The sequence below is a fragment of the Nerophis ophidion genome, linkage group LG04 (genome assembly GCF_033978795.1).
Source record: "Nerophis ophidion isolate RoL-2023_Sa linkage group LG04, RoL_Noph_v1.0, whole genome shotgun sequence".
In the NCBI taxonomy this organism is placed as follows: Eukaryota; Metazoa; Chordata; class Actinopteri; order Syngnathiformes; family Syngnathidae; genus Nerophis; species Nerophis ophidion.
Genome location: NC_084614.1, coordinates 5,082,456 through 5,220,490, shown reverse-complemented (window position 1 = coordinate 5,220,490; position 138,035 = coordinate 5,082,456). Strand labels below are relative to the sequence as shown.

The 138,035-nt window shown below is 37.6% G+C and overlaps 3 protein-coding genes across 5 annotated transcripts; 2 read left to right on the top strand and 1 right to left on the bottom strand.

The window, feature by feature from the left end:
- Nucleotides 1–16,721: 16,721 nt before the first annotated feature.
- supt20 (SPT20 homolog, SAGA complex component) lies at nt 16,722–65,822 on the top strand. Of its 3 annotated transcripts, none has more exons than XM_061896820.1 (24): nt 16,722–16,866; nt 17,185–17,246; nt 17,355–17,390; nt 20,303–20,428; nt 20,494–20,620; nt 20,697–20,800; nt 23,904–24,020; nt 24,087–24,140; nt 26,167–26,306; nt 26,388–26,547; nt 26,619–26,675; nt 26,739–26,816; nt 27,562–27,731; nt 29,652–29,684; nt 29,752–29,863; nt 29,988–30,066; nt 39,151–39,306; nt 42,655–42,949; nt 43,019–43,134; nt 45,900–45,955; nt 46,034–46,141; nt 53,074–53,158; nt 58,971–59,068; nt 65,229–65,822. In XM_061896820.1, the coding sequence occupies exons 2-24, from the start codon at nt 17,244–17,246 to the stop codon at nt 65,442–65,444; spliced, it is 2,526 nt and encodes an 841-aa protein (XP_061752804.1). In that variant the 5' UTR covers nt 16,722–16,866; nt 17,185–17,243; the 3' UTR covers nt 65,445–65,822. The 3 variants fall into 3 exon arrangements, with proteins under 3 accessions (XP_061752804.1, XP_061752803.1, XP_061752805.1); XM_061896819.1 differs by having other exon boundaries at nt 29,961–30,066; XM_061896821.1 differs by lacking the exon at nt 58,971–59,068 and having other exon boundaries at nt 16,723–16,866; nt 29,961–30,066.
- exosc8 (exosome component 8) lies at nt 65,318–99,036 on the bottom strand. Its single transcript, XM_061896822.1, has 11 exons — nt 98,927–99,036; nt 98,779–98,815; nt 98,641–98,704; nt 85,614–85,687; nt 85,496–85,541; nt 85,323–85,428; nt 85,204–85,249; nt 82,001–82,097; nt 81,809–81,929; nt 70,240–70,346; nt 65,318–65,933 (listed from the first exon to the last, which is right to left on the bottom strand). Exons 1-11 carry the CDS (start codon nt 98,941–98,943, stop codon nt 65,818–65,820), a joined length of 831 nt encoding a protein of 276 aa, XP_061752806.1. The 5' UTR covers nt 98,944–99,036; the 3' UTR covers nt 65,318–65,817.
- A 5,206-nt stretch (nt 99,037–104,242) lies between these two features.
- On the top strand, nt 104,243–134,330 carry alg5 (ALG5 dolichyl-phosphate beta-glucosyltransferase). The gene is made up of 10 exons (XM_061896817.1): nt 104,243–104,489; nt 111,538–111,706; nt 117,608–117,654; nt 123,276–123,344; nt 127,368–127,460; nt 127,540–127,653; nt 127,719–127,778; nt 127,840–127,991; nt 131,173–131,258; nt 134,128–134,330. Exons 1-10 carry the CDS (start codon nt 104,427–104,429, stop codon nt 134,241–134,243), a joined length of 969 nt encoding a protein of 322 aa, XP_061752801.1. The 5' UTR covers nt 104,243–104,426; the 3' UTR covers nt 134,244–134,330.
- The last annotated feature ends 3,705 nt before the right edge of the window (nt 134,331–138,035 follow it).

Below are 138,035 nucleotides of genomic sequence, written 5' to 3'. Positions count from 1 at the left end.
AATGTGAATGCAGGCTTGAATAGATCAATAATTCATAACAACATGGATTTTGATTCATTATTATTTTTTAAATAAATGAGAGTTTTAAAGAAAAAAACAGACTGCATGACAGCTTTGTGTTATTGAGTCGAACTATTTAGATTTCACCTGTTTGCTCTATTATTAAATTTTTGGGGACAATTTGCTTATTTTTAAAACATATATATAAATATATATATATATATATATATATATATATATTTTTTATTTTTTATTTTTATTTATATATATTTTTTTTCAACTCTTAAATCTGTGTATCAAGTTCAGGTCTATCTGTATATACAACGTTTTATTTTATTTATTTATTTATTATGCCCTTTTTGTCCAAAAACTTTTTTTTTGTGGCAATAACACAAAATATGCAACATTTCCCAAAAATATACTTCAAAGTAGAATATTTGATGCGAAGTAATAAGAGCCTTAAATTGGTCAATAATTGATAATATTGATTTTAAGTCATTATTTTTTGGAGCAAGGACAGTTTGAAAAAAATCCCACAGTCTCTTTTTTTTTTTAACTTTTATTGCTAAAGTCCCTAGATCAGATCCATTCTCTATTACAGTATAAGCTTTCATGTTTTTTTATGTTTTTTATTTTATTTTTTCTAATATAGAAAACACAAAATAAGCAATAGTTCTCCCCAAAAATATTCTAAAGTGTAATATTTCATGTAACGTAATCGATGCCTTAAATAGGTCAAAAATGAAAAATAACATTGATTTTGATTCATTATTATGTTTTGAGCAATGACAATTTTAAATAAATAAAAAACAAATCCCACTAAAATTTTGGGTGATCTAAAAGTGTTAAAAATAAGTGATATATTTTTTATTTTATTTTATTATATTTTTTTACTTTCAACGCTCAAATCTCTAGATCAACTTCTGGTCGATTATACATTTTTATTATTTTTGTTTTATACCCTTTTTGTCAAAGAAAACTTATTTTTTATACGCAATATCATTGAATATTCAATGTGAATGCAGGCTTGAATAGGTCAATAATTCATAAGAACATGGATTTTGATTCATTATTATTTTTCGGACCAATGACAGTTTGTAATAAATGAAAAACAATCCCACAAAATTTTTTGGGGCGGGGGTCTGAAAGTGTTAAAAATTTATTTTATTTTTTTTACTTTCAACATTTAAATCTCCTGATCAACTTCAAGTCGATTTAACGTTTTTATAATTTTTTCATGTTTTTGTTTATACCCTTTTAGTCAGAGAAAACTTAGTTTTTATTATAGCAAACACACAAAATATGCAATATTTCCCTCCAAAATATGTCAAAGTGGAATATTCAATGTGAATGCAGGCTTGAATAAGTCAATAATTCATAAGAACATGGATTTTGATTCATTATTATTTTTTGGACCAATGACAGTTTTTAATAAATGAAAAACAATCCCACAAAAATTTTGAGGGTGGGGGTCTAAAAGTGTTAAAAATAAGTTCTTTTTTTTTATTAATTTCAACGCTTAAATCTCTTGATCAACTTCAGGTCGATTTAACGCTTTTATTATTTTTTCATCTTTTTTTTTATACCCTTTTAGTCAGAGAAAACTTAGTTTTTATTTTAGCAAACACACAAAATATGCAATAGTTCCCCCAAAAATATATCAAAGTGGAATATTCAATGTGAATGCAGCCTTAAATAAGTCAATAATTCATAAGAACATGGATTTTGATTCATTATTATTTTTTGGACCAATGACAGTTTTTAATAAATGAAAACAATCCCACAAAAATTTTGGAGTGGGGTCCAAAAGTATTAAAAATAAGTTTTATATTTTTTTCTTTTTTTTTTTTTTTACTTTTAACGCTTAAATCTCTTGATGAACTTCAGGTCGATTTAACGCTTTTATTATTTTTTCATGTTTTTGTTTATACCCTTTTAGTCAGAGAAAACTTAGTTTTTATTTTAGCAAACACACAAAATATGCAATATTTTCCTCCAAAATATGTCAAAGTGGAATATTCAATGTGAATGCAGGCTTGAATAAGTCAATAATTCATAAGAACATAGATTTTGATTCATTATTATTTTTTGGACCAATGACAGTTTTTAATAAATGAAAAACAATCCCACAAAATTTTTTGGGGTGGTCTAAAAGTGTTAAAAATAAGTTCTTTTTTTTTTACTTTCAACATTTAAATCTCTTGATCAATTTCAGGTCAATTTAACGCTTTTATTATCTTTTCATGTTTTTGTTTATACCCTTTTAGTCAGAGAAAACTTTGTTTTTATTATAGCAAACACACAAAATATGCAATATTTCTCTCAAAAATATGTCAAAGTGGAATATTCAATGTGAATGCAGGCTTGAATAAGTCAATAATTCATAAGAACATAGATTTTGATTCATTATTATTTTTTGGACCAATGACAGTTTTTAATAAATGAAAAACAATCCCACAAAATTTTTTGGGGGGGTCTAAAAGTGTTAAAAATAAGTTCTTTTTTTTTTACTTTCAACATTTAAATCTCTTGATCAATTTCAGGTCGATTTAACGCTTTTATTATCTTTTCATGTTTTTGTTTATACCCTTTTAGTTAGAGAAAACTTAGTTTTTATTATAGCAAACCCACAAAATATGCAATATTTCCCCCCCAAAAATATGTCAAAGTGGAATATTCAATGTGAATGCAGGCTTAAATAAGTCAATAATTCATAAGAACATGGATTTTGATTCATTATTATTTTTTGGACCAATGACAGTTTTTAATAAATGAAAAACAATCCCACAAAATTTTTTGGGGCGGGGGTCTGAAAGTGTTAAGAATTTATTTTATTTTTTTTACTTTCAACATTTAAATCTCCTGATCAACTTCAGGTCGATTTAACGCTTTTATTATTTTTTCATTTTTTTTTTATACCCTTTTAGTCAGAGAAAATTAGTTTTTATTATAGCAAACACACAAAATATGCAATATTTCCCCCAAAAATATGTCAAAGTGGAATATTCAATGTGAATGCAGGCTTAAATAAGTCAATAATTCATAAGAACATGGATTTTGATTCATTATTATTTTTTGGACCAATGACAGTTTTTAATAAATGAAAACAATCCCACAAAAATTTTTTGGGGGGGTCTTAAAGTGTTAAAAAAAATTTTATTTTTTTTTACTTTCAACATTTATATCTCTTGATCAACTTCAGGTCGATTTAACGCTTTTATTATTTTTTCATTTTTTTTTAATACCCTTTTAGTCAGAGAAAATTAGTTTTTATTATAGCAAACACACAAAATATGCAATATTTCCCCCAAAAATATGTCAAAGTGGAATATTCAATGTGAATGCAGGCTTGAACAGGTCAACAATTCATAACATTGATTTTGATTCATTATTATATTTTTGAGAAAATGACAGCATGGCAGCTTTTGTGTTATGAGAGTCAATCTCGTTATATTTCACCTGTTTGCTCTATTTTTATGTTATGCTTATTTTTAATAGTATTTTCAGAATGTGGTTGTATTGTTGCACTGTTACGCCATGTTTCCACAAGCGGGACTTTACGAAGACAACTTTTATTAGGATTTGAGATAAAAGTTGTCCTCTGGGGCCTAAAAATAGGCGCCAGTCAGTATTTTGACTTCAGTCACTTAATTTTTTTATATTTTCATCTAAAATAATATGGCAGATCTCATTCATGGTGTTCATTTTCTGTTTTTATTCCCTCATTGATTACTGCAAAAGGCCTGCGGCGCCCCCTGCTGGACAACACATTGTCAGGGACACTCCATTAGGGACAGCAGAAGTATCATCACATGCCTTTACAGAGAGATTCATATTCAGTTTTGCTTGACACTCTTTGAGAAGTATTACGGTAGGCCAGCTTTCCGATACTCCTGAGCGATACCGATAGTCGATACCAGAGTGATACGTTTTATTGCGTGAATGCTCCAAAGCATTCACACATATTTATTTTGGTCTTTTTCTTCTTCTTCTCCAGAATTTGGCGCGCTCTATCTGACACATTTTTCACCCGATCTAAACCGTTCCCGCTTCAAACTGTTCAGCCTATTCAGGAATCGCGGGCTTTCCCTTGAAAAATTCCCAAAAAGTCCGAGATTTGCCAGATTTCCAGGTTTTCCGGGACCTTTTCATAATGAATTGGCCATTTTTCAAACTTCCACTATTTCCACATTTTTCAACCGATTCAAAACATTCCACCTTCAACATATTCCACTCATCCTGGAAGTTCCAACTATCATTTTTCCAAGTTCAAAAAAACTCCAGGAATTCCAAGAATTCTAGTTTTTTCAAACTAGTCGACTACTCTTTCCACATTTTTCAACGCTTCTCAACCGTCCAAACATTCCTCTTAATCAGGACAAAAAACAAAGTTATTATTTGAACTGGAAAAATTTCTGGTTTTCCCGAAATTTCATGAAAAATTTTACTACTTCAACATTTCTCCACTGATATGAAAAATTCTAACACCAACCATTTCAACTCATTCACAACATTCAAAAATATTTAGCATTTTCAAAAAATGTCCCGCTTTTTCCCAGATTCCCAAGTTTTAATGAAATTCCCTTCGAAAAGAATGGGACATTTTTCAAAGTTCAAAAACTCCAAAATTTTTCATCCGATTCAAACCGGTCCAACTTCCAACTGTTCAGCCTGTTCGGGAATAATTCTAAACATTCTCAAATTTCCCAGAATTCCAGGTTTTCCGGGACATTTTCCCCAAAAAGAGTGTAATGTCTTTATAATATTGTCACAAATAATAAACTATCTTTAGTGCCCTAACAAACGATCAGAAATCACACAAAAAATATCCATAACTTTAACAACCTCATTGCGTCAATAAGAAAGTTTAACACGAGTAAAATCCACTTAACATCGGCACATGGGAAGGATTGAAAGAAGCGCCTTCGAGATTTTTCCCTTCCCTCAGCGACAACTTCAGTGACGTAACCAGCGACTTCCCAAATAAATAGAGGACGCACGTTCGCCGGACTTTAGAGCGAAGTTTGGATCTGTAACTAGAGCACAGCCCAAATAACGTCTTTCCTCAATTGAGCAAACTTCAACTCTGTCTCTCCATGATTCCTTGCTGCTGGTCTGTTTTAATAAATGTCATTGGTGTTTGAACCAGACATCCATAATAATCAATTCATGGACCTGCACTAATGTGGTTTGCATGCCTAAAAATGGTTGAATGTCTATACAATATTGTCACAATTTTTTTTTAAGTTTATTGATATTTTTGTAACATTGTTCTTATTGTCATTATATTGCACCAGTGACAAAATTATTCGACGATCATCACATCAGTTTGGTATCGACTATCAGTATCATTCGGACAACTGATTTTAGCTGACATAGAACAAACGCAAAATGTTTTTACATACTTATCAGGGACTTATGTGGTTTTCATGCCAATTGTCACAAATATTATTTAAGTTTATTAATACTTTTGTCACTTGGTTGTTGTTATTTTTTTTTACATTGCACCAGTGACAAAATTATTCGACGGTCATAACATCAGTTTTGGTGTCGACTATCAGTATCATTCGGATAACTGATTTTAGCCTCGTAAATTTCTGACTTTAAAAAAAATTATTTTATTATTATTTTTTACATACTTGTCAGGGACTTGTGGTTTTCATGCCTATTGTCACAAATATTATTTAAGTTTATTAATACTTTTGTCACATGGTTGTTGTTATTTTTTTTTTACATTGCACCGGTGACAAAATTATTCGACGGTCATAACATCAGCTTTGGTGTCGACTATCAGTATCATTCGGATAACTGATTTTAGCCTCGTAAATTTCTGACTTTAAAAAAATTATTTTATTATTTTTTTTTTTACATACTTGTCAGGGACTTGTGGTTTTCATGCCAATTGTCACAAATATTATTTAAGTTTATTAATACTTTTGTCACTTGGTTGTTGTTATTTTTTTTTACATTGCACGAGTGACAAAATTATTCGACGGTCATAACATCAGTTTTGGTGTCGACTATCAGTATCATTCGGATAACTGATTTTAGCCTCGTAAATTTCTGACTTTAAAAAAATTATTTTATTTTTTTTTTTTTACATACTTGTGAGGGACTTGTGGTTTTCATGCCAATTGTCACAAATATTATTTAAGTTTATTAATACTTTTGTCACTTGGTTGTTGTTATTTTTTTTTACATTGCACCAGTGACAAAATTATTCGACGGTCATAACATCAGTTTTGGTGTCGACTATCAGTATCATTCGGATAACTGATTTTAGCCTCGTAAATTTCTGACTTTAAAAAATTTTTTATTTATTTTTTTTTTACATACTTGTCAGGGACTTGTGGTTTTCATGCCAATTGTCACAAATATTATTTAAGTTTATTAATACTTTTGTCACACGGTTGTTATTTTTTTTTACATTGCACCGGTGACAAAATTATTCGACGGTCATAACATCAGCTTTGGTGTCGACTATCAGTATCATTCGGATAACTGATTTTAGCCTGGTAAATTTCTGACTTTAAAAAAGTTATTTTATTATTTTTTTTTACATACTTGTCAGGGACTTGTGGTTTTCATGACAATTGTCACAAATATTATTTAAGTTTATTAATACTTTTGTCACATGGTTGTTGTTATATTTTTTTTACATTGCACCAGTGACAAAATTATTCGACGGTCATAAAATAATAGGGACGGCGTGGCGCAGTGGGAGAGTGGCCGTGCGCAACCCGAGGGTCCCTGGTTCAAATCCCACCTAGTACCAACTTCGTCACGTCCGTTGTGTCCTGAGCAAGACACTTCGCCCTTGCTCCTGATGGGTGCTGGTTGGCGCCTTGCATGGCAGCTCCCTCCATCAGTGTGTGAATGTGTGTGTGAATGGGTAAATGTGGAAGTGGTGTCAAAGCGCTTTGAGTACCTTGAAGGTAGAAAAGCGCTATACAAGTACAACCCGTTTATCATTTATCATTTACTGGTGCAATGTAAAAAAAAAAATAACAACAACCGTGTGACAAAAGTATTAATAAACTTAAATAATATTTGTGACAATTGGCATGAAAACCACAAGTCCCTGACAAGTATGTAAAAAAAAAAAAATTATAATTTTTTTAAAGTCAGAAATTTACGAGGCTAAAATCAGTTATCCGAATGATACTGATAGTCGACACCAAAACTGATGTTATGACCGTTGAATAATTTTGTCACTGGTGCAATGTAAAAAAAAAAATAACAACAACCATGTGACAAAAGTATTAATAAACTTAAATAATATTTGTGACAATAGGCATGAAAACCACAAGTCCCTGACAAGTATGTAAAAAAAATAATAAAATAATTTTTTTAAAGTCAGAAATTTACGAGGCTAAAATCAGTTATCCGAATGATACTGATAGTCGACACCAAAACTGATGGTATGACCGTCGAATAATTTTGTCACTGGTGCAATGTAAAAAAATATAACAACAACCATGTGACAAAAGTATTAATAAACTTAAATAAAATTTGTGACAATAGGCATGAAAACCACAAGTCCCGGACAAGTATGTAAAAAAAGATAATAAAATAATTTTTTTAAAGTCAGAAATTTACGAGGCTAAAATCAGTTATCCGAATGATACTGATAGTCGACACCAAAACTGATGGTATGACCGTCGAATAATTTTGTCACTGGTGCAATGTAAAAAAATATAACAACAACCATGTGACAAAAGTATTAATAAACTTAAATAAAATTTGTGACAATAGGCATGAAAACCACAAGTCCCGGACAAGTATGTAAAAAAAGATAATAAAATAATTTTTTTAAAGTCAGAAATTTACGAGGCTAAAATCAGTTATCCGAATGATACTGATAGTCGACACCAAACTGATGTTATGACCGTCGAATAATTTTGTCACTGGTTATTATTATTTTTTTTACATACTTGTCAGGGACTTGTGGTTTTCATGCCTATTGTCACAAATATTTAAGTTTATTAATACTTTTGTCACATGGTTGTTGTTATTTTTTTTTTTACATTGCACCAGTGACAAAATTATTCGACGGTCATTACATCAGTTTTGGTGTCGAAAAAAAAGTATTATTATTTTTTTTTTACATACTTGTCAGGGACTTGTGGTTTTCATGCCAATTGTCACAAATATTATTTAAGTTTATTAATACTTTTTTCACTTGGTTGTTGTTGTTTTTTTTTACATTGCAAGAGTGACAAAATTATTCAACGGTCATAACATCAGTTTTGGTGTCGACTATCAGTATCATTCGGATAACTGATTTTAGCCTCGTAAATTTCTGACTTTAAAAAAATTATTTTATTATTTTTTTTACATACTTGTCAGGGACTTGTGGTTTTCATGCCTATTGTTACAAATATTATTTAAGTTTATTAATACTTTTGTCACTTGGTTGTTGTTATTTTTTTTTACATTGCACCGGTGACAAAATTATTCGACGGTCATAACATCAGTTCGGTGTCGACTATCAGTATCATTCGGATAACTGATTTTAGCCTCGTAAATTTCTGACTTTAAAAAAATTATTTTATTTTTTTTTTTTTACATACTTGTCCGGGACTCATGTGGTTTTCATGCCTATTGTCACAAATATTATTTAAGTTTATTAATACTTTTGTCACATGGTTGTTGTTGTTTTTTTTTTTACATTGCACCAGTGACAAAATTATTCGACGGTCATAACATCAGTTTTGGTGTCGACTATCAGTATCATTCGGATAACTGATTTTAGCCTCGTAAATTTCTGACTTTAAAAAAATTATTTTATTATTATTTTTTTTACATACTTGTCAGGGACTTGTGGTTTTCATGCCTAAAAAGGGTTGAATATATTCATAATATTGCCACAAATATTATTTAAGTTTATTAATACTTTTGTCACATTGTTGTTATTACATTGCACCAGTAGAAAAAGGATTCGACGATCGTAAAATCAGTTTGGTATCGATTATCAGTATCAGCCTCGTAAATACTTGACAGAGAACAAATGCGAACCGATTTTATTTTTAAACAATTTGAGTGAATATTTAGTGTCTTTTTATACCATACTTCCACAGTATTCTGGACATCTGTGTTGCGGAATCTTTTGCAATTTGTTCAATGAATAATGGAGACGTCAAAGAAGAAAGACGTAGGTGGGAAGCGGTGTATTGCGGCCGCCTTTAGCAACACAAACACAGCCGGTGTTTCCTTGTTTACATTCCCGAAAGATGACGGTGAAGCTTTACTATGGGACAAAAACTCGAGCAAATTAGGTTCCCTACCACAGGGGTGTCAAACTCAAATACAGAGTGGGCCAAAATCTAAAACTGAACAAAGCCGCGGGCCAAGGTTGAACAAATTAACCTTTTAATAGGGACCCAAACAAGTTTTGCCTTGAATATTAAACAAGCAAGGCTTATGTAGCTTTATAGTCACACACAAAATCGAGATTCAAAATATAATAATGAGTAAAAAATATCTATAGCATATCAAATAAAATCCATCCATCCATCCATCATCTTCCGCTTATCCGAGGTCGGGTCGCGGGGGCAGCAGCCTAAGCAGGGAAGCCCAGACTTCCCTATCTCCAGCCACTTTGTCTAGCTCTTCCCGGGGGATCCCGAGGCGTTCCCAGGCCAGCCGGGAGACATAGTCTTTCCAACGTGTCCTGGGTCTTCCCCGTGGCCTCCTACCAGCTGGACGTGCCCTAAACACATCCCTAGGGAGGCGTTCGGGTGGCATCCTGACCAGATGCCCGAACCACCTCATCTGGCTCCTCTCGATGTGGAGGAGCAGCGGCTTTACGTTGAGCTCCTCCCGGATGGCAGAGCTTCTCACCCTATCTCTAAGGGAGAGCCCCGCCACCCGGCGGAGGAAACTCATTTCGGCCGCTTGTACCCGTGATCTTATCCTTTCGGTCATGACCCAAAGCTCATGACCATAGGTGAGGATGGGAACGTAGATCGACCGGTAAATTGAGAGCTTTGCCTTCCGGCTCAGCTCCTTCTTCACCACAACGGATCGATACAACGTCCGCATTACTGAAGACGCCGCACCGATCCGCCTGTCGATCTCACGATCCACTCTTCCCCCACTCGTGAACAAGACTCCTAGGTACTTGAACTCCTCCACTTGGGGCAGGGTCTCCTCCCCAACCCGGAGATGGCACTCCACCCTTTTCCGGGCGAGAACCATGGACTCGGACTTGGAGGTGCTGATTCTCATTCCGGTCGCTTCACACTCGGCTGCGAACCGATCCAGTGAGAGCTGAAGATCCCGGCCAGATGAAGCCATCAGGACTACATCATCTGCAAAAAGCAGAGACCTAATCCCGTGGCCACCAAACCGGAACCCCTCAACGCCTTGACTGCGCCTAGAAATTCTGTCCATAAAAGTTATGAACAGAATCGGTGACAAAGGACAGCCTTGGCGGAGTCCAACCTTCACTGGAAACGTGTCCGACTTACTGCCAGCAATGCGGACCAAGCTCTGACACTGATCATACAGGGAGCGGACTGCCACAATAAGACATTCCGATACCCCATACTCTCTGAGCACTCCCCACAGGACTTCCCGAGGGACACGGTCGAATGCCTTCTCCAAGTCCACAAAGCACATGTAGACTGGTTGGGCAAACTCCCATGCACCCTCAAGAACCCTGCCGAGAGTATAGAGCTGGTCCACAGTTCCACGACCAGGACGAAAACCACACTGTTCCTCCTGAATCCGAGGTTCTACTATCCGGCGAAGCCTCCTCTCCAGTACACCTGAATAAACCTTACCGGGAAGGCTGAGGAGTGTGATCCCACGATAGTTGGAACACACCCTCCGGTCCCCCTTCTTAAAGAGAGGGACCACCACCCCGGTCTGCCAATCCAGAGGTACCGCCCCCGATGTCCACGCGATGCTGCAGAGTCTTGTCAACCAAGACAGCCCCACAGCATCCAGAGCCTTAAGGAACTCCGGGCGGATCTCATCCACCCCCGGGGCCTTGCCGCCGAGGAGCTTTTTAACTACCTCAGCGACTTCAGCCCCAGAAATAGGAGAGTCCACTACAGATTCCCCAGGCACCGCTTCCTCAAAGAAAGACGTGTTGGTGGGATTGAGGAGGTCTTCGAAGTATTCCCTCCACCGATCCACAACATCCGCAGTCGAAGTCAGCAGAACACCATCCGCACCATACACGGTGTTGATAGTGCACTGCTTCCCCTTCCTGAGGCGCCGTATGGTGGTCCAGAATCGCTTCGAAGCCGTCCGGGAGTCGTTTTCCATGGCTTCCCCGAACTCTTCCCATGTCCGAGTTTTTGCCTCCGCGACCGCTAAAGCTGCACACCGCTTGGCCCGTCGGTACCCGTCCACTGCCTCCGGAGTCCTATGAGCCAAAAGAACCCGATAGGACTCCTTCTTCAGCTTGACGGCATCCCTCACTGCTGGTGTCCACCAACGGGTTCTGGGATTACCGCCACGACAGGCACCAACAACTTTGCGGCCACAGCTCCAATCAGCCGCCTCGACAATAGAGGTTCGGAACATGGTCCACTCGGACTCAATGTCCCGCACCTCCCTCGTGACATGTTCAAAGTTCTCCCGGAGGTGTGAATTGAAACTCTCTCTGACAGGAGACTCTGCCAGACGTTCCCAGCAGACCCTCACAATGCGCTTGGGCCTGCCAGGTCTGTCCGGCATCCTCCCCCACCATCGCAGCCAACTCACCACCAGGTGGTGATCGGTAGAAAGCTCCGCCCCTCTCTTCACCCGAGTGTCCAAAACATAAGGCCGCAAATCCGATGACACAACCACAAAGTCGATCATGGAACTGCGGCCTAGGGTGTCCTGGTGCCAAGTGCACATATGGACACCCTTATGTTTGAACATGGTGTTTGTTATCGACAAACTGTGACGAGCACAAAAGTCCAATAACAAAACACCACTCGGGTTTAGATCCGGGCGACCATTCTTCCCAATCACGCCTCTCCAGGTTTCACTGTCGTTGCCAACATGAGCGTTGAAGTCTCCCAGTAGGACAAGGGAATCACCCGGAGGAGCACTTTCCAGTACTCCCTCGAGTGTACCCAAAAAGGGTGGGTATTCTGAACTGCTGTTTGGTGCGTAAGCACAAACAACAGTCAGGACCCGTCCCCCCACCCGAAGGCGAAGGGAAGCTACCCTCTCGTCCACTGGGTTGAACTCAAACGTACAGGCTTTGAGCCGGGGGGCAACCAGAATTGCCACCCCAGCCCGTCGCCTCTCACTGCCGGCAACGCCAGAGTGGAAGAGGGTCCAGTCCCTCTCGAGAGAACTGGTTCCAGAGCCCTTGCTGTGCGTCGAGGTGAGTCCGACTATATCCAGCCGGAACTTCTCTACCTCGCGCACTAGCTCAGGCTCCTTCCCCCCCAGTGAGGTGACGTTCCACGTCCCAAGAGCTAGCTTCTGTAGCCGAGGATCGGACCGCCAAGTGCCCTGCCTTCGGCTGCCGCCCAGCTCACAATGCACCCGACCTCTATGGCCCCTCCTATGAGTGGTGAGCCCATTGGAGGGATGACCCACGTTGCCTCTTCGGGCTGTGCCCGGCCGGGCCCCATGGGAACAGGCCCGACCACCAGGCGCTCGCCATCGTGCCCCAACTCCGGGCCTGGCTCCAGAGCGGGGCCCCGGTGACCCACGTCCGGGCGAGGGAAATCTGGGTTCATTTCGTTGTAATTCCATAGAAGTCTTTGAGCTGCTCTTTGTCTGATCACTCACCTAGGACCTGTTTGTCTTGGGAGACCCTACCAGGGGGCATGAAAACCCCCAGACAACATAGCTCCTAGGATCATTGGGACACGCAAACTCCTCTACCACGGTAAGGTAGCAGCTCAGAGAGGAGATCATCAAATAAAATGTCAATAAAAATTGGAGGAGCGGGGTTTGGTGTGTATATTGTAGCGTCCCGGAAGAGTTAGTGCTGCAAGGGGTTCTGGGTATTTCTTCTGTTGAGTTTATGTCGTGCTACGGTGCGGATGTTCTCCCGAAATGTGTTTGTCATTCTTGTTTGGTGTGGCTTCACAGTGTGGCGCATATTTGTAAAAGTGTTAAAGTTTTTTATACGGCCACCCTCAGTGTGACCCTTATGGCTGTTGATCAAGTATGGGTATTTCTTCTGTTGAGTTTATGTCGTGTTACGGTGCGGATGTTCTCCCGAATTGTGTTTGTCATTCTTGTTTGGTGTGGTTTCACAGTGTGGCGCATATTTGTAAAAGTGTTAAAGTTGTTTATACGGCCACCCTCAGTGTGACCCTTATGGCTGTTGATCAAGTATGGGTATTTCTTCTGTTGAGTTTATGTCGTGCTACGGTGCGGATGTTCTCCCGAAATGTGTTTGTCATTCTTGTTTGGTGTGGCTTCACAGTGTGGTGCATATTTGTAAAAGTGTTAAAGTTGTTTATACGGCCACCCTCAGTGTGACCCTTATGGCTGTTGATCAAGTATGGGTATTTCTTCTGTTGAGTTTATGTCGTGCTACGGTGCGGATGTTCTCCCGAAATGTGTTTGTCATTCTTGTTTGGTGTGGCTTCACAGTGTGGCGCATATTTGTAAAAGTGTTAAAGTTTTTTATACGGCCACCCTCAGTGTGACCCTTATGGCTGTTGATCAAGTATGGGTATTTCTTCTGTTGAGTTTATGTCGTGTTACGGTGCGGATGTTCTCCCGAATTGTGTTTGTCATTCTTGTTTGGTGTGGTTTCACAGTGTGGCGCATATTTGTAAAAGTGTTAAAGTTGTTTATACGGCCACCCTCAGTGTGACCCTTATGGCTGTTGATCAAGTATGGGTATTTCTTCTGTTGAGTTTATGTCGTGCTACGGTGCGGATGTTCTCCCGAAATGTGTTTGTCATTCTTGTTTGGTGTGGCTTCACAGTGTGGTGCATATTTGTAAAAGTGTTAAAGTTGTTTATACGGCCACCCTCAGTGTGACCCTTATGGCTGTTGATCAAGTATGGGTATTTCTTCTGTTGAGTTTATGTCGTGCTACGGTGCGGATGTTCTCCCGAAATGTGTTTGTCATTCTTGTTTGGTGTGGCTTCACAGTGTGGCGCATATTTGTAAAAGTGTTAAAGTTGTTTATACGGCCACCCTCAGTGTGACCCTTATGGCTGTTGATCAAGTATGGGTATTTCTTCTGTTGAGTTTATGTCGTGCTACGGTGCGGATGTTCTCCCGAAATGGGTTTGTCATTCTTGTTTGGTGTGGCTTCACAGTGTGGCGCATATTTGTAAAAGTGTTAAAGTTGTTTATACGGCCACCCTCAGTGTGACCCTTATGGCTGTTGATCAAGTATGGGTATTTCTTCTGTTGAGTTTATGTCGTGCTACGGTGCAGATGTTCTCCCGAAATGTGTTTGTCATTCTTGTTTGGTGTGGCTTCACAGTGTGGCGCATAATTGTAAAAGTGTTACAGTTGTTTATACGGCCACCCTCAGTGTGACCCTTATGGCTGTTGATCAAGTATGGGTATTTCTTCTGTTGAGTTTATGTCGTGCTACGGTGCGGATGTTCTCCCGAAATGTGTTTGTCATTCTTGTTTGGTGTGGCTTCACAGTGTGGCGCATAATTGTAAAAGTGTTACAGTTGTTTATACGGCCACCCTCAGTGTGACCCTTATGGCTGTTGATCAAGTATGGGTATTTCTTCTGTTGAGTTTATGTCGTGCTACGGTGCGGATGTTCTCCCGAAATGTGTTTGTCATTCTTGTTTGGTGTGGCTTCACAGTGTGGCGCATATTTGTAAAAGTGTTAAAGTTGTTTATACGGCCACCCTCAGTGTGACCCTTATGGCTGTTGATCAAGTATGGGTATTTCTTCTGTTGAGTTTATGTCGTGCTACGGTGCGGATGTTCTCCCGAAATGTGTTTGTCATTCTTGTTTGGTGTGGCTTCACAGTGTGGCGCATATTTGTAAAAGTGTTAAAGTTGTTTATACAGCCACCCTCAGTGTGACCCTTATGGCTGTTGATCAAGTATGGGTATTTCTTCTGTTGAGTTTATGTCGTGCTACGGTGCGGATGTTCTCCCGAAATGTGTTTGTCATTCTTGTTTGGTGTGGCTTCACAGTGTGGCGCATATTTGTAAAAGTGTTAAAGTTGTTTATACGGCCACCCTCAGTGTGACCCTTATGGCTGTTGATCAAGTATGCATTGCATACTTGATCAAGCGGACGTGACGAAAGGCTGTAGAGGACGCTAAAGGCAGTGCCTTCAAGGCACGCCCCCAATATTGTTGTCCGGGTGGAAATCGGGAGATATTCGGAAGAATGGTTGCCTCGGGGGATTTTCGAGAGGGGCACTGAACTTCGGGAGTCTCCCGGGAAAATCGTGAGGGTTGGCAAGTATGAGTACCGGCGGGCCAGCTCTATTACCTCAAGGGCCAAATGAAATTACACGGGCCAGAGTTTGACACCCATGCCCTACCACATGTCAAACGGCAGGTTTCGGTGAGAAAGTGGTGGTAATAAGTCGGCTCTTACAGTAGACATGAGCGGCTAGCTTGCGTCGTTCTTCATGCACCTCTCAAAGAGGCAGCCGCGGACTCTCTTGCCTCCTCCGACCGGCCGCCCCCGAACGTGGGATGCTTCCACCGTGGAGGAGGGGGAAAAAAGCTCAGACCGACCCCAGCCTCGTCGAGAAATGTGGCTTCCCTCAGAGACACTGGCGGTCACCACACCCCTCCGACTTTCAGGTACCATATAGTCTCACTAAAACACTAGCAACACAATAAGCAGATAAGGGGTTTTCCAGAATTATCCTAGTAAATGTGTCTAATAACATCCTAATCGCTCCCACTGACGTCTTTTTTTTTTTTTTCCTAGCTTGCGTCGTTCCTCGTGCACCTGTCAAAGAGGCGGCTGCGGACTCTCTTGTCTCCTCCGACCGGCCGCCCCCGAACGAGGGATGCTTCCACCGTGGAGGAGGGGGGGAAAAAGCTCAGACCGACCCCAACAGCTACCTTCGCTTCGCCTCGTCGAGAAATGTGGCTTCCCTCAGAGACACCGGCGGTCACCACACTCGGGGCCACACCCCTCCGACTTTCAGGTACCATATAGTCTTTTTACCATGAATTGATTAACGTGGACCCGACTTAAACAAGTTGAAAAACTTATTCGGGTGTTACCATTTAGTGGTCAATTGTACGGAATATGTACTGTACTGTGCAAACTACTAATAAAAGTATCAATCAATCAATCACTAAAACACTAGTAACACAATAAGCAGACAAGGGGTTTTCCAGAATTATCCTAGTAAATGTGTCTAATAACATCCTAATCGCTCCCACTGACGTCTTTTTTTTTTTTTTCTAGTCCTTCACTTTAACTTTCCTCATCCATAAATCTTTCATCCTCGCTGAAATTAATGGGGAAATCGTCATTTTCTCGGTCCGAATCGCTCTCGCTGCTGGCGGCCATGATTGTAAACAATGTTCAGATGTGAGGAGCTCCACAACCCGTGACGTCACGCGCACATCGTCTGCTACTTCCGGTACAGGCAAGGCTTTTTTTATTAGCGACCAAAAAGTTGCGAACTTTATCGTCGATGTTCTCTACTAAATCCTTCCAGCAAAAATATGGCGATATCGCGAAATGATCGAATATGACGCAAAGAATGGACCTGCTATCCCCGTTTAAATAACAAAATCTCATTTCAGTAGGCCTTTAATGAGGGCAAATCGCGCTCCGCCCACTTCCGCCCCAAACCGGAAGCCGGGCTGTTGTTGTCCCACTGGAAGAAAATGGCCGCCGCTCCCACTTTTTTTCAATGAAGACGCCAATGTTTCCACCTCGTCTCGCGTCCCTGCGCCGGAGCCGCGGTCGGCAGCTATGCAAGCCGCCAGGCAAGTGTGCCCTCCTCGCCGACGCCGGGCCGCGAACTTAGCCGGGTGTTAGAGGAAGGGGGTGCGGGGTGTGGGGTGCTAACATGCTAACGTTAGCCGCGCCGAACCAGCTTGTTGCGCGTCCGCGTGCGTGCGCGCCGCCGCCACGAACGTGACATATAAGTCATTTTATTATTATTATTGTTGTGCAGCATGATGCATGTCTTTATGGTGCCTCCTCTTCTTCGTTATCAGGCACTATTACTCACCTCACCACGCACCTTCTTTCGATTAATTCCTCTTTTTGTGTTTTTTGCACGTGTGCGCGTGCGTGTGCAGGGCGTGAGTCGTCACGTTAAGTCGTCTACCGTCAACCTTGCAGCTGGCGGCCCACCACCATGGTAATGTTGCACTTCCGGTCCAGCACAGTTGCATCTGGCTTCTCCCAGCTGAGCATGCACAGATTGTTTACTAATCCATGTCTTTTTATTGTCTTCACATTCCTGCAGCAACAAGTTCTGGAATATGCATTAGATCGAGCCGAGGTAAGCGATTGTGGACTTCTGCCTTTGCCGGATGATTATCAAGAATCAGAAGAGTTTTTCAGCCTTCCCAGTTTTTGGATTGATTGAAACTTTTATTGCACAGTGCAGTACATATTCCGCACAATCGACCACTAAATGGTTACACCCGAATATGTTTTTCAACTTGTTTTATGGACAGAATTTCTAGGCGCAGTCGAGGCGTTCCGATTTGGTGACCGCAGGATTAGGTCTCTGCTTTTTGCAGATGATGTGGTCCTGATGGCGTCATCTGACCGGGATCTTCAGCTCTCGCTGGATCGGTTTGCAGCTCTAGAGCCAGATGTGGCTCTTTTGATGACTGCACCTGGCTCTCGGATAAATCTGAGCTGGCGTTGCTTAACACGATAAATAATGAATAATTCCACTTGTAATCACAGTGTTTAAAAATAATGTTCAAAATATAAAACATTCTCATGCATTTTTAATCCATCCGTCCGTTTTTCTACCGCAACTGTTCAAAAAGTTGCGTTAATGGTAAGAAGTTATTTCGTTATTATTGGTTAGTGTGGGGTTCTTCAGACCACCAATCACCAACATGAGAGCCTGTTTCAGGGTTGCAATATTGTTTTATTTTTCAATAAGTCTCTCAGTTGCTTTCCAGCAATTGTCTTTTTCTCTTTCGTTTCCGCTCGCCCTCTGGCTCCAGCCCCAACCCCGTCTCTCCTCCTGGCTGCTGCTTATAACAGAGCGACAGGTGATTAGATAACAAGGCCCAGGTGGACCATTTACGCACCTGTTGCTCATTCAGAGGCCGGTCCTGGCACACCCCAGTTCGCTGCAGGCCGGCAGGCCACGCCCCCTCCACAGTTAGCCTCAGAATAACAATGTTATTACAAAGAATAAGAGACTTATTATCCATCCATCCATCTTCTTCCGCTTATCCGAGGTCGGGTCGCGGGGGCAACAGCCTATGCAGGGAAACCCAGACTTCCCTCTCCCCAGCTACTTCATCCAGCTCTTCCCGGGGGATCCCGAGGCGTTCCCAGGCCAGCCGGGAGACATAGTCTTCCCAACGTGTCCTGGGTCTTCCCTGTGGCCTCCTACCGGTTGGACGTGCCCTAAACACCTCCCTAGGGAGGCGTTCGGGTGGCATCCTGACCAGATGCCCGAACCACCTCATCTGGCTCCTCTCCATGTGGAGGAGCAGCGGCTTTACTTTGAGTTCCTCCCGGATGACAGAGCTTCTCACCCTATCTCTAAGGGAGAGACCTGGAAACTCATTTGGGCCGCTTGTACCCGTGATCTTATCCTTTCGGTCATGACCCAAAGCTCATGACGGTAGATCGACCAGTAAATTGAGAGCTTCGCCTTCCGGCTCAGCTCCTTCTTCACCACAACGGATCGGTACAACGTCCGCATTACTGAAGACGCCGCACCGATCCGCCTGTCGATCTCACGATCCACTCTTCCCCCACTCGTGAACAAGACTCCTAGGTACTTGATGGGAGCAGGGTCTCCTCCCCAACCCGGAGATGGCACTCCACCCTTTTCCGGGCGAGAACCATGGACTCGGACTTGGAGGTGCTGATTCACACTCGGCTGCAAACCGATTTGAGACCTATTATATTCTAGAAATGTTGGTCTTACTCAAAAATGCACGCGTTTATTTGTGTTCAGTGTTTAAAAAAAATATTATATGGCTCTTACGGAAATACAAAATGCGGCTGCTAGACTTTTGACAAGAAGAAGAAAGTTTGATCACATTACGCCTATACTGTATATACCTTTATATACATATATACATACATATATACCTATACTGGCTCACCTGCACTGGCTTCCTGTGCACTTAAGATGTGACTTTAAGGTTTTACTACTTACGTATAAAATACTACACGGTCTAGCTCCAGCCTATCTTGCCGATTGTATTGTACCATATGTCCCGGCAAGAAATCTGCGTTCAAAGGACTCCGGCTTATTAGTGATTCCCAAAGCCCAAAACAAGTCTGCGGGCTATAGAGCGTTTTCCGTTCGGGCTCCAGTATTCTGGAATGCCCTCCCGGTAACAGTTCGAGATGCTACCTCAGTAGAAGCATTTAAGTCTCACCTTAAAACTCATTTGTATGCTCTAGCCTTTAAATAGACTCCCTTTTTAGACCAGTTGATCTGCCGTTTCTTTTTTTTTTCTTCTATGTCCCACTCTCCCTTGTGGAGGGGGTCCGGTCCGATCCGGTGGCCATGTACCGCTTGCCTGTGTATCGGCTGGGGACATCTCTGCGCTGCTGATCCGCCTCCGCTTGGGATGGTTTCCTGCTGGCTCCGCTGTGAACGGGACTCTCGCTGCTGTGTTGGATCCGCTTTGGACTGGACTCTCGCGACTGTGTTGGATCCATTGTGGATTGAACTTTCACAGTATCATGTTAGACCCGCTCGACATCCATTGCTTTCCTCCTCTCCAAGGTTCTCATAGTCATCATTGTCACCGACGTCCCACTGGGTGTGAGTTTTCCTTGCCCTTATGTGGGCCTACCGAGGATGTCGTGGTGGTTTGTGCAGCCCTTTGAGACACTAGTGATTTAGGGCTATATAAGTAAACATTGATTGATTGATTGAAATACATTTTAAAATATTTGGCCCTGTGGCTCTCTCAGCCAAAAAGGTTTCCGACCCCTGAGTTAGCACAATGGACCCAACTTGTCAAAAGGGGAGAAAAACACAGAAAAGGCACATACTGAAGGCTGAAACACTTACTAGTGACTATAATTGTACTGCAGAAAGTACACAAAAAACAAAATGCTGCGGCATACAAAATTCACACAGAAACACGGAGGCATGAAATCGAGGTTTTTTTGAGCGAACCACCTTTTTGTACTGCGAGTGCACCTATAGCCGCGGACTTTGGACCTGACATGAATGTGTTCTGTGTGGTTCAGTACATTGTTGAGAGTGCTCGCCAGCGTCCTGCCAGGAAGAGGCTCTCCTCAGGCGGGAGGAAGAGTTTGTACCAGAAGCTCCACGATCTTTACATCGAAGAATGTGAGAAGGAGCCAGAGTTGAAGGTTTGTGGAAACCCCGTCCGAGTGACGCCGCCTGCTCGCCCCGTGACCGTACGTCTCCCGCGCAGAACCTCAGGCGAAACGTCAACCTGCTGGAGAAGCTGGTGTCGCAGGAGTCGGTCTCGTGTCTGGTGGTCAACCTGTACCCGGGCAACGAGGGCTACTCGCTCATGCTGCGGGGCAAGAATGGATCGGGTAAGGAGGAGCTGAACCGCCCCGGCCCGTGGTCCCTAAAAGTCCTAACTTTTCCCCGCGGTTATCCTTCCGCCAGACTCGGAAACCATCCGTCTGCCGTACGAAGAGGGAGAGCTGCTGGAGTACCTGGACGCCGAGGAGCTGCCCCCGGTCCTGGTGGACCTGTTGGAGAAGTCACAGGTGTGTGTTCCGCATGTACAGTATATGAGCGTACCAAAAGGTGTCATTCCGGCGAAGTTGCACCCAGTTTTTCCAACCAAAGTTCAGGAACTTTAGGTTCCTGGAGCCTGTAGTTCCTGGAACTATGTGTTCTTGTAGAAGTTTGTGTTTCCACCGCATCTCTGAGTTCAGGTAGTCAGGCTGACGACGTAAGAAGGAGTGGTTTACTATATTTTTACTCTGACACCATGTAAATATCAGGTCACACTTCTTTGACTAAAAAAGTAAGTACATTCATTACAAAACAATATCATTGAGATAATAAAGTGTACAAAATTGTTCGTAAAAAGTCTGGCTTTTGTTCGCATTGTCCAACAGTCGGAAAGTCGTCCTCTCAGTAAATGATGAAGTCATGAGGGTCAGGTCATTCTTTTGGTCCATTTCAGCTGGAAATAGCAATATATGAATAAGACATGTCAGTTTTTAGCTGTAAATAACAATATATAAATAATACATGTCAGTGTGTATCTGTAAATGACAATATGTAAACAATAAATGTCAGTGTTTATCTGTAAATAACAATATATAAAAAATAAATGTCAGTGTTTATCTGTAAATGGCAATATATACAAATGATAAAGGTCAGTGTTTATCTGTAAATAATCAATTCCTTTTATTGTCATTGTCATAATAATACTTAAGTCATGATTGATTTGATTGAAATAACAACATATATATAATAAAAGTCAATGTTTATTTGTAAATAGCAATATACAAATAGATGTCAGTGTTTATCTGTAAATAACAATATATAAATAATAAATGTCAGTGTTTAGCTGTAAATAACAATATTTAAATAATACATGTCAGTGTTTATCTGTAAATAACAATATATAAATAATAAATGTCAGTGTTTAGCTGTAAATAACAATATTTAAATAATACATGTCAGTGTTTATCTGTAAATAACAATGTTTAAATAATACATGTCAGTGTTTATCTGTAAATGACAATACATACAAATAATAAAGGTCAGTGTTTATCTGTAAATAGCAATATTTAAATACGTGTCAGTGTTTATCTGTAAATAACAATATACAAATAATAAATGTCAGTGTTTAACTTTAAATAACAATATTTAAATAATACATGTCAGTGTTTATCTGTAAATAACAATATGCAAATAATAAATGTCAGTGTTTATCTGTTAATGACAATATATAAATAATAAAGGTCAGTGTTTATCTGTAAATAATCGATTCCTTTTATTATTAGGGCAATTATTGTCATGATTGATTGGAATAACAACATATATATGATAAAAGTCAGTGTTTATCTGTAAATAGCAATATATAAATACATGTCAGTGTTTATCTGTAAATAAGAATATATATAAATAATGCATGTCAGTGTTTATCTGTAAATAACATCATATAAATAATAAATGTCAGTGTTTATCTGTAAATAACAATATATAAATAATACATGTCAGTGTTTATCTGTAAATAACAATATATAAATAATACATGTCAGTTTTTAGCTGTAAATAACAAAATATAAATAATACATGTCAGTGTATCTATAAATAACAATATATAAATAATGCATGTCAGTGTTTATCTGTAAATATCAATATATAAATAATAAATGTCAGTGTTTAGGTGTAAATAACAATATATAAATAATACATGACAGTGTTTATCTGTAAATATCAATATATAAATAATAAATGTCAGTGTTTAGCTGCAAATAACAATATATAAATAATACATGTCAGTGTGTATCTATAAATAACAATACATAAATAATACATTTCAGTGTTTATCTGTAAATATCAATATATAAATAATAAATGTAAGTGTATCTGTAAATAACAATATATAAATAATACATGTCAGTGTGTATCTGTAAATAACAATATATAAATAATAAATGTCCGTGTTTATCTGTAAATAACAATATATCAAAAATACATGTCAGTGTTTATCTGTAAAAAACAATGTAAATATGATAAATGTCAGTGTTTATTCGTAAATAACATCATATAAGTAAAAAAGGTCAGTGTTTATCTGTAAATAACAATACATAAATAATAAATGTCAGTGTTTATCTGTAAATAATATATAATATATAAATAATAAATGCCAGTGTTTATCTGTAAATAACAATATATAAATAATAAATGTCAGTGTTTATCTGCAAATAACAATATATAAATAAAAAATATCAGTTTTTATCTGTAAATAACAATATATAAGTATTAAATGTCAGTGTTTATCTGTTAATAGCGATATATAAATAATAAATGTCGGTGTTTAGCTGTAAATAACAATATTTAAATAATACATGTCAGTGTTTAGCTGTGAATAACAATATTTAAATAATACATGTCAGTATTGAGCTGTAAATAACAATATATAAATAATACATGTCAGTATTTAGCTGTAAATAACAATATATAAAAAATGAATGCCAATGTTTATTTATAAATATCAATATATGAATAATAAATGTCAATATCAATATTCCTCTGATTATAATCCCTCAGCTATCAAAGCAGAAAGGACATTTCAACACAAACATCCATCCATCCATTTTCCACCGCTTATTCCCTTTTGGGGTCGCGGGGGGCGCTGGCGCCTATCTCAGCTACAATCGGGTTGAAGGCAGGGTACACCCTGGACAAGTCGCCATCTCATCGCAGGGCCAACACAGATAGACAGACAACATTCACACTCACATTCACACACTAGGGACCATTTAGTGTTGCCAATCAACTTATGTCAACAAAATAGTAAAATCACATTCAAGACTTAAAAATAAGGATTATGTAAGAAATGCTTCATCAAGTGGAAGAAAATAGTCCAAAAATGTAAAAATAGAGAAACCCGAGAGAACTATTTTCTGCAGGTTTTAATGCCAGGAAGTCACAGCTGTGCTCTAAAGGGTGAGCCAAGGTGGTGTGGCATTGCATCATTTACAGACCACTTTTCCTCTTCTATCCACAATCTCTTCCTCTTCTCACTCCACGCAAAGAACCAAGCAAACTTGATAGTTGATACCGTCACCTGATTGGCCGATCCGTGATCACTTCCTGTGTTACTGACCCTGCCCCTGGTTCCAGGTGAACATCTTCCACTGCGGCTGCGTGGTGGTGGAGGTGCGAGACTACCGGCAGTGTGCCAGCACCAAGATGCCCTCCTACCAGAGCAGGCACGTGCTGCTCAGGCCCACCATGCAGGTACCACCCACACACGTCTTAACTTAACTTAACTTAACTTAACTCAACTTTGTTCTCCACCTGCAGACTCTTGTTTGTGACGTGCACGCCATGACCAGTGACCACCACAAGTGGACCCAGGTACCTCAAAGTCCTTAACACTGATCCAACACGCTGTGGTCCAGTTTAAAAATGTGCCTACCGCTTGTCAGCTAGCGATTAGCGCACCTGTTTTCCGCTAGCAGTTAGCGCACCAGTTGTCAGCTGGCGGTTAGCATGCCGGTTCTTAGCAGGCCTTTAAAGGTGCAAATTGCTGGCCTGGGATTTGCTCGCAAGTTGTCCGCCAGCGCTTTGTGTGTTGTTTTTTTGGCTAGCGATTAGCACGCCATTTGTCAGATAGCGATTTACGGTGCAAGCTGACAGATACCAATTGGTGTTCTGGTTGTCAGCAGGCGATACGCGTGCCTGTTTGCAGTAGCAATTAGCGCACCGATTTTGAGCTAGCGATTAGAGTGCCAGTTGTCTGCCAGCGATTAGTTTGCCGGTTGTCGGCTAGCAATTAGCATGCGGATTTTCCGCTAGCAATTAGTGCGGCAGTTGTTAGCCTGCATTTAATGGTGCTAATTGCTAGCCTGCGAGTTGTCCTCCAGCGCAGTTTTTGGCTAGCGATTAGCACGCCAGTTGTCAGATAGCGATTTACGGTGCAAGCTGACAGATACCAATTGGTGTTCTGGTTGTCAGCAGGCGATACGCGTGCCTGTTTGCAGTAGCAATTAGCGCATCAATTGTGAGCTAGCGATTAGAGTAGCAGTTGTCTGCCAGCGATTAGTTCGCCGGTTGTCGGTTAACAATTAGCGTGCAGATTTTCCGCTAGCAATTAGTGCGGCAGTCGTTAGCCTGCGTTTAATGGTGCTAATTGCTAGCCTGCGAGTTGTCTTCCAGCGCAGTTTTTGGCTAGCGATTAGCACGCCATTTGTCAGATAGCGATTTACGGTGCAAGCTGACAGATACCAATTGGTGTTCTGGTTGTCAGCTGGCAATACGCGTGCCTGTTTGCAGTAGCAATTAGCGCACCCATTGTGAGCTAGCGATTAGAGTGCCAGTTGTCTGCCAGGGATTAGTTCGCCGGTTGTCGGCTAGCAATTAGCATGTGGATTTTCCGCTCGCAATTTGTGCGGCAGTTGTTAGCCTGCGTTTAATGGTGCTAATTGCTAGCCTGCGAGTTGTCTTCCAGCGCAGTTTTTGGCTAGCGATTAGCACGCCAGTTGTTAGATAGCGATTTGCGGCGCAAGCTGACAGATACCAATTGGTGTTCTGGTTGTCAGCTGGCGATTAGCGTGCCTGTTTGCAGTAGCAATTAGCGGACCGATTGTGAGCTAGCGATTAGAGTGCCAGTTGTCTGCCAGGGATTAGTTTGCCGGTTGTCGGCTAACAATTAGCGTGCGATTTTTCCGCTAGCAATTAGTGCGGCAATTGTTAGCCTGCGTTTAATGGTGCTAATTGTTAGCCTGGGAGTTGTCCTCCAGCGCAGTTTTTGGCTAGCGATTAGCACGCCATTTGTCAGATAGCGATTTACGGTGCAAGCTGACAGGGACCAATTGGTGTTCTGGTTGTCAGCTGGCGATTAGCGTGGCAGTTCTCAACTGGCGATACGCGTGCATGTTTGCAGTAGCAATTAGCGCACCAATTGTGAGTTAGCGATTAGAGTAGCAGTTGTCTGCCAGCGATTTGTTCGCCGGCTGTCGGCTAACATTTAGCGTGCGGATTTTCCGCTAGCAATTAGTGAGGCAGTTGTTAGCCAGCGTTTAAAGGTGCTAATTGCTAGCCTGCAATTTGCTCGCTAGTTGTCCGCCATAGTACACATAAACAAGTTACATCTAATCGCAACAGGGGGGGGTGGAGTTGGGGTCCTGGAGGCCAGCCTGCTGCTATAAAGCGCTACTCAGCCGTCCATCATCCCGAACCGAAGGGGATATACACGGTGTTGAAGGCGTTGAGTGGGGGTGGGGTGTGTGTTTGTTTATATGCCCATTGTCTTGGGTGTAGTGGTGTTGTGTCCGTAGGCCTGGGGCCGTTCTGCATGCAATGCAAGCAAAGTTCGAGACCTCTTGCTAAGCGTGTCGCACAGGTGGTTTCCATAGCAACCGCTCTGCCCCCTGTGCCCCAGGACGACAAGTTGCAGCTGGAGAGCCAGCTGATCTTGGCCACGGCCGAGCCCCTGTGCCTGGACCCCTCCATCTCCGTCACCTGCACCTCCAACCGCCTGCTGCACAACAAGCAGAAAATGAACACCCGCTCCATGAAACGGTAGACACAAAAAAACAGGAAATGCACGTCCACAGGAAAAAGGTGCGTTTACTCCTTTTTGTTGTTTTTTTTGTGCGCCAGGTGTTTCAAGAGGCACTCTCGGGCGGCGCTGAACCGCCAGCAGGAGCTGTCCCAGCTGCCCACGCCGCCTCAGCTCCGCCTCTACGACTACCTGCAGAAGAAGAGGAAGGAGAGGAAGGCCGCCCCCGCCATCGACCTGAAGATCTCCAAGATCGGAAACGTAAGCGCCCGCCGCCGCCGCCGCCAACCTTTAGTCGCGTTCTTAAACCGGCGGACTTTTCTTGCCGCCAGTGTGTGGACATGTGGAGACAGAACAGCTGCCAGCTCAGCGTACCCAAAGAAATTGACGTAAGTGAGGCTTTACTCTCTTAAAAATGTTCCAAACAGTAAATGAAAGGTGTTTGTTTGCAGGTGGAGAAGTACGCCGTGGTGGAGAAGTCGCTCCAGCTGGAAGATTCTCAACCTACGACTGTCATCTGGCCTGCTGAGGTACGAGCCTGCGTTTATTCCCGGTCCAAAGTATGAACCCCGTTTCAATATCAATCAATCAATCAATGTTTACTTATATAGCCCTAAATCACTAGTGTCTCAAAGGGCTGCACAAACCACTACGACATCCTCGGTAGGCCCACATAAGGGCAAGGAAAAACTCACACCCAGTGGGACGTCGGTGACAATGATGACTATGAGAAACCTTGGAGAGGAGGAAAGCAATGCATGTCGAGCGGGTCTAACATGATACTGTGAAAGTTCAATCCATAATGGATCCAACACAGTCGCGAGAGTCCAGTCCAAAACGGATCCAACACAGCAGCGAGAGTCCCGTTCACAGCGGAGCCAGCAGGAAACCATCCCAAGCGGAGGCGGATCAGCAGCGCAGAGATGTCCCCAGGCGATACACAGGCAAGCGGTACATGGCCACCGGATCGGACCGGACCCCCTCCACAAGGGAGAGTGGGACATAGAAGAAAAAGAAAAGAAACGGCAGATCAACTGGTCTAAAAAGGGAGTCTATTTAATGGCTAGAGTATACAAATGAGTTTTAAGGTGAGACACTGGAGGAGGAATAGCTAAACGTGCTTCACTACACACCGTGGTTCACGGCGTCAAAATGTAAACAAACGCCATGGGTGGATCTACACCTGACATCCACTGTAATGATACCAAGTACGATACGACTATGATTACATCGATATTGTTTTGCATCGCAAAATCTCCTTCCGATCCCGTACAGGAAGTGGTGGACGACTACACGTTCGAGTGTGAGGTCGGGGGTCAAGCCCAGAGGACCAAGGTGTCCATCTTCCAGTCGCTGGGTGACCCGCTGGTGTACGGCAAGATCTACTGCACCAAAGACGCCAAAACGGAGGAGGACGGCACCGACCTGAAGCTCATACATCCCCCGTAAGTCGAGGCCTGGGGCCAACTGCAACCCATAGTTAATTTTTTTTTTAAAAGTGGATTAAAAAATGTGCAACGTTGACTCCAATAACACAAAGCTGCCATGAAGGCTGTTTTTTTGTCTTTAGAATTGCCATTGCATACATAATAATAACGTATTATTTATTTTTTCTTTATTTAATTGTTGTATTTGCAAATTCTACGTTGTTTTTCTGCTGTTTCTTTCTTTTTAGCAGGGTGTGGGGGTGGTATGGTTGGGATATAAACAAAATATTTTGACATTTTGCAGATAACAGATATATGATGTAATGTGAATATGATGTAATGGATAGGAATGTCTGATGCTGGATGGCAATACAAATAAAATAAAAATGAAAAGTAGAATTGCCATTGCTCGAAAAATAATAATGCATCAAAATCTTTTTTTTTTTAATGAAATATTGACCATTTCACTTCCACTTTGAAGTATTTTGTGGGGAAAAGATTGCATTATTTGTGCGTTTTGCCATTAAAAAACAAGCTTACTTTGACAAAAAAAGGCATGAAGCAAAAACGTGAAAAAAATCATGAAAAGTTATGATTGACAGATGCATTGAAAGTTAAAAAAATAATATGACTCATTTTTAACACTTATGAGTGGGCCCATTTTGGATCCCCAAGGGGGGATTTATTTTTTCAAACTGTCATTCCTCAAAAATGATAATAAATCAAAATCAATGTTATGAATTATTGACCTATTTAAGGCGCCAATTATTTCACATCAGATATTACACTTTGAAATGATTATTTGGGGTGAAATATTTCTTATTTTGTGTTTTTGTCATAAATAACAGAGTTAAAAAAGGGCACAAAACATTAGAAAATATTATATATTTTTTTTCTATCAACCGATAAACCACTAAAGTTGATGTAGACATTTCAGTGATAAATTTAAAAAATATATATACATATATATATATCCATCCATCCATCCATCCATCATCTTCCGCTTATCCGAGGTTGGGTCGCGGGGGCAGCAGCCTAAGCAGGGAAGCCCAGACTTCCCTCTCCCCAGCCACTTCGTCTAGCTCTTCCCGGGGGATCCCGAGGCGTTCCCAGGCCAGCCGGGAGACATAGTCTTCCCAACGTGTCCTGGGTCTTCCCCGTGGCCTCCTACCAGCTGGACGTGCCCTAAACACCTCCCTAGGGAGGTGTTCGGGTGGCATCCTGACCAGATGCCCGAACCACCTCATCTGGCTCCTCTCCTTTATATTATATTTATAATATATATATATATATATATATAATATAAAATCTATGACTGAGACCTTTCCCTATTGTTTTTGGAAATGAAAAATACCAAAATGGCCCCCAGAAGTTTAGTTTTTTGAGTTTGTGACCCTTAATAGAAAAAGCTTGGACACATCTGTGTTAAATCATTCAAACACTGATGACATCTATGAAACAGACAAGAAGCAAGGAATCATGCAGAGACAGAGTTCAATTTGGACACGTGTTTTGAAGCTGTATTCTAGTTACAGATCCAAACTACGTTCTAAAGGTCCAGCCCACGTGCTTCCTCTATTTATTTGGGAGGTCCCTGTTTACATCACTGAAGCTGTCGCTGAGGGAAATGGGGTATTTTCGACAACTCCAGTTAGACACGATAATGCAAATGTGTTGACGCCGGTGCTATCGCCTTGTCTCTGCTCTGTCTGGGTCACGGCGGTGTTCGGCCCTGGTAGTCAGCAGGCCGATCCTGGACACAAACCCTGATACTAGGCTGCCTTTCAGTCTTTTGGAATGCCAGCTTTGCACAGACAAAGAAAAACACCACTTCAGCACAACTGACAATGATTATAGCAACGGCTATAAAGCATTAAAGTTGTGTGATAATTTATACAAAATTATTCTAACAATAATCGACTGCTTCTGTCCTTGCAGGTTCCTTATTGGCTCCAAGATCGATGCAGACAGGTGAGTCAGACTTGGGTTTAAGACTTTTTACGGGAACGCCGCTCATGATTGTGTGTGTGTGTGTCAGGTTCCTCACGCAGTACAAGGGCGTGTACGAGAAAGACGTCAAGTGTCAGGTCAAGATGTCCCACAACTCAGGCAGCCTGGCGCCGACGCCCCCCTCCCCCGCCAAGGACGAGGTGGGTGTGTCCCTGAGCGTCCGAGGGGAGGGGCTGCGCCGTCACGAATAAACGTGACGTGTGGTTTTGCGGGGTTTAACGATGTCGATGCCTTCAGGCTGACGGCTTTTCTCCGCTCGTCCAGGCGTCCCTTTTGGGGAAAGGGGTGAAACACCGGCCCCCTCCCATCAAGCTGCCGCCAGGATCCAGCAGCAGCTCCTCAGGTACGTCTGTCGTGGCTGAAAGGGGCTCGTCGGTTGTAATCAGGGAATTTTCGTAACCGGGAAACATGCCGGAGGAGAAATGTGGGATGTGCAGTAAGTTGTATATTTTCCATTCATTGTCAAAGGGGAGAAAATTCCATGAAAACCGGGAATTTTGGGAAAGGGAAAACATGTTTTGAGTTTGATATATGTGAAAAGTAGTGTGTGTGGATGGTAGTAAGGTCGGAATCGGGTTTAAAAATGGTGCAAAATAGAACTATAAATACGTCCATTCATTTAAATGGGAATTTTCTGGAAATTTGCGAAACAAACACTTACCAATCGACGGATTTAAGTTGCTCCAGTGTCACAAGATGCGAAAGTCCTGATCGTTTGGTCCGCACATTTGACCGGCGATGCTAATAAGGCAGCCATGCTAGGGGCCACTTCATTAGGTACACCCACGCTATGGCCGAATAGCGTCAATAGCTATTCGCTCAATAGCTTCAATTTCTTCTTCAATTTCGTTTTCGCTATCTGCCTCCATACTCCGACCATCTGTTTCAATACATGCGTAATCTGTTGAATCGCTTAAGCCGCTGAAATCCGAGTCTGAATCCGAGCTAATGTCGCTATATCTTGCTGTGGTAACCGCCATGTTGTTTGTATTGGCAGCCCTGTATGACGTCACAGGGACATGGATAGTGGTTTCGAAGATAGCGAAAATAAGACACTTTAAAGCTTTATTTAGGGATATTCCGGGACCGGTAAAATTTAGAAAAAAAACTTCAAAAAATACAACAAGCCACGGGGAACTGATTTTTGTTGTTTTTAACCCTTTTGAAATTGTGGTAATGTTCCCCTTTAAAAATGGTGCAACATTTAGAGAATATAGAGCATTGTAGAACTGTGAATACGTGCATTCATTTGAATGGAAATTTCCTGGAAATTTGGGATTTTTTTTTAAATATTGATACAAGCACAATTGTCCTAGATGATATGCATAGTTTGGTGTTGGAAATTTTGGAATCAGTTGGAAAATGTTGACATAGTAGCAGTTTGAACTGAATCATAATTCCTGAAATTTCGGGAAAACTGCCAAATTGTACGGACAAAACCTTAACGTTTGTTGTCCCAACTAAGAGGAATGTTGTGAAGTCGGAATGGTCCAAAACGGTTGAAAAATGTGAACCGTGAACGTTTCCCAGGAAAAGGTGAGAATAGGGCTTTAGAAAACACATTCCTGGATATTTTTTTTTTTACTTGAAAAATGGTAGTTTGATTGTCCAAGGTGAGTGGAGTGTGTGGATATTGGAACAGTTCATATCGGATGAGAATTGTGTGGGATGTTCAGTAAGTTGGTTATTTCCCATTCATTGTCAAAGGGGAGAAAATTCTATGAAAACCGGGAATTTTGGGAAACGGAAAACATGTTTTGAGTTTGATGTATGTGAAGAGTAGTGTGTGTGGATGGTAGTAAGGTCGGAATCGGGTTTAAAAATGGTGCAAAATAGAACTATAAATACGTCCATTCGTTTAAATGGGAATTTTCTGGAAATTTGCGTAACAAACACTTACCAATCGACGGATTTAAGTTGCTCCAGTGTCACAAGATGCGAAAGTCCTGATCGTTTGGTCCGCACATTTGACCGGCGATGCTAATAAGGCAGCCATGCTAGGGGCCACTTCATTAGGTACACCCACGCTATGGCCGAATAGCGTCAATAGCTATTCGCTCAATAGCTTCAATTTCTTCTTCAATTTCGTTTTCGCTATCTGCCTCCAAAATCCGACCATCTGTTTCAATACATGCGTAATCTGTTGAATCGCTTAAACCACTGAAATCCAAGTCTGAATCCGAGCTAATGTCGCTATATCTTGCTGTGGTAACCGCCATGTTTGTATTGGCAGCCCTGTATGACGTCACAGGGAAATGGATAGTGGTTTCGAAGATGGCGAAAATAAGGCACTTTAAAGCTTTATTTAGGGATATTCCGCGGACCGGTAAAATTTTGAAAAAAAATTCAAAAACTACAACAAGCCACTGGGAACTGATTTTTATTGTTTTTAACCCTTTTGAAATTGTGATAATGTTCCCCTTTAAAAATGCTGCAACATTTAGAGAATATAGAGCATTGTAGAACTGTGAATACGTGCATTCATTTGAATGGAAATTTCCTGGAAATTTGGGATTTTAAAAAAAAATATTGATACAAGCCCAATTGTCCTAGATGATATGCATAGTTTGGTGTTGGAAATTTTGGAATCAGTTGGAAAATGTTGACATAGTAGCAGTTTGAACTGAATCATAATTCCTGAAATTTCGGGAAAACTGGCAATTTGTACGGACAAAACCTTAACGTTTGTTGTCCCAACTAAGAGGAATGTTGTGAAGTTGGAATGGTCCAAAACGGTTGAAAAATGTGTACTGTGAACGTTTTCCAGGAAAAGGTGAGAATAGGGCTTTGGAAAACACATTCCTGGATATTTTTTTTTACTTGAAAAATGGTAGTTTGATTGTCCAAGGTGAGTGGAGTGTGTGGATATTGGAACAGTTCATATCGGATGAGAATTGTGTGGGATGTGCAGTAAGTTGGTTATTTCCCATTCATTGTTAATGGGGAGAAAATTCCATGAAAACCGGGAATTTTGGGAAAGGGAAAACATGTTTTGAGTTTGATATATGTGAAGAGTAGTGTGTGTGGATGGTAGTAAGGTCCGAATCGGGTTTAAAAATGGTGCAAAATAGAACTATAAATACGTCCATTCATTTAAATGGGAATTGTCTGGAAATTTGGGAAAATTTTTAAAATAATGATACAGGCACAATTGTCCTAGAACAGTGGTGTCAAACTCTAATACAGAGTGGGCCAAAATTTAAAACCGAACAGGGCCGATGTTGAACAAATTAACCTTTTAATAGGGACCCAAACAAGTTTTGCATTGAATATTGAACAAGCAAGGCTTATATAACTTTATAGTGACATGCAAAATCCAGTTTCAAATAATAATAATTCAAAAATATCAATGGCATATCAAATAGAATAAAAACACAAATTTAATGCCTTTTTTCGGCGGCGGGTTTGAGTTGGGGCGGAGTTTGGTGGCAGCGGGGGTGTATGTTGTAGCGTCTTGGAAGAGTTAGTGATGCAAGGGGTTCTGGGTATTTGTCCGGTTGTGTTTATGTTGTGTTACGGTGCGGATGTTCTCCCGAAATGTGTTTGTCATTCTTGTTTGCTGTGGGTTCACAGTGTGGCGCATACTTGTAACAGTGTTAACCTTGTTTATACGGCCACCCTCAGTATGACCTGTATGGCTGTTGACCAAGTATGCCTTGCATACACTCGTGTGTGTGTGTGTATGAGCCACATATATTACGTGAGTGGGCAGGCACGCTGTTTTTATGGAAGAAAAGCGGACGTGGCGACATGTAGAGAACGCCAAAAGCAGTGCTTTTACGGCCCGACCCCAATATTATTGTCCGGGTGGAAATCGGGAGAAATTCGGGAGGGGCACTGAACTTCGGGAGTCTCCCGGGAAAATTGGGAGGGTTGACGAGTACGAGTATTGGTGGTGAATGCGGTGTTACAGCGGCGGGCCAGCTCTAATGTTAATTTGATATTGCCTCAAGGGCCAAATGAAATTACACGGCGGGCCATTTTTGGCCCGCGGGCCGGAGTTTGACACCCATGTCCTAGAAGATATGCAAAGGTTGGTGTTGGAATTTTTTGGGATCAGTTGGAAAATGTTGACAAAGTAGCAGTTTGAATTGAAAATTGGTATTTCATAATTTCCTGGAGTTTTGGGAAAATTGGGAATTTGTAGGGGAAAAAAACTAGGAGAAATGTTTTGAAGGTGGAATGGTCAAAAACGGTTGAAAAATGTGGATTGTGAGGAAGTGGTGAAAATAGGGCTTTGGAAAACACATTCCGGGAATTTTTTGGAACTTTTTTGAAGTCGTCCTGAAAATGGTAGTTTGATTGTCCTAGGTGAGTGAGGGGGTGTGTTGATGGTGGAACGGTTCGAATAGGGTGAGAAATGTGGGAGTTGTGCATGTTTGAAAATTGCCCCGATCATTTTTAACGGGCAAAATGTCCCAGAAAACCGTGAATTCTGGGAAAGGCGCAACATGTTTTGCATTCGACATATTGGAAGAGTAGTGTGTGTGGATAGTAGCAAGGAATTGGGTTTAAAAATGGTGCAACATTTAGAGAATATAGAGCATTGTAGAACTGTGAATACGTGCATTCATTTGAATGGAAATTTCCTGGAAATTTGGGCATTTTTTGTAAATATTGATACAAGCACAATTGTCCTAAAACAGGGGTGTCAAACTCAAATACAGAGTGGGCCAGAATTTAAAACTGAACAAAGCCGCCAAGTCAACAAATGAACCTTTTAATAGGGACCCAAACAAGTTTTGCAATGAATATTAAACAAGCAAGGCTTAAATAGGGCAGCATGGTGGAACAGGGGTTAGTGCGTCTGCCTCCCAATACAAAGGTCCTGAGTAATCCTGGGTTCAATCCCGGGCTCCGGATCTTTCTGTGTGGAGTTTGCATGTTCTCCCCGTGACTGCGTGGGTTCCCTCCGGGTACTCAGGCTTCCTCCCATGCAACAGGCAGAGCTTATATAACATAGAAGTGCAAAATCAACTTTCAATGAACAAACAAAAAAATATCGGTGGTATATTAAATAAAATTTTATTTAAAAAATGATTGCCTCGTTTCTATTTGCAGTTTTCTGAGGTAAATATCAACATTAACTTTTTCCACAGGCTAATAAATTCGAAAATAAAATAAAAATGAGGTGGGCGGGGTTTGGGGGTAGAGGGCGGTGTATATTGTAGCGTTCCGGTAGAGTTAGTGCTGCAAGGGGTTCTGGGTATTTGTTCTGTTGTCTTTATGTTGTGTTACGGTGCGGGTGTTCTCCCGAAATGTGTTTTGTCATTCTTGTTTGGTGTGGGTTCACAGTGTGGCACATATTTGTAACAATGTTAAGGTTGTTTATACAGCCACCCTCAGTGTGACCTGTATGGCTGTTGACGGAAGAGTTAGTGCTGCAATGGGTTCTGGGTATTTGTTCTGTTGTGTTACGGTGCAAATGTTCTCCCGAAATGTGTTTGTCATTCTTGTTTGGTGTGGGTTCCTGATAATTCTGGGTAATCAGGGAATTTTCTTAACGGGAATGTCCAGGGTTAATGGAGTGTGAGGATGTTGGAACGGTTCTAATCTGATGAGAAATGAGGGATGTGCAGTTGATTGTATAATGCCCATTCGATGGCGTTGTGTACAAACATCCACTAAAATATGGACCTTTGTCCATATTTTGAACCAATTATTCCTATTTCCCTTGTCTCTTATGGGGAAGTCATCACCATACAAACCTTTCTATTTACCAACCACGTTCAAGAAACTACATTTGTTGATTGAGGTTCCACTGTATCCCCTGCATACTTCCACTTGCACATCCATCCATCCATTTTCTACCACTTATTCAGCCTTGTTGTCATTACATCATGTATTTTTCTCTCCTTTTTTGATTTTTAGGGACCGAATGTCCATTTGGTACTGAGGACCCAATTGTATTTCTAAGGTTTTCTTCTTATTATTATTAGGGACAGAGGACCCTATTGTATTTCTAAGGTTTTATTATTCTTTATTAGGGATCGAATGTCTCTTTGGGACAGAGGACCCTATTGTATTTCTAAGGTTTTCTTATTATTATTATTATTATTAGGGACAGAATGTCCCTTTGGGACAGAATGTCCCTTTGGGACAGAGGACCCTATTGTATTTCTAAGGTTATATTATTCTCTATTAGGGATCGAATGTCCCTTTGGGACAGAGGACCCTATTGTATTTCTAAGGTTTTATTATTCTTTATTAGGGATCGAATGTCTCTTTGGGACAGAGGACCCTATTGTATTTCTAAGGTTTTCTTCTTATTATTATTATTAGGGACAGAATGTCCCTTTGGGACAGGGGACCCTATTGTATTTCTAAGGTTATATTATTCTTTATTAGGGACAGAATGTCCCTTTGGGACAGAGGACCCTATTGTATTTCTAAGGTTTTATTATTCTTTATTAGGGATCGAATGTCTCTTTGGGACAGAGGACCCTATTGTATTTCTAAGGTTTTATTATTTATTAGGGATCGAATGTCTCTTTGGGACAGATGATCCTATTGTATTTCTAAGGTTTTATTATTCTTTATTAGGGATCAAATGTCTCTTTGGGACAGATGACCCTATTGTGTTTCTAAGGTTTTATTATTTATTAGGGATCGAATGTCTCTTTGGGACAGATGACCCTATTGTATTTCTAAGGTTTTATTATTCTTTATTGGGGATCAAATGTCTCTTTGGGACAGATGACCCTATTGTATTTGTAAGCTTTTCTTCTTCTTATTATTATTATTAGGGACAGAATGTCCCTTTGGGACAGAGGACCCTATTGTATTTCTAAGGTTTCATTATTATTATACCGCCGCCTCTTTGAGCTGTAATTTGACCCCCTTAACATGCTTCAAAACTCACCAAATTTTACACACACATTAGGACTGGCGAAAATTGCGATCTAATCAAAAAACAAAAACTCAAAATTGCGCTCTAGCGCCCCCTAGGAAAAAGCACAAACAAAACTGCTTGTAGCTTCCGTTAGGAATGTCGTAGAGACATGAAACAAAAACGTCTATGTAGGTCTGACTCAGACCTAGATTTCATACACTGACCTCCTTCACCAAAAATCAACAGGAAGTTGGTAAAAACCCCTTCAAAACAAAAGTTTCCTACAAAATGTCATTTTTTACCCCGTTGAGCTGTAATTTGACCCCCTTGAAATGCTTCAAAACTCACCAAACTGGACACACACATTAGGACTGGTGAAAATTGCGATCTAATAAAAAAAAAACTCATAATTGCGCTCTAGCGCCCCCTAGGAATAAAACACAAACAAAACTGCTTGTAACTTCCGTTAGGAATGTCGTAGAGACATGAAACAAAAACGTCTATGTAGGTCTGACTTAGACCTAGATTTCATACACTGACCTCCTTCAGCAAAAATCAACAGGAAGTTGGTAAAAAACCCTTCAAAACAAAAGTTTCCTACAAAATGTCATTTTTTGCCCCTTTGGGCTGTAATTTGACCTCCTTAAAATGTTTCAAAACTCACCAAACTGGACACACACATCAGGACTGGCGAAAATTGCGATCTAATAAAAAAAAAAATTGCGCTCTAGCGCCCCCTAGGAATAAAACACAAACAAAACTGCTTATAACTTCCGTTAGGAATGTCGTAGAGACATGAAACAAAAACTTCTATGTAAGTCTGACTTAGACCTAGATTTTATACACGGACCTCCTTCAGCAAAAACCAACAGGAAGTTGGTAAAAACCCCTTCAAAACAAAAGTTTCCTAAAAAATGTCATTTTTGCCCCTTTGTGCTGTAATTTGACCCCCTTAAAATGCTTCAAAACTCATCAAATTTCACACACACATCAGGACTGGCGAAAATTACGATCTAATCCAAAAACCAAAACTCAAAATTGCGCTCTAGCGCCCCCTAGGAAAAAACACAAACAAAACTGCTTGCAACTTCCCTTAGAAATGTCGTAAAGACATGAAACAAAAACCTCTATGTAGGTCTGACTTAGACCTAGATTTTATACACTGACCTCCTTCAGCAAAAATCAATAGGAAGTTGGTAAAAACCCCTTCAAAACAAAAGTTTCCTAAAAAAATGTCATTTTTTCCCCCTTTGAGCTGTAATTTGACCCCCTTAAAATGCTTCAAAACTCACCAAACTGGACACACACATCAGGACTGGTGAAAATTGCGATCTAATCAAAAAAACAAACCTCAAAATTGCGCTCTAGCGCCCCCTAGGAAAAAACACAAACAAAACTGCTTGCAACTTCCCTTAGAAATGTCGTAAAGACATGAAACAAAAACGTCTATGTAGGTCTGACTTAGACCTAGATTTTTTTACACTGGCCTCCAGCAAAAATCAACAGGAAGTTGGTAAAAACCCCTTCAAAACTAAAGTTTCCTAAAAAATGTAATTTTTTCCCCCTTTGAGCTGTAATTTGACCCCCGTAAAATGCTTCAAAATTCACATCAGGAATGGCGAAAATTGCGATCTAATAAAAAAACAAAATTCCAAAACTCAAAATTGCGCTCCTAAGAAGAAAACACAGACAAAACTGCTTGAAACTTCCGATAGGAATGTCGTGGAGACATGAAACAAAAACCTCTATGTAGGTCTCACTTAGACCTACATTTACATCCTACAGCAAAAACCAACAGGAAGTTGGCAATTACTGCTTCAAAACAAAAGTTTTGTATAAACCCGTCACCTTTTTTCAAACATTATCTCCTCTGAGCGCGTTTGTTGTGTCGGCTTCAAACTCGCACAGGAGAGAGATTGAACCCTTCTGATTAAAAGTTGCGCAAAGAGTTTTTCTAAGTAGATTTTACAAGCCTTCAAAGAACTGCTGCGCTGCTGCCGTCTCAAGATGGCCGCTTAAAAGCAGGAAGCACCAGCGTGACCACACAATGCAGAGAAGGTAGGTACTGTGCGGGTAAAGATATGTTGACTGGGTGAAAGGAGGAGGCACCAGTTTGACTCCAGGATACAGAGAAGGTAGGTAATGTGCAGGTAAAGATATGTTGTCTGGGTGAAAGAAGGAGGCACCAGTTTGACTCCAGGATACAGAGAAGGTAGGTAATGTGCAGGTAAAGATATGTTGTCTGGGTGATGGCAGGAAGCACCAGCGTGTATGGGTGAAAGAAAGAAGCACCAGTGTGACCCCAGCATGCAGGGAAGGTAGGTAATGTGCAGGTAAAGATATGTTGAATGGGTAAAAGCAGGAAATATCAGCAAAAGTCGGTCCCGTCCATCGCTGCTTGCAGCTTTAATTACTCTTGTTTTTATTTCTAAGGCCAACAAAAGTAATATGTTATCTGTCCATATATGTTTGTTGTTATTGTTGTTGTTGTTTTTTACAAAATAAAACAATTAAAAAAACATTTCGTTATGCAGCCCTGGGTTAAAAGAAATAAAAAAAAGTTTGAACACCCCCTGCTTTTGGTTTCCCCTGCAGGTAATCCGTACGGTTCCCAAACCAGCAGTGGTCTTCTCAAGTGCCCCACCCCCCCACCTGCCAAGGGCCCGCCTCTGAGCAGGAAGCACTCCATGGAGCTGGGGCAGGTGGGCCTGCTGTCACCTGCCTCGCTGTCACCTATGAGCTCCACGCAGAGTGAGTACCCCCCCCCCCCCGTACTCATCATGACACGTCTTGGAAATGTTCCTTTTGAACATCTGTCCAATATCAGCAACAACAAAAATCTAATCATATGATCTCATATATAAAATGTGTGATATCATGTGCGATACAAGCAGTCCTGCAGCGTGTTTACTCGTGGGTGATATCATGCGCGATACAAGCATTCCCGTGGCGTGTTTACTTTGTGATCCCATGCGCGATGCAAGTCATCCTGCAGTGTGTTTACTTGTGTGTAATATCATGCGCGATACAAGCAGTCTACTTGTGTGTGATATCATGCGCGATACAAGCAGTCTACTTGTGTGTGATATCATGCGCGATACAAGCAGTCCTGCAGCGTGTTTACTCGTGGGTGATATCATGTGCGATACAAGCAGTCCTGCAGCATGTTCACTTGTGTGATGTCATGTGCGATACAAGCAGTCCTGCAGCATGTTCACTTGTGTGATGTCATGTGCGATACAAGTAGTCCTGCAGTGTGTGTTACTTGTGTATGATATCATGTTTGATACAAGCAGTCCTGCAGCGTGTTTACTCGTGGGTGATATAATGTGCGATACAAGCAATCCTGTAGCGTGTTTACTTATGTGTGATATAATGTGCGATACAAGCAGTCCTGCAGCGTTTTTACTTGTGTGTGACATAATGTGCGATACAAGCAGTCATGTAGCTTGTTTACTCGTGTGTGATATAATGTGCGATACAAGCAGTCCTGCAGCATGTTCACTTGTGTGATGTCATGTGCGATACAAGCAGTCCTGCAGCATGTTCACTTGTGTGATGTCATGTGCGATACAAGTAGTCCTGCAGTGTGTGTTACTTGTGTATGATATCATGTTTGATACAAGCAGTCCTGCAGCGTGTTTACTCGTGGGTGATATAATGTGCGATACAAGCAGTCCTGCAGCATGTTCACTTGTGTGACATAATGTGCGATACAAGCAGTCCTGCAGCTTGTTTACTCGTGTGTGATATAATGTGCGATACAAGCAGTCCTGCAGCTTGTTTACTCGTGTGTGATATAATGTGCGATACAAGCAGTCCTGCAGCGTGTTTGCTTGTGGGTGATATCATGTGCGATACAAGCAGTCCTGCAGCATGTTCACTTGTGTGATGTCATGTGCGATACAAGTAGTCCTGCAGCTTGTTTACTTGTGTGTGATATAATGTGCGATACAAGCAGTCCTGCAGCGTGTTTACTTGTGGGTGATATCATGTGCGATGCAAGCAGTCCTGCAGCTTGTTTACTTGTGTGTGATATAATGTGCGATACAAGCAGTCCTGCAGCGTGTTTGCTTGTGGGTGATATCATGTGCGATACAAGCAGTCCTGAAGCATGTTCACTTGTGTGATGTCATGTGCGATACAAGTAGTCCTGCAGCTTGTTTACTTGTGTGTGATATAATGTGTGATACAAGCAGTCCTGCAGCGTGTTTACTTGTGTGTGATATCATGTGCGATGCAAGCAGTCCTGCAGCTTGTTTACTTGTGTGTGATATAATGTGCGATACAAGCAGTCCTGCAGCGTGTTTGCTTGTGGGTGATATCATGTGCGATACAAGCAGTCCTGCAGCATGTTCACTTGTGTGATGTCATGTGCGATACAAGCAGTCCTGTAGCGTGTTTACTTATGTGTGATATAATGTGCGATACAAGCAGTCCTGCAGCGTGTTTACTTGTGTGTGACATAATGTGTGATACAAGTAGTCATGTAGCTTGTTTACTCGTGTGATATAATGTGCGATACAAGCAGTCCTGCAGCGTGTTTACATGTGGGTGATATCATGTTTGATACAAGCAGTCCTGCAGCATGTTCACTTGTGTGATGTCATGTGCGATACAAGTAGTCCTGCAGTGTGTGTTACTTATGTATGATGTGAATGTGAAGTGAATTATATTTATATAGCGCTTTTCTCTAGTGACTCAAAGCGCTTTACATAGTGAAACCCAATATTTAAGTTACATTTAAACCAGTGTGGGTGGCACTGGGAGCAGGTGGGTAAAGTGTCTTGCCCAAGGACACAACGGCAGTGACTAGGATGGCGGAAGCGGGAATCGAACCTGCAACCCTCAAGTTGCTGGCACGGCCGCTCTACCAACCGAGCTATACTGCAGTCCTGCAGCGTGTTTACTTGTGTGTGACATAATGTGTGATACAAGTAGTCATGTAGCTTGTTTACTTGTGTGTGATATAATGTGCGATACAAGCAATCCTGCAGCGTGTTTACATGTGGGTGATATCATGTGCGATACAAGCAGTCCTGCAGCATGTTCACTTGTGTGACATAATGTGCGATACAAGCAGTCCTGCAGCTTGTTTACTCGTGTGTGATATAATGTGCGATACAAGCAGTCCTGCAGCGTGTTTGCTTGTGGGTGATATCATGTGCGATACAAGCAGTCCTGCAGCATGTTCACTTGTGTGATGTCATGTGCGATACAAGTAGTCCTGCAGCTTGTTTACTTGTGTGTGATATAATGTGCGATACAAGCAGTCCTGCAGCGTGTTTACTTGTGGGTGATATCATGTGCGATGCAAGCAGTCCTGCAGCTTGTTTACTTGTGTGTGATATAATGTGCGATACAAGCAGTCCTGCAGCGTGTTTGCTTGTGGGTGATATCATGTGCGATGCAAGCAGTCCTGCAGCGTCTTTACTCGTGTGTGATATCATGTGAAATGCAAGCAGTCCTGCAGCGTCTTTACTCGTGTGTGATATCATGTGCAATGCAAGCAGTCCTGCAGCGTCTTTACTCGTGTGTGATATCATGTGCGATGCAAGCAGTCCTGTAGCTTGTTTACTCGTGTGTGATATCATGTGCGATTCAAGCAGAGCCCCTGCACTATTTTTAAGTGGGATCCTTTTTATTGAGGTTTTTGTTTTACACGGCTGAAACAAATATAATCATAAATCAAAATCAACACTGACTTATGTAAGGCTTCAATTACTTCATTTCAAATATTTCACTCTGAACATTTTTTGGTGGAAAATGCTGCACATTTTGTGTTTTGCCATAAAACAAATACACCATTTTTGAAAAATAATATTACATACACATAAAGAACTGAAGGGGATCCGGAGATTAAAGGTATTGAATAAAAAATAAATACAATATATGACATTTTTATGACTGAGCCTTTGGGGTCCCCGGGGGTCCAAACTCGAGGGAGCCCAAAGGAGTAAAAAAAAATGTTGTAATGGTTTTATAAAATGAAAAATATTAATAACGTGTTTTGATTTTTCGGTGGAAAAAGTTTGGACACCCCTGCTACGGTCATTGCCGCCCTGCACCTAAAAACATGTCCGTGTTGTCCCCCTGCAGGATCAGGCACCTCCAAGCCCTCCACCCCCACCAACACGCCGTGCTCCACGCCGCACCCCGCCGACCCCCTCTCCGCCACGCCCACCCCTTTGGAGGCCTCGGCGCTGCAGAGCCAGTCGCAGCCCGCCCTCCTCACGCCGTTCGCCCAGCAGCAGCTCACGCTCAGCCAGCCCCTGCCCGTCATGACCATCCCCCTGCCCACCATGGGCACCTCCATCACCACGGGGACCACCTCGGCGCAGGTCGTGGCCAACCCGGCCGGCCTCAACTTCATCAACGTGGTCAGCTCCGTCTGGTAAGCTGCGGCGCCGCGGTCGGACGCTAGCGAGGGGTCTGATGGCACGCTCTTGATGTCTCGTTGCAGCAACCCCCAGACGCTGATGAGCAGCTCCAATGCCGTGCTGGGCCCCGGACTCAACCTGAGTGGTCTTCTGCCGTCTGGGGGCCTGATGCCCTCCATGCAGCCCAACACACAGACCGGTGAGTTGGGATCTGAGGAAACAATACACAGGTCTTCAGCTAGGTGGCAGCACTGCTCAAACATGAAATAACGATGTCCTTTCACGTTTAATTACTATTAGACTAGTGTTTATAGTGGGTGAGCATGATAAGATGTTAAGGGGGGCGTGAGAAAACGATACACAAGTCTTCGGCTAGGTGGCAACATTGCTCAAACATGAAATACAGATGTCCTTTCATGTTTAATTACTATCAGACTAGTGTTTATAGTGGGGTGGGCATGATAAGATGTCAGGGGGGCGTGAGAAAACAATACACAAGTCTAAAGCGAGGTGATGGCACTGCTCGAATATGAAATACAGATGTCCTTTCACGCTTAGTTACTATTAGACTAGTGTTTATAGTGGGGTGGGCATGATAAGATGTCAGGGGGGCGTGAGAAAACAATACACAAGTCTAAAGCGAGGTGATGGCACTGCTCGAATATGAAATACAGGTGTCCTTTCACGCTTAGTTACTATTAGACTAGTGTTTATAGTGGGGTGGGCATGATAAGATGTCAGGGGGGCGTGAGAAAACTGTACACAAGTCTTCAGCTAGGTGGCAACATTGCTCAAACATGAAATACAGATGTCCTTCCACCTTTAATTACTATTAGACCAGTGTTTATGGTGGGGTGGGCATGGTAAGATGTCAAGGGGGCGTGAGAAAACGATACACAAGTCTTCGGCTAGGTGGCAACATTGCTCAAACATGAAATACAGATTTTCTTTCATGTTTAATTACTATTAAACTAGTGTTTATAGTGGGGTGGACATGATAAGATGTCAGGGGGGCGTGAGAAAACGATACATGTGTCTTCAGCTAGGTGGCAGCACTGTTCGAACATGAAATACATAAGTCCTTTCATGTTTAATTACTATTAAACTAGTGTTTATAGTGGGGTGGGCATGATAAGATGTCAGGGGGGCGTGAGAAAACAATACACAAGTCTAAAGCGAGGTGGGAGCACTGCTCGAACATTAAATACAGATGTCCTTCCACGTTTAATTACTATTAGACCAGTGTTTATAGTGGGGTGGGCATGATAAGATGTCAAGGGGGGCGTGAGAAAACAATACTGTACATCCACAACTAAACTACTGACTAAACTACTACTATTACGCTAGTGTTTATAGTGGGGTGGGCGTGATAAGATATTAAGGGGGGGGCGTAAGAAAAGAATACATGTGTCTTCAGCTAGGTGGCCGCACTGCCCGAACATGAAATACAGATGTCCTTTCATGTTTAATTACTACTAAACTAGTGTTTATAGTGGGGTGGGCATGATAAGATGTCAGGAGGGGCGTGAAAAAAAACAATACATGTGCCTTCAGCTAGGTGGCAGCACTGTTCGAACATGAAATATAGATGTCCTTCCATGTTTAATTACTATTAGACCAGTGTTTATAGTGGGGTGGGCATGATAAGGTGTCAGGGGGGCGTGAGAAAACTGTACACAAGTCTTCAGCTAGGTGGCAGCACTGCTCGAACATGAAATACAGATCTCCTTTCATGTTTAATTACTATCAGACTACTGTTTATAGTGGGGTTGGCATGATAAGATGTCGGGTGGGGGGCGTGAGAAAACTGTAAACAAGTCTTCAGCTAGGTGGCAGCACTGTTCGAACATGAAATATAGATGTCCTTCCATGTTTAATTACTATTAGACCAGTGTTTATAGTGGGGTGGGCATGATAAGATGTCGGGGGGCGTGAGAAAAACAATACACAAGTCTTCAGCTAGGTGGCAGCACTGATCAAATATGAATTACGGACGGCCTTTCGTGTTTAATTACTATTAGACTAGTGTTTATAGTGGGATGGGCATGATAAGATGTCGGGTGGGGGGCGTGAGAAAACTGTAAACAAGTCTTCAGCTAGGTGGCAGAACTGTTCGAATATGAAATACAGATGTCCTTTCATGTTTAATTACTTTTAGACTAGTGTTTATAGTGGGGTGGCGTGATAAGATGTCAGAGGGGGCGTGAGAAAACAATACACAATTTTTCAACTATGGGGCAGCACTAATCAAATATGAAATACAGACAGCCTTTCATGTTTAATTACTATTGGACTAGTGTTTATAGTGGGGTGGGCATGATAAGATGTTGGGGGGGGGCGTGAGAAAACTGTACACAAGTATTCAGCTAGTTGGCAGAACTGTTCGAACATGAAATATAGATGTCCTTTCATGTCTAATTACTATTAGACTAGTGTCTATAGTGGGGTGGGCATGATAAAATGTCAGAGGGGGCGTGAGAAAACAATACACAATTTTTTAGCTATGTGGCAGCACTGATCAAATATGAAATACAGACGGCCTTCCATGTTTAATTACTATTGGACTCGTGTTTATAGTGGGGTGGGCATGATAAGATGTTGGGGGGGGCGTGAGAAAACTGTACACAAGTCTTCAGCTTGGTGGCAGCACTGCTCACCCCTGAAATATAGATATCCTTTCAAGTATTCTAATCATTACACCAGTGTTTATATAGTGGGGTGGGCATGATAAATTGTCGGTGGGGCGGGGGGCGTGAGAAAACAATACACAAGCCTCCAGCTAGTTGGCAGCGCTGCTCGAACATTGAATAAAGGCATCCCTTTCAAGTGTTATAATCATTAGATTAGTATTTATGTGGTGAGATGAGCATGATGGGGGGGCGTGAGAAAGGCCTGCACAAGACCAATCATACTATTTCCGGGCTCATATCCACAATTCCTAATCACCACCAACAATTGTTCCAGGGAGTCACTTCGGCCTGAACAGCAGCACGGGCCTGCGACCACTGAACCTGCTGCAGGTAACACCTCGGCACTTTTTTTCTTTCTCTCCTCCCCTTCCTGCCCCGCTCACGCCCCCCCTGCGATTACACCTGCAGATCCCCACCGGTCCTCTCATCTTTAATCCCGTGCAGCAGCAGCAGCTCTCCCAGTTCTCACCGCAGAGTCAGTCCGCCACTTCCAGCCCTCAGCAGCAGGGGGAGACGGTGAGTCGATACGGCGCCGCTTGTTTTGGTGCGGAAGTCGGTACTATCGGGTTTCACTTCAGGTCAAATCGAACGGTGCTACGCTTTGATTCAAGTACGCTTAGTAGAAAACACAAAGTGAGGCTGAACTCTTCCAAAAGTGTGGTAGCTTGGATTTGCCATAGACAGGCTACTGTTAGCATTAGCGATTTTACATGACGATTTCAACACCTTCAGATTTGGGAGTGAAAACGTCAACCCGTGTCGGCAATAACGGCGTTAATTGTGTGAACGTCCAAGCATTCGCACACGTTATTATACACACAAAAATGTCAATTTATTATTATGATTCTTCAACAAACGTTTGCTACAGTCCATAGCCCGAATTTTTATTCCGATCAGAACCGTTCCGGTGTTGAAACGTTTGGCTCGATCTGGAATCGTTTGCTCACTATAGAAATTGTTCGGAAATATTTCGGATTACCCAGAATCCACGGTTTACCGGGACATTTTTCCAACTTGCACACTTGGCGCATTTCTCACCCGATTCGAACCATTCCACTGTCAACACCTTCCACTCACCTTGGACAATTAAAGTGCCAAGTTAAAAAAAAAAATTCCAGGAACTCCCAAAAATGCCCAGTTTTCACCTGTTCCTGGAAAGTTGTCACAGTCCACATTTTCAACCAAATAAAACCATCAAAACATTCCGTAGTTGTGACAACAAAAGCTTTTTTTTCGTACAAATTCCCGGTTTTCCCGAAATTCCAGGAATTAGGAAATACCAATCCTAAAAGAAAAAGTTAAAGTTAAAAAAAAGTTAAAGTTACAATTTTAAGTTAAAGTTAAAAAGTTAAAGTTAAAGTTAAAAAGTTCAAGTTAAAAAAAAGAAGTTTAAAAAAAATAGAAGTTAAAATCCAATCCACTTTATTTATATAGCACATTTAAACAATAACGTTTCCAAAGTGCTGCACAGCCATGTTAAAAACAATTGTAAAAAATAAAATAAAATAAAAAAAAATATATATATATATATTATGCTCCACCAATGACTGAATAAAAATAAATATAAATAAAAACAATATAAAAACAAATATGATTAAAAACTATTTTAAAGGGTAAAATCAAAACAGTTTTTAACTTTTTAACTTTAAAGTTAAAAAGTTAAAGTTAAAGTTAGAAAAAGTTAAAAAGTTTTAATAATTCACAAATATTCTTCGTCGAAAAAACAGAAGCTAAAATGAAGAATTACATTAAAAAACATTTTATTATTCTTTATAATAAAAAAATACTTGAACATTGATTTAAATTGTCAGGAAAGAAGAGGAAGGAATTTAAAAGGTAAAAATGTGTTTAAAAATCCTAAAATCATTTTTAAGGTTGTATTTTTTTCTCTAAAATTGTCTTTCTGAAAGTTATAAGAAGCAAAGTAAAAAAATAAATGAATTTATTTAAACAAGTGAAGACCAAGTCTTTCAAATATTTTCTTGGATTTTCAAATTCTATTTGAGTTTTGTCTCTCTCAGAATTAAAAATGTCGAGCAAAGCCAGACCAGCTTGCTAGTAAATAAATACAATTTAAAAAAATAGAGGCAGCTCACTGGTAAGTGCTGCTATTTGAGCTATTTTTAGAACAGGCCAGCGGGCACCAACCTTTTTGAAAGCAAGAGCTACTTCTTGGGTACTGATTAATGCGAAGGGCTACCAGTTTGATACACACTTCAATAAATTGCCAGAAATAGCCAATTTGCCCGATTTACCTTTAATAAATAAATCTATATATGTTAAAAAATAATGGGAATTTCTGTCCGTCATTCGGTCGTACATTTTTTTCCCTTTTACGGAAGGTTTTTTGTAGAGAATAAATGATGAAAAAAACACTTAATTGGACGGTTTAAAAGTAGAGAAAACAGGAAAAAAATGAAAATTATATTTTGAAACATAGTTTGTCTTCAATTTTGACTCTTTAAAATGTATAATTCAACCGAAAAAAAGAATAGAAAAACTAGCTAATTCGAATCTTTCTGAAAAAGTTTAAAAAATAATTTATGGAACATCATTCGTAATTTTTCCTGATTAAGATTAATTTTAGAATTTTGATGACATGTTTTAAATGTGTTAAAATCCAATCTGCACTTTGTTAGAATATATAACAAATTGGACCAAGCTATATTTCTAACAAAGATAAATCATTATTTCTTCTAGGTTTTCCAGAACAAAAATTTTAAAAGAAATTCAAAAGACTTTGAAATAAGATTTACATTTTATTCTAAAGATTTTCGAGATTCCAGAATATTTTTTTTGAATTTTAATCATGATAAGTTTGAAGAAATACTTCACAAATATTCTTTGTCAAAAAAACAGAAGCTAAAATGAAGAATTACATTAAAAAACATTTTATTATTCTTTATGATAAAAAAAAAATACTTGAACATTGATTTAAATTGTCAGGAAAGAAGAGGAAGGAATTTGAAAGGTAAAAATGTGTTTAAAAATCCTAAAATCATTTTTAAGGTTGTATTTTTTCTCTAAAATTGTCTTTCTGAAAGTTATAAGAAGCAAAGTAAAAAAATAAATGAATTTATTCAAACAAGTGAAGACCAAGTCTTTCAAATATTTTCTTGGATTTTCAAATTCTATTTGAGTTTTGTCTCTCTTAGAATTAAAAATGTCCAGCAAAGCGAGACCAGCTTGCTAGTAAATAAATACAATTTAAAAAATAGAGGCAGCTCACTGGTAAGTGCTGCTATTTGAGCTATTTTTAGAACAGGCCAGCGGGCGACCTGGTGCCCGCGAGCACCGCGTTGGTGACCCCTGACCTATCATATGTTACACTGAGTGCAGATAAATACCAAATGTTCTAAAAGCCACGAGCACTCGCCTGAGGGACATCAAAAACATAACTGCTTTGGCCGCAGCGGTACTCAGTTGTAATACACCTTTCCACCACCTGTGGCAGTATTGACACCATCAAACAAACAGAAGAAGTCATAGAGAAGCTTCTTCAGTGCAAAAAATACGACTACATATGTATTTTTTTTTTGTACTTTTGCACTGTTTAGTTAAGAAACATATTCATTAAGCGTATTAGCTCATGCTAACGTCGCTAGCGTCATTACAAAAATGCATGAAAACACTCCCGCGGACATCACACATGGGACGCTTTAGTAAGTAAGAAGTGTTTTAGTTATATTGTAAAACTTACAAAGGTCTTTTGGATTGATGGATAAAGAATCCATATGAGTAAAAACGCTATGGACGACTAGAAGATTGTCTTTGTTATATTGTAAAACTTAGTAATGTTGCTTGGATTGATGAATAAAGAATCCATATGAGTAAAAACGCTATGGACGGCTAGAAGATTGTCTTAGTTATATTGTAAAACTTACCAATGTTGCTTGGATTGATGAATAAAGAATCCATATGAGTAAAAACGCTATGGACGGCTAGAGGATTGTCTTAGTTATATTGTAAAACTTACCAATGTTGCTTGGATTGATGAATAAAGAATCCATATGAGTAAAAACGCTATGGACGACTAGAAGATTGTCTTAGTTATATTGTAAAACTTACTAATGTTGCTTGGATTGATGAATAAAGAATCCATATGAGTAAAAACGCTATGGACGGCTCGAAGATTGTCTTAGTTATATTGTAAAACTTACCAATGTTGCTTGGATTGATGAATACAGAATCCATATGAGTAAAAACGCTATGGACGGCTAGAAGATTGTCTTAGTTATATTGTAAAACTTACCAATGTTGCTTGGATTGATGAATACAGAATCCATATGAGTAAAAACGATATGGACGGCTAGAAGATTGTCTTAGTTATATTGTAAAACTTACCAATGTTGCTTGGATTGATGAATAAAGAATCCATATGAGTAAAAACGCTATGGACGGCTAGAAGATTGTCTTAGTTATATTGTAAAACTTACCAATGTTGCTTGGATTGATGAATAAAGAATCCATATGAGTAAAAACGCTATGGACGACTAGAAGATTGTCTTAGTTATATTGTAAAACTTACTAATGTTGCTTGGATTGATGAATAAAGAATCCATATGAGTAAAAACGCTATGGACGGCTAGAAGATTGTCTTAGTTATATTGTAAAACTTACCAATGTTGCTTGGATTGATGAATAAAGAATCCATATGAGTAAAAACGCTATGGACGACTAGAAGATTGTCTTAGTTATATTGTAAAACTTACTAATGTTGCTTGGATTGATGAATAAAGAATCCATATGAGTAAAAACTCTATGGACGGCTAGAAGATTGTCTTAGTTATATTGTAAAACTTACTAATGTTGCTTGGATTGATGAATAAAGAATCCATATGAGTAAAAACGCTATGGACGGCTAGAAGATTGTCTTAGTTATATTGTAAAACTTACCAATGTTGCTTGGATTGATGAATACAGAATCCATATGAGTAAAAACGCTATGGACGGCTAGAAGATTGTCTTAGTTATATTGTAAAACTTACTAATGTTGTTTGGATTGATGAATAAAGAATCCATATGAGAAAAAACGCTATGGACGGCTAGAAGATTGTCTTAGTTATATTGTAAAACTTACTAATGTTGCTTGGATTGATAAATAAAGAATCCATATGAGTAAAAACGCTATGGACGGCTAGAAGATTGTCTTAGTTATATTGTAAAACTTACTAATGTTGCTTGGATTGATGAATGAAGAAGCCATACGAGTAAAAACTCTACGGGCGGCTAGAGGACTGTAGGGTACTCGAGTTTGTAAAAAAAAATAATAATAATGAGCGGTAAATGAAAAGAAAATGCAGCAGCACCTTCTCTTTGTATTTCCTTGGGTTTTTTAAAAAACGTTTTAATTAGAGATGTCCAATAATGGCTTTTTTGACGATATTGTCCAGCTCTAAATTACCGATACCGATATATACAGTGGTGGATCGAACACATTATGCATAGTTTTGTTGTGATGCATTAAACAATATAATAAGGTTTTCCACTCAAGTTGTGACAAAAAAAAGCCAACATGGCACCGCCATATTTATTATTGTAGTCACTAAGTGCATTATTTTTTTTTAACCTTCCTCCAAACAGCAGCTTGGAATTTGGGACCTGCTCTCCCTTAGAGAGCATGAGGAGGTTGAGGTGGGCGGGGTTGAGGTTTGAGGTAGCGAGGGGTGCATATTGGGTATTTGTTGTGTTATGGTGCGGATGTGTTTGTCATTCTTGTTTGGTGTGGGGTTCACAGTGTGGCGCATATTTGTGACAGTGTTCAAGTTGTTTACGCGGCCACCCTCAGTGTGACCTGTATGGCTGTTGACCAAGTATGCCTTGCATTCGCTTGTGTGTGTGAAAAGCCGTAGATATAATGTAACCTTTAAGGTTTATTGGTACTTCTCCCTACGTCCCTGTATCACTCCGTACAGCAGCGTTTTGAAAAGTCATATATTTTACTGTTTGAAACCAATACCGATTATTTCCGATATCACATTTTAAAGCATTCATCACAGGGGTCGGGAACCTTTTTGGCTGAGAGAGCCAAGAAAGCCAAACATTTTAAAATGTATTCCCCTAAGAGCCATATCATATTTTTTAACATTGACTACAACTAAATGCGTGCATTTTTTAAGTAAAACCTAAATTTTTAGAGTATAATAAGTCTCTAATTATTTTTGATAACATTATTTTTTGAACAGGTGCGGTTGAAACGGATGGATGGATTAAAATGCATGAGCACGTTTTATATTTTGAACGTTATTTTAACATCGTGATTACCAGCGGAGTTATTCATTACTTATCGTGTTAAGCAATGTCGGCTCAGATTTATCCGAGAGCCAGATGCAGTCATCAAAAGAGCCACAGGTTCCCTACCCCTGATTTATCAGGCGATAATTTCGGCCGTCCGATATCATCGGACATCTCTAGTTTTAATACGACCTTTAGCGAAGACAATTAGCCACACTGTTTTATAAGCCGCAGGGTTCAAAGTGTAGGTAGAAAAGAAAGTAGACTTATAGATGACCAATACTGACTACAACTAGGCGGCATAGCTCGGTTGGTAGAGTGGCAATAGTAATACCAAAAAATACGACACTGAAATGTCTACATGCTTAAAAAAAAAAAAAAAAAATTAGCATGCTAAAATGCTAACTCTGGTACGTGCTAGGTACCAATATATATATCACACTTAGGGGTGCGTACCTGAGAAATTCCCCGGATGCTATCGTTAGCACGGCTCTTACCTGAAAAATTAGCTACACCGAAGTTAGCATGATAACGTTAGCATGCTACCAGGCATCATTCATGCGGAAACACAATATTTGACGCTGAGGTGTATATGTGATACATTTGCTACATGGTAAGTACACGGTGTGTACATGGCAAATCCGCTAAAAATAACAGTGTTGGCATGTTAACAATGTTAGCATGCTAAAATGCTAACTTGCGACAAGTAGCAAAATATATTACTTTGGTGTGTGTACCCGAAAGATTCTCTTAAAATGCTCGGATGCTAATGTTAGCATGCATCAGGACAAAAACATGACCGAGGTTCATACCTACAAAATTAGCTACAACAAAGTTAGCATACTAACGTTAGCATGCTAACATGTATCATTTATGAGGTAACATAGTACTTGACCCTGAGGTGTATACATAATAAATTAGCTAAAAATGCTTGCGTGCTAATGTTACAGTGCGAAAATGCTAACTTGCGACAAATAGCAAAAAATATTACTTTGATGTGTGACCCGGAGAAATTCTCTTAAAATGCTCGGATGCTAATGTTAGCATGCATCAGGACAAAAACATGACCGAGGTTCATACCTACAAAATTAGCATGCTAACATGTATCATTTATGAGATAACATAGTATTTGACCCTTAGTCGTATACATGATAAATTAGCTAAAAAGGAACGCCACAAAAACAAAAATGTGACAACTGCCCTCTGGTCCGCAGGGCGACCAGTGCGGCGATGCAAGTCTAGGAAGCCAGCAAACTGCCGTCATCAATTTGGGCAGCTTCATGTCCCCGCAGGCAGCAGGTAGGACGCCTCTTTTCCTCTCCCCTTGAAGCCACACCATTCACATCTCCTAAAGGACCCTCCATGACTGACATCTCCCAGTCCTTCTAGAATGTTCTGAACCCCCTCCCCGTCTTACGGAGGCTCCTTTGTGTCTTTATCACCAAAGAACAGATTTTTGCTTTTAACATCAAATTATGCTCACAGTGTCATTGAAGACACATTTGTGAAGCAACACATTCAGTTTCAGTGTGAAATAAAAAATAAAAAAGTCGGTGTTAAAAAAAAATTCTGTTTAAACATTCCATTAAGTTATGTTGACAATTTCATTGACTAAAAAACTGTTCAAAAATGTAGCTTGTTGAAGTGAAAAAAGAGCACATTTACTGTAAAAAAATTCAGCACAAAAATAGTCGGTCTGTGTCACGTGACTTCAAACTTGACACCTGATTGGCTGGTTCTGAGCTTGCTTCAGTCATGATAGATAAATAAATAGATAGATTTTTAAGCCACAAGCATTTCTGCTCTTAATTTTTATACACTATTTTTTTATTTGATCAAATTATCAATCAATCAATCAATCAATCAATCAATGTTTATTTATATAGGCCCAAATCACAAATGTCTCAAAGGGCTGCACAAACCATTACGACTACAACATCCTCGGAAGAACCCACAAAAGGGCAAGGAAAACTCACATCCAGTGGGACGCCAGTGACAATGCTGACTATGAGAAACCTTGGAGAGGACCTCAGATGTGGGTAACCCCCCCTAGGGGACCGAAAGCAATGGATGTCGAGCGGGTCTAACATGATACTGTGAAAGTTCAATCCATAGTGGCTCCAACACAGCCGCGAGAGTTCAGTCCAAAGCGGATCCAAGACAGCAGCGAGAGTCCCGTCCACAGGAAACCATCCCAAGCGGAGGCGGATCAGCAGCATAGAGATGTCCCCAACCGATACACAGGCGAGCGGGTCTAACATGATACTGTGAAAGTTCAATCCATAGTGGCTCCAACACAGCCGCGAGAGTTCAGTTCAAGCGGATCCAAGACAGCAGCGAGAGTCCCGTCCACAGGAAACCATCCCAAGCGGAGGCGGATCAGCAGCGTAGAGATGTCCCCAACCGATACACAGGCGAGCGGGTCTAACATGATACTGTGAAAGTTCAATCCATAGTGGCTCCAACACAGCCGCGAGAGTTCAGTTCAAAGCGGATTCAAGACAGCAGCGAGAGTCCCGTCCACAGGAAACCATCCCAAGAGGAGGCGGATCAGCAGCGTAGAGATGTCCCCAACCGATACACAGGCGAGCGGGTCTAACATGATACTGTGAAAGTTCAATCCATAGTGGCTCCAACACAGCCGCGAGAGTTCAGTCCAAAGCGGATCCAAGACAGCAGCGAGAGTCCCGTCCACAGGAAACCATCTCAAGCGGAGGCGGATCAGCAGCGTAGAGATGTCCCCAACCGATACACAGGCGAGCGGGTCTAACATGATACTGTGAAAGTTCAATCCATAGTGGCTCCAACACAGCCGCGAAAGTTCAGTTCAAAGTGGATCCAAGACAGCAGCGAGAGTCCCGTCCACAGGAAACCATCCCAAGCGGAGGCGGATCAGCAGCGTAGAGATGTCCCCAACCGATACATAGGCGAGCGGTCCATCCTGGGTCCCGACGAGCGGTCCATCCTGGATCTCGACTCTGGGCAGCCAGTACTTCATCCATGGTCATCGGAACGGACCCCCTCCACAAGGGAGGGGGGGGACATAGGAGAAAAAAGAAAAGAAGCGGCAGATCAACTGGTCTAAAAAGGAGGTCTATTTAAAGGCTAGAGTATACAGATGAGTTTCAAGGTTAAATGATGCTGCCAATTTCATTGAATTGAATCATTTGTAAGCAAAATGTGTTTAAAAATCCGGTTTGTTAAAATTCTAAAAATCACTGTAAAAAGATTGTGTTTAAAAATTCAGTCTGTGTCACGTGACTTCATACTCGACACCTGGTTCTGAGGCAGGATCCATTGCTTCAGTCCAAATTAGAATTTTAAAGCCACGAATATTTCGGCACTGAATTTTTATACAGTAAAATTTGATATTTTATAAACTTTTTTTGCACTGAATTTTTATTTTATCAGATTTAATTGAATTTTGTTGAATAACATTTTGTGAGCAAAATTTGTTTAAGTTTGTTGAAATTTAAAAACAATCGCTGTTAAAAATATTGATTTTTATACAAAAAAATGTTTGTTATACTATGTATAGTTTTTTTTACACTATTTGATCAAATTATGCTGAGGATTTTGTTAATAAAAAATTAGTGAACAACAACTAATTTGTTTGAAAATTCACTTTGTTGAAATGAAAAAAAAAACAAATTTAAGATTAAGTTCTTAAAAATTTTGTGTAAAAAATTTTAGTGCAATAAAATTCAGTGCAGAAATATTCTGTCCATGTCATGTGACTTCATACTTGACACCTGATTGGCTGTCTCTGAGGCAGGGTCGATTGCTTCAGTCTTAATTGGAATTTTAAAGCCACAAATATTTTTGCACTGACTTTTTATACAGTACAGTATATTTTTTATACACTTTTTTTTTTTTGCACTTAATTTTTATTTTCCATCCATCCATTGTCTACCGCTTGTCCCTTTCTTAGTCGTAGGGGTTGTTGGACACTTAATTGAATTTGGTTGAATAAAATTTTGTGAGCAAAATTTGTTTAAAGGTTTGTTAAAATTTAAAAACAATCACTGTAAGCCACAAATATTTCCGCACTGAATTTTTATACAACATATGTATAGTTTTTTGCACTATTTTATTTTATCTAATTAATGCAGTAAAATTCAGTGCAGAAATATTCTGTCTGTGTCACGTGACTTCATACGAGACACCTGATTGGTTGGTTCTGAGGCAGGATTGATTGCTTCAGTCTTAATTAGAATTTTAAAGCCACAAATATTTCTGCACAAAATTTTTATACACTATATTTTTACACAATTTATATACACTCTTTTTTTACATTGAATTTAGATTTTATCAAATTTTGCTGATGATTTCGTTAAATAAAATTATAGAGAAAAATGTGTATAAAAATTCAGTTTGTTGAAATGAAAACAATCGCTGTTGAAAAATTTTTAAGCCACAAACATTTCTGCACTGAATTTGTATACACTATTTTTTGCATGTAATTGTTTACGCAGATTTTTTAAAAGAAGATTACGCTGACAAATTTTGTTAAATGAATTTTTGTGGGCAAAATTTGTATAAAATCTCAGTTTGTTAAAATAGAAGAAAAATTATTTTTATATTTTAAAACCACAATATTTCGGCACTGATATTTTTATACACTAAATTTGTTTTACACTGAAGTTTTATTTCATCAAATTATGCTGAGAATTTCATTGAATAAAAATTTGTGAGCAACAATTGTTTAAAAAGTCAGTTTGTTGAAATGAAAAAAATTTTTTTTATAATATTTTGTGTAAAAGAAAATAGTGGCAAAAATTCAGTGCAGAAATATGTCACATGACTTCAAATGTGACTCCTCATTGGTTGGTTCTGAGGCAGGATTGATTGCTTCAGTCTTAGAGAATTTTATAGTCTTTGGTATGACTCGGCCGGGGTTTGAACTCACAACCTACCCATCTCAGGGCGGACACTCTAACCACTTAGCCACTGAGCTGTACTATAATTTTACACCCAATTAATTTTTTACTATTTTTTTTTGCATGTAATTATTTGCACCGATTTTTTTTTTTAAAGAAAATTATGCTGACAAATTTATTAAATAATACATGTGGGCAAAATTTGTATAAAATCCCAGTTTGTTAAAATAGAAGAAAAATCATTATAAAAAGATTTTAAAGCCACAAATATTTCGGCTCTACTATTTTGGCAATCTACCTCAAAGAACTACTCACCCCCAAATCATCCACACGACACCTCCTCCAAACTCCGAGGACAAAGCTACTCCCAGTCTGTGGAATGCTCTCCCTGACCACCTGAGGGAGCCACAGACTGTGGATGCTTTTAAAAAGGCTTAAAAACCCTTGTTAAAAAAAAAGCCATTTTGTAGATATATGCATACTAGTTCTAGCTATGAGGCTGTTCTAGTTTTTATTTTTATTTATTGTTATCTTTTTATTAATTTTATTTTATTTATTTTTTTAATACACTTTAGCACTTTGAGGTTGTTTGCTCAACATAAACTGATTTTTACAAATAAAAAGTATTGTTGTTATTATTATTTTCATACACTAAATTTGTTTTACACTGAAGTTTTCTTTCATCAAATGATGCCGACAATTTCCATTCATCCATTTTCTACCGCTTATTCCCTTTTGGGGTGGCGGGGGCTGCTGGCGCCTATCTCAGCTACAATCGGGCAGAAGGCGGTGTACACCCTGGACAAGTCGCCCCCTCATCGCGCAGGCCGACAATTTCATTGAATAAAAATTTGTGAGCAACGTTTAACGATTCAGTTTGTTGAAATGAAAAAAAAATCACTTGTAAAAGATTTTGTGTGAAAAAAAATACATTGTCAAAACCTCAGTGCAGAAATATGTCACATGACTTCAAACGTGACACCTCCCACCTCCAAGAACAACGCAACGAACTCCGCCGCTCCCAGTCTGTGGAACGCTCTCCCTGACCACCTGAGGGCACCCCAGACTGTTGATTCTTTCAAACCCTTCTTTTAAAAAAAAAAAAAGCCTTTTTATAGATATATGCATACTAGTTCTAGCTATTAGGCTGTCCTAGTTTTTATTTATATTATTATTTTTTAATACAATGTATATTGCTTTTTACAAATAAAATCTATTATTCGGCACTGATAATTTTATACACTAAATTTGTTTTACACTGAAGTTTTATTTCATCAAATTACGCTATAAAAAAAAATTGTGAGCAAAATTTGTTTAACAATTCAGTTTGTTGAAATGAAAAAAAATCACTTTTAAAAGATTTTGTGTGAAAAAAAACACATTGTCAAAACCTCAGTGCAGAAAATATGTCACATGACTTCAAACAACAAGAACAACGCAACGAACTCCGCCGCTCCCAGTCTGTGGAACGCTCTCCCTGACCACCTGAGGGGAACCACAGACTGTGGATGCTTTTAAAAAAAGGCTTAAAAACCCTTCATTTTAAAAAATAAAAAAAAAATGATTTTTTTTATAGATCCATGCATACTAGTTCTAGCTATTAGGCTGTCCTAGTTTTTATTCATATTATTTTTAATACAATGTATATTGCTTTTTACAAATAAAATCTATTATTATTATTCGGCACTGATATTTTTATACACTAAATTTATTTTACACTGAAGTTTTATTTCATCAAATTACGCTACAATAAAAATTTGTGCGCAACATTTGTTTAAAAATTCAGTTTGTTGAAATGAAAAAAAAAATCACAGTAAAATGATTTAGTGTATTAAAATAGAGTGCATAAAAATTCAGCGTCATGTGACTTCAAACTTGACACCTCATTGGCTGGTTGGCATGCTTCAGTCTTCATTTGAGTTATTATACACTGATGGATTTTTTTTCAAACATATTTTTATTCAACAAAATGATTCGCATCATTTTATTACAGAAGAAAAGAGTTAAATAGGAATAAACAGAATGACGGTGATGAAGACACAACATGTCAACTTCCCTTCTCCTCTCTCTCTCTCTCTCTCTCTCTCTCTCTCTCTCTCTCTCTCTCTCTCTCTCTCTCTCTCTCTCTCTCTCTTATTGTATCAACCTCCATGTTTTTTATTTTTTTATTTTATTGATTCTCTCCCCGCCGTGTCCCGTCTGCCCTCTGGCGGGGGTCTCCCCATCCTCAGTGCTGTCCCACTTGGGCTGCGGGCCGGACGGGTGTGGGCCCCCGCTGGCGTCTCCCAGGCTCCAGCAGCAGCAGCAGCAGCAGCCGCCTCACATCCAAGTAACCGTGACACACACACACCTGCAGGCGGCCATAGTGGTTGGCGTCAGCTCCATCTGTGTCGTTTGTGACATCAGCGCCCCTGTGCAGTTGGCCCCATGATAATATATGCAAACTTCTTCTGTTATTATTATGTCTAGTGCACTGCTGATGTTATTATTCATAACAGTCCAACTATTAGAGTTATGTTATTAACGTGTTATTATTCATAACCAGGCCAACTATTATAGTGTTTATGTTATGAATAATAAGCTAATAATGTAACAACTAAAATAGTTGGTCTGATTATGAATAATAACACGTTAATACCATAAAAACTATCATAGTTGGGGTGGTTATGAATAATAACACATTAATAACATAAAAGCTTATAGTTGGGCTTATTATGAATAATAAGTTAACATAAAAACCATCATATTTGCCCTTGTTATGAATAATAACACAAACAAAAACTAATATCGGGCTTATTATGAATGATAAGTTAATAACTTAAAAACTGTAATAGTTGGGCTGGTTATGAATAATAACATAAAAACTAATTTTGGGCTTATTATGAATAATAAGTTAACATAAAAACTATAATAATTAGGTGGGTTATGAATAATAACACATTAATAACAAACACTAATAGTTGGGCTTGTTATGAATAACATAACTAAAAAAAACTGTAATAGTTGGGCTGGTTATGAATAATAACTTGTTAATAACATAAAAACTATCATAGTTGGGGTGGTTATGAATAATAACACATTAATAACATAAAAACTATCATATTTGCCCTTGTTATGAATAATAACACAAACATCAAAACTAATATCGGGCTTATTACAAATAAGTTAATAACATAAAAACTATAATAGTTGGGCTGGTTATGAATGATAACACATTAATAACATAAAAACTATTATATTTGCCCTTGTTATGAATAACACAAACATCAAAACTAATATCGGGCTTATTACAAATAATAAGTTAATAACATAAAAACTACAATATTTGCCCTTGTTATGAATAATAACATAAAAACTAATGTTGGGCTTATTATGAATAATAAGTTAACATAAAAACTATAATAATTAGGTGGGTTATGAATAATAACACATTAATAACAAACACTAATAGTTGGGCTTGTTATGAATAACATAACTAAAAAAAAACTATCATAGTTGGGCTGGTTATGAATAATAACACAAACATCAAAACTAATATCGGGCTTATGAATAATAAGTTAATAACATAAAAACTATAATAGTTGGGCTGGTTATGAATAATAAGTTAATTACTTAAAAACTACAATATTTGCCCTTGTTATGAATAATAACATTAAAACTAATGTTGGGCTTATCATGAATAATAAGTTAGTAACATACAAACTATAATAGTTGGGCTGGTTATGAATAATAAGTTAATTACATAAAAACTATAATATTTGCCCTTGTTATGAATAATAACATAAAAACTAATTTTGGGCTTATTATGAATAATAAGTTAACATAAAAACTATAATAATTAGGTGGGTTATGAATAATAACACATTAGTAACAAACACTAATAGTTGGGCTTGTTATGAATAACATAACTAAAAAAAACTATAATAGTTGGGCTGGTTATGAATAATAAGTTAATTACATAAAAACTACAATATTTGCCCTTGTTATGAATAATAACATAAAAATTAATGTTGGGCTTATTATGAATAATAAGTTAATAAAATAAAAACTATAATAGTTGGGCTGGTTATGAATAATAAGTTAATTACATAAAAACTATAATATTTGCCCTTGTTATGAATAATGACATAAAAACTAATGTTGGGCTTATTATGAATATAAGTTAATAACATAAAAACTATAATAGTTAGGTGGGTTATGAATAATAACACATTAATAACAAACACTAATAGTTGGGCTTATTATGAATAACATGTTAACTAAAAAAAACTATAATAGTTGGTCAGGTTATGAATATTAACATGTTAATAACATAAAAAACTGTACATAAAAACTATCAGAGTTGGGGTGGTTATGAATAATAACACATTAATAACATAAAAACTTATAGTTGGGCTTATTATGAATAATAAGTTAACATAAAAACAATCATATTTGCCCTTGTTATGAATAGTAACACAAACATAAAAACTAATGTTGGGCTTGTTATGAATAATAAGTTAATTACATAAAAACTATAATATTTGCCCTTGTTATGAATAATAACATAAAAACTAATGTTGGGCTTATTATGAATAATAAGTTAATAAAATAAAAACTATAATAGGTGGGTTATGAATAATAACACATTAATAACAAACAGTTATTAATGAATAACAAATAGTTGGGCTTGTTATGAATAATAAGTTAATTACATAAAAACTATGATATTTGCCCTTGTTATGAATAATAACACAAACATCAAAACTAATATCGGGCTTACTATGAATAATAAGTTAATAACATAAAAACTATAATAGTTGGGCTGGTTATGAATAATAAGTTAATTACTTAAAAACTACAATATTTGCCCTTGTTATGAATAATAACATAAAAATTAACGTTGGGCTTATTATGAATAAGTTAATAACATAACAACTATAATATTTGCCCTTGTTATGAATAATAACATTAAAACTAATGTTGGGCTTATTATGAATAATAAGTTAATAACATACAAACTATAATAGTTGGGCTAATTATGAATAATAAATTAATTACATAAAAACTATAATATTTGCCCTTATTATGAATAATAACATAAAAACTAATGTTGGGCTTATTATGAATAATAAGTTAATAACATAAAAACTATAATAGTTAGGTGGGTTATGAATAATAACACATTAATAACAAACACTAATAGTTGTGCTTATTATGAATAACATGTTAATTTAAAAAAAAACTATAATAGTTGGGCTGGTTATGAATAATAACACGTTAACATAAAACTAATAGCTGGGCTGGTTATGAATTTTAACACGTTAATAACAAAAACTATAATAGTTGGTCAGGTTATGAATATTAAAACGTTAATAACATAAACTGTACATAAAAACTATCACAGTTGGGGTGGTTATGAATAATAACACATTAATGACATAAAAACTTATAGTCGGGCTTATTATGAATAATAATTTAACATAAAAACCATCATATTTGCCCTTGTTATGAATAGTAACACAAAAATAAAAACGAATATTGGGCTTATTATGAATAATAAGTTAATAACATAAAAACTATAATAGTTGGGCTGGTTATGAATAATAAGTTAATTACATAAAAACTACAATATTTGCCCTTGTTATGAATAATAACATAAAAATTAATGTTGGGCTTATTATGAATAATAAGTTAATAAAATAAAAACTATAATAGTTGGGCTGGTTATGAATAATAAGTTAATTACATAAAAACTATAATATTTGCCCTTGTTATGAATAATGACATAAAAACTAATGTTGGGCTTATTATGAATATAAGTTAATAACATAAAAACTATAATAGTTAGGTGGGTTATGAATAATAACACATTAATAACAAACACTAATAGTTGGGCTTATTATGAATAACATGTTAACTAAAAAAAATATAATAGTTGGGCTGGTTATGAATAATAACACGTTTACAAAAACTATAATAGTTGGTCTGGTTATGAATATTAACATGTTAATAACATAAAAAAACTGTACATAAAAACTATCAGAGTTGGGGTGGTTATGAATAATAACACATTAATAACATAAAAACTTATAGTTGGGCTTATTATGAATAATAAGTTAACATAAAAACAATCATATTTGCCCTTGTTATGAATAGTAACACAAACATAAAAACTAATGTTGGGCTTGTAATGAATAATAAGTTAATTACATAAAAACTATAATATTTGCCCTTGTTATGAATAATAACATAAAAACTAATGTTGGGCTTATTATGAATAATAAGTTAATAACATAAAAACTATAATAATTAGGTGGGTTATGAATAATAACACATTAATAACAAACACTAATAGTTGGGCTTATTATGAATAACATGTTAACTAAAAAAAATATAATAGTTGGGCTGGTTATGAATAATAACACGTTTACAAAAACTATAATAGTTGGTCTGGTTATGAATAATAACACATTAATAACATAAAAACTAATAGTTGGGCTTATGAATAACATGTTAATAACAAAACTTTAATAGTTGGGCTGGTTATGAATAATATGCTAACAAAACATATAGTTGGGCTTATTATGAATAACAACACGTTAACATAAAAAGTTAAATAGCTGGGCTGGTTAGGAAAAATAACATGTTAATAACATTTAAAAAGCTAATAGTTAGGCTGGTTCAGAATAACAACATAAAAACTATAGTAGTTGGACAGGTTATAAAAAATACCATGTTAATAACATAAAAACTAATAGTTGGACTGTTTGTGAATAATAACATGTTAATAGCATAAAAACTACAATAAGTGGGCTGGTTTTAAATATGTTAAAAACAAAAACTAATAGTTGGGCTGTTTATGAATAACATGTTAATAACAAAACTATAATAGTTGAGCCAATTGTGAATAATATGTTAACAAAAACTATAATAGTTGGGCTGTTTATGAATAACATGTTAATAACAAAACTATAATAGTTGAGGCAGTTATGAATAATATTTTAACAAAAACTATAGTAGTTGGGCTGGTTATGAACAATAACACATTAATATAAAAACTAATAGTTCGCCTTACTATGAATAATAGCACAATAACATACAAACTATAATAGTTGAGCTTATTATGAATAGTAACTTAATAACATAAATACTATAATAGTTGGTCTGGTTATGAATAATAACACATTAATAACAAAAAAACTAATAGTTGGGCTTATTATGAATAACATGTTAATAACAAAACATATAGTTGGGCTTATTATGAATAACAACCAATAACATAAAAAGTTAAATAGCTGGGCTGGTTAGGAAAAATAACACGTTAATAACATTTAAAAAACTAATAGTTAGGCTGGTTCAGAATAACAACATAAAAACTATAATAGTTGGACTGGTTATAAATAGTAGCATGGTAATAACATAAAAACTATTAGTTGGACTGGTTATGAATAATAACATGTTAATAGCATAAAAACTACAATAAGTGGGCTGGTTTTAAATATGTTAAAAACAAAAACTATAATAGTTGGGCTGTTTATGAATAACATGTTAATAACAAAACTATAATAGTTGAGCCAATTGTGAATAATATGTTAACAAAACTATAATAGTTGAGCCAATTGTGAATAATATGTTAACAAAACTATAATAGTTGAGCCAATTGTGAATAATATGTTAACAAAAACTATAATAGTTGGGCTGTTTATGAATAACATGTTAATAACAAAACTATAATAGTTGAGCCAGTTATGAATATTTTAACAAAAACTATAATAGTTGGGTTGGTTATGAACAATAACACATTAATAATATAAAAACTAATAGTTTGCCTTATTATGAATAATAGCACAATAACATAGAAACTATAATAGTTGAGCTTATGAATAGTAACTTAATAACATAAATACTATAATAGTTGGTTTGGTTATGAATAATAACACGTTAATAACAAAACTATAACAGTTGGGCCAGTTATATGTTAAAAACTATGATAGTTGGGCTGGTTATGAATAATATGTTAACAAAACTAATAGTTGGGCTTGTAATGAATAACACGTTACATAAAAAGCACATAATTGCTGCACAGATGATGCAATAAGGGGGCGGGGGATGTTGATGACATCACTGGTCAAAAAAATATATTTTAGAATAACTTAAAGGACACAAATGAAAGTGATTGCTATTTAATATTTGCCAGGAGGGGGAGGGGCCAACTCCACACGGGTGACATCACAGCTTGCGGCTGTCTGGAGGGGGGCGGGGCATGTTCTTGCACAGCGCATCGTGATTGGCTGCCGCCGGCTGGGCATAGTGGGCGGGGCTTAAAGCGCTGGCAGGAAAAGGAGCTGAGAAGCTTGCTTGGCTGCATGTGTGTTGTTGCCACGGTTACCTTTTGACCCCCCAACCCCTGTGGTGCTTGGCTAACACGCTTGTGACATCATCACACCGCCGGCGTCCGTCACTTCCTGTCTGTGACCGCCATCTCTCTCTCTCTCTCTGCCTTGCAGTTGCAATTCTTGCAGCACCAAATGCAGCAGCATCAAATGGCTATGGCGGCGGGGGCGGCGGCGGGGGCGCCTCCTCCGGCGCCGGCGGCGGCGGGCTCGGGCCGGCCGCATACCGCCAACCCAGCAAGAAGTAGGAGGAAGAGGAGCACGCCGCAGCCCCTCCCCAAGCCTCGCCAGGCCGACGCGCTGCCGCCGGCGACGCAAAGACGTGAATGATCCACACTGTGCTCCCATTTTTTTTTTTTTTGAGCCGGACGTTCAGAACATTTTTGACTCGGAAAGTTCTAGTAGCCCGGAGGCTTTTTTTTTCTTTTTTTCCTCTCCCGTCCCTTGCAGGCGCTCCGGGAGGATTCGGCGCCGGCGGGAAGACGTGAAACTGCTCCTGGGTCAGCCGTCTACCTCTCCCGTCTCTGGCTGCTTTTGTACGCCGCCACCGCCGGACTTGGACCCGTGAGTGTGAGACCTTTGTGGACAACATAAGAAATCCTTTTTTTTTTTAAAGCAGTTTTATTGTTATTAAAAAAACAAACAAAAAAAAAAGAGTATATATTGACAGTGAAAATACAGTTTTTAGATATAAAAAAAAACACTAAACGGGTGTGAGGCTTTTTGTCACGTTCCTGACCAGTTCTTGGATCTCTCTTTGACGGGCCGCCGCACGCTTGATGAACTCCTGCAGCTTCTCCCCGGACAGCGACGTGCCGCCTGTAGCCAAGACAAGTTCTAGTGAGTTCTCTTAAACCACCTTTTTTGGGGGGGGGGGGTTTTGCCTATCGATCATGATGAGATACAAACTTTCTAACATAACAATTGTCTCGTTTTTAACGGCTAGCAAACATTTCTACCTCTAAATCGCTTTAAAAAATAATCAACAATACTTTAAATGCGTTCTGTCACCTGTTTAATAACCAAGCTGTGGCAACATTGTTTTTGTAAGAGTTAACACTGGTTTATTTGGGTAAGCACTCCATTTATGTCGAGATAGCCTGTCTCCAAGTTCCACATTTATTAAGTTAAAGTACCAGAGATTGTCACACACACACATTAAGTGTGGCGGAGTTATTCTCTGCATTTGACCCATCGCCCTTGATCACCCCACTGGGAGGTGAGGGGAGCAGTGAGCAGCAACTGTGCCCGGGAATCATTTTTTGGTGATTTAACCCCCAATTCCAAACCTTGATGCGGAGTGCCAAGCAAGTAAGTTATGGGTCCCTGTTTTTTTGCGTCAAAATCGCTTTCATTTCCCTTCCGTCCGCTCCAAAGTCTCACCTGTCCTTTCGTGCTGGCTTCTGTAAGCAGTAGTTCATCCTCAGTATGTTCAGCCTCAAAAAAATAAGGTTGTGAATCCTCATTTGTCCAAAAAGTCATCTTTGTTATTTTTTTTTTTTACAAAGGCTGCCATGATTTAAAAAACAAACAAACTCTGGTTTGTTTCCGGAAGTGTGTTGCTATGGAAATGGAAATAAATGCGCCGAGGAATTAGTTTGTTGTCGTTGTGGCTTGTTCAGCCCTTTTACACACTTGTCTCTAATAATGATTATGAACAATAGGCAATATTTCCCCCCAAAAATGCAGTTTGCCACCTTTGGTTAGTGCAACTGTCCATATTGGACCAAAAATACAAAAAACAAATCTGCCTGGAGCCGCAAAAAAATCAAACGTCTTATATAAGTGTTATAATGAAGGCAACACATGATGTAAGTGTCTATATTAGTTATATTAGCCTACTATCAAAATGACTTTGAATGTCTTATATAAGTGTTATAATGAAGACAACACATGATGTAAGTGTCTATATTAGCCTACTATCAAAATGACTTTAAAAGTCTTATATAAGTGTTATAATGAAGACAACACATGAAGTGAATGTGTCTATATTAGTTATATTAGCCTACTATCAAAATTTTATAACGAAGACAACAACACATGATGTAAGTGTCTATATTAGCCTATCAAAATGACTTTAAAAGCCTTATGCAAATATTATAATGAAGGCAACACATGATGTAAGTGTCTATATTAGACTACTATCAAAATGACTGTAAAAGTCTTATATAAGTGTTATAATGAAGACAACACATTATGTAAGTGTCCATATTATTTAAATTAGCTTTATAAGTCTTATATAAGCGTTATAATGACGACAACACATGATGTAAGTGTCTATATTAGCCTACTATCAAAATGACTTTAGAAGTCTTATATAAGTGTTATAATGAAGACAACACATGATGTAAGTGTCTGTATTAGCCTACTATCAAAATGACTTTAGAAGTCTTATATAAGTGTTATAATGAAGACAACACATGATGTAAGTGTCTATATTAGCCTACTATCAAAATGACTTTAGAAGTCTTATATAAGTGTTATAATGAAGACAACACATGATGTAAGTGTCTATATTAGCCTACTATCAAAATGACTTTAGAAGTCTTATATAAGTGTTATAATGAAGACAACACATGATGTAAGTGTCTGTATTAGCCTACTATCAAAATGACTTTAAAAGTCTTATATAAGTGTTGTAATGAAGACAACACATGATGTAAGTGTCTATATTAGTTATATTAGCCTACTATCAAAATTTTATAACGAGGACAACAACACATGATGTAAGTGTCTATATTAGCCTATCAAAATGACTTTAAAAGCCTTATGCAAATATTATAATGAAGGCAACACATGATGTAAGTGTCTATATTAGCCTACTATCAAAATGACTGTAAAAGTCTTATATAAGTGTTATAATGAAGACAACACATGAAGTGAATGTGTCTATATTAGTTATATTAGCCTACTATCAAAATTTTATAACGAAGACAACAACACATGATGTAAGTGTCTATATTAGCCTATCAAAATGACTTTAAAAGCCTTATGCAAATATTATAATGAAGGCAACGCATGATGTAAGTGTCTATATTAGCCTACTATCAAAATGACTGTAAAAGTCTTATATAAGTGTTATAATGAAGACAACACATTATGTAAGTGTCCATATTATTTAAATTAGCTTTATAAGTCTTATATAAGCGTTATAATGACGACAACACATGATGTAAGTGTCTATATTAGCCTACTATCAAAATGACTTTAGAAGTCTTATAAGTGTTATAATGAAGACAACACATGATGTAAGTGTCTGTATTAGCCTACTATCAAAATGACTTTAAAAGTCTTATATAAGTGTTATAATGAAGACAACACATGAAGTGAATGTGTCTATATTAGTTATATTAGCCTACTATCAAAATTTTATAACGAAGACAACAACACATGATGTAAGTGTCTATATTAGCCTATCAAAATGACTTTAAAAGCCTTATGCAAATATTATAATGAAGGCAACGCATGATGTAAGTGTCTATATTAGCCTACTATCAAAATGACTGTAAAAGTCTTATATAAGTGTTATAATGAAGACAACACATGAAGTGAATGTGTCTATATTAGTTATATTAGCCTACTATCAAAATTTTATAACGAAGACAACAACACATGATGTAAGTGTCTATATTAGCCTATCAAAATGACTTTAAAAGCCTTATGCAAATATTATAATGAAGGCAACGCATGATGTAAGTGTCTATATTAGCCTACTATCAAAATGACTGTAAAAGTCTTATATAAGTGTTATAATGAAGACAACACATGAAGTGAATGTGTCTATATTAGTTATATTAGCCTACTATCAAAATTTTATAACGAAGACAACAACACATGATGTAAGTGTCTATATTAGCCTATCAAAATGACTTTAAAAGCCTTATGCAAATATTATAATGAAGGCAACACATGATGTAAGTGTCTATATTAGCCTACTATCAAAATGACTGTAAAAGTCTTAAATAAGTGTTATAATGACAACAACACATAATGTAAGTGTCTATATTAGCCTACTATCAAAATGACTGTAAAAGTCTTATATAAGTGTTATAATGAAGACAACACATGATGTAAGTGTCTATATTAGCCTACTATCAAAATGACTTTGATGTGTCTATATTAGCCTACTATCAAAATGACTGTAAAAGTCTTAAATAAGTGTTATAATGACAACAACACATAATGTAAGTGTCTATATTAGCCTACTATCAAAATGACTGTAAAAGTCTTATATAAGTGTTATAATGAAGACAACACATGATGTAAGTGTCTATATTAGCCTACTATCAAAATGACTTTAAAAGCCTTATATAAGTGTTATAATGACAACAACACATGATTTAAGTGTCTATATTAGCCTACTATCAAAATGACTTTAAATGTCTTATATAAGTGTTATAATGAAGACAACACATGATGTAAGTGTCTATATTAGCCTACTATCAAAATGACTGTAAAAGTCTTATATAAGTGTTATAATGAAGACAACACATGATGTAAGTGTCTATATTAGCCTACTATCAAAATGACTTTGATGTGTCTATATTAGCCTACTATCAAAATGACTGTAAAAGTCTTAAATAAGTGTTATAATGACAACAACACATAATGTAAGTGTCTATATTAGCCTACTATCAAAATGACTGTAAAAGTCTTATATAAGTGTTATAATGAAGACAACACATGATGTAAGTGTCTATATTAGCCTACTATCAAAATGACTTTAAAAGCCTTATATAAGTGTTATAATGACAACAACACATGATTTAAGTGTCTATATTAGCCTACTATCAAAATGACTTTAAATGTCTTATATAAGTGTTATAATGAAGACAACACATGATGTAAGTGTCTATATTAGCCTACTATCAAAATTACTTTAAAAGTCTGATATAAGTGTTGTAATGAAGACAACACATGATGTGTCTATATTAGCCTACTATCAAAATGACTTTAAAAGTCTTATATGAGTGTTATAATGACAACAACACATGATGTAAGTGTCTATATTAGCCTACTATCAAAATGACTTTAAAAGTCTTATATAAGTGTTATAATGAAGACAACAACACATGATGTAAGTGTCTATATTAGCCTACTATCAAAATGACTAGAAAAGACAGACCTGGTTTGTGCAGGGCGCACAGGCGACCGTCTTCGTCCGTCACCACGGTGATCTGGGAGGTGCACAGGTGCTCCTCCTCGGCCGTGGGGTCCGCCATGACGACGGAACTGTGGGGTGAGACAGACGATGAACACATTTTGAAGAATATCGGCCACTTTTTTGTTGTTGTTGTTTGCCGTGCTGGTCGCCTCGGTTACGTCTCCTCCACACCTCATTTTTTTCCCCGGCAAATCCAGGTTTTGTCCTTCTTTCCGCTAGGTGTGTTAGACAACGCTCGCTCATCAAAAGGAGCGCCACGAGTTTCATGTTCCGTCGTTCAATCCAATCAAATAAGAGATGATTATGCATAAGTAAAGAAGGTGAGGCAGCAGCTCACACATTCTCATACTTTCTGTAACGTCCGGGAAGAAATTATATATGAGCCGTCTTAAAAAAAATGTCTCAGCTGTAATCTGCGTGAAGGAGACCAGTGTTGACGATATTTAAAAGTTTCTCACCAGGAAACCTTACAAATGTTGTAATAAAAGGTAAAAATACACAGAATTGCAATTTAGCTGATTTGACTCATTTAAACCTAAAATATATGGCTTTTGATACTAAAATGTATTTTAGCACATTTTGTTCCCTTAAAACAGGGGTGTCAAACTCATTTTAGATCGGGGGCCACATGGAAAAAAAAAATGTACTCCCGAGTGGGCCGGACTGGTAAAATCACGGCGCGAGAACTTAAAGATAAAGACAACTTCAGACTGTTTTATTTGTCTAAAAATAGAACAAATACATTCTGAAAATTAACAAATCTTAATGTTTATTTTTTTTTTTAAACTTAAATGTTGCGGTTAATAGTATTCTATCTTTATTTGTCATTATTTATACTTTCTGAATAAATTATGCAATGATGTCCAATCTATGAAGATAAAAAAAATAATATTAAAATCAAACTACAGCATGTTATTTATGTAGTTTGCCTCGACTGGTGCACTAACGTCATGAGGTAAAAAAAATGTTTATATGTAGCATCATCTAGATCAGGGGTCGGGAACCTTTTTGGCTGAGGGAGCCAAGAAGCCAAATATTTTAAAATGTATTTCCCTAAGACCCATAAAAAAAATTTTTTAACACTGAACACAACTAAACGTGTGCATTTTTAAGTAAGACCAACATTTCCAGAGTACAATAAGTCTCTTATTCTTTGTAATTGTTATTCTGAAGCTAACTGTGGAGGGGGCGTGGCCTGCGGGCCTGCAGCAAAGCGGGATGTTGCCAGGACCGGCCTCGAAATCAGCGACAGGTGCGTAGATGGCCCACCTGGGCCTTTTTATCTAATCACCTATCGCTCTGCTATAAGCAGCAGCCAGGAGGAGAGACAGGGTTGGGGCCGGAGCCAGAGCGCGAGTGAGGACGAAAGAGAAAAAGACAATTGCTGTAAAGCAACTGAGAGAAAACTAAAATAAAACAATATTGTAACCTAAAACAGGCTCTTGGTGGTCTGAAGAACCCCCAGGAGGGCAAGCCCCACACAAACCAATAATAAATAAATTACTTCTTACCATTAACGCAACTTCTCGAACATAAAAATGCATGAGAATGTTTTATATTTTGAACGTTGTTTTTAACACTGTGATACCAAGTGGAATTATTCATGACTTATCCTGTTAAGCAACGTCAGCTCAGATTTATCCGAGAGCCAGATGCAGTCATCAAAAGGTTCCCTACCCCTGATCTACAAAGATACAAATAATTGCTATTGTGACATCTAGTGGACACGTTTGGAACAGCAGTTTTTCCATTCAAAAACTGTCTCATGTTTATACTTAGCAAACTCATCTCACGGGTCGGATAAAACCTGTTGGCGGGCCTTAGGTTTCACACCCCTGCCTTAAAAGGTCAAATTTGTGGATTTCGATACTTTTCGTCATATTGCAAGTACGCCGACTGTTTCCACGATAACATACTGAGGTTTTTTCTCACTTTGTAAGCTAAAACCTAAAAATCCTGGACTTTGTTACTTGGCACTTTCGTCTCCCAGGAGATTTTACGAATTTTAGACGCACGTAATAAACATTTTTTTTCTGCTAAGCTAACCACAACATTAAATCAACCAAAACTTTACAGCCGCACAAAATATTATGTCGCTCTGGTCCCCTAAACAATAATGTTTAAAAAACAACTTAAAGCTTTATCCAGATGTTTACTGACGTATGCTAGCAGGATCGAGACATTGAAAGAACGTTTAGAACTTGTTGATTTAGGTCCTGATGTTGAGCAACACAAATACAACGTTGAAACAACATGCTTTTTGACGATGTTTAATCAATTTCGGGTTCTGACGTTAATTTGACCGTTGAAATTAGGTCATATCCCGACTAATATTCTACAACGTTGAAACATGCTTTTTGACGACGTTTAATCAATGTCGGGTTCTGACGTTAATTTGACCGTTGAAATTAGGTCATATCCCAACTAATATTCTACAACGTTGAAACATGCTTTTTGACGACGTTTAATCAATGTCGGGTTCTGACGTTAATTTGACCGTTGAAATTAGGTCATATCCCGACTAATATTCTACAACGTTGAAACATGCTTTTTGACGACGTTTAATCAATGTCGGGTTCTGACGTTAATTTGACCGTTGAAATTAGGTCATATCCCAACTAATATTCTACAACGTTGAAAAATGCTTTTTGACGACATTTAATCAATGTCGGGTTCTGACGTTAATTTGACCGTTGAAATTAGGTTATATCCCAACTAATATTCTACAACGTTGAAACAACATGCTTTTTGATGATGTTTAATCAATGTCGGGTTCTGACGTTAATTTGACCGTTGAAATTAGGTCATATCCCAACTAATATTCTACAACGTTGAAACAACATGCTTTTTGACGACGTTTAATCAATGTCGGGTTCTGACGTTAATTTGACCGTTGAAATTGGGTCATTTCCCAACCATTATTCTACAACGTTGAAACAACATGCTTTTTGACGACGTTTAATCAATGTCGGGTTCTGACGTTAATTTGACCGTTGAAATTAGGTCATATCCCGACTAATATTCTACAACGTTGAAACAACATGCTTTTTGACAACGTTTAATCAATGTCGGGTTCTGACGTTAATTTGACCGTTGAAATTAGGTCATATCCCAACCATTATTCTACAACGTTGAAACAACATGCTTTTTGACGATGTTTAATCAATGTCGGGTTCTGACGTTAATTTGACCGTTGAAATTAGGTCATATCCCAACCAATATTCTACAACACAAACCTAACGTTGAAACAACATGCTTTTTGAAAGTATTTAATCAATGTCGGGTTCTGACGTTAATTTGACCGTTGAAATTAGGTCATTTCCTAACCATTATTCTACAACGTTGAAACAACATGCTTTTTGACGACGTTTAATCAATGTCGGGTTCTGACGTTAATTTGACCGTTGAAATTAGGTCATTTCCCAACCAATATTCTACAACACAAACCTAACGTTGAAACAACATGCTTTTTGAAAACATTTAATCAATGTCGGGTTCTGACGTTAATTTAACCGTTGAAATTAGGTCATTTCCTAACCATTATTCTACAACGTTGAAACAACATGCTTTTTGACGACGTTTAATCAATGTCGGGTTCTGACGTTAATTTGACCGTTGAAATTAGGTCATTTCCCAACCAATATTCTACAACACAAACCTAACGTTGAAACAACATGCTTTTTGAAAACATTTAATCAATGTCGGGTTCTGACGTTAATTTGACCGTTGAAATTAGGTCATTTCCCAACCAATATTCTACAACGTTGAAACATGCTTTTTGAAAACGTTTAATCAATGTCGGGTTCTGACGTTAATTTAACCGTTGAAATTAGGTCATTTCCTAACCATTATTCTACAACGTTGAAACAACATGCTTTTTGACGACGTTTAATCAATGACGGGTTCTGACGTTAATTTGACCGTTGAAATTAGGTCATATCCCGACTAATATTCTACAACGTTGAAACAACATGCTTTTTGACGACGTTTAATCAATGTCAGGTTCTGACGTTAATTTGACCGTTGAAATTAGGTCATTTCCCGACCAATATTCTACAACGTTGAAACATGCTTTTTGACGACGTTTAATCAATGTCGGGTTCTGACGTTAATTTGACCGTTGAAATTAGGTCATTTCCCAACTAATATTCTACAACGTTGGAACAACATGCTTTTTGACGATGTTTAATCAATGTAGGGTTCTGACATTTATTTGACCGTTGAATTTTGGTCATTTCCCAACCAATATTCTACAACACAAATACGACGTTGACTCAACATACTTTTTGACGACATTTATTAAATGTTGGGTTTTAATTTAATTTGATTAACCATTGAATTTTGGTCATTTCTCAACTAATATTCTACAACACGAATACAACGTTGAAACAACATGCTTTGGACAACATTTATTCAATGTCAGGTTGTGACGTTGATAAAAACATTGAAATTTGGTCATTTCCCAACCAATATTTTACAACTCAAATATAATGTTGAAACAACATGCTTTTTAGAAACAATTAATCAATGTTGGGTTGTAACGTTGATTTGACCGTTGAATTTCGGTCATTTCTCGACCAATATTCTTCAACACAAATACAACATTGAAACAACGTGCTTTTTAAAAACGTTTAATCAATGTTGCGTTCTGACATTTAATCAACCTTTGAATTTTGGTCATTTCCCAACCAATATTCTTCAACACGAAGACAACGTTGAAACAACGTGCTTTTTGACGACGTTTAATCAATATCGGGTTCTGACGTTAATTTGACCAATGAAATTTGGTCATTTCCCAACCAAAATTCTACAACGTTGAAACAACATGCTTTTTGACGACGTTTAATCAATGACATTTATTTGACCGTTGAATTTTTGTCATTTCCCAACCAATATTCTACAACACAAATACGACATTGACTCAACATACTTTTTGATGACACTTATTCAATGTTGGGTTTTTATTTAATTTAATTAACCATTGAATTTTGGTCATTTCTCAACTAATATTCTACAACACGAGTACAACGTTGAAACATCATGCTTTGGACAACATTTATTCAATGTCAGGTTGTGACGTTGTTAAAAACATTGAAATTTGGTCATTTCCCAACCAATATTCTACAACGTTGAAACAACATGCTTTTTAGAAACGTTTAATCAATGTTGGGTTGTAACGTTAATTTGACCTTTGAAATTAGGTCATTTCCCAACCAATATTCTACAACGTTGAAACAACATGCTTTTTGACGACGTTTAATCAACGTCGGGTTCTGACATTTAATTAACCGCTGAATTTTGGTCATTTTCCCACCAATATTCTACAACTCAAACATAACATTGAAACACGCTGTTTGAAAATGTTAAATCAATGTTGGGTTTCTTACGTTGATTTGACCGTTGAAATTCAGGCATTTCCCAACCGATATTCTACAACGTTAAAACAAAGTGCTTCTTGACGACGTTTGATCAATGTTGCGTTCTGACATTTAATCAACCTTTGAATTTTGGTCATTTCCCAACCAATATTCTTCAACACCAAGACAACGTTGAAACAACGTGCTTTTTGACGACGTTTAATCAACGTCGGGTTCTGATATTTAATTAACCGTTGAATTCTGGTCATTTTCCCACCGATATTCTACAACTCAAACATAACATTGAAACATGCTTTTTGAAAATGTTAAATCAATGTTGGGTTTCTTACGTTGATTTGACTTTTGAAATTCGGTCATTTCCCAAACGATATTCTACAACGTTAAAACAACGTGCTTCTTGACGACGTTTGATCAATGTTGCGTTCTGACATTTATTCAACCTTTGAATTTTGGTCATTTCCCAACCAATATTCTTCAACACCAAGACAACGTTGAAACAACGTGCTTTTTGACGACATTTAATCAACGTCGGGTTCTGACATTTAATCAACCGTTGAATTCTGGTCATTTTCCCACTAATATTCTACAACTCAAACATAACATTGAAACATGCTTTTTGAAAATGTTAAATCAATGTTGGGTTTCTTATGTTGATTTGACCGTTGAAATTCGGGCATTTCCCAACCGATATTCTACAACGTTGAAAAAACGTGCTTTTTGACGACGTTTAATCAATGTCGGGTTCTGACATTTAATCAACTGTTGAATTCTGGTCATTTTCCCACCAATATTCTACAACTCAAACATAACATTGAAACATGCTTTTTGAAAATGTTAAATCAATGTTGGGTTTCTTACGTTGATTTGACCGTTGAAATTCAGGCATTTCCCAACCGATATTCTACAACGTTGAAACAACGTGCTTTTTGACGACGTTTAATCAACGTCGGGTTTTGACATTTAATCAACCTTTGAATTTTGGTCATTTCCCAACCAATATTCTTCAAAACGAATATAACGTTGAAACAACGTGCTTTTAGACGACGATTAATCAACATTGGGTTCTGACATTTAATTAACCGTTGAATTCTGGTCATTTTCCCACCGATATTCTACAACTCAAACATAACATTGAAACATGCTTTTTGAATGTTGGGTTTCTTACGTTGATTTGACCGTTGAAATTCAGGCATTTCCCAACCGATATTCTACAACGTTAAAACAACGTGCTTCTTGACGACGTTTAATCAACGTCGGGTTCTGACATTTAATTAACCATTGAATTCCTGTCATTTTCCCACCGATATTCTACAACTCAAACATAACATTGAAACACGCTGTTTGAAAATGTTGAATCAACGTTGGGTTTCTTACGTTGATTTGACCGTTGAAATTCGGTCATTTCCCAACCGATATTCTACAACGTTAAAACAACGTGCTTTTTGACGACGATTAATCAACGTCGGGTTCTGACATTTAATCAACCGTTGAATTTTGGTAATTTCCCAACCAATATTCTTCAACACCAAGACAACGTTGAAACAACGTGCTTTTTGACGACGTTTAATCAATGTTGCGTTCTGACATTTAATTACCGTTGAATTCTGGTCATTTTCCCACCGATATTCTACAACTCAAACATAACATTGAAACATGCTTTTTGAAAATGTTAAATCAATGTTGGGTTTCTTACGTTGATTTGACCGTTGAATTTCGGTCATTTCCCAACCAATATTCTACAACGTTGAAACAACGTGCTTTTTGACGACGTTTAATCAATGTTGCGTTCTGACATTTAATCAACCTTTGAATTTTGGTCATTTCCCAACCAATATTCTTCATCACGAAGACAACATTAAAACAACGTGCTTTTTGACGACATTTAATCAACGTCGGGTTCTGATATTTAATTAACCGTTGAATTCTGGTCATTTTCCAACCAATATTCTACAACTCAAACATAACATTGAAACATGCTTTTTGAATGTTGGGTTTCTTATGTTGATTTGACCGTTGAAATTCGGTCATTTCCCAACCGATATCCTTCAACGTTAAAACAACGTGCTTTTTGACGACGTTTAATTAACGTCGGGTTCTGACATTTAATCAACCTTTGAATTTTGGTCATTTCCCGACCAATATTCTTCAACACGAAGACAACGTTGAAACAACGTGCTTTTTGACGACGTTTAATAAACGTCGGGTTCTGACATTTAATTAACCGTTGAATTTTGGTCATTTTCCCACCAATATTCTACAACTCAAACATAACATTGAAACATGCTTTTTGAAAATGTTAAATCAATGTTGGGTTTCTTACGTTGATTTGACCGTTGAAATTCGGTCATTTCCCAACCAATATTCTACAACGTTAAAACAACGTGCTTTTTGACGACGATTAATCAACGTCGGGTTCTGACATTTAATCAACCGTTGAATTCTGGTCATTTCCCAACCAATATTCTTCAACACCAAGACAACGTTGAAACAACGTGCTTTTTGACGACATTTAATCAACGTCGGGTTCTGATATTTAATCAACCGTTGAATTCTGGTCATTTTCCCACCAATATTCTACAACTCAAACATAACATTGAAACATGCTTTTTGAAAATGTTAAATCAATGTTGGGTTTCTTACGTTGATTTGACCGTTGAAATTCGGTCATTTCCCAACCGATATTCTACAACGTTGAAACAACGTGCTTCTTGACGACGTTTAATCAATGTTGCGTTCTGACATTTAATCAACCTTTGAATTTTGGTCATTTCCCAACCGATATTCTTCTACACCAAGACAACGTTGAAACAACGTGCTTTTTGACGACGTTTAATCAACGTCGGGTTCTGACATTTAATCAACCGTTGAATTCTGGTCATTTTCCCACCGATATTCTACAACTCAAACATAACATTGAAACATGCTTTTTGAAAATGTTAAATCAATGTTGGGTTTCTTATGTTGATTTGACCGTTGAAATTCGGGCATTTCCCAACCGATATTCTACAACGTTAAAACAACGTGCTTTTTGACGACGTTTAATCAATGTTGCGTTCTGACATTTAATCAACCTTTGAATTTTGGTCATTTCCCAACCAATATTCTTCAACACCAAGACAACGTTGAAACAACGTGCTTTTTGACGACGTTTAATCAATGTTGCGTTCTGACATTTAATTACCGTTGAATTCTGGTCATTTTCCCACCAATATTCTACAACTCAAACATAACATTGAAACATGCTTTTTGAAAATGTTAAATCAATGTTGGGTTTCTTACGTTGATTTGACCGTTGAAATTCGGTCATTTCCCAACCGATATTCTACAACGTTAAAACAACGTGCTTCTTGACGACGTTTAATCAACGTCGGGTTCTGACATTTAATTAACCATTGAATTCCTGTCATTTTCCCACCGATATTCTACAACTCAAACATAACATTGAAACACGCTGTTTGAAAATGTTGAATCAACGTTGGGTTTCTTACGTTGATTTGACCGTTGAAATTCGGTCATTTCCCAACCGATATTCTACAACGTTAAAACAACGTGCTTTTTGACGACGATTAATCAACGTCGGGTTCTGACATTTAATCAACCGTTGAATTTTGGTAATTTCCCAACCAATATTCTTCAACACCAAGACAACGTTGAAACAACGTGCTTTTTGACGACGTTTAATCAATGTTGCGTTCTGACATTTAATTACCGTTGAATTCTGGTCATTTTCCCACCGATATTCTACAACTCAAACATAACATTGAAACATGCTTTTTGAAAATGTTAAATCAATGTTGGGTTTCTTACGTTGATTTGACCGTTGAATTTCGGTCATTTCCCAACCAATATTCTACAACGTTGAAACAACGTGCTTTTTGACGACGTTTAATCAATGTTGCGTTCTGACATTTAATCAACCTTTGAATTTTGGTCATTTCCCAACCAATATTCTTCATCACGAAGACAACATTAAAACAACGTGCTTTTTGACGACATTTAATCAACGTCGGGTTCTGATATTTAATTAACCGTTGAATTCTGGTCATTTTCCAACCAATATTCTACAACTCAAACATAACATTGAAACATGCTTTTTGAATGTTGGGTTTCTTATGTTGATTTGACCGTTGAAATTCGGTCATTTCCCAACCGATATCCTACAACGTTAAAACAACGTGCTTTTTGACGACGTTTAATTAACGTCGGGTTCTGACATTTAATCAACCTTTGAATTTTGGTCATTTCCCGACCAATATTCTTCAACACGAAGACAACGTTGAAACAACGTGCTTTTTGACGACGTTTAATAAACGTCGGGTTCTGACATTTAATTAACCGTTGAATTTTGGTCATTTTCCCACCAATATTCTACAACTCAAACATAACATTGAAACATGCTTTTTGAAAATGTTAAATCAATGTTGGGTTTCTTACGTTGATTTGACCGTTGAAATTCGGTCATTTCCCAACCAATATTCTACAACGTTAAAACAACGTGCTTTTTGACGACGATTAATCAACGTCGGGTTCTGACATTTAATCAACCTTTGAATTTTGGTCATTTCCCAACAAATATTCTTCAACACGAAGACAACGTTGAAACAACGTGCTTTTTGACGACGTTTAATCAACGTCGGGTTCTGACATTTAATTAACCGTTGAATTCTGGTCATTTCTCGACCGATATTCTACAACTCAAACATAACATTGAAACATGCTTTTTGAAAATGTTAAATCAATGTTGGGTTTCTTACGTTGATTTGACCGTTGAAATTCCGGCATTTCCCAACCGATATTCTACAACGTTAAAACAACGTGCTTCTTGACGACGTTTAATCAATGTTGCGTTCTGACATTTAATCAACCTTTGAATTTTGGTCATTTCCCAACCAATATTTTACAACTCAAATATGTTGAAACAACATGCTTTTTAGAAACGTTTAATCAATGTTGGGTTGTAACGTTAATTTGACCTTTGAAATTAGGTCATATCCCAACCAATATTCTACAACGTTGAAACAACATGCTTTTTGAAGACGTTTAATCAATGTCGGGTTCTGACATTTATTTGACCGTTGAATTTTGGTCATTTCCCAACCAATATTTTACAACTCAAATATAATATTGAAACAACATGCTTTTTAGAAACGTTTAATCAATGTTGGGTTCATACGTTAATTTGACCTTTGAAATTAGGTCATATCCCAACCAATATTCTACAACGTTGAAACAACATGCTTTTTGAAGACGTTTAATCAATGTCGGGTTCTGACATTTATTTGACCGTTGAATTTTGGTCATTTCCCAACCAATATTTTACAACTCAAATATAATATTCAAACAACATGCTTTTTAGAAACGTTTAATCAATGTTGGGTTCATACGTTGATTTGACCGATGAATTTCGGTCATTTCTCGACCAATATTTTTCAACACAAATACAACGTTGAAACAACATGCTTTTTTGACGACGTTTAATCAACGTCGGGTTCTGACATTTAATTAACCGTTGAATTTTGGTCATTTTCCATCCATCCATTTTCTACTGCTTATTCCCTTTTTTGGTCATTTTCCCACCAATATTCTACAACTCAAACATAACATTGAAACATGCTTTTTGAATGTTGGGTTTCTTACGTTGATTTGACCGTTGAAATTCAGGCATTTCCCAACCGATATTCTACAACGTGCTTTTTGACGACGTTTAATCAATGTTGCGTTCTGACATTTAATCAACCTTTGAATTCTGGTCGTTTTCCCACCGATATTCTACAACTCAAACATAACATTGAAACATACTTTTTGAAAATGTTAAATCAATGTTGGGTTTCTTATGTTGATTTGACCGTTGAAATTCAGGAATTTCCCAACCGATATTCTACAACGTTGAAACAACGTGCTTCTTGACGACGTTTATTCAACGTCAGGATGCGTGACCTTGAGTTGACCGTTGAAACCAACAAAGTAGATCCAACGTTAGACATCATCATTTTGCATTTTTCGTTTTAAAGGACATGTACGTATAATCAACGTCTTGTGCCTGCTGTTTATGTTGAAGTAACTTTCACAGCAAGTGGATATCAGCTGCAAATATCCTCGCCGACTAATGACGGTTACGGCTGGATGTCGACTTCAGAAAAGGCTGGACTCACTCGTCAAAGACGCAGAAAGAGGCGGCGACGGGATGCTTGACGACCTTCAGCCGGCGCCTCTTCCCCAGGTCCACCTGCGGCGCGCTCGTCTCGGCGTCGACGGCCACCTCCGGGAGTCGAGCTGCGAGAGAGGCGGGGATGGACGGCGGTGACAAAGCGGCGTGTTGGGTTAGGTAAGGAAGGCGCGCTTACCGTTGTTGAGCGCGGCCAGCAGGGCGAGCGTGCAGGCGTCCAGCAGGTTGCCGTCGTGGTCCAGACACACCATGTCACAGTACAGGCACCAGCACAGCTAAAAGGGACAAACTGTATTTTACGCTCCAGCTCGGGCCAGCAACTTGAGGGTTCCAGGTTCGATCCTCGTCACTGCCGTTGTGCTTTCAATCTACAAACCCCGTTTCCATATGATTTGGGACATTTTGTTAGATGTAAATATAAACAGAATACAATGATTTGCTAATCATTTTCCGCCCATATTCAGTTGAATATGCTACAAAGACAACATATTTGATGTTCAAACTCATACATTTTTATTTTTTTTTGCAAATCATTAACTTTAGAACTTGATGCCAGCAACACGTGACAAAGAAGTTGGAAAAAGGTGGCAATAAATACTGATAAAGTTGAGGAATGCTCATCACACACTTATTTGGAACACCCCACAGGTGTGCAGGCTGATTGGCAACAGGTGGGTGCCGTGATTGGGTATAAAAACAGCTTCCCAAAAAATGCTCAGTCTTTCACAAGAAAGACTTTGTCCTTTGTCCACAACTGCGTGAGCAAATAGTCAAACAGTTTAAGAACAACGTTTCTCAAAGTATAATTCCAAGAAATTTAGGGATTTCAACATCTACGCTCCGTAATATCATCGAAAGCTTCAGAGAATCTGGAGAAATCACTCCACGTAAGCGGCATGGCCGGAAACCAACACTGAATGACGATCCCTCAGAAAGCACTGTATCAAAAACCGACATCCACCTCTAAAGGATATCACCACATGGCCTCAGGAACACTTCAGAAAACCACTGTCACTAAATACAGTTTGTCGCTACTGTTACGCCTGTTCGGCATCCTCGATTCCCTCGAGGATGCGTCGAAATTGAACACAGCAAACGTAAGATAAACAGATTCGTTTACATAACAAAAAGAGCTATATAACACAAATGCTAGAGCTAGCATAAAAGCTAGGAATAGTAATAGACAAACTAAATACTGGCTCGAAGGCACACAAAAACAGAAAAACACATCTCTAGCGTGAGAGCTGGAATAATACAAGGGCATAGCATGTAAACTAGCGTGAAATAAACTTAAGAATGATCAGAGGAAACTAGTTGCGTGTAAGCAAACCAGAAATGCAGACGTACTGTTGTGTGAAATCAAACTTGGATCCCAGACTGAACAACAAAAGATGCAGCCTCATATAATAAGGTGGGTGAGTAGTGAGGACAGGTGTGCAGGGCCGTGAGAAACAGGTGAAACTGATAAGCTAGCATGGTGACCGACTTAAACAGGAAATAATAGGATCAGATGGAGAGTGAAAATAACAATGGAACAATAAACAATAAAAAAAAGCGGAACTCAACAGCTACATCTGTAACTGCAAGTGAAAGCTTTACTATGCAAAGCGAAAGCCATTTATCAACAACATCCGGAAACGCCGCCGGCTTCTCTGGGCCCGAGGTCATCTAAGATGGACTGATGCGAAGTGGAAAAGTGTTCTGTGGTCTGACGAGCCCACATTTCAAATTGTTTTTGGAAATATTCAACATAGTGTCATCCGGACCAAAGGGGGAAGCGAACCATCCAGACTGTTATCGACGCAAAGTTCAAAATCCAGCATCTGTGATGGTATGGGGGTGCATTAGTGCCCAAAGCATGGGTAACTTACATTAATGCTGAAAGGTACATACAGATTTTGGAATAACATTTGCTGCCATCTAAGCGCCGTCTTTTTCATGGACGCCCCTGCTTATTTCAGCAAGACAATGCCAATCCACATTCAGCACGTGGTACAACAGCGTGGCTTCATAAAAAAAAGACTGCAGGTACTTTCCTGGCCCGCCTGCAGTCCAGACCTGTATCCCATGGGAAATGTGTGGCGCATTATGAAGCGTAAAATACTACAGCGGAGACCCCGGACTGTTGAAGGACTGAAGGTCTACATAAAACAAGAATGGGAAAGAATTCCACTTTCAAAGCTTCAACAATTAGTTTCCTCACTTCCCAAACGTTTATTGAGTGTTAAAAGAAAAGGTGATGTAACACAGAGGTGAACATGCCCTTTCCCAACTACTTTGGCACCTGTTGCAGCCATGAAATTCTAAGTTAATTATTATTTGCAACAAAAAAAAAAAAGTTAATGGGTTTGGACATCAAATATGTTGTCTTTGTAGCATATTCAACTGAATATGGGTTGAAAAGGATTTGCAAATCATTGTATTCCGTTTATATTTACATCTAACACAATTTCCCAACTCATATGGAAACGGGGTTTGTATATAAATATAATTCCCTTCACTCTGTGTTACATCACCTTTTCTTCGAACAACACTCAATAAACGTTTGGGAACTGAGGAAACTCATTGTTGAAGCTTTGAAAGTGGAAAGAATTCCACTTTCAAAGCTTCAACAAATAGTTTCCTCACTTCCCAAACGTTTATTGAGTGTTGTTCAAAGAAAAGGTGATGAAACACAGTGGTGAACATGCCCTTTCCCAACTACTTTGGCACGTGTTGCAGCCATGAAGTTCTAAGTTAATTATTATTTGCAACAAAAAAAAATAAAGTTAATGAGTTTGAACATCAAACATGTTGTCTTTGTAGCATATTCAACTGAATATGGGTTGAAAATGATTTGCAAATCATTGTATTCTGTTTATATTTACATCTAACACCATTTCCCAACTCATATGGAAACGGGGTTTGTATATAAATATAATTCCCTTCACTCTGTGTTACATCACCTTTTCTTTGAACAACACTCAATAAACGTTTGGGAACTGAGGAAACTCATTGTTGAAGCTTTGAAAGTGGAAAGAATTCCACTTTCAAAGCTTCAACAATGAGTTTCCTCAGTTCCCGAACGTTTATTGAGTGTTGTTCAAAGAAAAGGTGATGTAACACAGTGGTGAACATGCCCTTTCCCAACTACTTTGGCATGTTTGGCAGTCATGAAGTTCGAAGTTAATTATTATGTGCAACAAAAAAAATCAAGTTAATGAGTTTGAACATCAAATATGTTGTCTTTGTAGCATATTCAACTGAATATGGCTTGAAAAGGATTTGCAAATCATTGTATTCTGTTTATATTTACATCTAACACTATTTCCCAACTCATATGGAAACGGGGTTTGTATATAAATATAATTCCCTTCACTCCGACTCGCACAAGCGCCTCACCTTTCCTCTCTCGATGCATAAATCCTCCGTCTGCAGCATCTCCGAGCTGCGGGGGGGAGAGAAGAGGATAAACCTGGGTTTTGGCGAGTCCTCGCTAAAACGAGCAATATAGGACACACCTCTCGATGACGTCGGCCATGAACTGACTGGCGGCCTGGGCCTCCTCGCCCGGCGGACCCGGTCGGAACTGGGAGGAGCAGAGAGGCGGCAGGTCCACGTTGGGCACTGCATGGGGGCGAGACGGGAATTGGACTTGGGTGCCAAAAAAGGCGGTGGCGCCGCATCAACTCACCGATGAAGCCTTTGCCGGGCGCCTCCATGGAGGGGTTGGCCAGCTCCTGGACAACAACAACAACTCATGTCGTCACCTCGTTTTTCATCCACGTGACAAAACGTCCGCTCATATTTACCGCTTTCACCCCGCAGATGACCGTGGTGTTGCCCAGCTTGACCAGCGCCGAGCCGTCCGCGGTACTGATGGACCCTGAGGAAGCGACGTAAGAAACTAAGAACACAAATCCTACTGAAAGCCACTACTAGCGACCACGCAGTCTGATAGTTTATATATCAATGATGAAATATTAACATTGCAACACATGCCAATACGGCCGCTTTAGTTTACTAAATTGCAATTTCAAATTCCCCGCCAAGTATCCTGTTGAAAACATCGCGGTATGATCAGGCGTGCGTGTGACGTCACGGATTGCAGCTTTAATCGCATAATTACACAGTATTCTGGACATCTGTGTTGCTGAATCATTTGCAATTTGTTCAATTAATAATGGAGACGTCAAAGAAGAAAGATGTAAGTGGGAAGCGGTGTATTGCGGCCGCCTTTAGCAACACAAACACACCCGGTGTTTCCTTGTATACATTCCCGAAGGTGAAGCTTTACTATGGAACAGAGCAGTCAAGCGAACTTGGTTCCCCGGTGAGAAAATGGTGGTAATAAGTCGGCTCTTACCGTAGACATGAGTGGATAGCTTGCGTCGTTCCTACTGAAAGCCACTACTACCCACCACGCAGTCTGATAGTTTATATATCGATGATGAAATATTAACATTGCAACACATGCCGATACGGCCGCTTTAGTTTACTAAATTGCAATTTAAAATTTCCCGCCAAGTATCCTGTTGAAAACATCGTGGTATGATCACGCGTGCGTGTGACGTCACGGATTGCAGCTTTAATCGCATAATTACACAGTATTCTGGACATCTGTGTTGCTGAATCATTTGCAATTTGTTCAATTAATAATGGAGACGTCAAAGAAGAAAGCTGTAAGTGGGAAGCGGTGTATTGCGGCCGCCTTTAGCAACACAAACACACCCGGTGTTTCCTTGTATAAATTCCCGAAGGTGAAGCTTTACTATGGAACAGAGCGGTCAAGCGAACTTGGTTCCCCGGTGAGAAAATTGTGGTAATAAGTCGGCTCTTACCGTAGAGATGAGTGGATAGCTTGCGTCGTTCCTACTGAAAGCCACTACTAGCGACCACGCAGTCTGATAGTTTATATATCAATGATGAAATATTAACATTGCAACACATGCCAATACGGCCGCTTTAGTTTACTAAATTGCAATTTTAAATTTCCCGCCAAGTATCCTGTTGAAAACATCGCGGTATGATGACGCGTGCGTGTGACGTCACGGATTGCAGCTTTAATCGCATAATTACACAGTATTCTGGACATCTGTGTTGCTGAATCATTTGCAATTTGTTCAATTAATAATGGAGACGTCAAAGAAGAAAGCTGTAAGTGGGAAGCGGTGTATTGCAGCCGCCTTTAGCAACACAAACACACCCGGTGTTTCCTTGTATACATTCCCGAAGGTGAAGCTTTACTATGGAACAGAGCAGTCAAGCGAACTTGGTTCCCCGGTGAGAAAATGGTGGTAATAAGTCGGCTCTTACCGTAGAGATGAGTGGATAGCTTGCGTCGTTCCTACTGAAAGCCACTACTACGCACCACGCAGTCTGATAGTTTATATATCAATGATGAAATATTAACATTGCAACACATGCCGATACGGCCGCTTTAGTTTACTAAATTGCAATTTTAAAATTTCCCGCCAAGTATCCTGTTGAAAACATCGCGGTATGATCACGCGTGCGTGTGACGTCACGGATTGCAGCTTTAATCGCATAATTACACAGTATTCTGGACATCTGTGTTGCTGAATCATTTGCAGTTTGTTCAATTAATAATGGAGACGTCAAAGAAGAAAGATGTAAGTGGGAAGCGGTGTATTGCGGCCGCCTTTAGCAACACAAACACACCCGGTGTTTCCTTGTATACATTCCCGAAGGTGAAGCTTTACTATGGAACAGAGCAGTCAAGCGAACTTGGTTCCCCGGTGAGAAAATTGTGGTAATAAGTCGGCTCTTACCGTAGAGATGAGTGGATAGCTTGCGTCGTTCCTACTGAAAGCCACTACTAGCGACCACGCAGTCTGATAGTTTATATATCAATGATGAAATATTAACATTGCAACACATGCCAATACGGCCGCTTTAGTTTACTAAATTGCAATTTTAAAATTGTGCGCGAAGTATCCTGTTGAAAATGACGCGTGACGTCACGGATTGTAGCGGACATTTTGTTCCAGCCCGATCCCAGTTATAAGTAGTCTGCTTTAATCGCATAATTACACAGTATTCTGGACATTTGTGTTGCAGAATCTTTTTGCAATTTGTTCAATTAGTAATGGAGACGTCAAAGAAGAAAGACGTAGGTGGGAAGCGGTGTATTGCGGCCGCTTTTAGCAACACAAACAAAGCCGGTGTTTCCTTGTTTACGTTCCTGAAAGATCAATCAATGTTTACTTATATAGCCCTAAATCACTAGTGTCTCAAAGGGCTGCACAAACCACTACGACATCCTCGGTAGGCCCACATAAGGGCAAGGAAAACTCCCACCCAGTGGGACGTCGGTGACAATGATGACTATGGGGACGGCGTGGCGCAGTGGGAGAGTGGCCGTGCGCAACCCGAGGGTCCCTGGTTCAAATCCCACCTAGTACCAACCTTGTCACGTCCGTTGTGTCCTGAGCAAGACACTTCACCCTTGCTCCTGATGGGTGCTGGTTGGCGCCTTGCATGGCAGCTCCCTCCATCAGTGTGTGAATGTGTGTGTGAATGGGTAAATGTGAAAGTAGTGTCAAAGCGCTTTGAGTACCTTGAAGGTAGAAAAGCGCTATACAAGTACAACCCATTTATCATTTAGGTGGGAAGCGGTGTATTGCGGCCGCCTTTAGCAATTTCTTTTTTGCAATTTGTTCAATTAATAATGGAGACGTCAAAGAAGAAAGACGTAGGTGGGAAGCGGTGTATTGCGGCCGCTTTTAGCAACACAAACACAGCCGGTGTTTCCCTGTTTACGTTCCTGAAAGATGACTGTGAAGTAAAGCTTCGGAAGTAGCGGTATAGCTCGGTTGGTAGAGTGGCCGTGCCAGCAACTTGAGGGTTGCAGGTTCGATTCCCGCTTCAGCCACCCTAGTCACTGCCGTTGTGTCCTTGGGCATGACACTTTACCCACCTGCTCCCAGTGCCACCCACACTGGTTTAAATGTAACTTAGATATTGGGTTTCACTATGTAAAGCGCTTTGAGTCACTTGAGAAAAGCGCTATATAAATATAATTCACTTCACTTCACGACTATGGAACAGAGTGCTCAAGCGAGCACGGTTCCCTACCACATGTCAACCGGCGGGTTTCGGTGAGAAAATGGTGGTAATAAGTCGGCTCTTACCGTAGACATGAGCAGAGTTTGCGTCGTTAAACGATAAATAAATGGGGTGCACTAGTACAGCGCTTTTCTACCTTCAAGGTACTCAAAGCGCTTTGACACTACTTCCACATTCACACACTGATGGAGGGAGCTGCCATGCAAGGCGCTAACCAGCACCCATCAGGAGCAAGGGTGAAATGTCTTGCTCAGGACACAACGAGCTTGGTACTAGGTGGGGATTGAACCAGGGACCCTCGGGTTGCGCACGGCCACTCTACCACTGCGCCACGCACGTCGTTCCTCCCGCAGCTGTCAAAGACGCAGCTGTGGACTCTCTTGCCTCCTCCGACCGGCCGCCCCTGACCGTCGGATGCTTCCACTGTGGAGGGAGGGGGGGGGGGGGGGGGGGGGGGGGGAGCTCAGCCTCGTCGAGAAACGTGGCTTCCCTCAGAGACACTGGCGGTCGCCACACCCCTCCGACTTTCAGGTACGACCATATAATCTCACTAAAACACTAGTAACACAATAAGCAGTTAAGGGGTTTTCCAGAATTATCCTAGTAAATGTGTCTAATAACATCCGAATCGCTTCCACTGCCCTGTCTTTATTTTCTTCTTCTAGTCCTTCACTCTCACTTTCCTCATCTACGAATCTTTCATCCTCGCTCAAATTAATGGTGAAATTGATGCTTTCTCGGTCCGAATCGCTCTAGCTGCTGGTGGCCATGATTGTAAACAATGTTCAGATGTGAGGAGCTCCACAACCCGTGACGTCACGCGCACATCGTCTGCTACTTCCGGTACAGGCAAGGCTTTTTTATTAATGGGGAAATTGTCGCTTTCTCGGTCCGAATCGCTCTAGCTGCTGGTGGCCATGATTGTAAACCATTTTCAGATGTGAGGAGCTCCACAACCCGTGACGTCACGCGCACATCGTCTGCTACTTCCGGTACAGGCAAGGTTTTTTTATTAGTGGGGAAATTGTCGCTTTTTCGGTCCGAATCGCTCTAGCTGCTGGTGGCCATGATTGTAAACAATTTTCAGATGTGAGGAGCTCCACAACCCGTGACGTCACGCGCACATCGTCTGCTACTTCCGGTACAGGCAAGGCTTTTTTATTAATGGGGAAATTGTCGCTTTCTCGGTCCGAATCGCTCTAGCTGCTGGTGGCCATGATTGTAAACAATGTTCAGATGCGAGGAGCTCCACAACCCGTGACGTCACGCGCACATCGTCTGCTACTTCCGGTACAGGCAAGGCTTTTTTATTAATGGGGAAATTGTCGCTTTCTCGGTCCGAATCGCTCTAGCTGCTGGTGGCCATGATTGTAAACAATGTTCAGATGCGAGGAGCTCCACAACCCGTGACGTCACGCGCACATCGTCTGCTACTTCCGGTACAGGCAAGGCTTTTTTATTAGCGACCAAAAGTCGCAAATTTTATCATCGATGTTCTCTACTAAATCCTTTCAGCAAAAATATGGCAATATCACGAAATGATCAAGTATGACACATAGAATGGAGCTGCTATCCCCATTTAAATAAGAACATCTCATTTCAGGAAGCTTTTAACAGTATAATTGTAACCAGGAATAAGTTTTATATTCCCAGTTTAGATCTGGTCCTTTATAGCAGGGGTCGGGAACCTTTTGGGCTGAGAGAGCCATGAAAGCAAAATATTATAAAATGTATTTCCGAGAGAGCCATATAATAATTTTTAACACTGAATACAAATAAATGTGTGCATTTTTAAGCAAGACCGACATTTTAAGAATATAGTAAGCATCTTCTTTTTAATAACATTGTTATTCTGAAGCTAATGAATAAAATAGTTCTTCCTGAACAGGAACGGTAGAAAAACGGATGGATGGATTAAACTGCATGAGAATGTTTTATGTTTTGAACGTTATTTTCAACACTGTGATTACCAGCGGAATTATTCATTACTCATTGCTGTGTTTTTCAACCACTGTGCCGCGGCACAGTCTAGTGTGTCGTGGGAGAAATTATGTAATTTCACCTAGTTGGGTTGATAATGTTTTTTGCAAACCTGTAACTATAATAGAGCTCGGCAGAGTAAGTGTGTAATACTCTTCCATATCAGTAGGTGGCAGCAGGTAGCTAATTGCTTTTGTAGATGGTATGTCGTGATCACAATATGCGGGAGGCAGCGTGTAGGTAAAAAGGTATCCAACGCTTAAACTAAAAATAAACAAAAGGCGAGTGCCGCTAAGAAAAGGCATTGGAGCAAAACAAAACAAACTGAACTGGCTGCAAAGTAAACAAAAACAGAATGCTGGACGACAGCAAAGACTTGAGGTGTGCGGAGCAGATGGCGTCCACAAAGTACATCCGTACACGGCATGACAACAACGTCCGCACAACTTAAATAGTCTCGATTGTAAAAAAAAAAAACAAAGCACGTGCGATGAATAGCATTCAAGGAGGACATGAAACTGCTACAGGAAAATACCAACAAAAGACGAAAAGCCACCAAAATAGGAGAGCAAGTCACACAGGAAAACACCGAAAAAAACTCCAAATGAGTCACGGCTTGACAGTACACCTACATAGAGACAAGAGCTATTGCGAGAACAATGTTTTTTTGGTCAATATCAGCTACTGAGTTTAATTTTTTTTCATGTTTTCTGCTGGTGGTGCGCCTCGGAATTTTTTCAATGAAAAAAAGGTTGAAAAACACTGACTTATCGTGTTAAGCAATGCCAGCTCGGATTTATCCGAGAGCCAGATGCAGTCATCAAAAGAGCCACATCTGGCTCTAGAGCCATAGGTTCCCTACCCATGGCCGGCTCTACGCAGGGGCAAGAGGGGGCAGAGCCCCCTTAAATAAATGCCCTGCCCCCTCAAATCAAAATTTGAGAAAGTAAATTTGAATAAACTCACAAAATTACTACATTACGAGTTGACAAAATTATCAAAATCCGCCGAAAAAGGGACACACACGATATAGTAGTGTCGGCTTCCCTCTCATCCCTCCCTCCGCTGTGCGTGTATTCACCATTCCACAGGCTGCGCGGCAGACACACACCCGCACACAGCCCTCAGGAAACATCCAATCACTGTTGCATTATGAAAGTAAAGGAAAAGGAAAAGTTGTCTACATTTATCATATACTTGTTAGGATGGGTGTATTTGTGTGGTCTTATCTGTCATAAACACGTTTATCGTCGCGGACTTTCGGTGCTACGGAGTTCCTTTTTTTTTTTTTTTTTTTTTTTTTTACAACTTGACGAGTGGTTTGGAAGGCAGAGAGCCTCCACTGTCCCTGTAACAAGCTACAAGTCGTTTATGATGCTGTTAATGAGGGTAAAAATGAAACATAAAGGTATATATCCTGCTTAACAGTCCTCCTCTGCTGTCCTCTGTTCAGAGCGGAGTCCCTAGCAACGGCCCGTTTTACTTAGCAACGGTCTGGCAATCGACTGCTGGAATTCTTTTTCTGTAGTTTTTCTTGTAATTCTACATAGTCAACCTTTAATGTTTCAATCTACATTTTGATCACCACTCCAAGATGGCGGCCCCGCGTCTCGTCAGTAGCGCTCCATGCTAATATGTCTATGGATGTTGTGCAGAGGTGGGTAGTAACGCGCTACATTTACTTGAGTAACTTTTGGGATAAATTGTACTTCTAAGAGTAGTTTTTATGCAACATACTTTTACTTTTACTTGAGTATATTTATAGAGAAGAAACGCTACTTTTACTCCGTTCCATTTATCTACATTCAGCTCGCTACTAGCTACTTTTTTTTATCGATCTTTTAATGTTTTTTTTGGTTCATGACAGAGCTTCAAAGCAGAATCTACGCATGCCTGCGTTTCACCAATCACGTTGGACCAATCAAACAGAGCCAGGCGGTCACATGACCCGACTTAAACTACTTAAAAAACTTATTGGGGTGTTACCATTTAGTGGTCAATTGTACGGATTATGTACTGTACTGTGCAATCTACTAATAAAAGTTTCAATCAATCAATCAAAAATGTAAAGGAAAAAAGACACTTTTTTTTTCAACCGTACTTCCCGTCAAAAGCCTGAAGGCTGATCGCACAGTTCCTGTCTTCACAATAAAAGCGCCGCTCCATCGCGCCTGCGCTAACAAAATAAGAGTCTCCGAAAGCCGGCGCAAACAAGCTAGCAAGCCACGGAGTTTGCCGCCAATGTATTTCTTGTGAAGTGTATAAAAAGGAATATTGAAGCTGGACAAATAAGATGCCAAAAACCAACGACTTTCATGTGTTTTTTTTTCTCCTCCATTTGAAAACATGAACGTCTGATTCCAATCAATGCGAGTCATCAGAATCAGGTAATACACCAACTTATATTCTTGTCTTCATGAAAGATAGGAATCTATGTGTTAAACATGCATGTATATTCATTAAAACACCTTTAATATGTCAACAAAAACGGCAAAATAAATAAATATAAATTATATACTGTATATATAATATATGTATGTATATATATATATATATATATATATATATATTTAGTTTAGTTTATTAAGGATCCCCATTAGTCTACACCGCAGTGGAGACTATTCTTCCTGGGGTCCAGGCAAAAAACATCACACAACCACAGAACAAACGATTAAAATGCAGTACAACATGATCCAATAATAAATTGTCATAATACAAAAATAGCAACAACAAAGAACCAAAAAATACTAATAAATGTTGTTACATAATAATTTTCATACCAAAGATAAAAATAGCAATACAAAAATAGATATACTGTATAAATTTTTTGCAAAAATAAAACAAAGAACCAATGGCCTAAAATATACACATTAGTGTACCAAAGACAAAATATAAGTGACGAAAAAGTGTCATCCATCCATTTTCTGCTGCTTATCCCATAATCAATAAAATACTCAATAGTCAATAAAAACAGTCATGACATTAGGTACATCCATCCATCCATCCATTTTCTACGCTTATTCCCTTTCGGGGTCGCGGGGGGCGCTGGCGCCTATCTCAGCTACAATTGGCACAATCTAGAATAATCTCTTTACACAATACTTCTCCTTTTAGTCCATTCTTAAATCCCAATATGCTGGTGATTGATAGCAGATATTGTGGAAGTCTGTTCCAGTAAGTGATTGCCCGAAACTTTACAGTCTTTTTCAAAACATATATGATATGTGCAGAGGTGGGTAGAGTAGCCAGAAATTGTACTCAAGTAAGAGTACAGTTACTTTAGAGATGTATTACTCAAGTAAAAGCAAGGAGTAGTCACCCAACTATTTACTTGAGTAAAAGTAAAAAATATGTTGTGAAAAAACTACTCAAGTACTGATGAGTAACCTTATTACGGCAACAAATAATGCACAAAAACATCAAAATAGCAATGAGCAAATTCAGAGCCAGGAATATCTCTTAAGCAACTAAAACAATAATATATATTAAATAATAGTACATTAAAATAAAATTCAAAAAATGGCACATTGAGCCACAATAACTTAACAGCACCATAGCCTCAGTAGGCATTCATTGATTTGATTGATTGATTGATTGATTGATTGATTAAAACTTGTATTAGTAGATTGCACAGTACAGTACATATTCCGTACAATTGACCACTAAATGGTAACACCCCAATAACATTTTCAACGTTTATCAATTACTTAATAAATGACCAAGTTGAGGTGATCTACCTCATATATACATATACACACACACATATCATTTATACACACACATATCATATATATATATATATATATATATATATATATATACATATATATATATATATATACATATATATATATATATACACACATACATTTATATATACAGTATATAATTTATATTTATTTATTAACACATAGATTCCTATCTTTCATGAAGACAAGAATATAAGTTGGTGTATTACCTGATTCTGATGACTTGCATTGATTGGAATCAGACGTCCACGTTTTCAAATGGAGGAGAAAAAAAGGTCCTCTTTTCTGTCTAATACCACATGAAAGTCGTTGGTTTTTGGCATCTTCTTTGTCCAGCTTCAATATTCCTTTTTATACACTTTACAAGAAACACATTGGCGGCAAACTCCGTAGCTTGCTAGCTTGTTCGCGCTGGCTTTCGGAGACTCTTATTTTGTTAGCGCAGGCACGATGGAGCGCCACTTTTATTGTGAAGACAGGAACTGTGCGATCAGCCTTTAGGCTTTTGACGGGAAGTACGGTTGAAATAAAAAGTGTCTTTTTTCCTTTACACTTTTGATTGATTGATTGAAACTTTTATTAGTATATTGCACAGTACAGTACATATTCCGTACAATTGACCACTAAATGCTAACACCCCAATAAGTTTGTCAATATGTTTAAATCGGGTTTTATGTATCACGGTCATGTGACCGCCTGGCTCTGTTTGATTGGTCCAACGTGATTGGTGAAACACAGGCATGCGTAGATTCTACTTTGAAGCTCTGTCATGAACCAAAACAAACATTAACAGATCGATAAAAAAAAGTAGCTAGTAGCGAGCTGAATGTAGATAAATGGAGCGGAGTAAAAGTAGCGTTTCTTCTCTATAAATATACTCAAGTAAAAGTAAAAGTATGTTGCATAAAAACTACTCGTAGAAGTACAATTTATATCAAAAGTTACTCAAGTAAATGTAACAGAGTAAATGTAGCGCATTACTACCCACCTACCCAAATGATTTATGTGTGTGTATGTATATATGAGGTAGATCACCTCGACTTGGTCCCTTACTAAGTAATTGATAAACGTTGAAAAACTTATTTGGGTGTTAGCATTTAGTGGTCAATTGTACGGAATATGTACTGTACTGTGCAATCTACTAATAAAAGTATTAATCAATCAATCAAAAGTGTAAAGGAAAAAAGACACTTTTTATTTCAACCGTACTTCCCGTCAAAAGCCTAAAGGCTGATCGCACAGTTCCTGTCTTCACAATAAAAGCGCCGCTCCATCGCGCCTGCGCTAACAAAATAAGAGTCTCCGAAAGCCAGCGCAAACAAGCTAGCAAGCTACGGAGTTTGCCGCCAATGTATTTCTTGTAAAGTGTATAAAAACCAATATTGAAGCTGGACAAATAAGATGCCAAAAACCCACGACTTTCATGTGGTGTTAGACAGAAAAGAGGAACTTTTTTTTCTCCATTTGAAAACGTGAACGTCTGATTCCAATCAATGCAAGTCATCAGAATCAGGTAATACACCAACTTATATTATCGTCTTCATGAAAGATAGGACTCTATGTGTTATGCATACTCGCCTATGCGCTGTATTTTGACCCCCTGACCATGCTTCAAAACTCACCAAACTTGACACACACGTCGGTCGGGGATGCCTTCCCAACATATTAGGCTCCCAAACCAGAAAAATCAAAATTGCGCGCTAGCGCCCCCTAGGAAGGAACGAAAAAGAGACTGCTCCTAGGAAGAAAACACAGACAAAACTGCTTGTAACTTCCGTTAGGAATGTCGTAGAGACATGAAACGAAATCCTCTATGTAGAACTGACTTAGACCTCGATTCCCCATTAGAAATGTCTATACCCAAAATCAACAGAAATTTTGCAAAAACTCATTCAAAGCTAAATTTTCGCAAAAAATGCTATTTTTGCCTCTTTGAGCTGTAATTTGACCCCCTTAAAATGCTTCAAAACTCACCAAACTTGGCACACACATCAGGACTGGCAGAAATTGCAATCTAATGAAAAAAAAAATTATAAAACTCAAAATTGCGCTCTAGCGCAATTTTTTAATAAAACACAGAAAAAACACAAACAAAATTGCTTGTAACTTCCGGTAGGAATGCCGGAAAGACATGAAACAAAAACTTCTATGTAGGTCTCACTTAGACCTACATTTTAATAATTGACAGCCTGCAGAAAAAATCAACAGGAAGTTGGCAATTACCCCTTCAAAATAAAAGTTTTGTGAAAACCCGTCACCTTTTTTCAAAAGTTATCTCCTCTGAGCGCGTTTGTCGTTTCGGCTTCAAACTCGCACAGGAGAGAGTTTGAACCCTTCTGATTAAAAGTATGGATCAAAGTTTTGATAAGTTTTCAGGTTTTGATTTTACGCGCCTTCAAAGATCCCCTGCGCAAAGTTTCCTAAAAAATGTCATTTTTGCCCATTTGAGCTGTAATTTGACCCCCTTAAAATCCTTCAAAACTCACCAAACTTGGCACACACATCAGGACTGGCAACAATTGCGAGCTAATAAAAAAACCAAACCCCAAAACTCAAAATTGTGCTCTAGCGCCCCCTAGGAATACAACACAGACAAACTGCTCCTAGGAAGAAAACACAGACAAAACTGCTTGTAACTTCCGGTAGGAATGTCAGAGAGACATGAAACAAAAACCACTATGTAGGTCTCACTTAGACCTACATTTGAATAATTAACATACTTTGGCAAAAATCAACAGGAAGCTTGATATTTTCACTTCAATACAACAACTGCATTACTTTCACAATGCATTAAATAGTGGCAGCAAGGCGTCTTCAGCCGTGGGGCTCGGGGGCAGCAGCCCAAGGCGCGCTCGCACCTTTGCACACTAATTTGACCCCCTTAACATGCTTCAAAACTCACCAAATTTGACACACACATCGGTATGGAGCGGCAGACCAACTTATTACGCAACCAAACCCCAAAAATGAAAATTGCGCGCTAGCGCCCCCTAGGAAGAGACAAAAAACAGACTGCTTGTAACTTCCGTTAGGAATGTCGTAGAGACATGAAACAAAAACCTCTATGTAGGTCTGACTTAGACCTACATTTCCAATAAAAAACGTCTATACCAAAAATCAACAGAAATTTTGCAAAAACTCATTCAAAGCAACATTTACGCAAAAAATGCTATTTTTGCCTCTTTGAGCTGTAATTTGACCCCCTTAAAATGCTTCAAAACTCACCAAACTTGGCACACACATCAGGACTGGCAAAAATTGCAATCTAGTGAAAAAAACAAACCTTAAAACTCAAAATTGCGCTCTATTGCAATTTTTGAATAAAACACAGAAAAAACTGCTCCTAGGAAGAGGAAACAGATAAAACTGCTTGTAACTTCTGGTAGGAATGTCGGACAGACATGAAACAAAAACCTCAATGTAGGTCTCACTTAGACCTACATTTTGATAGGTGGCATCTTTCATTTAAAATCAACAGGAAGTTGGCAATTACCCCTTCAAAATAAAAGTTTTGTAAAAAGCCGTCACCTTTTTCCAGACAAAACTGCTTGTAACTTCTGTTAGGAATGTCGTAGAGACATGAAACAAAGACTTCTATGTTGGTCTGACTAAGACCAGGGCTTCAGTCGCGGGGACAGCAGCCGAAGCGGAGCGGCCAAAGGCGGACCCGACCAACGCTGCTTGCAGCTTTAATTTAAAATGTTATTTTAATGTACTATTATTTAATATATCATATTGTTTTAGTTGCTTAAGAGATATTCCTGGCTCTGAATTTGCTCATTGCTATTTTGATGTTTTTGTGCATTATTTTGTTGCCGTAATCAGGTTACTCATCAGTACTTGAGTAGTTTTTTCACAACATACTTTTACTCAAGTAAATATTTGGGTGACTACTCCTTACTTTTACTTGAGTAATAAATCTCTAAAGTAACTGTACTCTTACTTGAGTACAATTTATGGCTACTCTGATGTTGTGGACATTTAGACGGATGTTAGAAGTGATGATAAGCACACTTCTCACCAATGTTGAGGGTCGTAGTTCTGAATTCTGACAGCTCGCGTCCATCAGGGCGACAATTTTCTTTCTGGAAGCAAAAAATATTTTATCAATGAGGGCGACTAGACACGTGAAAGGGAAAAAAGATGAACGGGGACGAACCAGAAAGCTCCTGTGGTACTCCAGAGGCTCAGCAGTCCTAAGCGCAACCAAAACCACAACATGAGATTAGTTTTTGTATCACAAACATGTCCACGCGTGTGCTTTATTTCGGTTATAAGATAGTTAAAGCAGCTAGAATTGTCCTCACTTGAATCCGGCCGCCATGATGTCTTGCTTCCGTGTGTTCTGGGACTACGGAAGGCGAGAGGGGACAACTAAAACGATGCTGAAATCGAAATAATTCACTAAATAGCCATGTCAACCTTTTTGTTTTATATCACTGTAGACGAGAAATAACAATATTTAAAAACGTTGTGATTTTAATTGTATAAACTTGATCAACAGAAATTGGAAAAACAGACCGAAACGGACGTTTTTCACATTCCTGACACCGGGATTTTCAAAGTAAAAGCGAGATACGCAAATGTATTTGGAGCGCTTAAAATCAATTGTTTTAACAACGATGACTGCATTTAAAATCACTACGCATTAATCACACAAAAGTGTAGGCACTTTTAAATTTGCTACCCTTTAAAAAAGATTTTACACTTTACATTAAAACGCTCTCTACCTCTAACAAAACAAAAGCTGTGAAAACGATGATGCTGTGTTCCAAATTTAAGTTATTTACTGAATCGTAATGAGTTTATGGCTTTGCACTTTGTTTATTATATATATATATATATATATATATATATATATATATATATATATATATGTATATATATATATATATATATATTTTTTTTTGTACTCTATTTTTGTTACTTGAATGTACAACCCCTTGGCGCTGTTTTGTACAGTTTTGTTTTTTTAAATAATTTTGTATACTGTTATTGGACTTATTTTTGATTATTGTTTCTCAACTGTTGAAATTTATAAATAAACATTTAAAAATAAATTAATTAATTAAAAAAAAAATGCTACTTCCGGTTCCGGTGTGTTGAAGAACTCGACACTCCAGTTTTAGAGTTCTGAACGTTTTTTAATTATATCCATCCATCCATTTCTACCGCCTATTACCTTTCAGGGTCGCGGGGGGCGCTGGCGCTTATCTCAGCTACAATCGGGCGGAAGGCGGGGTACACCCTGGACAAGTCGCCACCTCACTGCAGGGCGAACACAGATAGACGGACAACATTCACACTCACATTCACACACTATATTTTTTAATTTTTAATTGACCAAACACATTTAGGCAGGTCCAATATTCACAAAAATCTTATAATCTTTCCATGTTTTGGACACAAACAATTCTCATACAAACAAAAACTGTCAAAGAAAGTAAATGTATATTTAATAGAGAATTCAGATTCATTTAAATTAAAATATATTTAAATGGGAAACAATATTTATATATTTTTCATATATATACATTAAAAATGGCCTTATCTAAAACAATTTGAATGTATCCAATAAAGATAATAATTTGAGGACTTTTGTTTTTATTTTCCGCCATTTTCCAAGAATTTATTAAGAATCAAATGGGACGATTTGAGTTTCACTGTAAGGTATCGACATTTATGTATACAAAAAAAATGTAACTCGCAACATCTATAGTCATCTCCAAATCCATCCATTTTCTACCGCTTGTCCCTAAGTGGTCTTTCATTAATACACGAGCAGTGTGCGTCACTAACAACAGTCCTCCTTGCAACAACCGGGCATAACAAAAACATACACACACATACTTTGGCCAAAACAAAAAAAAAAACAGGATATGACAAAGTTCACACACGAACCCAAAACATTTTATTTTGAAAAGCACTTTTTTTTACTCCGCTACAGTTGTCGCAATATTAGAAAAAAAACTTTTTTTTTTAGTTTCTGTTGATACATGCGTAACGATTTCTGTAGACGTTCAGTCGTGGTTGTGCCATGTTTAAAATAAATGACGGGTCCAGTAGTAATTATTGCTGCTTTTACTCTGAAAGTAAGACTTCCGTCGTTTGCGAATGAAAAAAAAACATCAATTTCGGTCGTTCTTAAAAAATAAATATAAAATTACCCTTTTTTCATGTAAAGCAGTCATTTTTACAATCATGTTCCATTTCAATCCGCTGTCAATTTTTTAAATTATTATCTTTTTTATATTGAACAAAAAAAATACAAAATGTTGTATTTGTTTTATTTATTTAACAGCTCACTAATTTTACGCGGATCCCATGTTGTTGTAGTTATTCCTCCCGGCCTCTAGGTGTCGGTGTGCGTTACTCGGGTCGGCCTCTGGTCACTAAATGATGACGTGTCTAGAGGAACGTGTAAGGGAGCCTTATCACAACGAGTCGTTCCTTTTTAAAAGAGCCATTGGAAAGATCGGCTCTTTAGTATGTTTTTTTTTATGTTATACATCCTATCCCATATAAGAGGGGTCAGCAACCTTTTTGAAAGCAAGAGATACTTCTTGGGTACTGATTAATGCCAAGGGCTACCAGTTTGATACACACTTCAATAAATTGCCAGAAATAGCCAATTTTTCAATTTACCTTTAATAAATAAATCTATAAATATATAAAAAATGGGTATTTCTGTCCGTCATTCTGTCGTACATTTTTTTTCTTTTACGGAAGGTTTTTTGTGATGAAAAAAACACTTAATTGAACGATTTAAAAGAGGAAAAAACACGAAAAAAAAAATTATCTTCAATTTCGACTCTTTAAAATTCAACTGAAAAAAATAAAGAGAAAAACTAGCTAATTCGAATCTTTTTTGAAAAAACAAATTTATGAAACATGAAGTGTGAATTATATTTATATAGCGCTTTTTCTCTAGTGACTCAAAGCGCTTTACATAGTGAAACCCAATATCACATTTTTACATTTAAAGCAGTGGGGGTGGCACTGGGAGCAGGTGGGTAAAGTGTCTTGCCCAAGGACACAACGGCAGTGACTAGGATGACAGAAGCGGGGATCGAACCTGGAACCCTCAAGTTGCTGGCACGGCCACTCTACCAACCGAGCTATACCGCCCCAAAATACTAACGTCATTAGTATTTTTTCCTGATTAAGATTAATTTTAGAATTTTGATGACATGTTTTAACCTTCGGACCCGTTTTAGTTTTTAAATGCATAAAAACACCGCATACATTTATTTTTTGGCATCAAAGCTTTTTGACTTTGTCAGGAACCTCTTTGTCAACAAAATACATTTTTTTAATTTTTTTCACTAACTTATAAAATGCTCTGGTAGAAATTATGCCCTTGGTGTTGTTAGGGTCGTTTTCGACCCGGTTCTAAAACTAAGATGATAAAGCAATGATAAGAGCCAAAACTGAACAGACTGACAGCCAGCTCCTCTCCCAATCATGTGAGCTTTAGTGGATTCTCATTTTACCTTGTTATCCTGTACAAAAACAAACAAAAGACGGACACTAAAAGTGTCACTTTTTGCCACTCTGATTTTGTTTTTTTATTAGTTTTGGAACTAGTAATCTATTTCTCTTGGTTTCATTTGCTTGATTGGTTGTTTGTTTGATGTTGGATTTCTGTTGCTGAAGAAAATACTTTTTAGCCTTTTTCTTGAAGTAAATATATAGGGGTCGAAATTGACCCGTAACACCATATATGTTACTATAGTTAAAATTCTTAAAATTAAAAAATAAACAAAACACATTTATTTAAGAGATGTGTTTTAATACCCCTTAGTAATAGTTAGGTAACACAACAACCTTTTTTTTTATTTATATGATTCTCTTGAGGTTCGTTTTACCATTTTTAAAAATGGAAATCGAGGGGTATTCTGACAAAAAAAAAGGCCCAATGGCCCTAACTAAAAATATTAAAACCAATATTTTCAAGGACAGCTGATTTAAAACATGGGTCAAAACCGACCCGTTAACATAAGAGATGGTAATAGAAAGCTAACACAAGAGGAAGGTTAAATGTGTTAAAATCCAATCTGCACTTTGTTAGAATATATAACAAATTGGACCAAGCTAGATTTCTAACAAAGACAAATCATTATTTCTTCTAGATTTTCCAGAACAAAATTAAAAGAAATTCAAAAGACTTTAAAATTAGATTTAAATTTGATTTTACAGATTTTCTAGATTTGCCAGAATATATATATTTTTTAAGTTTAATCAAAATAAGTTTGAAGAAATATTTCACAAATATTCTTTGTCAAAAAAACAGAAGCAAAAATGAAGAATTAAATTAAAATGTATTTATTATTCTTTACAATAAAAAAAAATTACTTGAACATTGATTTAAATTGTCAGGAAAGAAGAGGAAGGAATTTAAAAGATAAAAAGGTATATGTGTTTAAAAATCCTAAAATCATTTTTAAGGTTGTATTTTTTCTCTAAAATTGTCTTTCTGAAAGTTATAAGAAGCAAAGTAAAAAAAATAAATGAATTTATTTAAACAAGTGTCTTTAAAACATTTTCTTGGATTTTCAAATTCTATTTGAGTTTTGTCTCTCTCAGAATTAAAAATGTCCAGCAAAGCGAGACCAGCTTGCTAGTAAATAAATACAATTTAAAAAAAAATAGAGGCAGCTCACTGGTAAGTGCTGCTATTTGAGCTATTTTTAGAACAGGCCAGCGGGCGACTCATCTGGTCCTTACTTTATTATTGTAAAGAATAATAAATACATTTTAATTTAATTCTTCATTTTAGGTTTTGTTTTTTCGCCAAAGAATATTTGCGAAATATTTCTTCAAAGTTATTATGATTAAAATTACAAATAAAAATATTCTGGCAAATCTAGAAAATCCTTAAAATCAAATTTAAATCTTATTTCAAAGTCTTTTGAATTTCTTTTAAAATCTGGAAAATCTAGAATAAATAATGATTTGTGTTTGTTAGAAATATAGCTTGGTCCAATTTGTTATATATTCTAACAAAGTGCAGATTGGATTTTAACATGTTTAAAAAATGTCATCAAAATTCTAAAATTAACAGGAAAAATGACTATTGATGTTCCATAAATTATAAAAAAAAATTCAAAAAGATTAAAATATGCTAGTTTTTCTCCTCTTTTTTCGAGTCAATTTTGAATGTTAAAGAGTCGAAATTGAAGATAAACAATGTTTCAAAATTTAATTGTATTTTTTTTTTATTGTTTTCTCCTCTTTTAAACCGTGCACTTAAGTGTTTTTTCATCATTTATTCTCTACAAAAAAAACTTCCTCAAAAGGGAAAAAAATGTACGACGGAATGACAGACAGAAATACCAATTTTTTATATACATATAGATGTATTTATTAAAGGTAAATTGAGCGAATTGTCTATTTCTGGCAATTCATTCAAGTGTGTATCAACCTGGTAGCCCTTCGCATTAATCAGTATCCAAGAAGTAGCTCTTGCTTTCAAAAAGGTTGGTGACCCCTGTAGTAAGATGTGAAAAGGACAAGCGGTAGAAAAAAAGGATGGGGTTGGCAACTGCGAGTTCACGTAAAAGAGCGGTTCAAAGGAGTCGACTCGTTCGCGAACGTCTCATGGCTACAAACCCGCACTTCCGCGTTGTTTCGTGTTCACTCGCCATTGGCAGCCCGAAGATTGCCGAAGCGAGCAATGGAGGAGCCTCGTAGTTGAGGAAACATGTTGGTTATGTTCGTTGCCGCTTGAACGTCGTCCATGTGTTCGGAGGTGAAAGGCGGCTACTGAAGCTCACGGTCAAAGGCCGGCTAGCTAGCTGCTGCGAGATGGACTTCCTGTGGGAAATGATCCCGGCTTTGGTGGCACTGACTCTTGTGGCTCTCATGGCGGTAAGAAACTCAAGAAATTAGTCCTGGTCATGTTGTCTTCCGGCAAGAATCCTTTTCAACCCATATTCAGTTGAATATGCTACAAAGACAACATATTTAATGTTCAAACTCATAAACTTTATTTATTTTTTGCAAATAATTATTAGAATTTCATGGCTGCAACACGTGCCAAAGTAGTTGGGAAAGGGCATGTTCACCACTGTTACATCACCTTTTCTTGTAACAACACTCAATAAACGTTTGGGGAAACTAATTGTTGAAGCTTTGAAAGTGGAATTCTTTCCCATTCTTGTTTTATGTAGAGCTACAGTCGTTCAACAGTCCGGGGTCTCCGCTGTCGTATTTTACGCTTCATAATACGCCGCACATTTTCCATGGGAGACAGGTCTGGACTGCAGGCGGGCCGGGAAAGTACCAGCACTCTTTTACTACGAAGCCACGCCGTTGTAACACGTGGCTTGGCATTGTCTTGTTGAAATAAGCAGGGGCGTCCATGAGAACGTTGCTTGGATGACAACATATGTTGTTCCAAAACTTGTATGTACCTTTCAGCATTAATGGTGCCTTCACAGATGTGTAAGTTACCCATGTCTTGGGCACTAATGCACCCCCATACCATCACACATACTGGCTTTTGAACTTTGCACCTATAACAATCCGGATCAATCAATCAATCAATGTTTACTTATATAGCCCTAAATCACTAGTGTCTCAAAGGGCTGCACAAACCACTACGACATCCTCGGTAGGCCCACATAAGGGCAAGGAAAACTCACACCCAGTGGGACGTCGGTGACAATGATGACTATGAGAACCTTGGAGAGGAGGAAAGCAATGGATGTCGAGCGGGTCTAACCTGATACTGTGAAAGTTCAACATGATACTGTGAAAGTTCAATCCATAATGGATCCAACACAGTCGCGAGAGTCCAGTCCAAAGCGGATCCAACACAGCAGCGAGAGTCCCGTTCACAGCGGAGCCAGCAGGAAACCATCCCAAGCGGAGGCGGATCAGCAGCGCAGAGATGTCCCCAGCCGATACACAGGCGAGCAGTACATGGCCACCGGATCGGACCGGACCCCCTCCACAAGGGAGAGTGGGACATAGAAGAAAAAGAAAAGAAACGGCAGATCAACTGGTCTAAAAAGGGAGTCTATTTAAAGGCTAGAGTATACAAATGAGTTTTAAGGTGAGACTTAAATGCTTCTACTGATGGTTATTACCACAGTTTCCAAATAAAATTTGTAATGTGGACTCGTCAGACCACAGAACACTTTTCAGTGGGGCCCAGAGAAGCCGGCGGCGTTCCTGGGTGTTGTTGATAAATAGCTTTTGCTTCGCATAGTAGAGCTTTAACTTGCACTTACAGATGTAGTGACCAACTGTATTTAGTGAGAGCGGTTTTTTGAAGTGTTCCTGAGCCCATGTGGTGATATCCTTTCGAGATTGACGTCGATTTTTGATAGGTCACGGGTCATTCAATGTTGGTTTTCGTGGAGTGATTTCTCCAGATTCTCTGAACCTTTTGATGATATTATGTTGCGTAGATGTTGAAATCCCTAAATTTCTTGCAATTGCACTTTGAGAAAGGTTGTTCTTAAACTGTTTGACTATTTGCTCACGCAGTTGTGGACAAAGGGGTGTACCTCGCCCCATCCTTTCTTGTGAATTTTTTGGGAAGCTGTTTTTATAGCCAATCATGGCACCCACCTGTTCCCAATTAGCCTGCACACCTGTGGGATGTTCCAAATAAGTGTTTGATGAGCATTCCTCAATTTTATCAGTATTTATTGCCACCTTTCCCAACTTCTTTGTCACGTGTTGCTGGCATCAAATTCAAAAGTTAATGATTATTTGCAATAAAAAATAAATGTTTATGAGTTTGAACATCAAATATGTTGTCTTTGTAGCATATTCAACTGAATATGGCTTGAAAAGGATTTGCAAATCATTGTATTCTGTTTATATTTACATCTAACACAATTTCCCAACTCATACGGAAACGGGGTTCATACAACTGAACTGGTTACAAAGTAAAAAAAACAAAAAACAGAATGCTGGACGACAGCAAAGACTTACTGTGGATGAACAAAGTACATCCGAACATGACACGGCAATCAACAATGTCCCCACAAAAAAGGATATAAACAACTGAAATATTCCATCCATCCATCCATTTTCTACTGGCGCCTATCTCAGCTACAATCGGGCGGGAGGCGGGGTACACCCTGGACAAGTCGCCACCTCATCGCAGGGCCAACACAGATAGACAGACAACATTCACACACTAGGGCACCTGGGGATAGGTTGATTGGCAACACTGAAATATTCTTGATTGCCAAAACAAAGTAGATGCGGGAAATATTGCTCAAAGGAAGACATGAAACTGCTACCAAAAAAAACGAGAAAAAGCCACCAAAATAGGAGCGCAAGACAAGAAATAAAACACTACACGCTACGCATTTTTTCAACACAAAAAATGTGCCCTGGTTTAAAAAAGGTTGAAAAACACTGCCCTAGGGGACCGAAAGCAATGGATGTTGTTTATAAGTGTGTGAAAGGAGTTGACACGTTTAGATATATAAATATATATATAAAGATGACGGCGGCAGGCGGCGTTTCAGATGTAATTAGACACATTTACTAGGATGATTCTGAAAGATCCCTTATCTGCCTATTATTTTAATAGTGTTTTAGTGAGTTTGTAAAGTCATACCTGGAAGTCAGATGCCGAGGAGCCAAGATCACAGCTGCCTTTTTGAGCTGCAGGATGAGGTCCCATAATCCACTGAAGTCTCCGGTAAGAGCCGACTTAATATCACAATTTTCCCATCCAAAAACTTGCTGGTTGACATAGAGAAACATGTTGGCTTGACCGCTCTGTGTTTAAAGCTTCACAACAAACAAAGAAACACCGGCTGTGTTTCGGTTGCTAAAGGCAGCTGCAATCCACCGCTTTCCACCAACAGCATTCTTCTTTGATGTCTCCATTATTAATTGAACAAATTATGTCCAAATTACTGTGTGATTATGCGATGAAAAGAGATGACTTTTAGCCGTGTGTGGTGCTGGGATAATATGTCCCACTGAGCTCCCCACTTCTGAACATTCTTTACAATCATGGCCACCAGCAGCGAGAGCGATTCGGACCGAGAAAGCGACAATTTCCCCATTAATTTGAGCGAGGATGAAAGATTTGCGGATGAGGACGTTTAGAGTGAAGGACTAGGAAAAAAATACATATATAAAGACGACGGTGGCAGGCGGCGTTTCAGATGTAATTAGACACATTTACTGGGATGATTCTGAAAGATCCCTTATCTGCTTGTTGTTTTAATAGTGTTTTAGCGAGTTTGTAAAGTCATACCTGGAAGTCGGATGGCTGCGGTGAACGCCAGTGTCTCAGAGGAGCCAAGATCAAAGCTGCCTTTTTGAACTGCAGGTTGAGGTCCCGTAAGCCACTGAAGTCTCCGGTAAGAGCCGACTTAATATCACAATTTTCCCATCCAAAAACTTGCTGGTTGACGTAGAGAAACATGTTCGCTTGACCGCTCGGAGTTAAAGCTTCACAACAAACAAAGAAACACCGGCTGTGTTTCGGTGCTAAAGGCAGCTGCAATCCACCGCTTTCCACCAACAGCATTCTTCTTTGACGTCTCCATTATTAATTGAACAAATTATGTCCAAATTACTGTGTGATTATGCGATGAAAAGAGATGACTTTTAGCCGTGTGTGGTGCTGGGATAATATGTCCCACTGAGCTCCCCACTTCTGAACATTCTTTACAATCATGGCCACCAGCAGCGAGAGCGATTCGGACCGAGAAAGCGACAATTTCCCCATTAATTTGAGCGAGGATGAAAGATTTGCGGATGAGGACGTTTAGAGTGAAGGACTAGGAAATAAAAAAAAAAAAAGAAAAGGCGACGGCTCCAGGCGGCGGCAGGCGGCGTTTCAGATGTAATTAGACACATTTACTAGGATGATTCTGAAAGATCCCTTATCTGCCTATTATTTTAATAGTGTTTTAGTGAGTTTGTAAAGTCATACCTGGAAGTCAGATGCCGAGGAGCCAAGATCACAGCTGCCTTTTTGAGCTGCAGGATGAGGTCCCATAATCCACTGAAGTCTCCGGTAAGAGCCGACTTAATATCACAATTTTCCCATCCAAAAACTTGCTGGTTGACATAGAGAAACATGTTGGCTTGACCGCTCTGTGTTTAAAGCTTCACAACAAACAAAGAAACACCGGCTGTGTTTCGGTTGCTAAAGGCAGCTGCAATCCACCGCTTTCCACCAACAGCATTCTTCTTTGATGTCTCCATTATTAATTGAACAAATTATGTCCAAATTACTGTGTGATTATGCGATGAAAAGAGATGACTTTTAGCCGTGTGTGGTGCTGGGATAATATGTCCCACTGAGCTCCTCACTTCTGAACATTCTTTACAATCATGGCCACCAGCAGCGAGAGCGATTCGGACCGAGAAAGCGACAATTTCCCTATTAATTTGAGCGAGGATGAAAGATTTGCGGATGAGGACGTTTAGAGTGAAGGACTAGGAAAAAAATATATATATAAAGACGACGGCGGCAGGCGGCGTTTCAGATGTAATTAGACACATTTACTGGGATGATTCTGAAAGATCCCTTATCTGCTTGTTGTTTTAATAGTGTTTTAGTGAGTTTGTAAAGTCATACCTGGAAGTTAGATGCCGAGGAGCCAAGATCACAGCTGCCTTTTTGAGCTGCAGGATGAGGTCCCATAATCCACTGAAGTCTCTGGTAAGAGCCGACTTAATATCACAATTTTCCCATCCAAAAACTTGCTGGTTGACGTAGAGAAACATGTTGGCTTGACCGCTCTGTGTTTAAAGCTTCAAAACAAACAAAGAAACACTGGCTGTGTTTCGGTTGCTAAAGGCAGCTGCAATCCACCGCTTTCCACCAACAGCATTCTTCTTTGATGTCTCCGTTATTGGTTGAATAAATTGTAAAAGATTCAGCAACACAGATGTCCAAATTACTTTGTGATTATGCGATGAAAAGAGACAACTTTTAGCCATGTGTGGTGCTGGGATAATATGTCCCACTGAGCTCCTCACTTCTGAACATTCTTTACAATCATGGCCACCAGCAGCGAGAGCGATTAGGACTGAGAAAGCGACAATTTCCCCATTAATTTGAGCGAGGATGAAAGATTCGTGGATGAGGAAAGTTAGAGTGAAGGACTAGGGGGGGGGGGAATGATGGCAGTGGGAGTGATTCAGATGTTATTAGACACATTTACTAGGATCATTCTGGAGAATCCCTTATCTGCTTATTGTGTTAGTGAGATTATATGGTACCTGAAAGTCGGAGGGGTGTGGTGACCGCCAGTGTCTCCGAGGGAAGCCACGTTTCTCGACGGGGTCGGTCTGAGCTTTTTTCCCCTCTCCTCCACGGCGGAAGCATCCGATGTTAGGGGGCGGCCGGCCCCCTAAGAGAGTCCGCAGCTGCCTCTTTGACAGGTGCACGAGGAACAACGCAAGCTGTCCGCTCATGTCTACGGTAAGAGCCGACTTATTACCACCATTTTCTCATCGAAACCTGCCGTGTGTTCCATAGTAAAGCTTCACTGTCAGCTTATTCCTGTTTGGGGTCGCGGGGGGCGCTGGCGCCTATCTCAGCTACAATCGGGCGGAAGGCGGGGTACACCCTGGACAAGTCGCCACCTCATCGCAGGGCCAACACAGATAGACAGACAACATTCACACTCTAGGGCCAATTTAGTGTTGCCAATCAACCTATCCCCAGGTGCATGTCTTTGGAAGTGGGAGGAAGCCGGAGTACCCGGAGGGAACCCAAGCAGTCACGGGGAGAACATGCAAACTCTACACAGAAAGATCCCAAGCCTGGATTTGAACCCAGGACTGCAGGAACTTCGTATTGTGAGGCAGACGCGCACTAACCCCTCTGCCACCGTGAAGCCCTCTCTTTAGGGAACGTAAACAAGGAAACACCGGCCGTGTTTGTGTTGCTAAAGGCGGCCGCAATACACCGCTTCCCACCTACGTCTTTCTTCTTTGACGTCTCCAATATTAATTGAACAAATTGCAAAAGATTCAGCAACACAGATGTCCAGAATACTGTGTAATTATGCGATTAAACGACTTATAGCTGGGATCGGGGCTGGAACGACATGTCCGCTACAATCCGTGACATCACGCCTCATCATACCGAGACGTTTCAACAGGATACTTTGCAGGGAAATTCCATCCATCCATCCATTTTCTACCGCTTATTCCCTCTCGGGGTCGCGGGGGGCGCTGGCGCCTATCTCAGCTACAATCGGGCGGAAGGCGGGGTACACCCTGGACAAGTCGCCACCTCATCGCAAGGCCAACACAGATAGACAGACAACATTCACACTCACATTCACACACTAGAGCCGATTTAGTGTTGCCAATCAACCTATCCCCAGGTGCATGTCTTTGGAAGTGGGAGGAAGCCGGAGTACCCGGATTGAACCCACGCATTCACGGGGAGAACGTGCAAACGCCACACAGAAAGATCCCGAGCCTGGATTTGAACCCAGGAGTACAGGAACTTCGTATTGTGAGGCAGACGCACTAACCCCCTCTACCACCGTGAAGCCCTCTCTTTAGGGAACGTAAACAAGGAAACACCGGCTGTGTTTGTGTTGCTAAAGGCAACCGCTTCCCACCTACGTCTTTCTTCTTTGACGTCTCCATTATTAATTGAACAAAATGCAAAAGATTCAGCAACACAGATGTCCAGAATACTGTGGAATTATGCGATTAAACGACTTATAGCTGGGATCGGGGCTAGAACGACGTGTCCGCTACAATACGTGACATCACGCCTCATCATACCGAGACGTTTCAACAGGATACTTTGCATAAACTATCAGACTGCGTGGTCGCTAGTAGTGGCTTTCAGTAGGTCTTTAAGGAGGAACCAGGAACATGGCCTTCTTACTGACTTTTTTTTGCATCTGCTCGGCAACCAGAAGACGGGATGAATCAAGTGTGTCCTATCCTTCAGGCGACCGTCACGGCGCACGTGACAGCCGGGACGGTGGACCTGAGGCGTCACAGCCAGGAGAAATGCTTCCTCAGCGCCACGGGAGCCAAAGAGTTTTTCCCCGGTCTGCACGAGCCGTCCTCTGTGGAACTCTCCGTGGTCGTCCCGGCGTACAACGAGGAGCAGCGCAGTGAGTGACGGCAACCAAACTCACAAATATGATTATGCTGGTTCATTTAGGTCCTTTTTACACAGGTTTTTTTTTTTACACTGAATTTTTATAACATCAAATAACGATTTTTTTTTTTTGTATAAATGTGTGTTTGAAAATTCAGTTTGTTCAAAATACAGCATGTTAGAAAAAAATATTGGATAAAAATTCAGTGCAGAAATATTCACAAACTTTTTACAATGACGTGTTTTACACAGAATTTTAAAACACTGCATTTTAACAAATTTTACTTTTAAACACACATTTTTATTCAATGAAATTAATTGGGGAAAAAATTATTGTATAAAAATTCATTGCGGAAATATTCACAAACTGAATGTTTTTACAATTAAATTTTTTTTTAATACAGAATTTTAAAATGCTGTATTTTAGCAAACTCCATTTTTAAACACACACGTTTTTATTCAATTAAATTAATTAGAAAAAAAAATATTATATAAAAAAATCAGTGCAGAAATATTCACAAACTGAATGTTTTTACAATTAAACTTTTTTTTAATACAGAATTTTAAAACACTGTATTTTAGCAAACTCCATTTTTAAACACACATTTTTATTCAATTAATTGAAAAAAAAATGTTGTACAACAAAATGAGTGCAGAAATATTCACAAACTGAACGTTTTTCCAATGACATTTTTTTACACATAATTTTAAAACACTGTATTTTAACAAACTCTGTTTTTAAACACACATTTTTATTTAATTAATAGGAAAAAAAAAATTTTGTACAACAAAATCAGTGCAGAAATATTCACAAACTAAACGTTTTTACAATGACTTTTTTTTATGCAGAATTTTAAAACACTGTACTTTAGCAAACTCTATTTTTAAACACACACATTTTTATTCAATTAAATTAATTGGATAAAAAAATATTGTATAAAAAATGAGTGCAGAAATATTCACAAACTGAATGTTTTTACAATGACATTTTTTTTACACATAATTTTAAAACACTGTATTTTAACAAACTCCATTTTTAAACACACTTTTATTCAATTAATTGGAAAACAAATTTGTACAACAAAATCAATGCATAAATATTCACAAACTGAATGTTTTTACAATAAAAAAAATTTTTAAAACACTGTATTTTAACAAACTCCATTTTTAAACACACACATTTTTATTCAATTAAATTAATTGGATAAAAAAATATTATATAAAAAATGAGTGCAGAAATATTCACAAACTAAACGTTTTTACAATGACATTTTTTTACACATAATTTTAAAACACTGTATTTTAACAAACTCCATTTTAAACACACATTTTTATTCAATTAATTGGAAAAAAAAATTTGTACAACAAAATCAATGCAGAAATATTCACAAACTGAACGTTTTTACAATTACTTTTTTTTTCACATAATTTTAAAACACTGTATTTTAACAAACTCCATTTTTATTCAATTAAATTAATTGGATAAAAAAATATTATATAAAAAATTAGTGCAGAAATATTCACAATGTTTTTACAATTAAATTTTTTTTTAATACAGAATTTTAAAACACTGTATTTTAGCAAACTCCATTTTTAAACACACATTTTTATTCAATTAATTGGAAAAAAAATGTGTACAACAAAATCAGTGCAGAAATATTTACACACTGAAATTTTATACAATTATTTTTTTCAGTTAATTTCATTGAAGAAAAAATTTGTTAGCAAAATTTGTGTTTAAAAACATAGTTTGTTAAAATGTGAATTTTTTTGTCACAAAATTTTTGCACACTGATGTTCATAGACGGATTTATTTATGCATTTATTTTTTTTATACTGAATGTGAATTTTTGGGGAACAAGTTTTTTTACACTGAGTTTGTACACGTTGCATTTTAAAACACTATTTTAAACTACATTTTTAAACGCATTTTTATTCAATTCAATTAATTGAAAAAAATATCGTATAAAAATTCAGTGCAGAAATATTCACAAACCGAATGTTTTTACAATGACTTTTTTTTACACAGAATTGTAAAACACTGTATTTTAACAAACTCCATTTTGAAACACACACATTTTAAATCAATTAAATTAATTGGGAAAAAAATATTGTATAAAAAATCAGTGCAGAAATATTCACAAACTAAACGTTTTTACAATGACTTTTTTTTCACATAATTTTAAAACACTGTATTTTAACAAACTCCATTTTTAAACACACACATTTTTATTCAATTAAATTAATTGGATAAAAAAATATTATATAAAAAAATGAGTGCAGAAATATTCACAAACTAAACGTTTTTACAATGACATTTTTTTAATACAGAATTTTAAAACACTGTATTTTAACAAACTCCATTTTTAAACACACATTTTTATTCAATTAAATTAATTGGAAAAAAAATATATAAAAAATCAGTGCAGAAATATTCACAAACTGAATGTTTTTACAATGACATTTTTTAACACAGAATTTTAAAACACTGTATTTTAAAAAAGCTAAATTTTTAAACACACACATTTGTATGCAATTAAATTAATTGAAAATTTTGTTTTTATAAAAATTTAGGGCAGAAATATTTACACACTGAAATTTTATACAATTTTTTTTTTTAAGTTAATTTCATTGAATACAAATGTGTGTTTAAAAATGCAGTTTGTTAAAATACAGTGTTTTAAAATTTTGTGTAAAAATGTTTTTCTTTTTTTTTCTCAAAGATTTGTTTACAGTATATTTTTGCACACTCTACCTGTATGTTCATAGACTGATTTATTTCTGCATTTAATTTTTTTGGGACAACTTTTTTTACACTGAATTTGTACAAGCTGCATTTTAAAACACTATTTTAACAAACCACATTTTTGAACACTAATTTTGCTCACTTTTTTATTCATCAAAATACGCTGTTTTGAAATTCAGTATAAAAACCTTGTTTGAAAATTCAGTGCAGATACTCAAACACTGATATATGTTTTTTCACTGAGTTTTTCAGCACTTTTTTTTTTTTTTTTTTACACTGAATTTTTTTATACTGAGTGTTTACACCTTTTTTTTTTTTTTACACTAAATTCTTCAGCACTGAATATTTTTTACACAAAATATTTACACAATTATAGGTTGATTGGCAACACTAAATGGTCGCTAGTGTGTGAATGTTGTCTGTCTGTATTGGCCCTGCGATGAGGTGGCGACTTGTCCAGGGTGTATCCCGCCTTCCACCCGAATGCAGCTGAGATAGGCTCCAGCGACCCCGAACGGGACAAGCGGTAGAAAATGGATGAATGGATGTTTACACAATTCATTTCAACAAACTACATTTTCAAACACACACATTTTTCTCACACATTTTCATTCAATAAAATTGTCAGCATAATTTTCTAAAATAAAAATTTGGTGGAAAAAAATTATTTACAAAAATTAATTGCAGAAATATTCATACACTGAATTTTTCTGAACCCTCTTTTTTTTTTACACAAAATTTTACAACACTGTATTTTAACAAACTATATTTATAAACACACATTTTGCTCACAAATTTTGATTCAATCAAATTTAATTTAAAAAAATATCTGTGTAAAAATTCCGTGTGGAAATACTCATACACAGATTTTTTTTCCCCAGTTTTTCAGCACTGATTTTTTTTACACTGAATTTTTACAATACACAGATTTTTTTTCGCTAAATTCTTCGGCACTGAAATTTTTTTCACTCTGAATTTTACCACAATTCATTTTAATAAACAGCATTTTCAAACGGGCAGATTTTGCTCACACATTTTCATTCAATAAAATTGTCAGCATAATTTGATCAAATGAAAATGTGTAAAAAAAAAAAAAAAAGTACAAAAATTAATTGCAGAAATATTCATACACTGAAATTTTCTGGACCCTTTTTTTTTACACAATTTTAAAACACTATTTTAACAAACTATATTTATAAACACACATGTTACTCACAAATTTTGATTCAATTAAATTAATTTAAAAAAATATCTGTGTAAAAATTCAGTGCGGAAATACTCATACACTGATTTTTTATTTTTTTTTTCACAGTTTTTCAGCACAGATTTTTTTACACCGAACTTTTACAATACACAGATTTTTTTTCACTAAATTCTTCGGCACTGAATTTTTTTTTACTCTGAATTTTACCACAATTCATTTTAACAAACTACATTTTCAAACACACACATTTTTCTCACACATTTTCATTCAATAAAATTGTCAGCATATTTTTATAAAATAAACATTTGGTGTAAAAAATTTATTTACAAAAATTAATTGCAGAAATATTCAAACACTGAATTTTTCTGAACCCTTTTTTTTTTTTACACAAAATTTTACAACACTGTATTTTAACAAACTATATTTATAAACACACATTTTGCTCACAAATTTTGATTCGATTAAATTTAAAAAAATATATGTGTAAAAATTCAGTGCGGAAATACTCATACACTGATTTTTTTTTCTTTTTTACAGTTTTTCAGCACTGATTTTTTTACATTGAATTTTTACAATACACAGATTTTTTTTCACTCTGAATTTTACCACAATTCATTTGAACAAACTGCATTTTCAAACGCACACATTTTGCTCACACATTTTCATTCAGTAAAATTGTCAGCATAATTTGATCAAATGAAAATGTGTAAAAAAAAAAAAAAAAGTACAAAAATTAATCGCAGAAATATTGATACTCTGAATTTTTCTGAACTTTTTTTTTATACTGAATTTATTTACACAAAATTTAAAAACACTGTATTTTAACAAACTACATTTATAAACACTCAATTTGCTCACACATTTTTATTCAATGAAATTAATTAAAAAAACAATTGTGTGGTTTTTTTTACACTGAATTTTTACACACTATATGTTTATAAACTGATTATTTTCTGCACTGATTTTTTTTATACTGAATGTTTACAATACACACAGATTTTCACTAAATTCTTTTTACTCTGAATTTTTACACAATTTTAACAAACTACATTTTCAAACGCACACATTTTCATTCAGTAAAATTGTCAGCATAATTTGATCAAATAAAAATTTTGTGTAAAAAAAAATAAAATAAAAAAAAAGTACTAAAATTAATTGCAGAAATATTGATACACTGAATTTTTCTGGACTTTTTTTGTACTGAATTTATTTACACAAAATTTAAAAACACTATTTTAACAAACTACATTTATAAACACTCAATTTGCTCACAAATTTTTATTAAATGAAATTAATTTAAAAAAACAATTGTGTGTGTTTTTTTTATACTGAATGTTTACACACAATTTTTTGTACACTAAATTCTTCGGCACTGAATTTTTTTTACTCCGAATTTTTACACGATAAATTTAAACGGACTCCATTTTTAAATACACACGTTTTTATTCAATAAAATGGTCAGCATAATTTGATTAAATGAAAAATTGGTGTAAAAAAAATCAATGTACAAAAATTCATTGTAGAAAAAGTCAGAATCGGACATTTTTTTTTTTTGCACTGAATTTTTCTGCGTGAATTTGTTTACACAGACATTTTTTACATGTACTGATTTTTACACATTTAAACACAATCACAGATTTCTATTCAGTGTAATTAATCATTATGCAGTGTTTTAAAATTCAGTGTAAAAAATCCTATAAAAATTCAGTGCAGAAATATTTATACACTGAAATTTTTTTACACATTTTTTCTGTATTAAATTTTTTTTACACTGAATTTTTCAGCACTGATTTTTTTGTTTCCACTGAATTCTTACACTGTCTATACACAATTTTTTACACTGATTTAAAAAAAATACTTTTTAGTTTTTAATCATGAATCATACTGATTTAGAAATGTGCGGCCGTAGAGCACAGCGACGTACCCCACAGGGCATCCTCCAAATTGTTTGTGTTTGATTTCAGTGCCCGTGATGTTGGAGGAGGCCACGGAGTATTTGGAAGACAGGCAGGTGAGTATTTGGACTAAATATACTTCGGTCCTTGTTCTACTTGCAATATTATTAACATTCATTCTTCAATGGTGATGCGATACCACTACTGGAGCGATGATTGGGCCGTATTTGATACCATAGCAGCAGGATCTATACATACTTTATTGTACATCATTTTGAAATATTCCTTTAAACCTAAAAAAAAAACATGGCTTTTGCTACTTATTTTGCTGACTTATGCTAACTTATCAATGTTTCCATGCTAATGTTAGCATGCTAACATTTTATGCTATTGCTTTAGCTCATTTGAACTTAAAACAAAATATGGACTTTGATACTCGGGGTAAATTTGCAAGTACGCTAACATTTTATGCTAACAATTTAGCTAATTTGACATTTTTATGCCTTTTTTAAAATCTTAGGTTTTCATACTTTGCAATTACACTTCTATTAAACTTAGATTAAATATATTGACCCGAGTAATATCATCAAAGCTTACCTGACTGGATGAAGTCCTTGGGCTCAAGTGTGGCCTGTGGTGTGGAGCATGCTGGGAATTATCTCCGCGTGTGATGGACAAATGCACTGCACATGTGATTGAGGAATGCACAGTTCAGGGTCGAAGTTCGACTGAATTTGCATTCAATCAGGTTATTTTAGCTAATAATCATGCTGCAAGATCTAGCATGTTGCATTCAATGTTAATTCCCATGGAAGGTTTCCAACTTTGAATATTCCAGGGATTTTGCAACCCTCGTTGAATTTGCATAGTCATGAAAAACACTAACCCAGGGGTCACCAACCTTTTTGAAAGCAAGAGCTACTTCTTGGGTACTGATTAATGCCAAGGGCTACCAGTTTGATACACACTTAAATAAAGTGCCAGAAATAGCCAATTTGCTCAATTTACCTTTAATAAATAAATCTAAATATATTAAAAAATGGGTATTTCTGTCTGTCATTCCGTTGTATATTTTTTTCCTTTTATGGAAGTATTTTTGTAGAGGATAAAATGATGAAAAAAACACTTAATTGAACGGTTTAAAAGAGAAGAAAACAAGAAAAAAAAATTTAAAACATACTTTATCTTCAATTTCGACGCTTTAAAAATCAAAATTCAACCCAAAAAAATGAAGAGAAAAACTAGCTAATTTGAATCTTTTTGGAAAAAAATTAAAAAAGAATGTATGGAACATTTTTAGTAAATTTTCCTGATTAAGATTAATTTTTAGAATTTTGATGACATGTTTTAAATAGGTTCAAATCTAATCTGCACTTTGTTAGAATATATAACAAATTGGACCAAGTTATATTTCTAGAAAAGACAAATTATTATTTCTTCTAGATTTTCCAGAGCAAAAAATGTAAAAGAAATTCAAAAGACTTTGAAATAAGATTTTAATTTGATTTTACAGAATTTCCAGAATCAATTTTTTGAATTTTAATCATAATAAGTTTGAAAAAATATTTCACAAATATTCTTCGTCAAAAAACAAGCTAAAATGAAGAATTAAATTCAATTTTTTTATTATTCTTTACAATAAAAATGAAAAAAAAATTACTTGAAGATTGATTTAAATTGTCAGGAAAGAAGAGGAAGGAATTTAAAAGGTAAAAATGTGTTTAAAAATCCTAAAATCATTTTTAAGGTTGTATTTTTCCTCTAAAATTGTCTTTCTGAAAGTTATAAAAAAAAAAAAAAGTAAAAAAATAAATGAATTTATTTAAACAAGTGAAGACCAAGTCTTTCAAATATTTTCCTGGATTTTCAAATTCTATTTGAGTTTTGTCTCTCTTAGAATTAAAAATGTCCAGCAAAGCGAGACCAGCTTGCTAGTAAATAAATACAATTTAAAAAATAGAGGCAGCTCAATCAATCAATCAATCAATGTTTACTTATATAGCCCTAAATCACTAGTGTCTCAAAGGGCTGCACAAACCACCACGACATCCTCGGTAGGCCCACATAAGGGCAAGGAAAAACTCACACCCAGTGGGACGTCGGTGACAATGATGACTATGAGAAACCTTGGAGAGGAGGAAAGCAATGCATGTCGAGCGGGTCTAACATGATACTGTGAAAGATCAATCCATAATGGATCCAACACAGTCGCGAGAGTCCAGTCCAAAGCGGATCCAACACAGCAGCGAGAGTCCCGTTCACAGCAGAGCCAGCAGGAAACCATCCCAAGCGGAGGCGGATCAGCAGCGCAGAGATGTCCACCAGCCGATACACAGGCAAGCAGTACATGGCCACCGGATCGGACCGGACCCCCTCCACAAGGGAGAGTGGGACATAGGAGAAAAAGAAAAGAAACGGCAGATCAACTGGTCTAAAAAGGGAGTCTATTTAAAGGCTAGAGTATAAAAATGAGTTTTAAGGTGAGACTTAAATGCTTCTACTGAGGTGGCATCTCAAACTTTTACCGGGAGGGCATTCCTGGTAAGTGCTGCTATTTTTAGAACAGGCCAGCGGGCGACTCATCGGGTCCTTACGGGCACCGCCTTGGTGACCCCTGCACTAACCCATTCATCCCAGTCCGAAATGCTGTCTTGAAGTTGGATCGGAGTGGTCATTTTTGATCCGTTTTGATTGATATAGTTAAGTTTATGAGGCATGAAGTTGAATGTTGCGGACACGTTTGTTACTGGATACTTGTCTTGGAGACTTTGTATATGTAAATAACGTGCAATTATTAGGGTCCGCCCTGCCTATGGCAAAGGACTCCACAGGAGTCCTTTGCCATAGGCAAGGACCCTTTTGAATCTGTAACGTTTTATTATTATTAGGGTCCGCCCTGCCCAAGGACCCTATTGAAACTGCTGTGTTTTATTATTATTCCGCACCTACGCGCTGTAATTTGACCCCCTTAACATGCTTCAAAACTCACCAAATTTGACACACACGTCGGTATAGCAAACCTTCCCAACATATTAAGCAACCAATCCCCCAAAATGAAAATTGCGCTCTAGCGCCCCCTAGGAAAAAAATTACAGACAAAACTGCATGTAACTTCTGTTAGGAATGTCATAGCGACATGAAACCAAAACTCCTATGTAGGTCTGACTTAGACCCAATTTTCATACACTCACTTCTTTCAGCAAAAATCTACAGGAAGTTGGCAAAAACCCATTCAAAACAAAATTTGCGCAAAAAATACAATTTTTGCCTCTTTGAGCTGTAATTTGACCCCCTTAAAATGCTTCAAAACTCACCAAACTTGGCACACACATCAGGACTGGCAGAAATTGCGATCTGACGAAAAAAACAAACCCCAAAACTTAAAATTGCGCTCAAGCGCAATTTTTCAATAAAACACTGAAAAAACTGCTCCTAGGAAGAAAACACAGACAAAATTGCTTGTAACTTTCGGTAGGAAGGTCGGAGAGACATGAAACTAAAACCTCTATGTAGGTCTCACTTAGACCTACATTTTAATAATTGACATCCTTCAGCAAAAATAAACAAGAAGTTCAAAATTACCCCTTCAAAATAAAAGTTTTATAAACACCCGTCACCTTTTTTCAAACGTTATCTCCTCTGAGCGCGTTTGTCGTTTCGGCTTCAAACTCGCACAGGAGAGAGTTTGAACCCTTTTGATTAAAAGTTATCGAAAGAGTTTTGATAAGTTCTCCGGTTTGGATTTTACGCGCCTTCAAAAAACCCCTGTGGAAATTTTTCTAAAAAATGTAATTTTTGCCTCTTTGAGCTGTAATTTGACCACCTTAAAATGCTTCAAAGTGCAAGTTAAAGCTCTACTATGCCAAGCGAAAGCTATTTATCAACAACATCCAGAAACGCCAATCTATAATTTGACCACCTTGACATGCTTCAAAACTCACCCAATTTTACACACACATCAGGACTGGCGAAAATTGCCATCTAATAAAAAACCAAACCCCTAAAGTCAAAATTGCGCTCTAGCGCCCCCTAGGAAAAACCCCTGACAAAACTGCTTGTAACGTCTGTTATGAATGTCGTACAGACATGAAACAAAAACCTCTATGTAGGTCTGACTAAGATCAGGGCTTGAGAAGCGGTGGCAGCAAACAAAGGCGGACCCGACCAACGCTGCTTGCAGCTTTAATTCTTATTATTATTCTTTATTATTCCGCACCGTCGCGCCCCAATTTCACCCCCTTAACATGCTTCAAAACTCACCAAAGTTGACACACACGTCGGTCTACCGTGACACCACAACATATTAAGCAACCAAACCCCAAAAATGAAAATTGCGCTCTAGCGCCCCCTAAAAGGAAACAAAAAACAGACTGCTTGTAACTTCCGTTAGGAATGTCGTAGAGACATGAAACAAAAACCTCTGTGTAGGTCTAACTTAGACCTACATTTCCAATAAAAAACGTCTGTACCCAAAATCAACAGAAATTTTGCAAAAACTCATTCAAAGCAAAATTTTTGCAAAAAATGCTATTTTTGCCTCTTTGAGCTGTAATTTGACCCCCTTAAAATGCTTCAAAACTTGGCAGACACATCAGGACTGGCAGAATTTGCGATCTAATGAAAAAAAAAAATTAATAAAATTCAAAAATTGCGCTAATTTTGAATAAAACACAGAAAAAACTGCTCCTAGGAAGAGAAAACAGACAAAACTGCTTGTCGGAAAGACATGAAACAAAAACTTCTATGTAGGTCTCACTTAGATCTACATTTAGATAATTGACATCCTTCGGCCAAAATCAACAGGAAGTTAAAAATTACCCCTTCAAAATAAAAGTTTTGTAAAAACCCGTCACCTTTTTCAAATCGAAACTCCTCCCAGTGCGTTTGTTGTTTCGGCTTCAAACTCGCACAGGAGAGAGATTAAACCCGACTGTCGAACAAAGTTTTGATTACTGCTCCGGTTTGGATTTTACGCGCCTTCAAAAAAACCCTGCGCAAAGTTTCCTAAAAAATTTCTTTTTTGCCTCTTTAAACTGTAATTTGACCCCCTTAAAATGCTTCAAAGTGCTAGTTAAAGCTCTACTATACAAAGCAAAAGCCATTTATCAACAACATCCAGAATCGCCGATCTATATTTTCACCCCCTTAACATGCTTCAAAACTCACCAAATTTTACACACATATAAGGACTGGCAAAAACTGCCATCTAATAAAAAACCAAACCCCAAAAATCTAAATTGCGCTTAGCGCCCCCTTGGAAAAAACCCAGACAAAACTGCATGTAACTTCTGTTAGAAATGTCGTAGAGACATGAAACAAAAACCTCTATGTTGGTCTGACTTAGACCAGGGCCTGAGTAGCGGCGGCAGCGGCCAAAGGCGGACCCGACCAACGCTGCTTGCAGCTTTAATAATTATTTGATGCTTGTTTATATTGACAAATGTGATGTTTTACACTGCAATATTGTTCTATTATTAATCTGCATGTCTCGCTTGCGTGCTATTGTGTGCTTAGCTGTGGTGTAGCTGCTCGCTCTTACTAGCTTATAGCCTACAATGCAAGCTCTTATAATCTGATACTTGTGTTGAGTTTTCTGCCGATATCAGATGCATGACCGTATCAGGACAGGCCTAATGATGTCATTCATAGAAAATAAATGGGGCCTTTTGGCCTCTGTGGTGTTGTTCTTCCAATCATCCAGCAGGGGGCAGCATTGAATGTTTGTGTTTTTTTGCAGAGAAAACAAGCTGCCTTCACTTACGAGATCATCGTGGTGGACGACGGCAGCAAAGACAAAACCACCGAGGTAATAACTTTATGATTTATTGTTTTTTGAGCGAGTTCAATTTGTGACTTCATCCCGAATTGTGAATTTGGCGAACTTATTTTTGTACAAACCCCGTTTCCATATGAGTTGGGAAATGGTGTTACATGTAAATATAAACCAAATTGCAAATCATTTTCAAGCCATATTCAGTTGAATATGCTACAAAGACAACATATTTGATGTTCAAACTCATCAACTTTTGTTTTTTTTTTGTTCCAAATAATCATTAACTTTAGAATTTAATGCCAGCAACACGTGACAAAGAAGTTGGGAAAGGTGGCAATAAATACTGATGAAGTTGACGAATGCTCATCAAACACTTATTTGGAACATCCCACAGGTGTGCAGGCTAATTGGGAACAGGTGGGTGCCATGATTGGGTATAAAAGCAGCTTCCCAAAAAAATCACAAGAAAGGATGGGGCGAGGGTCACCACTTTGTAAGCAAATCGTCGAACAGTTTTAGGACTTTTCTCAACGAGCTATTGCAAGGAATTTAGGGATTTTACCATCTACGGTCCGTAAAATCATCAAAAAAGTTAAGAGAATCTGGAGAAATCCCTGCAAGTGAGCGATGATATTACGGAATTTTGACCCCTGCATTGAAAACGGACATCGGTGTGTAAAGGAGATCACCACATGGGCTCAGGAACACTTCATAAAACCACTGTCAGTAACTACAGCTGGTCGCTACATCTGTAAGTGCAAGTTAAAACTCTACTATGCAAAGTGGAAAGGTGTTCTGTGGTATGACGAGTCCACATTTCAAATTATATTTGGAAACTGTGGACGTGGTGTCCTTCGGAACAAAGAGTAAAATAACCATCTGGATTGTTATAGGCGCAAAGTTGAAAAGCCAGCATGTGTGATGGTATGGGGGTGCATTAGTGCCCAAGGCATGGGTAACTTACACATCTGTGAAGGCACCTTTAATGCTGAAAGGTACATACAGGTTTTGGAGCAACATATGTTGTCATCCAAGCAACGTTATCATGGACGCCCCTGCTTATTTCAGCAAGACAAGTGTTACAACGGCGTGGCTTCGTAAAAAAAGAGAGTGGGTACTTTCCTGGCCCGCCTGCAGTCCATACTTGTTTCCCATGGAAAATGTGTGGCAAATTATGAAGCGTAAAATACGACAAAGAGACCCCAGACTGTTGAAGGACCGAAGCTACACATAAAAAGAAAATTAGAAAAGAATTCCACTTTCAAAGCTTCAACAATTAGTTTCCTCAGTTCCCAAACGTTTATTGAGTGTTGTTAAAAGAAAAGGTGATGTAACACAGTGGTGAACATGCCCTTTCCCAATTTCTTTGTCACGTGTTGCAGCCATGAAATTCTAAGTTAATTATTATTTGCACAAAAAAATAAAGTTTATGAGTTTGAACATCAAATATGTTGTCTTTGTAGCATATTCAACTGAATATGGCTTGAAAAGGATTTGCAAATCATTGTATTCTGTTTATATTTACATCTAACACAATTTCCCAACTCATATGGAAACGGGGTTTGTACATCAAAGTATGCTGATTGTTGCATTGAATAAAAGTATGTGTGCAAAATATGTATGTTTAACTATTCAGTTTGTTAAAATACAGTCTTTTAATTCAGTGTGAAAATTTAAGGTAAAAAATCATTGTGAAAAAATTCAAGACTGACTTCCAGGAAGTTAGGACTGAAGCAATCAATTTTTTTTCTGCACTAAATGTTTATTTTTTTACACTAAATTTTTCAACACTGCCTTGTTTTTTTTACACTGAAATTTTCAACTTTGCATTTTGCTACACTGAATTGTTTTCACAAAATAATTTTCTACATTGCATTTTTTCCACGTTGAATTGTTTTTATACTGATTTTTTTTATACACTGATTTTTTTATGCTGCATTTTTCAACACTGCATTTTTTTACACTGAATTTTTCTAGAGAATTGTTTTTACACTGAATTTTTCTAGAGAATTGTTTTTACACTGAATTTTGCAACACTGCATTTTTTACACTGAATGGTTTTTACAAATATTTTTTCTACACTGCATTATTTTCACACTGATTTTTTTTTTTTACATTGAAGTGCATTTACATAGAATTTTTTTATACAGTGATTTTTTTTACATTGAATTTTTCAACACTTTTTTTTTTACACTGAATTTTTCTACAGTGAATTTCTTTTACACTGAATTTATTAACACCACGTTTTTTATACTGAATTGTTTTCACACTGAATTTTTTTTAACCTGGATTTTTTTTTTTACACTGAAATTTTCTGCACTGAATTTTTTACACTGATTTTATTTATTTTTGTTTTTGTTTTTTTGCACCAAATAATTTATACACTTTTTTACACTGAATTTTTCTACGGTGAATTGCTTTTAAGTGAATTTTTTATACATTAATTTTTTTTACAGTGAATTTTTCCGAACTGGATTCTTTTTACCCTGGATTATTTTTTACACTGAAATTTTCTGCACTGAATTTTTTACACTGATTTTATTTATTTTTGTTTTTGTCCTTTTGCACAGAATTATTTATACACACAGTTTTTTACACTGAATTTTTCTACAGTGAATTTATTTTACACTGAATTTTTCAACACCGCGTTTTGCTACACTGAATTGTTTTTACAAAGGTTTTTTCTCCACTGCATTTTTTTTTTACACTGAATTGTTTTTACGTTAAAGTTTTTATAAAATTCTTTACAGTTAATTTTTCTGAACTGGATTTTTTTTACCATGGATTTTTTTTTTTTTACATTGAAATTTTCTGCACTGCATTTTTTACACTGATTTAATTATTTTTTACGCTTTTTTTAATTTTTTAATTTTTATTTTATAATTTTTTTTATCACCAAATTATTTTTACACTCTTTTTTTTTTTTTTTTACACAAAATTTTTCTACGGTGAATTGCTTTTACACTGAATTTTTTTATACATAATTTTTTTTACAGTACATTTTTCTGAACTGTTTTTTTTTTTTTAATCTGGATTTTTTTTTTTACACAAATTTTCTGCACTTAATTTTTCACGCTTTAATTTTTTTTGCGATTTTTTTTCTTTTTTTTTTGGCACTGAATTTATAACACTTTTTTTCACACTGAATTTTTCTACAGTGAATTTGTTTTACACTTAATTTTTCTATACCGCATTGTGCTACACTTAATTGTTTTTACAAATAATTTTTGTACACTGGATTTTTTTTTACACTGAACTCTTTTTACACTGAATTTTTTTTTTTACAGTGAATTTTTCTAAACTGAATTTTTTTTTTTTTTACACTGAAATTTTTTCTGCACTGAATTTTTTACACTGATTTTATTTTATTTTTTTCAGTTTTATTTTTTGCACCGAATTATTTATACACAATTTGTTTTACTTTGAATTTTTCTACAGTGAATTTCTCTTAAACTGACTTTTTTTAACACTGTATCTTGCTACACTGAATTGTTTTTACAATTTTTTTTTTTTCTACACTGCATTTTTTTTTTTTTACACTAAATTTTTTTTCACAGAGAATTTTTCTGAACTGAATTTTTTACACATATTTATTTGCAATTAATTATTTATACACACTTTATTTTACACTGATTTTTCTATGGTGAATTGCTCTTACACTGAATGTTTCAACACTTTCTACACTGACTTGTTGTTCCATTGAATTTTTCAGTACTGCATTTTTATACACTGAATTGCTTTTACACGGAAAGTTTCAACACTGAATTTTTTTTAATCCACTGATTTTTTTTGATTTTTTACCCTGAATATTTCAACACTGCATTTTTTTTGCACTGAATTTATTTATACGCTCATTTTGTTACACACTGAAATTAGCTAAAACAAATATTCAACAAAATTTTATTCCGTTTACTAACTTCAAACGCAAAAACTTCATTTCCATAAAATCAGTGTCCCAAACAGAGTTTTGGTGATAGAGACACAAATGAACAAAAATGACATTTGCAGAAGTTTCTTTGATCTCCTAACTTCCCCTCGTCCTTGTGCGACCACCAGGTGGCGTCACGCTACACCAAGAAGTACGGCGCTGACAAAGTCCGCGTTCTGACGCTGGTGAAGAACCGCGGCAAAGGCGGCGCCGTGCGAATGGTAAAACGTTAGCACGATCCATTAGCATCACGATGCTAATGCTAACTTACTTTTTTTTTTTTTTTTTTTTTTTGCTTAGGGAACTCTGAGCTGCAGGGGGCGCCTCATTCTGATGGCGGACGCGGACGGAGCGACAAAGTTCTCAGATGTGGAGAAGTTGGAGGCGGGGCTTAAGGAGATTAGTCCAGAACCGGTATGCTTGTGTTGTTGCGTGACCTCGTCTGGTCCGTGGTTATTTTGAGTTTGTTCCACTTCCAGGACGCCATGGTCATCTCCTGCGGCTCCAGAGCTCACCTGGAGCAGGAGGCCGTCGCCCAGGTAACCGCCGAGCGCCCGCCGGCCATCCGGTCTCGTCTTTAACCCGGCTTGTGTGCCGCAGCGCTCCGTCTTCCGCACTTTCCTGATGTACGGCTTCCACTTCCTGGTGTGGTTCTTCTGCGTGCGAGGCATCCGCGACACGCAGTGCGGCTTCAAGCTCTTCACGCGCCAGGCGGCGCTCAGGACCTTCTCCTCGCTGCACGTGGAGCGCTGGTAAGGAACAGGAAGTCGTGCCGAACACGCCGAGTTGATCAATTTTTTTTCCCCCACTGACGTATGCACAAAAAATCAAAGCATGTGACCATTTTTTTATATTTTTATTTCATTAAAACAGTGATGACATTTATTACACAGACAAGAAGCAAGGAATCAAACAGAGACAGGATTCAATTTAGCTCAATGAGGAGACACCTGTAGACCTGTACTCTTGTGCAATGTCGTCCCTCGTTCTGACGAAAGGATCAATCAATCAATCAATGTTTACTTATATAGCCCTGAATCACAAGTGTCTCAAAGGGCTGCACAAACCACAACGACATCTTCGGTAGGCCCACATAAGGGCAAGGAAAAACTCACACCCAGTGGGACGTCGGTGACAGTGACAATGATGACTAGGAGAAACCTCGGGGACCGAAAGCAATGGACGTCGAGCGGGTCTAACGTGATTTTGTGAAAGTCCAATCCATAGTGGACCTAACATAACGGTGAGAGTCCAGTCCAAAGTGGATCCAATATAGTAGAGAGAGTCCCGTCCATAGTGGATCCAACATAATAGTGAGAGTCCAGTCCATAGTGGATCTAACATAATAGTGAGAGTCCAGTCCATAGTGGATCTAACATAATAGTGAGAGTCCAGTCCATAGTGGATCTAACATAATAGTGAGAGTCCAGTCCATAGTGGATCTAACATAATAGTGAGAGTCCAGTCCATAGTGGATCTAACATAATAGTGAGAGTCCAGTCCAAAGTGGATCTAACATAATAGTGAGAGTCCAGTCCATAGTGGATCTAACATAATAGTGAGAGTCCAGTCCATTGTGGATCTAACATAACAGTGAGAGTCCAGTCCAAAGTGGATCCAATATAGTAGAGAGAGTCCCGTCCATAGTGGATCTAACATAATAGTGAGAGTCCAGTCCATAGTGGATCTAACATAATAGTGAGAGTCCAGTCCATAGTGGATCTAACATAATAGTGAGAGTCCAGTCCATAGTGGATCTAACATAATAGTGAGAGTCCAGTCCATAGTGGATCTAACATAATAGTGAGAGTCCAGTCCATAGTGGATCTAACATGATAGTGAGAGTCCAGTCCATAGTGGATCCAACATAATAGTGAGAGTCCAGTCCATAGTGGATGTAATTTAATAGTGAGAGTCCAGTCCATAGTGGATCTAACATAATAGTGAGAGTCCAGTCCATAGTGGATCTAACATAATAGTGAGAGTCCAGTCCATAGTGGATGTAATTTAATAGTGAGAGTCCAGTCCGCAGTGGATCTAACATAATAGCGAGAGTCCAGTCCATAGTGGATCTAACATAATAGTGAGAGTCCAGTCCATAGTGGATCTAACATAATAATGAGAGTCCAGTCCATAGTGGATCTAACATAATAGTGAGAGTCCAGTCCATAGTGGATCTAACATAATAGTGAGAGTCCAGTCCATAGTGGATCTAACATAATAATGAGAGTCCAGTCCATAGTGGATCTAACATAATAGTGAGAGTCCAGTCCATAGTGGATGTAATTTAATAGTGAGAGTCCAGTCCATAGTGGATCTAACATAATAGTGAGAGTCCAGTCCATAGTGGATCTAACATAATAGTGAGAGTCCAGTCCATAGTGGATGTAATTTAATAGTGAGAGTCCAGTCCGCAGTGGATCTAACATAATAGCGAGAGTCCAGTCCAAAGTGGATCCAATATAGTAGAGAGAGTCCAGTCCAAAGTGGATCTAACATAATAGTGAGAGTCCAGTCCATAGTGGATCTAACATAATAGTGAGAGTCCAGTCCATAGTGGATCTAACATGATAGTGAGAGTCCAGTCCATAGTGGATCCAACATAATAGTGAGAGTCCAGTCCATAGTGGATGTAATTTAATAGTGAGAGTCCAGTCCATAGTGGATCTAACATAATAGTGAGAGTCCAGTCCATAGTGGATCTAACATAATAGTGAGAGTCCAGTCCATAGTGGATGTAATTTAATAGTGAGAGTCCAGTCCGCAGTGGATCTAACATAATAGCGAGAGTCCAGTCCATAGTGGATCTAACATAATAGTGAGAGTCCAGTCCATAGTGGATCTAACATAATAATGAGAGTCCAGTCCATAGTGGATCTAACATAATAGTGAGAGTCCAGTCCATAGTGGATCTAACATAATAGTGAGAGTCCAGTCCATAGTGGATCTAACATAATAATGAGAGTCCAGTCCATAGTGGATCTAACATAATAGTGAGAGTCCAGTCCATAGTGGATCTAACATAACAGTGAGAGTCCAGTCCATAGTGGATCTAACATAATAGTGGGAGTCCAGTCCATAGTGGATCTAACATAATAGTGAGAGTCCAGTCCATAGTGGATCCAACATAATAGTGAGAGTCCAGTCCATAGTGGATCTAACATAATACTGAGAGTCCAGTCCATAGTGGATCTAACATAATAGTGTGAGTCCAGTCCATAGTGGATCTAACATAATAATGAGAGTCCAGTCCATAGTGGATCTAACATAATAGTGAGAGTCCAGTCCATAGTGGATCCAACATAATAGCGAGAGTCCAGTCCATAGTGGATCTAACATAATAGCGAGAGTCCAGTCCATAGTGGATCTAACATAATAGCGAGAGTCCAGTCCATAGTGGATCTAACATAATAGTGAGAGTCCAGTCCATAGTGGATCCAACATAATAGTGAGAGTCCAGTCCATAGTGGATCTAACATAATAGCGAGAGTCCAGTCCATAGTGGATCTAACATAATAGCGAGAGTCCAGTCCATAGTGGATCTAACATAATAGTGAGAGTCCAGTCCATAGTGGATCTAACATAATAGTGAGAGTCCAGTCCATAGTGGATCTAACATAATAGTGAGAGTCCAGTCCATAGTGGATCTAACATAACAGTGAGAGTCCAGTCCAAAGTGGATCCAATATAGTAGAGAGAGTCCCGTCCATAGTGGAGCCAGCAGGAAACCATCCCAAGGATCAGCAGCGCACAGATGTCCCCAGACCGATACACAAGTGAGCGGTCCATTCTGGGTCCAGAATCTGGACCCCCCACCTCAGGATTGCACACCTCCTCTTTTATTTGGACTTTCCCAACTGTTTCGAAGGGTCAGGGGGTCATAAACAGCCGATATGAAGTCATTTTTTTATGTTTGATGACGTTTTTTGTCAGGGCTTTCGACGTGGAGCTGCTGTACATCGCCCAGCGCTTCCACATCCCCCTCGCCGAGGTGGCCGTCAACTGGACCGAGGTGGAAGGTAAACACTCACCACACCTTCCATACAACCTTTTTGAAAGCAAGAGCTACTTCTTGGGTACTGATTAATGCCAAGGGCTACCAGTTTGATACACACTTCAATAAATTGCCAGAAATAGCCAATTTGCTCAATTTACCTTTAATAAATAAATCTATAGATATAAAAAAATGGGTATTTCTGTCTGTCATTCCGTCGTACATTTTTTTCCTTTTACGGAAGGTTTTTTGTAGAGAATAAATGATTAAAAAAAAAGACTTAATTGAACGGTTTAAAAGAGAAACAGGAAAAAAATTAAATTTTTGAAACATAGTTTATCTTCAATTTCGGCTCTTTAAAATTCCAAATTCAACCGAAAAAAATGAAGAGAAAAACTAGCTAATTCGAATCTTTTTGAAATCATTAAAAAATAATTTATGGAACATTTTTAGTAAATTTTCCTGATTAAGATTAATTTTTAGAATTTTGATGACATGTTTGAAATGTGTTAAAATCCAATCTGCACTTTGTTAGAATATATAACAAATTGGACCAAGCTATATTTCTAACAAAGACAAATCATTATTTCTTCTAGATTTTCCAGAAGAAAAATTGTAACCGAAATTCAAAAGACTTTGAAATAAGATTTAAATTGGATTCTACAGATTTTTCTAGATTTGCCAGAATATTTTTTTTGAATTTTAATCATAATAAGTTTGAAGAAATATTTCACAAATATTCTTCGTCGAAAAAACAGAAGCTAAAATGAAGAATTAAATTAAAATCTATTTATTATTCTTTACGATAAAAAAAAAAATAATTGAACATTGATTTAAATTGTCAGGAAAGAAGAGGAAGGAATTTAAAAGGTAAAAAGGTATATGTGTTTAAAAATCCTAAAATCATTTTTAAGGTTGTATTTTTTCTCTAAAATTGTGAAAGTTATAAGAAGCAAAGTAAAAAAAATAAATGAATTTATTTAAACAAGTGAAGACCAAGTCTTTAAAATATTTTCTTCGATTTTCAAATTCTATTTGAGTTTTGTCCCTCTTAGAATGAAAAATGTCCAGCAAAGCGAGACCAGCTTGCTAGTAAATAAATACAATTTAAAAAATTGAGGCAGCTCACTGGTAAGTGCTGCTATTTGAGCTATTTTTAGAACAGGCCAGCGGGCGACTCAAAAAGGCGGCGGTATAATAATAATAAAACCTTAGAAATACAATAGGGTCCAATGTCCCAAAGGGACTCAAAATTGTGCTCTAGCGCCCCCTAGGAAAAAAACACAGACAAAACTGCTTGTAACTTCCTTTAGGAATGACGTAGAGACATGAAACAAAAACCTCTATTTAGGTCTGACTTCGACTTTTGTTCTGAAGGGGTAATTGCCAATTTCCTGTTGATTTTTGCTGAAGGATGTCAATGAATGAAATGTAGGTCTAAGTGAGACCTACATAGAGGTTTTTGTTTCATATCTTTATGACATTCCTACCGAAAATTACAAGCAGTTTTGTCTGTTTTCTCTTCCTAGGAGCAGTTTTGCCAGTGTTTTATTCCTAGGGGGCGCTAGAGTGCAATTTTGAGTTGTTTTTTTTTTTATTTGTTTTTTATTATATCGCTATGTTTGCCAGTCCTGATGTGTGTGTCCAGTTTGGTGAGTTTTGAAACATTTTAAGGGGGCCAAATGACAGCTCAAAGAGGCAAAAATGACATTTTTTAGGATACTTTTGTTTTGAAGGGTTTTTTTGCCAACTTCCTGTTGATTTTTGCAGAAGGGTGTCAATGAATGAAATGTAGGTCTAAGTGAGACCTACATAGAGGTTTTTGTTTCATGTCTTTATGACATTCCTACTGAAAGCAGTTTTGTCTGTGTTTTCTTCCTAGGAGCAGTTTTGCCAGTGTTTTATTCCTAGGGGGCGCTAGAGATTTTTGAAGCATTTTAAGGGGGTCAAATGACAGCTCAAAGAGGCAAAAATTACATTTTTTTTAGGAAACTTTTGTTTTGAAGGGGTTTTTGCCAATTTCCTGTTGATTTTGGCAGAAGGGTGTCAATGAATGAAATGTAGGTCTAAGTGAGACCTACATAGAGGTTTTTGTTTCATGTCTTTATGACATTCCTACCGAAAATTACAAGCAGTTTTGTCTGTGTTTTCTTTCTAGGAGCAGTTTTGCCAGTGTTTTATTCCTAGGGGGCGCTAGAGCGCAATTTTGAGTTTTTTTTTTTTTTTTTTATTATATCGCAATGTTCGCCAGTCCTGATGTGTGTGTCCAGTTTGGTGAGTTTTGTAGCATTTTAAGGGGGTCAGATTACAGCTCAAAGAGGCAAAAATGACATTTTTTTTTAGGAAACCTTTGTTTTGGAGGGGTTTTTGCCAACTTCCTGTTGATTTTTGCAGAAGGGTGTCAATGAATGAAATGTAGGTCTAAGTGAGACCTACATAGAGGTTTTTGTTTCATGTCTTTATGACATTCCTACCGAAAGCAGTTTTGTCTGTGTTTTCTTCCTAGGAGCAGTTTTGCCAGTTTTTTATTCCTAGGGGGCGCTAGAGATTTTTGAAGCATTTTAAGGGGGTCAAATTCCAGCTCAAAGAGGCGGCGGTATAATAATAATAATAATAAAACCTTAATAGGTCCTTTCTCCCAAAGGGACATTCGGTTCCTACTGAGCTAAAAGGAGGTGGGTAGAGTGTCTTGCCCAAGGACACAACGGCAGGGACTAGGATGGCGGAAGCGGGGATTGAACCGGGAACCCTCAAGTTGCTGGCACGGCCACTCTGTACCAATTGAGCTATACCGCCCAAACTTACTGTATTAACACTGGGATCGGTAGCTTAAAACACCTTATAACGGGACTGGCTGACCTAACCTGCGCCCCTCCCCCCCCCCCCCCCGTCAGGATCCAAGCTGGTCCCGTTTTGGAGCTGGCTCCAGATGGGCCGAGACCTGGTCTTCATCCGCCTGCGCTACCTGACGGGCGCCTGGACGCTCGGCCCGCCGCTCAAGGCTGAGTAGTCGCTCCACTGGGGGCGCTGCTACACACAAACCTACTTTACCCATCAAGTTTGTTACTGAAAAATATTAAAGTGACCAAACAACAAACATGTTTGCTAATATTTGGATCAAAAACAGAAGATTATTAATAATAATAAAATTTTTTAAAAAAAGATTGCTTTTATTGTGTCAGGTAAGTACTTCTTTTAGATCGACTTCCGGTCTGGACTACGCCCACTTCATTAGGTACACCTGCCGGAACTACTTCGACAAATCGTGTTTCTGGTGAGTTGTTTTTGTTACATTATAGCGCACTACTTTGTGGACGTTACGCACGTTTCTGTCTCTCTATCTTTCTCCCCGCGGCGGGTCTGGAAGGAGGAGGAGGAAGAAGAGGAGGAGAAGAAGGAGGAGGAGGAGAATGACTTTCGCGGCAGTTGCTGTAAAAGTGAAAATGTCAAACTCGCAGACTGACTGTCGCCAGCGGGATTGCGTCATTAAGCGGACCTGACGCGCCACTCCCGCCGCGTATCCCTCCGCCGCCAGCCAGCCACTTCAAGGTAGAGTAAACAATGGGTGAATGCCGACACCAGAGGGACAAGCGGTAGCAGAAAATAAATGGATGGATGGAGTATTGTTGTTCACTTTGAACTTTTCACATAAAGATAAAAGAAACTGATTAAAAAAAAAAAAAGTTGATTAGTGTTGCTTACATTATACACACGTGATGCGTTCACGGACGCTTCACAAGTTCAATCGTTACAACAAAAACGTAGTAAGCATATGTATTAATTATTTTATAATGCATAGTTTTTAAATATATGAAAATATAAAAAAATAAACGTGGTTACACCTAAAAAATAAAAGCCTGCATCTCACTTCTGTTGTAACGTAAAGCTTGTTTTTAGTGTATAGTTGTTTTTTCCTTCAGTGTTTTTTATTTGTTGTAAATGTTTATTAAAATTATTTTTTAATTGTTTTTTTCCCTCAAAATATTTTTAATTGGTTCTAAATGTTTATTAGAATACTTTTTCAAATGTTTTTCTCCTCACAATATTTTGTATTGGTTCTAAATGTTCATTAGAATACTTTAAAAAAAAAAAAATTCCCCTCACAATATTTTTTATTTGTTCTATTTTTTTTATTAGATTGTTTTTTCAGTTGTTTTCCCCTCACAATATTTTTTATTTGTTCTATATATTTATTAGAATACTTTTTAAATTGTTTTTCCCCTCACAATGTTTTTTTATTTCTTCTAAATGTTCATTAGAATATTTTTCAGTTTTTCCATCACAATATTTTCATTTGTTCTAAATCTTTATTAGAATATTTTTTCAATTGTTTTTACCCTCACAACATTTTTATATTGGTTGTAAATGTTTATTAAAATTATTTTTCAATTGCTTTTCCCCTCACAATATTTTCTATTTGTTCTATATATTTATTAGAATACTTTTTAAATTGTTTTCCCCTCACAATGTTTTTTTATTTGTTCTAAATGTTCATTAGAATATTCTTAAATTTTTCCATCACAATTTTGTTTCATTTGTTCTAAATCTTTGTTAGAATAATTTTTCAATTGTTTTTCCCCTCACAATATTTTTATATGGGTTCTAAATGTTTATTAGAATTATTTTTCAATTGCTTTTCCCCTCACAATATTTTTTGATTGGTTCTAAATGTTTATTAGAACACTTTTTTAATAGTTTTTTTTCCCCTCAAGATACGTTTTATTTGTTCTAAATGTTTATTAGAATTCTTTTTCAGTTGTTTTTCCCCTCACAATATTTTTTATTTGTTCAATATATTTATTACAATACTTTTTAAATTGTTTTTCCCCTCACAATGTTTTTTTATTTCTTCTAAATGTTCATTAGAATATACTTCAATTTTTCCATCACAATATTTTTCATTTGTTCTAAATGTTTATTAGAATAATTTTTCAATTGTTTTTCCCCTCACAATATTTTTTTACTTGTTCTAATTTTTTATTAGATTTTTTTCTTCAGCTTTTCCGTCAAAATATTTTTTATTTTTTCTATAAATTTATTAGAATACTTTTTCAATTGTTTTTCCCCTCACAATATTTTTATATTGGTCCCAAATGTTTATTAGAATTATTTTTTTTTAAACTTTCCCCTTACAATATTTTTTATTGGTTCTAAATGTTTATTATAATACTTTTTCAATTGTTTTTTCCCCTCACAATATTTTTCATTGGTTCTAAATGTTTATTAGAATTTTTTATTTTTTTTAATTTCCCCTTACAATATTTTTTATTGGTTCTAAATGTTTATTAGAATTATATATTTTTTTAATTTCCCCTAACAATATGTTTATATTGGTTCTAAATGTTTATTAGAATTATTTAAAAAAAATCCCCTTACAATATTTTTTATTGGTTCTAAATGTTTATTAGAATACTTTTTCAATTGTTTTTCCCCTCACAATATTTTTATATTGGTTCTAAATGTTTATTAGAATTTTTTTTTTAATTTCCCCTTACAATATTTTTTATTGGTTCTAAATGTTTATTAGAATTATTATTTTTTTAAATTTCCCCTTACAATATTTTTATATTGTTCTAAATGTTTATTAGAATTTTTTTTTTTTTTTTGAAATTCCCCTTATAATATTTTTTATTGGTTCTAAATGTTTATTAGAATACTTTTTCAATTGTTTTTCCCCTCACAATATTTTTTATATTGGTTCCAATGTTTATTAGAATTATTATTTTTTTAAATTTCCCCTTACAATATTTTTTATCGGTTCTAAATGTTTATTAGAATACTTTTTCAATTGTTTTTTTCCCCTCACAATATTTTTCATTGGTTCTAAATGTTTATTAGATTTATTTTTGTTTTTTAATTTCCCCTTACAATATTTTTTATTGGTTCTAAATGTTTATTAGAATTATTATTTTTTTAAATTTCCCCTTACAATATTTTTATATTGTTCTAAATGTTTATTACAACACTTTTATAATTTTTTTTCCCCTCACAATATTTTTATATTGGTTCTAAATGTTTATTAGAATTTTTTTTTTTTAATTTCCCCTTACAATATTTTTTATTGGTTCTAAATGTTTATTAGAATTATATATTTTTTTTATTTTCCCCTATCAATATTTTTATATTGGTTCTAAATGTTTATTAGAATTATTTAAAAAAAAAATCCCCTTACAATATTTTTTATTGGTTCTAAATGTTTATTAGAATACTTTTTCAATTGTTTTTCCCCTCACAATATTTTTATATTGGTTCTAAATGTTTATTAGAATTTTTTTTTTTAATTTCCCCTTACAATATTTTTATTGGTTCTAAATGTTTATTAGAATTATTATTTTTTTAAATTTCCCCTTACAATATTTTTATATTGTTCTAAATGTTTATTAGAATTTTTTTTTTTTTTTTTTGAAATTCCCCTTACAATATTTTTTATTGGTTCTAAATGTTTATTAGAATACTTTTTCAATTGTTTTTCCCCTCACAATATTTTTTATATTGGTTCCAAATGTTTATTAGAATTATTATTTTTTTAAATTTCCCCTTACAATATTTTTTATTGGTTCTAAATGTTTATTAGAATACTTTTTCAATTGTTTTTTTCCCCTCACAATATTTTTCATTGGTTCTAAATGTTTATTAGATTTTTTTTTAATTTTTAATTTCCCCTTACAATATTTTTTATTGGTTCTAAATGTTTATTAGAATTTTTTTTTTTTAATTTCCCCTTACAATATTTTTATATTGTTCTAAATGTTTATTAGAATTTTTTTTATTTTTTTGAAATTCCCCTTACAATATTTTTTAT

Bases quoted from the DNA above. Each gene is read 5' to 3' on its own strand.
- supt20 (XM_061896819.1), top strand. The intron at 26,817-27,561 runs GTACGAGCCTGC...GATCCCGTACAG, and splicing joins CTGTCATCTGGCCTGCTGAG to GAAGTGGTGGACGACTACAC. The intron at 39,307-42,654 runs GTGAGTACCCCC...GTCCCCCTGCAG, and splicing joins ACCTATGAGCTCCACGCAGA to GATCAGGCACCTCCAAGCCC.
- exosc8 (XM_061896822.1), bottom strand. The intron at 85,688-98,640 runs GTGAGAAGTGTG...TCGCTTCCTCAG, and splicing joins AACTACGACCCTCAACATTG to GGTCCATCAGTACCGCGGAC. The intron at 85,250-85,322 runs GTGTGTCCTATA...TCCCCCCCGCAG, and splicing joins ATGGCCGACGTCATCGAGAG to CTCGGAGATGCTGCAGACGG.
- alg5 (XM_061896817.1), top strand. From the start codon at position 104,427: ATGGACTTCCTGTGGGAAATGATCCCGGCTTTGGTGGCACTGACTCTT. The intron at 123,345-127,367 runs GTAATAACTTTA...TGCGACCACCAG, and splicing joins GCAAAGACAAAACCACCGAG to GTGGCGTCACGCTACACCAA. The intron at 127,654-127,718 runs GTATGCTTGTGT...TTCCACTTCCAG, and splicing joins AGGAGATTAGTCCAGAACCG to GACGCCATGGTCATCTCCTG.